The sequence below is a fragment of the Eulemur rufifrons genome, chromosome 9, assembly GCF_041146395.1.
Source record: "Eulemur rufifrons isolate Redbay chromosome 9, OSU_ERuf_1, whole genome shotgun sequence".
Classification (NCBI taxonomy): domain Eukaryota; kingdom Metazoa; phylum Chordata; class Mammalia; order Primates; family Lemuridae; genus Eulemur; species Eulemur rufifrons.
Genome location: NC_090991.1, coordinates 34410296 through 34552323, shown reverse-complemented (window position 1 = coordinate 34552323; position 142028 = coordinate 34410296). Strand labels below are relative to the sequence as shown.

General features: G+C 46.6%; 4 protein-coding genes and 2 non-coding genes across 7 annotated transcripts; 4 read left to right on the top strand and 2 right to left on the bottom strand.

The window, feature by feature from the left end:
• Window positions 1-7711: 7711 nt before the first annotated feature.
• HOXB13 (homeobox B13) lies at window positions 7712-9516 on the bottom strand. Its single transcript, XM_069481269.1, has 2 exons — window positions 8916-9516; window positions 7712-7965 (listed from the first exon to the last, which is right to left on the bottom strand). Exons 1-2 carry the CDS (start codon window positions 9514-9516, stop codon window positions 7712-7714), a joined length of 855 nt encoding a protein of 284 aa, XP_069337370.1.
• A 33894-nt stretch (window positions 9517-43410) lies between these two features.
• Window positions 43411-77828, bottom strand: TTLL6 (tubulin tyrosine ligase like 6). The gene is given in 15 exon segments (XM_069481268.1): window positions 43411-43676; window positions 44160-44529; window positions 51866-52144; window positions 53127-53301; window positions 54190-54378; window positions 56309-56484; window positions 58172-58397; window positions 64028-64113; window positions 64716-64859; window positions 65907-66063; window positions 67599-67729; window positions 67862-67980; window positions 68927-68967; window positions 69820-70038; window positions 77725-77828. Coding segments are annotated over 15 exon segments (2682 nt in total).
• LOC138392714 (U6 spliceosomal RNA) lies at window positions 46732-46838 on the top strand. Its single transcript, XR_011234999.1, has one exon. It is a non-coding gene; the product is annotated as a U6 spliceosomal RNA (small nuclear RNA).
• A 7651-nt stretch (window positions 77829-85479) lies between the features above and the next one.
• CALCOCO2 (calcium binding and coiled-coil domain 2) lies at window positions 85480-111867 on the top strand. The gene is made up of 13 exons (XM_069482412.1): window positions 85480-85511; window positions 92699-92888; window positions 97455-97554; window positions 97713-97846; window positions 98624-98749; window positions 100357-100445; window positions 100840-100909; window positions 101569-101691; window positions 101953-102039; window positions 104522-104617; window positions 106861-106996; window positions 108031-108059; window positions 108520-111867. Exons 2-13 carry the CDS (start codon window positions 92709-92711, stop codon window positions 108694-108696), a joined length of 1347 nt encoding a protein of 448 aa, XP_069338513.1. The 5' UTR covers window positions 85480-85511; window positions 92699-92708; the 3' UTR covers window positions 108697-111867.
• An 8668-nt stretch (window positions 111868-120535) lies between these two features.
• On the top strand, window positions 120536-120646 carry LOC138392759 (small nucleolar RNA SNORA68). The gene has a single exon (XR_011235036.1). It is a non-coding gene; the product is annotated as a small nucleolar RNA SNORA68 (small nucleolar RNA).
• Window positions 120647-133458: 12812 nt separating this feature from the next.
• On the top strand, window positions 133459-136166 carry ATP5MC1 (ATP synthase membrane subunit c locus 1). 2 transcript variants are annotated; one of them, XM_069481267.1, is made up of 5 exons: window positions 133459-133517; window positions 134086-134135; window positions 135051-135128; window positions 135485-135663; window positions 135943-136166. In XM_069481267.1, exons 2-5 carry the CDS (start codon window positions 134097-134099, stop codon window positions 136055-136057), a joined length of 411 nt encoding a protein of 136 aa, XP_069337368.1. In that variant the 5' UTR covers window positions 133459-133517; window positions 134086-134096; the 3' UTR covers window positions 136058-136166. The 2 variants fall into 2 exon arrangements, with proteins under 2 accessions (XP_069337368.1, XP_069337367.1); XM_069481266.1 differs by having other exon boundaries at window positions 133465-133588.
• The last annotated feature ends 5862 nt before the right edge of the window (window positions 136167-142028 follow it).

Here is a 142028-nt window from a genome sequence, read left to right as displayed (position 1 = left end):
GCCTGGAAAAGACCCCGGGATCGGGTCTTGCCTTTGATCCTCCTTTGCACAGGACCCTAAATTCTTAAATTAAAAAAAAAAGAAAGAAAGAAGGAAAAGAAAAAAGAATACAACTAATACCGTGTCAGCCGGCTGCTCCTCGCAGCCGCAGCAGTGTGCGGGTCGCAGGGAAAGACGTGCCAGTTTCCCGGGTCAGGCGGCTCCCGGGGCCAATATTTCCTCCTCCTTGGCCGTGGATGGCGGGGGGATAGACGTCCCATTTAGGAAGTTTAAGTTTCCAGATCCTGAGAAGGAGGCTGAGAACTCCGCGGGGCCCGGCAGCCGCTCTGGTGGCAGCCTGGCACCGGCGCGGCGGGCGACAGCCCACAGGCATTACCCCGCCGAGGGAGGGACGCTTGTAAAACACAGAGCGGCGACGGCCTCGGGGACGACCTACTCGGCCATTCTCTAATTCACCGGCTTTAGCTATTATTATTCGTTTATTTATGCATTTATCTTGCTTATTAACAGAATGAAGGGATTGACTGCCTAAAATAAGGTAAACTAGCACGAATTACGAATGAGTGAAAACGACAATGTTACGTTATGTTGATCCTGACTAAAGTATTGGTCTAACTTGACGTATCGCCTCAATAATTGGGTTTTTAAATGCAGACTTGGCGAGTTTTCCCCGGAAAGCAAGGATCAGAAGCTCTTTGATAAAGCAGGCAGGCTTGGGTGGGAGAGGTCCGGCCTCTCACGTTCCAGGTCCTTCCAGAGCCCCCTCCGCCCCCTTCCTCTCCACCCCCTCCACAACCCCGTCCGGCTCCGGGAGGGGTAAAGGAATGTTTATAGCTTGACTCAAGTTCACTGACAAAACCCTGCCTGGAGGGGGAGGGGCGGCGAACTTCAGCCATCAACCAGACAAAGGCTGGTCGCAGCTCTGGGGAGGGGCGACAGGCTGGGCCCACCTAGGGTCAGGGGACTGAGGGTCCACCGGATGGGCACACACCGGCGGTCCGAGAGCTGCCCCTCTGCCCCCCCCCCCCCCCCCCCCGCCTGGGCTCTGCGGAGTTGGGTGGGCAGTGCCGGGGCTTGCCCGCCTGGGTGGGGGTGGGGCGATCAGCGCCTCAATAGGCGAGAGGATGTCTAATTACCGCCCAGGCTTCGCCTTGTCGTCCAGGACCGAGTGAGATGCCCCTGCCCTCTTCTGAGCCAGCTTTCACTCCTCTGAAGCCGAAATCCACACTGAGACCTGCATTTTCCTGTCTTTTCTACCCCTCCCCGCCACCCCCAGTTTTCCTCACACCTTCCCTCCCACCCAGACTGATACTCCGGCCATCTTTCACCGTCCTTCTCCAACGCAATCTTTCCTGGGAGCCTCCCCAGATACTTCCCACTCCCTGTTCCCCATTTGTCCTGATTGTAGCCATTTGAGGTGTCTCCCCAGCTTGCAATGCCAGAGGTCATGGAATATAGTCACCCGGCCTCAGGTCACGTATGGGGAGGTTGCAGGCTCAAGATCTGGCGGCGAATAGGAGGCAGGCCTCGCGGGAAGGGAGATTGTATTTCCATCATCTCTCCTCCCACCTTCCACCCCCAATGGAAGGTTTTGCATGCCATGGGCACTGGATAAACGAGTAGTTGGTTGAACTAAATTTCCACATGTTTGTTAATGCCTTGTGTTTGCATTTAGGCAAATCTGCCCTCTTAGGTGGGGCTGGGGCTAGGGCCCCACCTTGGGTGCACCTGTGTGACCTCAGCTGGGTGGCTCCGGATGGGAGGATGTGCTTGTCAGTGTCTGGAGTGACTTTGCGGGGAGAGGTATGTTGGGGGTGATGGAGAGGCTGGACTTTGTATTCTGTCAGTCAGTGGAGACCCAGAGCTTAAAGGTTAAGAGCTCCTCTTCAGGGGCCCAGGCTCTGCCACTGTGACACTGATCAAGTAACTTACCCTCTTTTCCTCAATTTCTCAATTTCTGTGTTTCATAAAGTGCTTACTCAATTGTGGGTTTTGTCAGTGTAGGAGCAGCAGGGGCGCTGAGGGGGTCCCGGTAGGGACAAAGCGAGCTGCAGGAGAAGGGGGGTTAGGTGAGTCCTGAGTGTGTTTGCCCATTACCTGGTCCACCCCAAGACCAAGTTAGCAGTGTCAGTGGCTGAAGACGTGGGCATTTAGCCCCAGACTGCTGCTGTGCTACGGGAGACCCTGTACACAGACGTGGGAGCGGAGCAGAGCCCGGGGAGCTTCTGAGAGGGCCAGGAATGGGGTGGGCAGAGGGGGGGTTCATTAGGCAGGCAGGTGCCTAAAGAATAAGGTGCACTGATTTGTTTGTTTAAGGGCCACAGCCTTTCCCTTAAGGGTGAGCTAAGAAATCATCATTGTTATCCCAGTTAATTTTGCCCAATTTCCAAAGTAGGTGTTCTCTAAAATATTATAGTTTTAAATAAGAATAACATTAACGATATTAGTTTCGTTTGTGCCACGACTGCATCCAGTTGAAGACAGAGGTAAGGTCTTATGGGGGAGCCTTACAGCCCACGGGTGCTAACTCCCACCCACAAGCCTCCTCCCCTCCCAGGCCGTGCAGGTCCCGCGTGCAGCGTAACATTTTCTTTGTCCCTTTCTGCCCAGGCGGCTGCGGTCTCTCCAGGAACCAACGAGGAGGTGTTCACGCCCGGTGGTCTCTGTGAAGCCCGCCTCTCGCCTTTCCTTTGCCCCTGAAACATCGAAGCCCCCCAAATTCCTAAGACCCCCTCCCTGTTTCCCCAGGGCCTCCTGAAGCAGGTACCAGACTGAGACATCGGTAATGCCCTTGGCCCACGGATCAACTAGTTTACCTTATTACAGAGAAACGCACTTGGAGGTAGCAAAATGGGCAGGTCCTTGGTGTGAGAAATGGGCGCATAGCACTGCTGTTCTCTCTGCAAAAGCTGGGACTGGAGTCCAGCTAACCTAGAGGCCCTGGGCTCCGCAAGCATCGGCCTGAAGATTTCAGCCTCCCAGCGGCGTGGGGCTGTGCTAGCTCACCTTAAGCCTGGAGAGGAACAACAGGAGCGCCGCACTAGGTGCCCCCCTCCCTGCAGAGCCTGGGGCGGGGCTCGATGAGACCGCGCACAGCCGGTGGCTCCCCACCTCGTAGCTGTAAATCGGGGCGAACGATGAAGCGTCTTCTCTGCGCATCCCCAGGCGCGTTCGCCTTCCCGCCAACCTCCGAGACTCCTACCGAGTCTCCTGGTCACTGTGGCCCTGCCCCTACTGTTTGGCTTCGGCCCTGTTTCCCAAGGCCAGAGATGTCTCCTCTTCCCCTCTTCTTCCTCCCTCTTCCCACAAAGCGTTTAGGAAAGTAGGGGCAGAGGTGGTGAAGACCATCAGCCTGGAACTTCAAGTTCAATGTCAAAGTCCCGGACCCTCCCCACAGGCCGGGCGCCAGCAGTTGCTGCCTTTCCCTCCCCATTATTCTGGGGGCGACAGAACTCCTTTGTTGCCCCCTGTCCTCCTCCTATTTTGGGGGACAATTTAGGGGAGGGGAGTGGGTAATGGAATTCTTTCCTTCATGTGTCTTCCGACCACCCCGTTCCCCCCACCCCAGCGCAGAATTAACTGGTAGCGGAAAGAGGAAGACAGACTGGTATCGGTTCCCCATTGGATGTTTTAAATCTCTCTCCAGGCCCAAGCCAGCGCCTGGGGGGGAGGGGCGGGGTGTCCTGCTCTTGGGCAAGAGGCCAAGGGCCGCTCCAGAGCTCTCTCCCCTTTCTCGAGAGCGACTGCTCAGGTGGGTGAGAATATAGTATGAATTTTTTTCAAAAACAACAAAATCTCTTTTCATCCCCTCCGCAGCAGTTGCTACCGCGCTTTATTGCAAGTTTACGGTAACGAATTCATTTATTTAATTTGCGATTGTAGCTCTGGGGTTTCTATTAAACAGGACAGGGTAGGGGTAGAGCACAAAGTTTCCCCTGAAGGAAACCTAATTAAAGTGCAGCACTTAGGACCTTGAATAAAACTTTAATGAAGGGGAGGCGGGGAGGGAAGTCTGCTTCGGGTTGGGGGAGGGGAGCCGGCGCGGCCCCTGAGAACTGGGGGGGATTGATAGGGGCTTTCCCCTGCCGCAGGGGCTGCTTCCGGCCCTGAAACTACTACTCCGAGTAGAGGTAGCCCGTGGAGGGGAGACCCGGCAGATTCTCGATCAGCCGCGGCCACGCGGGGTCTTGGGCTGTTGGAAGCGTTTGCCAGCAGGAGTAAAAGACGTGAAAGATGGAGCCTCAGGTTAGCTCCCTGCTTTGCTGCTACCAGAACCTAGATTCAAAGAGCTTCAGAAGTAGCGTCAGTTCGCCACTACTCCCCTACTCCGCATCTGGAGGCCTAATAAAATTCACCTGCTTTGGAATAGAAGTGATTTTGGTCCTGGTGCCGGCATAGACGCGACCCTCCGATCCTATTTCGTTGTTTGCTGAGACTCTTGGCCCGAGGGGCGTTTGGCTCCAAGGAAGGGGAAAGGTGTGGAGGGTAGCTCAGAGTAAAATGAGGCCTTTTTATTTTTTATTTTTTCCCCTTTGATCCCAGTGCTGAGCAGAGATAAAATTAGGCCTTGTTGGTGAAAAGGCCCCTGCTTTTTCCTGTAGTATTTGTGTGTGCCTCTGCGTGTATTTGTCCATGAGAATGTTGTCTGGATTTACCTATTTGTGACAGTGTTCATGTTTGTCTGAATAATTTTAGCAATATAATTGTAGCATAAAACAGCCCTTATTTAAAAGCAAATAGCTGCAGGTGGAGTAAATGTGGATACATGTATTTTGTTGTAATTTAAATACAAATATGAGAGATTTCAACGTGGTCGGTCGGGGGTGAGTGGTTATAATTCACTTAGGGAGTAAAATTGATCGTTGTTAAGGGATTCCATAAAAGGGTTTAATACAAAACGAAATTAAATATTTTTGTACAGGTTCCATATAAGTAGATCAGAAAAAACAGGAGGGGGTCCACTGCGAATTGTTATTTTGAGAAAGATAAATATTTTACTCTTGTGGAACGAAGACTTGGACGGAGAGCATTTGGCGCCGAGGCCTTGCTCCCGGAGCCCTGACTGCCCTGTTCTCCCATTCGAGATCTCTCGTGCCGCCCTCCTTGCCTTCCTCCTGGGGTCTCTCGGAGGCTGGACCGATACATCTGTTGATGCTCTGGCCGAATTCCAGGCGACACCGGGTCCTGGGGCTCTCACACACACCCCAGAACCCCCCAACCTCCCGAGGCTTGTGGCCCCAAGCTGCGGGAAGCCGGAAGCTAGCAGGGGAATCAAAGCCTAGTGCCCTATCGGCGGGTTCCCCTGAAGTGGCGAGTCTCTGCCGGGAGGGGGCACCCTTGTCTTTTTAATAGTCCGAACACACTGGTGGAATAAATCCGTAAGATTCCAATTCTTTTGTTTGTTCTGAAATTATTGCAAGCGAAAAATAGAGGAGCCCCGAAACTTTAAGCTCCTGATAGCAGAGTGGAGGAGTTAGAGCCCTGGGGGTCCAGAGGCCCCTGACCCCCACAGATCTCTCTATCTGGACCATCGCCGATTAATGGACGTGACAGCCCATCCTGTAGCCTTTTTTCCCCACCCCAAGTGGGGACCCCGCAGCATGACGTTCCCCCTCATTTATCTCGCGCGCTTCCCATATGCCCATCTGCGCTGAAGTCTGAAGTCGGCGAGGGAAGGGTGTGCTTGCATTATCCTTGGTTGGGTTTGGGTTTATGGAGACAGAAGTAAGAACCTGCGGTATTAAAAGCTACCCGCATGGGGCTTCGCTTGAAGAACATGGAAGGCAGAAAGTGGCGTCCTCTGAGCTGGGCGCATAGCCGTAGCCGAGGGGCTTAAACTGGACCAGGGCTTGAAAGGGTCTTTTAAATCAGGAAATCGATCTCCTCCATCCCCGCCCCCAGCACTCACACTCTAAAGCCCAGGGAGGAAGGTTGATCGCTCGTCTTTGGCCTTTTCCCTCAGTCCGAGCTCCTCTTTGGTAAATAGATTTAGAAGAGTCTGCGTCACTTCCCACCTCATTCTTTCCCCGGAGAGGAGCCAGGGCTGGGATCCTACCCGACCGCGGGCCGTAAACACTCGAATCCCTTGGCTGCGGCGACTGCCCCGGGATTTCCTGGAGAACTCGGAGAGCCGGCTCTGAGAAGGAAAGGCCGTCGAGATGGTGGCCCTGGCGCGCCACCGACTGCTCGCTGCCTGCCGGTTGCTCGGAACTTCGGTCGGGCGGGTTCTCCGGACGTCAGGCCGGTGCTCTCAATAGGAGGGCGCGTGTCTGCAGGGACCTCCTCAGCCTAGGCTGCAGGAAGGCCCGGCACAGACCCGCTGGCTTTGCTGTGCGCGGCCCACCAGGCACTGGGTCCAAGTACAAGACATCGGGGAGGAGGCACGGAGGCGGAGACCCCGTGTCTCTCTCAGCGTCCTGGCTCTGCAAACAGCTGGTCTGCACCCCGCCCCCCGTTTTCCGGAATTCCACACTGTTGGTCTGTCTACGTGGATCTGGAAAACAGAGTTGGCGCCACCAGGCCCTCCACCCACCTGGGATTCAGTGTGCACAGTGAAAATTAAACGAAGTCTGCGGCCACCGTCGCATTGGCCACCTGGGGTTCCCCCACTCTTTGCCCCTCCACCAACCACTATTCTTTCCACCGCAAAAGGACCTGCTGCATGGCCCAGGCCTACTGCCCGCAAAGCTCCTCTGTCCTCTGGGTGTCTGGGGAAAGCAAATGGGAGAAAATGAGTGGTGAAGGGGCCATTTTCTGGTTTTCTCTCCTGTTTGGCGATACCAGCGTGTTTGGGATGTGCCTAAGGGTAGGGCAGGACACTACTCTCTTGTTCTGTAACCACTGTTTCTGCCCCAGAGGGGTCACGTCTACAAGGCCACACATATCTAGTTTATGCGGCTCCCAAATGCCCAACAAACCATGATCTGCTTCAGTCAGAACCACCAGGAACATTGGAAGACTTCGAGAGTTTGGACTAGGAAATGAGGAATGGTGAATGATCTAGGCACTTTCTCAAATTCCCTTTCTCTGGAAGCAAGGAGGATTGACTAGGGAGGCCAGCAGCTTCATTTTCACACAACTGCAAAATCTGAGTTAGGTATGGGGGCTTTGGAGACCAGTGTGTACAGCCTGGAGAGGGGGGCATGGAAGGAGGAAGAGGCACCCTCTATCTAGCATTGTCCATCCTGTCCAGCTGTCATCTTAGAAGAATGTTAAATGTGCCTGATAGCCACACAGGAGAATCTGCCTTTCCCCCTCTCCCCAGTCTTCCTGATGTTACTGGGATGGGCGATGTAAACAGAAGGGGATCTGAGAGAAAGTTGCCTTGCCAAGAGATCTCCTTCCACGTTTATTCAAAATCAGCTCAATTCATGAAAGCGGTTTCTAAAGTGCTCTACAGAGCTCTAGATAGAAAATACGAGGCTAATTTCATGGCAACTAGTACTGGTTATCATGATTATCGCCACTGTCAGGATGAATGATTATGAATGGGACAAGTTCTTTGGGAATAATGGCAGAGTGGGCTGTAACACCAGGCCTTGCTCTCTGGGCACATATGGGGTGCCCAGGCCACCCCTGAGCTAACAGTCCAGGAGCTGGTGGCCTGGGAAGGGTGTCGTTTCTGGGGGCCCCTCATCAGAGTCCTTTTCCCCAGGCTCCTGGTATCCCCACGACACCACCACTTCCTCCCACCCTCAGCCAGGGAGATCCTTCAAGGGGTAGCGCTGGTCTTGACTTTGGCAAGAACCTTCTTCTCCTTGACCCTGCGGTTCTGAAACCAGATGGTAATCTGGCGCTCAGAGAGGCTGGTGGCCGCCGAGATCTTGCGCCTCTTGTCCTTGGTGATGAACTTGTTAGCCGAGTACTCGCGCTCCAGCTCGCGCAATTGCCCCTTACTGTAGGGAATGCGCTTCTTGCGGCCGCGACGAAAGGCGCAGCCCTCAGGAGGGTGCTGAGCGCTGGAGTCTGCGCAGCGGAAAAGGGAGGGAGAAAGAGGCACGCTCAGACCCCTGCCTGGCGTGTGCCCAAGTGCAGACCTAGGCCCTGCAGGCTCCAGGCTAAGTCATCCTACAGACCCACCAAGGTCACCCTACAAGCGCACATGCGCTTCTGCAACCCCAAAGCAGGCAGAGACGCCCTGACTTCTGGCTGGTTCTCTGACCACCGCTCAGCCTGGGCTCCTGCAGGCCACCCTCACTCATCACTGCTTTCACACCCATGGGTCTGCAAACACACCCACCATACACAGCCAGGCCTTTGCCCCATGTATGTCCACCCTGCATGCATTTTCAGACTCTTAACCACTCTTGTAGATTCTACAGGCAAATTCTGTAGGAGAGGAAACATGTTTCTGCCCTGATTCCCATCACAGGCACACATGCACACATACACCCACACATATCCACCCACCCCAATGCACCCCAATGCACTAAGTCATGGATGCAGGAAACCTAAATTTTCCTTTGGAAATTGAAAAACTCATCTAAAAGAAAGTGACGGGTTGTATTCTCTACAGAACATCCAATACCTCCCTGTCCACCTCCCACACCCACGTCCCCTCATTCACTATTTGAGAGTTATTTAGGCTTTGTGTAGAATTAGACTAGGTTTGGGCTGGATAGGGACACCTGACCCCCACCCAACAGCAAAGAGATCCAAGGCTCTCGACATACTGAAAGGCTGGTCCCAGGGCCTTCTGGGGAAGTGAGGCAGACTGCTAGCCTTCAGGCTTCACATAGCACCCAGCTCAGGCCCCTCACACTGCCTGGACACTCCTTCAGAGTCCTGACAACCAACAGAGAAGCACCAAGCTCCTTCTCACCGGCCCCAAGTCACCCTCCTTCTCCCAAGCAAGTGCCAGTGAGGCCAATAACCCCAGCTCATAGCCAAGGGGGACCCAGCATAGTGAAGGTTACCTGCAAATGCTGCCTTCCAGAAGGGACCCGGTGGGTTCTGTTCTCCCTGGCAACACATCTGGCTGTTCCAGCCACCGGCGAGGGCCCAGGACTGGTAACTGTCCACGGGCAGCAGGGAGTCATGGCGAGGCTCCCCGGGAGCGCCCAAGGTCTGCACCACTGACACATCCAGGTAACTGGCCATAGGCTGGTAGGTTCCCGGGTACCCCGGATAGAAGGCAAACTCAGTGGGGCGGCCGGGATACTCCTCCCCGGCCGCAGCAGTCTCCGCGGGGTAGGCAGCCAGTGTGGCCGCCTGGGCACAGGGTTTCAGCGAGCTCCGGGACACTCGGCAGGAGTAGTACCCGCCTCCAAAGTAGCCATAAGGCACAGGAGCTGGAGACGCCCCCTGGGGAACCCCGGGGCATGGATGGCACTGCTTTGGGGGCTCCGCAGAGCCTGGTAGATCCAGGGGGGCATAGTTTACAGCGGGCATCAGCGTAGGCGTCGCTGGGTGGCTGGTCAGCGGGGAATGGGCGACTAGATTCCGACCGCCTCCCGCTCCCAGCAAGCCTTCCATATCCTTGGCCCCGTCCAAGGTGGCATAATTGCCGAGCTCCATGGGGCCGAGAGTCGGCTCATGGGGCGGTGCGGGTGGGGAATAGAGGGGGCACCCAGCTCGCTCTCCCCACCCAGGCCCGGGGAATCCAAAGCGTTTTAAATCGCTCCCAGCTCTCGAGGCGCCTGCATTCGCTCAGCACGGCCGTCCTGACGCAAGAGACGCAGGGCCCGGGCTCGCGCGCTGATTGGCTGAGGCCTGGGGAGAGAAGCTAGTAAAATCCTCAAGGCAGAAATTGCGAAAATACTTTACCCCAGCTTTTCTCCTTCCTTTCTCTCTCTCTCTCGCTCACTTTCTCTCTCCCCCGCCTCTCTGTCTCCTCTCTCTCATCGCATTTGAAAACAACAGGAGAGAAAAGGGAGGAGGTGTCCTTTTGCTGCTTTCCAGTTTGGAGAGACCCAGTACCATGCCGGGGGGTGGGGGGTGGGGGTGGAGAGGAGGAGCTGCGGGTAGGTGGAGCGAGAGGGTACGAGGAGCCCGGCCCCACCTCTGTCTCCTCCTCTCCCTCCCTGGCTCTCTGTCTCCTGCGCTTTGGCAGGTTTAATGAGAGAATAAAAAGCCGTCCCTATAAAGTGTCCATCTCGTGGGGGGAAGGGGAGTCGGGGGTGGGGCTGGGAGGCCGCTCCTTGCCTCAAAGGAGAACCCGGGAATGCGCCTAAGAGGAAGCTGGGAAATAGAGGTTAACGGGTGTTTCTGGGAGCCCTTTGCTTTGAGTTCGGGGTACTAGCACCCCAGCTCATTTCAGGTGCCCTTCCTGTCCCGGATGTGCTGTAATGAGCTGCTCCGCGCCCCAGGGATGTGTCCGGAACGCCTCTTCCTCAGGGACTCGCAGCTACTGCCCAGAAGGCTCTGGAAGCCCCCATTCGGGGCGAGGCAGAGGGAGGGGAAATGAACTTGAACGCAGAAAACGTGCGATGTGGATGGAGCTCAGAACACTCAACGTCCGGACCTGTAGGGGAAATGGAGCCTCTATACGTGGCTTGTGATGAGGGGTCTGGATTTCCGTTTAAGGGTGGGGAAAGACATACAGAGACGCATATGATATGAAAGAGAGAATCTCAGATCTAGGGACAGCAGCACAAAGAGGGAAAGAGAAGTTGAAGGACGGCATGAGACAGAATCTTATAAAATTCTGAAGTGCCAGTTGGAAAAAACTAAAACACTCCCGCTCCCCTCACTTTTCTAGGCTCTGAGGAAGTCTGGGGAAGCTAGGCCTGGCTCACTGCCATGAACCAACTGTGAGAGCTCTAGACCCCAAGAATGCAGGCGCCTGGGCTGGATGGAGATGCCCAGCTTCTCTGCCATGCAGTCCTCCTCCAATGGTCCAGGAGGCCCAGGAAACTGTCTCTGGCATTGGCACACTCCCGCTTAAGCTGAGTGTCCAGAAAGCCCAGGACCCCTATCTGCCTCCTCTAGGCTTTACATTTTCTGAGAAGGGAAAGGGAGTGGGAGGGGTAGCCCCAACCACTGGCAGAATTGCTTGAGGCCCCTCTCTTGGGGCCTATTGTGCAGTGCAATTCAGAAAATCAAATGGTTTGTTTCACAAATCCGTCTTTAGAAGTTTTCTGTTTCCTTTACTACTCCCTCTCAAACCAAATCCTTGTGTCTGCTTTTCCTAGAACCCCCAGTTTTTCTGGAGAAGACAGGAATTTTTCCATTCTACACCAGGATCTTGGCCATTATATGGAACAGACCACCCTTAGCTCTAAGTGTGCTCATCCATGTCCTCTCACCAACCTAAACTTGAACTTGAGCCACCTTGTGGGAAAGAGCCCTGATGCAAACCAGAGTTGCTCCAAGCTGTGGGGCTATAGTGGAGAGTGTAGATCACTCTTAATGAACTTAATGAACATTGCTAATAGTTGAAGATGCCAAGCATAGAATCCTTGCTAGATTTTATGGCATTTGAAAACAATATGAAAAAAAAAAGGGAAGGATATGTCTCTTCAATGCTTTCCAGTTACTCTTCATAGTCTTTTGCTTAGCTAATTATGAAAGGCAGAAATATCAGGATTTTAACCTAAAGACTAAGAATTTTTCACTCATTTTTACTTGGTAGATGATGGATACATAGGGCATAGCCACAGTTTTAACTTCCACTAGGCAAACATATATATTTATATTTATATGTATGGGTAGAATTTGTATGGGTAAATTTATCCATGCCTGTACAATACACACATGAATAGATTTGTGTTTAATTTAATTTTTTTAAGAGACAGGGTCTTGCTCTATCACCCAGGCTAAGGCACAGTGGCACTCAAGTAATCCTCCTGTCTCAGCCTCCCAAGTAGCTAGGACTACAGATATATGCCACCATATCCAACTGGGATTTTTTAATTTTATTTTTTGTAGAGATGAGGGTCTCAATACATTGCTCAGACTGGTCTTGAACTCCTGACCTCAAGTGATCCTCCTGCCTTGGCCTCACAAAATGCTCGGATTGGAGGTGTGAGCCACTGCTCCTAGCCAGATCCCTGAATTTTAAAAAACAAATAATCGTAGTCATCTCCTATGTCCTGGCAATTCCATTCCTGGACACATACCCAACAGAAATGAATATTTATGTCCATCAAAAGGCATGTGCAAGAAGGTCCATAGCAGCTTTAATGCATAGTACTACAAAACTAAAAATAACTCAGATGTGTTTCAACAGTAGAATGAGAAAAGAAATCATGCTATAATTAAACTATGGAACACTACACAGCAATAAAAAGAACAATCCACTGCTATACACAACATGGATGAATCACACAGATATGTGGGTGAAAGAAGCCAAACACAAAAGAGTGACTTTGGTATGATTCATTACTATGTGATTTAAGAATAAGCAAAATTAGTGTATGGTGATAGATATCAGAGTAGAGATTGCTCTGGGGAGGTGGACTTCTGACTGGGAGGGGACATAAGGAAGCTCTCTGGGGTACTGGAAATGTTCTTTATCTTTCTAGATGGTAGCTACATGGGTTTGTTCACTTTGTGAAAACTCATCAAACTATGCACTTGGGATTTCTGCACTTTACTGTATATCAGTTGTATCAATTTTAAAAGGAAAAATAATTAAAAACAAAATTTTTAAATTCATAGTATCACTGCCTATAATTGTGCTTTTTGGATATATAAAATTCTTTTCTCTGTTCATTGAAATAAGCAGCTAAGTGCATGTAATTCTGCATTGTTGTGGAATGAAAAGATGATTAACTTAAACTTTGCATGGGAGAAGGTCACTAGCTGCGCTATTGAAATGTAAACAGATACATTTCAATACGCTTAAATACTGTGGGGTTTGTTTTTGTTTTGTTTACTCTACAATTTATTTAGCATCGAATAGATCCCAGGGAACAGTTCTGGATCTCATACATATTAACACATGGGTACGCACTCCTATTTCCTGTACACGTGCATGTATGTGTATCCCTCTGTGACCCGTCATAGATCTCGACTGGAGTCAGGTAAAGTAAAATTAAGTCTCCTTATCTGTAAAATGGGGATAATTTTTCCTACCTCACAGGAATGCTGTGACAATTTAATGAGATTTTGCACCTAAAAGCATTTCATAAACTGAATAAATATAAATTCTATGTTCTTGTCTGTGTATCTGTTTCTAATGAATTACAAGCCACCTGTTTTTGTATGAAAAGAAAAAGACAGTTGCCCTAAAGAGCACCGGTCACTTCTCACTTGCCGCTGTCAGCTCTGAAAATAAGCCATGTAGTTCTTGCACAGAGAAACTGAGGCTCAGAGCCTCCAAGTCCTCCCTGCGGTTCTACAGGAGTTCAGCAACGAAGTCTGTGCACAGCTCAGGCATTCTGATCGCCCAGCCTGTCTGGGCTGAGCTTGCCCTTCCCCCAGCCCCACAGATGCCTTTGTGTCCTGCTGGGAGCCTCGCGGCAGACCCTCCTGGAACCGGGGTCCTCCCCCAACCTCCTTTACTGACCCAACCAAACTCGCCGAAAGCCTCAGCGTGCTCCTTTACATACCGGCCAGACACCTCCAGGAAGGTCAAGGCCAAGTTGAAAGTTAAGAGTCTGTTTACCTCCGGGATCCCATTCAGCTCAGCCCCGCAGACCGCCTGTGACCTTTACAGCCCGGCCTTTGAGAGCTGCCGCCGCGCCCCCAGGGGTTCCGGCCAGGCGGACTTGGCACCTCCGTGTCAGCTCCCGCCCCAGCCCGTGCTAGGGACCCGCCAACGAGGGGGATGGGGGTGGGGGAGTGGGCCAGAGGCACCCACCCGCCGTACTTGGGGGCATTTGCTAAATTATGTTTCATTTTTTGTAAAGTAAAGTGAGCGGCCCGCTGCCTTCGTTCTCCCAACTGGAACAACGTACGTGGCGGCGACGATGGCGGCCCGGGGTCGGTCATGATAAATGTCGAGGGTTTATTTGTAGCGGCGACGCTTCCTTCTCTCGAAAGGTCGGCACTCGGCTGAACCGCCAAGCGGCGCGGCCTGGCTGAACTACTGGGGGTCTCTTGGCTTCTCTCGGTTTTACAGAAATGGCCTCATTTGGGTGCACTCCTTTCCTTCCTTCCGTCTGTATTTTCTCTCATCTGTCTTAAGTCTATCGATATCGTCTTTTCTTATTATATCGGTGTTTTTCTTTCTGCCTTTCTTTTCTTCCATTTCGGTTATCTTGCTTTTTGTGTGTTCTTTCTTTTCCTCTTTGTCACTCACTTTCTGGCTTCTCCACCCACCCCTCACTCTACCTTTATTTTTCTTTTGGTTCCTTTCTCCCTATCTGTCGCTCTATTTTTTCTCTTTGCTTCCTCTGCTTTTTCCTTCTTTCATTTTCTCTTTTTTCCTTCTTTCTTCCTTTTCTGTTTTTGTCTGTTATCTCTCCCTCTTTTTTCTTTCTCTTTTTTCTGTTTCTTTCTCTCTTGTCTCTATTTTACTTTACTGTTTTCTCCCCCAACACACACATTTTTCCTTTGTGGCCCTCTCCCCTACAATTTTCCATTGTTCTTCACTGAAGTCTGGAATAGGCCTGCCAGGCGACAGCTCCGAGCAGCCCTGAGCCTGGGCTTGGCAGGGGGCCGCCTGGCTCGGTGTGGCCAGGCTGCGGAGCCCTGCTTGGGAGTGCTGCTGGAAGCCAGAACAGCGTGGCCGGCTGGGGATGAGGAGAGACTGGGACCTTTCTCCCTGAAATGAAATCAAGCAGGGCCTCTCCTGGCCTTAGAGGAAAATCTTTTGGACAATTTGAAGCAGGGTCCAAGAGCTAAGAGCCCAGAGGATGGAGGCACGGCTGATCAGGAAGAGACCACCGTCACCTCCTCCGTCTCTCCCCGACTGGGGAAACCCAGGGACATCCTCAAGATTAGGACGTTTTCAGGACAAATCTAAGTGCCTCAGGGGCCAGGGTTGAAGGAGTCAGCTACAAAACTAGAGCCGATCATGGCCTTAAAACCACGGAACAAATGGATCTGAAGAGGAATGAAAGAATGGGCTGAGCGGAGAGCCTTGCTGCAACTGCACAGCCATTGCTGCCGGCCCTGATGGCGCCTAGAAACTGGAGGAGCACTTAGCCAAGCCCAGAAAACCGTGAGTGGGGTCGGAAGCAGAGGGAGGGAAGAAGGGAGGCCAAATATAAGGATCACTGAACAGAGACCAAGAGTCTCCTGTCCTCGGGTCCAGCAGCTCTAGGTGAACAAGCCAGCTGTTTCTTGCCTGCCAGGAGTGCTGAGTAGGAAGATTGGCTGGCCCCAAAGTCCCCAGGCCCCTTCTCCAACCCTGGGCTTTGCTGGGGAGTTACCTAACCTAGAGAAGCCCAGCCTAGATCCTGCTCAACCTGATTCAAAATTGGGCAATCTGGACCTAGATGGCTGCACCACAAAGCGTAACTCTCACTCGAGGTTCTGCTCTAGGTTGGCGTGTGGGGCCAAGTTGTTTCCCCTCTCTGTGCCTCAGTTTTCCTGTCTGCACTGTATAAGGAGAGAGGGGCTGGACCAGCTACCTTTTAAATCCCGGTCAGGTCAGGGTTCACCTTGAGCAGAAGAGGAGGGAGAAAAAAAAATTGTGGAGGGAGGCGGAAGGAGGCCACTAAGGTGCCACCAATTTTTCCATGAAGATCCAGATCGGGGCATGGTTACTAGGTTCTTAGGACTTTGAGGGAGCACAACCCTGTGACCTTGGCCTCTGTGAGACAACCCTCATGTTCTGACTCAGTTAGGAAGGTCAGCCCCAGGGTGTAAACTCCACAGGAGCTCATTAACTGGGACCAAATTGGCATGGGATCCTCAAATGGGGACCCACAATCAGTGTCTCTGGGGGTTGCAGCAGCTTCCAGGGTCCTGGGAGACTGGGCTTCCTTTGTTCCAACCATAGGATCCTGGATGGGACTCAGGAATGAGAAATATATCAAAAAACCTACCTGAGGGCAGGGCGAGGTGGCTCATGCCTATAATTCTAGCACTCTGGGAGGCTGAGGCGGTTGGATCGTTTTTGAGCTCAGGAGTTCTTGAGACCAGCCTGAGCAAGAGTGAGACCCCATCTCTACTAAAAATAGAAAGAAATTATATGGACAACTAAAAATATACACAGAAAAAATTAGCCAGGCATGGTGGCGCATGCCTGTAGTCCCAGCTACTCGGGAGGCTGAGGCAGGAGGATTGCTTGAGCCCAGGAGTTTGAGGTTGCTGTGAGCTAGGCTGATGCCATGGCACTCTAGCCTGGGTAACAGAGTGAGACTCTGTCAAAAAAAAAAAAAAAAAAAAGGAAAAAAAATTAAAAAACAAACAAACAAACAAACAAAAAAAACCTACCTGCAAATTTAAGAAAGCTATTTGAGGGAGGTAAAAAAAAAAAAAAGAAAGAAAAAGAAAGAAAAAAAAAAAGAAAGCTATTTGAGTTACATACAACTTTTCCACCATCTCTACTTTGTTTTTCCCTCCAGGGAAAGTGGGTGTTGGTGATAGTTATTAGGAAAATGCCCTCCTCTTGGGGCTGCTAATGTAGACTCTGCCAGAGATAAAGACTGAGACTTTACTCCTTAAATCAAGAGGAATGTCAGTGCCAAGACCCTGGCCCTTCAAGCCCCAAACCCACCCATTTGGCCTAAAATGAAGTGGTACATTTCAGGATTAGGAGAAAGAACAGTTTGAAAATTTTGATTTCTTGCTTTGATTCCCGTATTTCCCTTGCTGAGAGTCCTGGGACACTTCCAAAAACCCAGAACTTGAGCATCTGGGGCCCACCTCTCTCCTCTGTCTCTTTCCTCCCTCCTCCCACAGCAAAAGCCTTTCTCTTCTCTTCCCACTAAGTTATCTGTTCCAAGAAAAAAAGTTGGGATAGGAGGAAGGCAGGCATTTCATACACACACACACACACACACACACACTGTGGAAGAAAGAAAAATGGCCCACAATCCATCCCTATAAAGCCCTGTTCTGTTCATGGTGCTCATGGGCTTTTGCCCTTAAATGCCACAAAGGACTACCCCCTTGAGATTCAATAAAGGCTTGAAAAATAACCCTCCTGCCTCCTAGAGTGTCTGTGCATACACACATACACACACACACACACACCCTCTCTGCCTTTCTGAATTTCAGCCCCAGCCTGAGATGAACATTGGGGAGTTCCTGGTTACTGCCCTGTGGACTCTAACTTGGGGGAAAGTCCATCTTAGCCAGGCCTTTGCGGTTCTGGGCCAACCATTTACCCCAGACCCTGATACCTTCTGAGACTGGAGAAGTCTAGCTGATTGCAGTGTGTCCACACTGACTAGTCCTGAGCTAATATCAGGCCATGCACATGAAGCCCCTTCATCAAAGTGGGATTTGGGTTGGAACAGAGCTCTGGGTTCTTAATCTACCTTGGCTCTTGAATCACTTGGGTTTAAACTGGTCCTTCTTCCCTTCCACTCCCTGCAGAGGTTTTCTAAGAGTTCTGAGAACACAGGTGAAATGACTTGCACAAAAAAAATTCCTATTTTATCCCTGTCAAGTCTATGGCTTTGTCCATAATCAGAGGAGACAGTAGCCACTCTTGGCCCCTGATACCAGAAATCTTTCCTTGGAGACATGAAAATCTTTGCTCTTCCCTCACATTGCTTATAAGGCAAGTCTGGGGCTTGGGAGGAGATTCCAGTTTTGGAGGCCACTATGTAGAAACCAATACCAGGGATAAGGATCTAGAAACTTAGAAGGATAGAATAGTTCTCCCCTGTGAAATCATTAATTAGGGATGTCTCTGATTAGGGGATATGTGGGGCCCCCCTTTTTCCCTTTCTTCTCTTAAAGAACAGAAAACTCCAGATTCCCTAGCTACCCAAACTGGTCAGTTGGTGTTTGGGGTTGAGAGAATCCTTAGAGACCATTCAGTTCTAGCCAGCTACGTGCTTGGGAGGCTGGGTAGCAGATGCGAAGGAAGCTGTCTGACCCAAGTCGGAGAGAATCGACCTCAGGAAACCAGTGGCCAGTTCCGTGGTTCCAGGCAGCTGGAGCAGGAGAAGGATGCAAAACACAAAAAGCAGACAGCCATGGTGCTGCATGCAATTTGGCAGCTTCCACTGATGGCTTAACTGTCCTCCATGCCTGCCCCTGGGGGGTCCAAAAAGTCAGGCCGACTGGGACTTGAGTACATAGAAGCTCACACGCTCAGGCTGGTTTTCTGGTCTCAGCTCCATGTCCATCAGGTCCTAGGGAGCCAAAATTTGGTCACAAGGACATGCCCTCTTAGGTTGAGGGACTGCTGGTCTTGATGGTCTAGCTGTACTAGTCCAGGCTGGTTTCTTATTCTTGAGGTCAGCCTGGAAACTTTCTCAGATGCCAGGCTGGGAAGAACCATAGGAAGCGGACCCCCATCTCTCATCCCCTCTACCCCCTCAAATAACCCCTGTCTGGTGCAGGCCCAGCCCAGATCTCCAGCTGCAGGGTTGGGGGAGGGTGCAGATAAGGATTAGGGGGGTGCTCTCTGTCCTGGGATGGTAACCCCCCACCAGCCTACCTGGGAGAAGTTATAGGAACCAAGGGGAACCGGCAGACTCTCCGCTCCGTCAAGGCTAGAGGCCGGCCTAAGGATTTTTTCCGCCTTTGTCGAAGAGACTTTCTTTCCTTCCTTCCACCTGGTCCCGCAGATTATTCAGTAATGAGCCTGAAGGCACAGCACCCAGAGGGGGTTGCCCACCAGCACTTAGACGGCAAAGCGGCCCCGCGGGCGGGTGAGGTCTCTAACCGCCCAGCCCAGCCCAGCCCGCGCCGCTGGAGAGCGTGGGAGCCTCCACTCGCCCGGAAACCTCCTCTGTGCTGGTAGGTGCACCTGCCCTCGGTGGATCCCTCTCCCTGAGCGCAGGTTGCCCCTGAAGGCGGAAGTTTTGCCTGGGCCAAAACCCGCTTAGTACGGCGGAGCGTGGCGCGCTGCCGCCTACCTGACCTGGGACCCGCACGTGGCGCTCCCTGGACCCCACTTTAGCCAGCGTCTTGAGCCCGGTAGACCCCTATCTGTATCTGTTGCCCTTTAGGGCTTCCTGGGACAATCCCTTCAGAATCTGCATTATCATCCGGATGTGTCCGGTACTGTAAGAGACTGTAAGAGTCCTGAATGTACCTTTCACTTAATCCTCACAATAGAACTCGGTGGGGGGAGGGCAATTGTTACTCCTCTTTTGTAGGTAGGAAAACTGAGGTGTAGGAGATTAATTTGTCCGACTTCTAGAGGCTAATAAATGAAGGAAGACTGGACTCCAACCCGGGTCCTTGTGGCACCAAATCCCAACTCTGAGAGTTCCATGTCTCTTCCCTCTTCAAGGGAAGACAAGTTGTTGACAAATTTTTAAATGGAAATAAATCTTATTAAAATCTGATTAGTAGCTCAAACTGGTACTAAAAAATAAACCTAAACCTAATGTATTTGGTAAATTATTGAAAGGAAAAGGGAAAAATAAAGGGATTTGGAAAAATCATAACATTGGCTCCAAAATCAAAGAGTCCCTTTAACATACAGTATTTTTTTTTACCAGTGCCTCCCATGACTTCTAAAACTACAAAAGTGGAGACTAAACCCTGCCCCTGCACTCACACCCCACTCCCAGCCACGCTGTTTCATTTCAGAGGCTGAGTCCATATGAGCAACAAATGAGCTATTGCTGGGAAAAATTTCACCTATAATTGTATCCTGGGAGACCCAAACTCCAATGGCCTGTAGCCCACACCAACAGCTGCGCAGAGGAGGAAGGCGTGGCTGGGTCAACTTGGTGCCAAAACACCTTCCAATTTTGTCCTCTCCACCGGGAAAAAAGAGGTGTTTGGTGGGCACTGAGGATTCTGAACTTTTTTTTATGGGTGGCTCTCAAAGGCCCACCCCTTGAAATTGAGGGCAAAAGTAGTTGTGTACGTGTCATTTTCTGAGATGTGGGCCCCCAGCTTTATGGATGTGTTTTCTAATGGCAAATTTTACATATTCAGAAAAGTAAACAGAAAATGATAATGAAACCTCTTGTGCCCATCGTCCAGCCCCAACATGGAGCAACTCATAGCCAATCTTACTGCCTTTTTTTCCTGGAGTATTTTAAAGCAAATCTCAGACATCATTTTACCTAAAAATACTTCAGTTTGAACCTTTAACAGATAGGGATTTCCTTTTTCCTTCTTCTTTTTCTTTTCTTTTCTTTTCTTTTTTTTTTTTTTTACATAATGTTTAGGTGATTATCAAACAAAATGAACAATAATTCCATAATACTATTCATGTTTGAATTTCCTCAGTTGTCTCAAAAATGTCTTTTTACAGTTAACTTGCTTAAATCAGGATATAAACAAATCCCACACATTACATTTGGTTAATATGTCTCTTAACTTTCTTAAAATCTTAACAGTTCCCTCCTCTCTTTTTTCCATGACATTTATTTATTTAAAAAACCTGGGCCAACCCAATTCTCCATGGTATTAGTCATCCTCAAAAAAGATTACCACTCTTGGTACCAATGTTATTAAAAGAAAAAAAAAAGGAGATTGCTGCTCTGCATTGGACAACTTATTCTTCCAGGCTTCTGCCCCACTGCCCTCTAGCTGGGGCAGTCAGATGTGGACAGGAGAGCTGCATCGCTCCCTCCTCTCCCTCCCAACCCCACTAGGCCACTCCTGACTCCCTTTGGTTCCCTCATTGGTCTTGGAATGGAGGACCTCCCTCCCTCTCCCACTCCCAGGCTGCCAAGAATGGGATACTCTGATGGGCTTTTGGATTATTTAGATTTCAGGGAATGTGGAAGACTGAACACATGGCTGTAGATCTAGAGGCAAGATTGCTGCTCTCCAGGCAGGACTGTTCAATTTCTGCCTTGGGGATGTCCCCAGATGCATGCTTCCCTGGGGAACAAAAGAGCATGGTCTGTTTCTGAGGCGGAGTGGCCAGCCTAGCCCTGCCACCTCTCACTCCTTCCCGTCCCTAGGGGATCATTGATATGGACAGCCTGGACACTGTCTCTGCTCTGGCTTGTGCTGCCAGTTATGTGTCCTTGGCTGGCCATCTCCTCTTTCTGACCCTCAGTCTTCTCATCTGTGAAATGGAAGTGATTGTCTCTGCCCAGCCTTCCTCACAGGGCCACTGGCAGACAAACGAGATGAGGGAAGTGAAGATTCTATAAAGAGTCTGATGCCAATATAAATAAAGGGCTGTTTCTCTCATAGTTGGTGGTGTCCAAGAAGAAGGTGAGGATTCTGATTGGAAGAAGAGCCAGCAGACAACCTTGTTCTGTCCTCAATTCTACAGAGAAGCCATAACACACACCACCCCACACTACCCTCCACCCCCCTGCCACCTCAAGCTAGGAAGAGACCTGGGCTTGGTGGTACTCATCTGGAGAAGCTGTGACCTCTTGTGTGGAGAAGCAGACCAGGATGCCCACTGCTCTTTCCCAGGGACCGCCAAGGAGCCTGGGACCTGGATTTATCTCATCCGTTTTTTCGTTCCCCTCTCCCACTTCCCACACCTCTTCCTTCTTTCCAGCATTCCCAGCTTTGGTGCACAAATGGCCCCAAAGCTCCAGCTTCTCTCCAAGAGGAATTCCAAGCAACACTGACCAGCTTGGTTACAGAAGCTGAAGGGGGGCCAAACCAGCTGCAATAAATCTGCTTTAACCTTCCAAGCCCAAGTCTCTTCCCCTCAATTTTGCTTCCGGGACCTGGTGAGAGGGCGTAGCAGAATGCAGGGCAGACATCCCTGAAGCGACCGCACATTCTTCATTTCCAAACTACACCTAGCTCATAAAAAGCCAGCGAATGTAATAAATTCTCCCCTGCAGGACATGGTTTTAATTAATTATTGGGTTATTCAAGGTAACTCATGTGTGAAACGCAATTTGCGCTCGTAAACTGAATCTCACATAATCCATTCTGAGTAACTGGCTGCTTGCTGTCCCCTCTAGAGACTTACACAAAACTTATATTTATCCTTTGAGGGTCTTGGGTGAAACATAAGTGTGGCTTCAGCTTCAACAGAGTTCATTCAGCCAGCTAGGAGTACTAAGAGATTGGGTCTTACTTTCTCAACTGCTAATTTGATAAGATTTCTTTCTTAGAAATCTGATGTTGCATATATTAATAATGTAGATACATATATTTACACACACATACTTACACGTTTATATATTTTAGTCACTTGTTTTTTTTTTTTTTTTTTTTTTTTTTTGAGACAGAGTCTCGCTTTGTTGCCCGGGCTAGAGTGAGTGCCGTGGCATCAGCCTAGCTCACAGCAACCTCAAACTCCTGGGCTTAAGCGATCCTACCGCCTCAGCCTCCTGAGTAGCTGGGACTACAGGCATGCGCCACCATGCCCGGCTAATTTTTTTCTATATATATTTTAGTTGGCCAGATAATTTCCTTCTATTTTTAGTAGAGACGAGGTCTCGCTCTTGCTCAGGCTGGTCTCGAACTCCTGACCTTGAGCGATCCACCCGCCTCGGCCTCCCAGAGTGCTAGGATTACAGGCGTGAGCCACCGCGCCCGGCCTTATTTTAGTCACTTGTTTTGCAGTATCTGCAAAGGACATATGAAGCCCTCTCATTGCAGAAGAGAAATTTATGCTGAGTTTGCCCCTGCTGACCTGGCAGCCTCCTACTGGCTGGGCCTCTGAAATTCAGTCTTTATCAGCCAAGAAGCATATTTGCCTCACACCTGGAGGTCTCTTCTGTGCAGCATGGAGTTGTTCTTGTCTGGGTTTATACTCCCTTTATGTCTAACTTTAAAAGTGCTTTACTCCAGGCCCCATATCTACAAAACAGCCTTCTGCCCAGAATGGGCATGGGAGTCCCCCTAGAGCCATTAACATGTTGGGGCCTCTTGGTCCACAGCATCCGGGAGTCTACGTTTTTGAAACCTTTTTGGGATGGTAGAGTTGAGGAGCTGAGCTGTTGATTTAACCAGAATGTGGAAATATGGGGGAGGAGGACACATCTGGCTACTCTGGGCAGTGCCACCTGTTTGCCAGGAGCCTTCTCCAGACCAAGGCCATGCAGAGTGGGGGGGGGGAGGGTGGGAGAGGAGGAGGGAGCGTGGAAGACATAGAGCCCCCTACCCAGAGTTCAGCCAGAGAAGGAGTAGGACACGCTGGCATTTTACCTGGGTTCCTGCCCCAACGAAGAGGGTAACATCTTTGGGGAGAAGGAAGGAAGGGGGACCAAAGGAAGAATAGCAGAATGGCTTGTTTTCTCTAAGTTTTTATTTGGCCCCTGAGTTGGGCATGGAAGGCTCTGCTAGGGGCCCTGCAGGGAGCCAGATCTGAGCTGAGGAAGGCCACCTTCAGCTTTTTCTTCTTGGTTTTCTTTTCTCTTTTGCCTCCTTTGCTTTCCTTCTTTGGCCCGGAAGCCAGAATTTTCTTTCTAAGTAAAAGAGAGGCTGGATTCCAAACACCCCTCCGCTCCCTCCAGACCCCAGAGCTCTGTCCTGGCTGGTCCCTGAACCTCCCCCAGGTCTTCCTAATGGTGGGTAAGATCTGGGTCTCTCAACTAGAATCTTGGCCTGGAATTGTTTTTTTTTTTTTTTTTTTTTTTTTTACTTGTGGCCAGGCCTAGGAGACTCCAAATGGAAACAAAATAAAATTCTCTTCCTCTCTCTGACCTACTTGAATTTTCAGTTTCAGGAGGAAAGAAATTTCAAAATATGTGGGAATTTAATAAATGCAGGAGGTGGAGGGTCATCTTCCCTGTGAAGACAAATTTGTCTGCTCCTTATATAAAGCATGCAAAACAGTGCCCACAGGCACCCCCTGCAAAAAACCACACTGACGGAAGAACGGGTGGCAGCTGCGTCCTCACACACAGATGATCCCATCCAGCCTTTGAAAGAGCTCATTGCCAGAGACCCGGTTAATTCCTTCAGAGGAACCCTCCTTTCCCCAAAAAATGGATGCACTCTGTGACAGACAGACCCACAGAGGGACAGATGGGCAGGGTGGGCAGAAATTCCTGCCCAGGGGAAGTCCCAGAGAGCTGGATAGAAGGGCAGCCAGGGCTGGGATTGACACAGATACACATCGCACCGCTAGGCTGGCCTTCTACAATGCCAAAATCACCAGCCAGCCCTGCCAATTCCAGGAGAAGTCAGCCAGAGCCATTGTTTGTCTTTTCTTCAACCAAACAATAGTTGATTGGTTGGAATTTTCACTTTCCCTGCGTTGTTAGCTCCTGAGTTGATCAAGGCTGCTGCCTTTATCTAAGAGTAGACCCCAGCCGCCAGGAGCTGACCGACCTGTATGGGGGGGGGGACTCTCTCACCTCTACTGATTGAATATTGAGGGGAAAGTGTTTTTGGTTTGTTGCTTATAAATAAAACAACCTAGAGTGATCCAGAAGTTTTATTAACTCTAATCTTACCTCTTTCAACAAGTTATAGGGGCCAGAAGCAGAACCAGAGACTCACCCACAATTTTAAAGTCCTAGAAAGCCAACAAGTTTTTTATTTTTATTTTCATTTTCATTATTTGTCTCATTCTTGGTCATCTCCTCATGTTTGGTGTGCCTGGGCCACAGCCACATTTATAACCAAAAAAGCTGGAGCGTTTGGATAAATATTGAGGTTCCAAGCTCCCCCACACCTCGATCAGCCCCATCAGCTAAAGAGGAGCCGGTCGGAGGGGAGAGGAACGAGATTCCAAGGGCCCTGCTTGGCGACTCCGCTCTTCCTTCATTTAGCAGTTGCTTTGCAGGGACCGACAAGGGGGAACAGGATCCCCAGGAAAGGAGAGGGGGGTGGAGTGTTGCCACCAGTAAAAGGGAGAAAGAAGGAGAGCGGTGCTGGTTTATAAATCCAGTCAGTTCATAATTCTGTGATGTTTGAAACTCTTAGAAGAGACACCAGGAGCCTGGGAGGTTGGCTTGCGGGTCCTTAAGTCAGTGTCCCCCTTCAGAGCTCCCTTTGGCGGGGTTTGGAGTGAGGGATCCCTCAGTCCATCCTGCAACTCCTCTCCTGGCAAAGTTTCGCCTCCCTCCTCCCCCCAACTTGGGACTTCCTTATCTGCGGCTTCGCCCTAACGTAATTCCTCCTCCAGGGTTGCCAAGGGCCCTGCTGACCACCATGTCATCCCCAACATTCTCTTTATCTATCTCTGCCTCCGTTTCTCTATGCTTTTAGCAAGGGGGACTCAGAAGACAGCTGAGGCCACCACCTAGGCAAGACAGGGGAGGGGCTTAACCCCAGACCCAGGTTTCTCCTGTGTGGGTTGAAGTCGGTCTCTCTGGTCGCTCCAGGGACATCCCGAGAGTCGCGCTGCGGAAGCCAGCGGGGAGCAGGGGACCCACAGGCGCCCCCAGTCGAAGCCCGGCTCTCGCCTCTTGTTTTTCCTGGGCCCCAGCTGGGTGCAGAGAGCGTGAGAGCTCCCGGCCCGCGGGCTTCCTCGCCAAATCCCGGAGAACCGGCACTGGCACAAAGGGCCGGCTGTCTTTTGCACAACGCCCGGGAGCCAGTCCAAGCGGGTGAAACGGCCCCGAAGCGGGCCCCCCGCGGTCGGGGCCGGGCGGGAGAGTGAGCGAGAGGCTCCCCGTTTCCTTCCCGGGGCTGCTCGGACCCGGCCCTCACCTCCTGCCGGGGCGGGAGTGGCGCAGAGGGAGGCTTTGCCTTAGGGAGTATTTATTCCGATCTGGGCAGGGTGAATGCTATCTCCGCCCAAACTCGGTTCCCAGGTCCCTCTGGGGTCCCCCGGAGGCGCCCACCCGTGCGTCAGCCGCCGTTTCCGTCCGCTGCCGCCCGCGGCCAAGTTGCCGCCAAACACTGTCCCCAGAGCAGGCTCCCCTGAGTCCCAGGGCGAAAAGGTCCGAGGATCGACACTGCAGTGGCGACCAGGGGAACTCGGGAAGCCCAGCAAGGACAAATACGGTTTGAAAACAAACCATAGAGTTTGGCTTAAGTTTTTATCCGAATGGTGCAAATAATTTCTTCGGTAGAAGATCTCAGCTATATAGGGCTGGCCTGAGAGCTTAAAAAAAAAAAAAGTACCTATTTTCTCCCAATCCCCCCACCCCGAATAATTTTTTTTACCTGGATTACCAGCCTAAGTAACGGCTTAGGCATCACGCTCGTTGAATCAAGCTCTGCAAACTTGCCTTAGATTTGTTTTGTTTTGATTTTTAAATTTAAAAATTTTAATTTTACGTATTTTTTGCAAGTTTCCACACACACCATTGACATTTTGATTTTTTTAAAACGATTTTTCAAGTAAATGGTCTGATTTTTATTAGTTTTAATTATCTGAGAAAAGTTTGCATTTTAATTAAGTTATAAAGATTGTGTAGACCAGACCCTAATAAGCCAGGGATGTAAATAATGTTGAATTTTTCAACATTGTCCATAACAAACTTTTATTACTTTTATTTAAAAACTTTTCTTTAAATCCAGATGCTACTAAAATAATAATTTCCTATCTTTAATCTATCTTTAAAAAATAAGTAATGTATGCTAAAGGAAAGAATTCGAAAGTTACATTAAAAAGGAAAGTAGGTTTTCCTCCCGCCTCTTATCTCAGTTCCCCTTTCCAGAAGCAACTGCTCTTCCCAGAGTATCCTTACACAAGTGTATATAAATATAGCCCTTTAACACAAATGGCAGAATATCATACACAAAGCTTTATATTTTGCATTTATTTAAAAAACAGCACCTCTTTGTTTTTAATGGCTCTGTTTTATTGTATGAGTGTACCTTAATTTATTTAACTAGAAGACTACTGAGAAATATTTTGATTGTTTCCAATTTTCTTTTCTTTTTTCTGCTTTCACGTGATATACACTCTTCTGCATATATGTGCAAATATATCTGTATGATATATTCTTAGAAATGGGTGGTATCAGGCTAGGCATGGTGGCTCATGTCTGTAATCCCAGCACCTTGAGAGGCTGAGGTGGGAGGGTCGCTTGTGGCCAGGAGTTTGAGACCAGCCTGGGCAATATCAAGACCCCATCTCTACAAAAAATAAAAATAAAAAAAATAATAAAAAAAAAAAAACAAAATGGGTGATATCAAAGAACTTATGCATTTTCTTACTTTTAAAAGATGTTGAACATATTTTCAAGTGTTAAAGCAATTTGTATGTTCTTTTCCAGAGACTATACAAATTATTTTTATGTCCTCCCATTTCCTGTTGTTTTTCGTTGTTCTAGTTTCTTATTAATTTGTTTTCTTTGAGCAAAGTGCAAGCCTATAATCCCAGCACTTTGGGAGGCTGAGGTGTATCACTGGAGGCCAGGAGTTGAAGACCACCCTGGGCAACATAGTGAGACCCTGTCTGTACCAAAGAGAGAGAGAGGGAGAGAGATTAGCCAGACATAGTGGCACTGAGGCTATAGTTTCAACTACTCCGAAAGCTGGAGCAGAGGATCGCTTGAGCCCAGGAGTTTGAGGTTGCAGGGAGCTATGATGATGCACGCCACTGAACTCCAGCCCCAGCAACAGAGTGAGATCCTGTCTCCAAAAAATTTTTTTAAATAAAAATAAAAATTTTGTTTTCATGACATTTTGCTAAAATGTGAGATTGTGGCTTGTTTTGTTTTGTTTTCTGACTCAACACCCAATGATGTGGTTTGGTTTTGTCAATAAACGTTATTATACTTATGAGCAACGTAAAGTTCCTCCGTCTATAGGTACTGGAGTTTTCCCGACAATTGTTTCCTGGAGGTGCAGGACAGAATGGAGGAGGTGTAGAATGCGGACTATTGCCACTCGGATTTTTTTCCTGTGGAATTCCGGCCTTATTGGAAAATGAGAAGAGGTTTGTTTTTTCCTAATCATTTTCTTGTCTTTTCTCACTCTCTTTAAGGCTAGAAGACATGGAAAAGTCCCAGGTTGGACTGTGATGGAAAAGGCTTGAGCAATACAGAATCACGACCTCAGCCCCCGCGTCGCCCACTCTCAACCTGGGGCAAACTGCCCTTCGCAGGTCACCAGATTGTCACGCAAGAGCCCCCACAAAACCACTAGAAGGAAATGAAGCTAGAAAGATGCGGCCGCTCCAGGCACCTGGCAGATATGAGGATTCCCCCTTCTACCGGGGGGCAGCGGGTGTCTGTCGCCTCGACCTCCAGTTTCCAGTAAACTAAGAGGAAGTCGCCAGTCTTGGGACCTAGTGACCGCCATGCGCTTAGGTTCTCTGAGGACGGGATACATAGGAGTGGGACAGCAAGAATTAGGCTGCGGCCGGGGTGGGTCGGTGGGGCTGGAGTTGAGGGCGAGGGAGGAAAGCGAGGAGTCGGAGGGATGGGATGCGAGGGGCTGCAGAGGCCGCGTCTCGCTCCCCCAGGGGCACCGCACCAACAGTGGAACCCCCGCGCTCGGCCAATCGCCACCAAAACTCCAGGTGGGCGCTCCGCGTTCCCAGGCTCGGTAGCAAACGCAGCCCTTTTCAACCGCACCGGATTTCCCCTGGCGTGACAAGGACCCATCGCCAGCGTATTGTTGGGGATTTATGCTTCAGCCTCGCATTCCCGCCACTTTCCTGAATTCTTTGGAAGACAGAACGGTTTGTGCCCATTTATCCTACCTGGGGCACGGACAAAGAACTGGGCAAACAAAAGAAGGGAATGCAGATCTTCAGAGGAATTAAGAGAGAATTCTGGCCTTGCAGGACTCCACGGTGCAGAGTCAGGGAGAGGACATCCGGACACTTACTGAGCGCGCACTGCCAGCTAGGGACTCGCCAACAGCTTCCAAGTCGCGGACCTTCAGGCTGCTTCAAATGCCTCATGGCAGAACCTGAGGTTTGAAACTGGGATAGACTTTCTCCAAGGTTTTGTTCAGTTTTACCCCTCAGAATTGTTGGAAGTGAAGTATGGATTTGGTAAACTGAATTTTAAGTTTTTGTTTAAAAATTATTCAGACAATGATTTGCCTTTCTTATTTTTTTCTTTTTTTCTTTCTTTCTTTTTTTTTTTTTTTTTTAAGTCAAAGACTACTATCAGAGGTGGCCTGAGAGTCTTTCTTACCTGATTTCTGATCAAAGGACATTTAACTTTTTGTTCCCATTATCAGATTATTTCAGGTGAGAAAATGTTCTGATTTATCCAAATAATTGCTTGAATTAGTGTAAACCACATCCTTGTGCTTACGATGTCTGCTCCTGTCTAGAAAGGGAGGTGGCACTTCTGGGAAGAAAAAGTTCCCCATCCCCACCCTAGAGACCCTCCGTTCTCCCCTGTGGGTGCCACTTCCCTTCCCCCCACCCGGCCTCTCTGCACAGAGCTCGTCTTCCAGGGGTCTCTTCCAGGAGCCTTCCCTTTCTTGGGAGATAGAGTTGGGCAAAGAGCTGGGGAAGGACCTAAGGGTGGAACCAGTGTTGCAGGGGTGGTGGCAATGGGGGAGTCTGAAGAAAACAGCTGCAGGGAGGGAGAAAGACCAGATTTCTAATGGCAGCTCCCTCCACCCTAGACAGATGGTCTGTGAACCCTAACCCCCAGCCTTAACTCAGACAGACTTTGTGTCTACACTCCATGACACCAGGGGAAAACCAAGCTCATCCTGATGCTTCCCAGCAACTGATTGTTTCAGTGTAGATGCTGTCTCTTATCAGTATGGTCCCCACTTGTTTGTGAGGAAGATCTAAAAAAGCAAAGGGACATGAGGAGCTGAGGGCAGTGTTGAGTTACTCATTCTAAGTGGACAATCAAGCCTTCCCTCCTCCCCCCATATTCGAGGTTAGCTAAGAGGGATTTTAAGCTTCAATTTCTAAAATCATTGTTGAAGTTCTCTGACATCAATTTCCTCTTTCTCTCCCTTAGTTTTATTGTTTCCTGGAGCTCTTCTGAGGCAGTGCCTATGCAGGCAAGTGAGTTGTGGTGGGGGTAGAGGGTGAGAGGACACTATTTTAGAGCAACTGGGTGCCACGGAAAGTTTGCTCTGGTCTAGAAGCCTGAAGGAGGGGAAGGGGCTGGAGTGGAGGGGTACACATAGAAAGGCAGAACTGTGGTGTAGTGGAGTCCCCGCTGCCTAGGGAAGTACAGACACACCTCCAGGCGACCCCCCAGCCCCAGGTCAGGGAAAGGACAGGCAGAGAAGTCTAGAAAGGCAAAGAACTTAACGATGTTTGGCCGTCTGGGGGCTTATCAGCGAGACGGGGTCAGGCGGGGGCCGAGGTGACACTCTCAGGCAGACAGCGGCCAGGGTCCTGGCAGTGCAGGTGAGGAGGGGCTGCACAGGGGGAAACACAGCAACTGGGCTGTCGGGTGGCCATGCCTGTCAGAGCCTCCAGCTAGAAGGAAACAGAGGAAGGGGTTGGCTGGAGAAATATTAAGCCCCTTGGGGTTGTGAAGGAATCGGGGAGGATCCTTGTAGGAAATGGATGAGAAGTCGGGGGCAGCGCTATTCTTTCTTCTTCCCTTCATCCTGGACTCACTTCCAAACCCCTTGAACCCCTAATCCCTGGCGAGGGGGAATGGGGGGAATGAGCAAATCCTCCTCTGCCTCCTGACTCCCAGTCCCCAGGGGTGAATAAGAGTTACTCAGCCCAGGTTGGGGGTAGGATGTGGGTAAAACTGGAAACCTCTAGTCATTCAGCGGGGAATGCTCCAGGCTAGTTTATGCTGGTTTTAAAGTGAATTGGGTTGGGATGGAGCAGATTACACTCTTCCTCAGCCCTGAACCTCAATCCTTGGCCATGGTGGCAGTGACAGGGTGGGGTAGGGTGGGGGGGTATGCGGTGGGGGGGGCCCTCTGAGTTCTCCCAAAGGCCTGGCTGGTGCCTTTGGGAGGAAGGGGCTGGTGGAGATAGGGTTACCTGGGAGGTTGGGGAGTTGCAGGGACATTTCTTGGCCTGGCCTAGGGAGGTGGGGGGTGGGATTTCCAAGCCCACAGCTCCTTACCCTCCTCCAGCCTCAGGCTCCGGCCCCAGGTGGGGGCAGGGCTCGGTGTCTCACTGCTGTGAATCAGGCTTCTGCCCTCTGCTGCATGGTAAACATCCTTTACACTTTGGAAACTGGTGGGACGAGAAAGTTGAGGGGGTAGCGGGAAACGGAGGGAGGAAGGGAGGGATTCCGAGAGGAGGGGAGGTTCTGAAATCCTCTCTTTTTCTTGCCAGTAAACCAGCAATGGCCTTCCAAGGGGGTGGCCATATTGCCTACTTGGGGCCCGAGGAAGGAGCATTGCTTGGGACTTTCTTTCTCGGCTGAAGAAGGGCCTCAGAAACATGGTGGGGGAAGCTGGAAGGACAGGGTGGTGGGGGAAGCAGGGGTGGGCAAGTTCCAGATCCCCATTTGTTCAGAATCACCTGACGGCCATTTCTCTGGAGGGAGTCTGGGCCGCTTCTGTGAAGGGTTAGGTGAACATTCAGGCAACTTGCTCCAGGCTGAGAGAGGAAATCCCACTCCTTAGGGAGGGACAAACTTTAAGAAAATGGTTACTGTGGCTACCATTTCTAATGTAGAAGATGGGGTGGAGGGAACCTGTTTTGTCTCCCATTTCCAAGCTGTCCTTGGGCCAGAGGCCCAGCAGAGCAGAGGGAAGCTGTGAGGTAGGATAGGCCCAGCACACACCCCAGCCCCACTCCGCACCAGCTTCGGGCCCCAGCAAGTGTCTTCCTCTCTCTGAGCATAGATAGTCTCCTCATGGATAGAACACAACTGCAGAGTTGATGACGGGACCAAATAATACAGTGGTGTGCCTAGCACTGCAGAGCCGAGCTCTTGGTGAAAAAAAAGAAAAGTCCCACCTGCCCCAGCTTCCTCTTGGATATTGCCAAGGCCAAACTGCATGTGTCCCAGAGAAACCCTCAGCCACTTGCCCTCTGCCCAGTCCCAGTCAAGTGACTAGAGAGACTGAGAAGTGAATCAAAGAAAAAGGAACACCCATCTCCACTCTTCTCCACAGCCCCCGAGTAGAAGGAAGGAAGGAGAGAGCTCCCTTCTTTTTCTTCTGGCATCCAGGTGTGGTCCCCACAGGGGAGATCTAACGGCCCTGCAAAGGGGTAGCTACTGTGGCAGCCACACTCCTCCCAGCCTGTTTTCTTTGCAGATAAAATAATTTAGGAGAGCAGCCTGGCTAAAAGTTCTTCCTGGGTTGGGTACATCGAAGACCTTCCTGGGAGCTGATCTCTTCACTAGCTATGACCTGGACCCTCCAAGCCTCAGTTTCCTACACTGTAAAATTGGCATAATGGCCATTCTCGCCCTGTCTTCCTCAGTTCTAACGGGAGCAGTGATAGAACTAGAACATGCAGCTCTGTTCCCCTGCGTGGCCTAACACTGATCGCCACACTAGAAACGAATTCCGTGTGTGCAGTTCAAGTTCAAACAACCATGGTCTAGGAAGGGCCGCGCTGAGGTCCCGCGTGGACTTGGAGTCACCGGCCGTGTTCAGTCTTGCCTGCGACACATACTGGTTTACACCGCCTCTCGGGTCCAGTTTTCTCATCTGTAAACGGGGCTATTGTGCCCCTCAGAAAGTGGTTTTGGGGATGATAAAGCACATAAAGTGCTTCGCCCCAGTGCTTGGCACATAATTCGAGCTACGCAAACAGCACCGCCGCTCCTTGGCAGGGCGCACCAGAGGAAGCCCATTTCGCGCTCCCTCGGGGACCGAATTCACCTCTGCGGCTTTGGGGCATCCGAGAGGGAGCCGCCTGGGCGAAGCAGGCAAAGAAGCCGGAGGGAAGCGCTTGGTAACGGGAGGCCCTGAGCATTTCCACTGGGACCCCCTTTCCTACTTCTTCAAGCCTAGCGCCGCCGATCCCCTCCGACCCTGCTGGGGCGAAGGCCCGGCTTCTCCGCCCGGAGCTCTTTGGCCCCGAGCTGCCCGCGGCCGCGGCGCGGGTCCCGGTCGCTGCGCTCGGACGGGAGAGCGCGTGTAGATGGCCGCGACGTCCGGAAAGCACCCTGAGAGTAGCCGCTGACCCGGGATCTTTCTCCGCCAAGGAGCGCGGGGCTCAGCGCCCGGAGTCAGCCGTAGTCCTTCCTGCCGCTTGGAACAGCGACTTGGCCTAGGCGGTGGGGAGTGCGTCCTAATCTCCAATTCCAGACAAATTCGCCACGATGGCCTTTCCCCAGAGCTCCTTCACCAACAGAACCTCCAACCCAGCCCGAACAAGCCTCATTCTTTTGTGGGGACACCCTCCCCGACTCCACCTGCCGTCTAAGTCCCCCCTTCAGAGATGCGAGAATATTGAGAATATCGCGCCTTCCAGCTACACTTTCCGTTCTGACGAATGGCATTTTCCCGCAGGGTTGCTGGAAGCAGCACAAATGAAAATACTAGGGAAACAAGAACTGGTTCATTGGCTCGGAGTCCAGTGAATAATTACTCTTTCCTTTTCCTGTCCTTCTCTCTCTGGAAACAGAGCTTTTGAGAAATCATTTATTTTATAATCAGGAAATCTGCTGAGAAGTGGAGCCGCGGAAGAGAACATCCTATCCGTCTAACAGCTGGGGTTTCCTCTCTCCATAGGAGTATAGTCCTTCCATGAGATATGCATATCGCTACTGTGCATCTCTCCCTGAAACAATATAAATGTCCCAACCAGGTGGCAAGAGGTAGGAATTTTCATAGGTACATTGGGCCCTAGAGACACCAAGGGCCGGGGGTCATAAAGGGGCCTATTCAGGCTATGTTCAAGCACAACCAAACTATGACCCACATAAAAACAGCAGGTCTTGATTCAGATCTTTTGCATTTAAATAAGGAGGGAATACTATTGAAATATCTAAATAATTGAAAATATATGTAAACATGTTCTCACTGGGCCCCCATTTGTGTTGCTGAGTTTGGTAGACAGGACCAGGGGTGTCAACTAACTGTTTCCTGGTTTGAAAAGAAAAATAATCCCCTCCTTCCTCTGAGTCTTTGCTTCTTAGCTACGAAATGGAAAAAAAGAACTGAGTCTCATTTAGACTGTGAGGGCTCCTCCCGAGAAAGGACTGTGGGAATTGACATGGAGAACTGGGGTGGAGAGGTGGGAGGGTGGAGAGAATGAGAAATACAGCAGACACTGAGTCAGAGACCCAAGACTAACCCCTGGCTCTGTGTCCTTGATGCCCCTGAGCCTCAGTTTCCACATCTGTAAGATGGGGATAATATTGATCTCACAGGACTGCTGTGAAGAATCAACAAAAGAATATATGTGAAAATGTTTTCTCATTATCAGCCTTTCTTTGGCCTGGGCCAAACTGAAAGGAGACCATGGCAGGCAGGGCAGGGGTCCAGCTTGGGCTGGAGCCCAGGAATGGGTATGAGCTTTCCCATGGTTATCTGATGCCCTGACAAGCAGGGTTAGCTGGCTCAGTGTCACCCTCTGCCAAATCCAAGGGGAAGTGAAAGTCCATTGCTGTGGGCCTGTCTCAGCCCCCTGTTTGCTTTGGCCATGTTGTGATGGTCTTGCTGGCTTTGCCAACAGGATTTAGGTGTTTGCTTTCCCGCCTGGCCTGGCTGCTCGGGCAGCTGGCATTCTGCTCCTGATTATCTTGCTGGCTAATGTTGCTGCCAGCAAGAGGGAGTTGTCTCAGAGTCACCTGCTCCTGCCAATTTCCTGTTGCTTCTGCCCCTTTCTCAGATGCATGGGGTCCCATATTACAAAATTATTATCACAAGACTCTCGGGCTTGGAAAAGCAGGTGGTGGAGGGATACCACAGTCTTTCCCTTTAAAACGACTGCCCTAGAAGTACATACCCAAGGACTAAGAAGAATCGGGAAGTATGGTGGGAAAAGAAGTGAGCCAGAGAGCCAAAGAAACCAGGCACCAATCCTAGACCTTTAAAGGACTTGCTGTGCCTTCTCAAACTCCTGACCTGGAGCTATCCTCCCACCTTGGCCTCCCAAAGTGCTAGGATTACAGGTGTGAGCCACCGCGCCCAGGACTTTCTGTGCTTTCTACACGTCTCTCCTCGTGCTTTCTGGGGACAGTAGTTGATACTGGAGAGTAAAGGGGAAGGGGATCTCTGATGAAGATCACGCTAGACCAGTCAGAACTCATGGCTGGAGAGCGCTGTGGCGGAAGCATGACAGGCAGGTGCCTGATGGGAAGAACATGTGCTCAGAACAATCACATCCCCTCCCACACCCAAGGTAACTCCCGAAGTCTCAGCCACCTCCCCAGCACACAGTGTGCATTCAGGAGACAAGAAATACCCTCCACACTGCCCCTTGGCTTTCCCAGGCTGCTAGTTAATGACTTAGAGTCATCACTGGAGAATGCAAAATAATTGAAAGCAATGCTTAGTAAATTGCAGTTTCAAGATCTTCATTGCCTTCCTAACAAATTGCAAAACCCATTTTATTGCTTTTTTAGACTCCTCGAGTTGAAATACCACTGTGTGCTGTAATTAAGCTAAGTGACATGCCAGCTGTAAAGACAAGGGCTGTGAATGATTACATTCAGCTCATGTAATCATCCAGTATGGGTGTGGGGGTGGGGTGGGGAGGATGCTTGCAACAGCTGCCAATCTTCCTTCCTTACACTTCCTGCCAGGGTGGAAGGAAAACTGGAGTCTGAAATCACCTGTTTAATGCTAGCAAGAATTACCCAGCCTGTCTGAGGTGGGTTAGGGGCTGTCCAGTGTGGGGGTAACCCAGATAAGTGACTCCCAAACCTGGCTGTGCATCAGAACTCCCTGGGGAGCTTTTAAAATCCAAGTCAACCTCCTCCCTCTCCCACATTGACTAATTAGGTCTAGGGAGAACCACATGTTTTTTAAGCTGCCCAAATTGTTCTGATCTTGGGGATCAGAGAACCTGCCCAGTCCAAGAAAGCTATTTTTAACAAATCGGAAACATTGCTTTTGTACTTGGGAACTTCCCTCAGTGTTGCTATTTTAAATCCATTTTGGGACAGGAACTCTTCCAACTGTTTTAAGAAACAGATACGTTGATCTCCATTCCCCTAAAGCTGCTTCTCCCAATGTTCCTATTTTCTTTTAAGGGACTCAGTTCTTTTGAAGCCTGCTCTATTGTTCCCTTTCGAATTCCCATGAATTCAGCTGCTAAGTTCCAGCTCTCTGATGTTTTTCTCCACCTGCCTCCCCCTCCTCTCCCACCTTTCTGGCTTTATTGAGGTATATCTGCCTCCTTTTCTTTCGCAGGCTACCCTGATAGAGGTTGCAAGGGTTTGATGCCTGGACCATTGTATGAGCCTCCCACTGCTCTCCCACCTTGGGTCTCTCCCCTTGCCAAGTCATTCCACCAACTGCTACCAGATTTATCTTCCTAACACTAAATAAAAATCTCTCGTTCAAAAACCTTCAGTGGTTTCCCATTGCCCAGTGACTTAGGTAAACACTTCCCAGGATAACATTTTAGACTCTCCACCATATTAATTCATTTGGTAAATATTTACTGAATTCCTATTATGGCCTAGGTACTAGGCTAAAACTAGGGAATATAAGTATGTAAAGAGGCCAGGTGTGGTGGCTTACACCTGTAATCTTACACTTTGGGAGGCCAAGGCAGGAGGATTGCTTGAGCTCATCAGAAGTCGGAGATTAGCCTGGGCAACATAGCGAGACACCGTCTCTACAAAAAAATTAGCTGGGCATGGTGGCATGCATCTGTAGTCCCAGCTACTCTGGAGGGTGAGATGGAAGGATCCCTTGAGCCCAGGAGTTAGAGGCTGCAGTGAGCTATGATTGTGCCAGTGCACTACAGCCTGGACAACAGAGTGAGACCTTGTCTCAAAAAAAAAAAAATTTTTTTTTAAGACATCGTACATTCCAGTAGAGAGACAGCCACACGAACAAATCACTATCATAGGGAGTGACATGAATGAAGGGTGCTCGGCTCTCTAAGATGATCCCTTAAGCTATCTTTCCAACTTCATCTCCCAATTTTCCTTTCTGGTCCAGCCAAAGTGGACTAGACTTTACCTCTTAATCATGTTCAGGGTTGTTTTTATTTTCTTCCAGGCCTCTATACCTCAGTTCACACCTTATATCCACTTTTTATAACCCATTTTATCCTTTCCTGCCACCACCTCAAACATCACCTCTTCCAATGAAGTGGATGTGGTCCTCCCAGCTGGGAGTGAAGGTGTTTCCTTCTCATCTACTTATACTCTTTTTTAGTGGCACTTAACTCAGGCTAATCATCTATGGACCTGCCTCTCCCCACTGTACATGTTATGGGGGCAAGGACAGCCACAAGCATTTTTTGTCCCCCAAAAGCATTCAACAAACAACTGTAGCCCTAAAGGTGAACAGGCAGGAGGTCTGTTCTGTGGAGCTAGAAAGGCAGCCTGGCATTTTTGCCTTCTCATTGGATAACCCAGAGCTGTTGAAGCCTCCAGGCAGGCCCCACTACATAATTGGGCAGATCCAGTGCAAAATGAAAACACAGGGTACCTTGTTCAGAAATTATTCACACTTTCAAGATGGTGGCAACAGAATGTTAACCCAAGTGCAGGGCCCTTCTAAGTGCAGGGCCCTGTGCGACTGCATGGATTGCATACCCTGTCTGTAGGATCAAAGGTGCTGGCTCCAAAGTGTTCCTTAGAAAGACAAATAATTCTGACTTCACCTTATTAAAAGACTTTCTTTTTATCAGCTCAGAAACCCTTGACTGGCTGGGATTAGTGACCAGGAAGAAAACGAGAGAGATGTAGAGCTTCTAGGAAGCCCCATTCCAGCAAGTCTTACATTTTTTGCCTGGGCTGGCAACCTGAGAACAACAATAGGAAAAGTGGCCTCATCTATTCTGAGTCAGTTTATTTTGAGCCTTGTGAATGGCATTGGGAAAGAGCCAGTGAAGTGGAAGTTGAGGTGACAATCAAGCCTTTACTCGTCTGCCTGTGGTAACTAGGCCTGCTGCTTCTGCCATCCAGGAGGACCTTGACTTACTGCAAAGAACACTGTACCAGGATCCTTGAGAGCCAGGCCCAGATGGGGATGAAGATGTCGTGTACATGTGTGTTTCATGGCTGAACACAAATGGCTTGAGTCTAACGTCTCCATTCAATACCATGGATGATTAAGATCTTCTGCCTAAGAGATACTGTGGGCTTCAAGTATCCCAGACTCCCCTGACATCCTTGAGGCCAGAAATTCATCCCACTGGGAGCCCATAAGGCAAAGCTGGGTCAACATCATGAAGCAGGAGCTTGTCTTCCAATCTCACTTCTTCTTCCTCCCCTGCCCAGACTTCTCCAAAGCTCTCACCAGGGATCCAACTCAGGAAGAGCAAGTGAGGCAAAAATCTTGTATCCCATTCCTGGAGAGGGCAGAGAGGGAACTGGCAGATATGGAAAGATGTTATGCCTGGGGTCTAGCCAGGCCCTGTGCTGGGCAGAGTCAGGAGAGCTACTGTCCCAGAGAGGGCCATCTCAGGATCTGGGCTCCTCCAGAATATTAAAGTCAATTAACCAGCAAGGAGGGCAGGGCCTATGGTATGCTATTCACTCGAGATATTCTTCAAAGGCTCTGCCATGTATTCAATGTAACTGGAGCTTTCTTAATGAGGGGTGCTCAGGAGAATTATCTCCCCCACTTCCCCTTCCCATTCTCCCTCTGAATCAGGCTCCTTGTCCTGGCATTGAGCATGGCAATTTATTTTATTAATGGACACGGGGGCGGGGGCAAGGTGCATGGTTTCTGCATGTCGATGGAAGAAAGACCTTCAGGCTGGACACTCTTGCCTCACCTCTGCCTTTGCTGGCAGGATTGAGTTGGGCTGGCAAGGGAGGTAGCGGGAAGATGTTTGGGCACCAAGGTGGCAGGTCTTTGGGCTCGCTGGAGTGGGAGGAGGTCTGGTCTTTACCCAGTGAAGTTGCAAGTGCCTCAATTCTCTTATCCAGGGCTCAGAGTTCTCCATCATGTCCAGCCCTGTCCCTGTGTTTTATCTTTGGAGATGAAGGCTTAACTGGCACAGTCCTGCTGGTGACCTGAGGGCTTTGGACTCCTGGAAATCATGAGCCCATCTCTGAAACATGACTCCTACCTGGGGGAGTGTTCTGGATGGTGGTGCCATGAAAGGGACCCAGAGAAGAGCCACAGGTAGGGCAACCAGGGTGAGACCTGGGGCAGCACCCATCAACTCGCAGAAGTCGCAGTCTGGTAGCACTGTAGGCCAACTGGGTGGGCACAGAGGCAAGGCTGCTAGCCTCAGTGCTGCTGATGGGAGATATTTGTAAGATCAAGATTTCCTCTAGATGAGGAAATGAAACTTTCAGTTGATTCTGTGAACATTGGAGATACCGCGGGAAGAGACAAATCATTTCCCGAGAGTATGAGGTAGGAAGGAAAAAATGGCAGAGATACAGCCTGGTTCTGGAGAAGAAAAAAGAAAAAGATTTTTCTCAGATTTTCTTTTAAAATGACCTCCAGAATATTAAAGTCAATTAACTCATCATCACCATTGCTATCTAGTGGATCAAAAGGTGCTTTGGTGATTCACATTGGCAGTCACCAGAAGCTCATTTTATCTACACAACATTCATCTTCTTGCAGGCTTCCTGCCCCAAACATTTGATATGGATCATTTAAAAGCTGCCAATATGTTTGGTTGGAGACTATATATGGTAGTGGTTAAGGAGCTGTCAGCCTTTGGACAAGTTACTTAACCTCTCTAAGTGTGGTTTTCCCACTTGAAAAAAGTGAGTAACAATGCCTTGAGGGCTGAGATAATATATGCAAAGTTTTTAGTAGACCAAAAGCAAGTGTGTCTTGGTCCAGTCCATGCTGGGCTCATCACCATCAGCACAATATTGTCATCATCACCGTCATCACCCTCAGTGTAACTACCATTTGTTCCATGAGATATCATCTTCCACTTTACCAAGCCACTGAATGACCATTAAAATCCTACAAAATGGTTTATATTTATTTACCCGCTAGAATTCAACTGTTATACAGATCTCTACCCTGGGCGCTGTGACCAACCCACTGTGAAAATGGGTCCAGAAGAAGGATAGATTACAGTGACATGCAGAAAAATGAAGGAATTTGTCAGGGCTCCATTTCTCACGTGGGTCAGGACAAGGCTTTTTGTCCAGAGTCCATCACTTGGGTGAGGTTGGGCAAGTTATTTAATGTCCTCAAAACCTTGATTATCTTCACCTGCAAATTGGGGATAAGGTAACAACATCTGCTTTGCAACCTCACAGTAGCACACAGTCTGGAGACTTGACACGTGGAAGGTGTTAATGTTATGACACTGACCAAGGAAACCCCTGAACCACAACTGGGACTTCCACCTGCTCCTCCTTCTCTCCTTCAACCATCATTTATGATGCAGAAGCCCTCTTCCCATACCACACCCTGCTCCATTTGTGAATCAATGCATTGGTAGATGGGCATTCTGTTGCATATAATTAGTCTTCTGTGAGTTTGCTTTCTTATGTGTAGTACACATGGCCTGATTAGTTTGGAGAGAATTTTCAGAAACCATTATTTGGACTAAAAGCAGACGGCCAGCTCTGAGATCTGGTGACCCCACATGGCATTCTAGGAGGCCCGCTTGGACTTTGCCATCTCTGCTACCTGCAGAAATGCCTTCACTCAGGAGCCATTAATTGTACCCTCAGCTCTAACTGAAGACTAATATGAAAAGTGCCACTTGAAAGACAGATAGGGTGGCTTCAGAAACGTAGGGCTTGGGAATCAGAAGCAACTGACTAAAATCCTTATTCTGCTAGGCAAAAGCTGTGGGTCCCTCTGAATGTTAAGCCTATGTACTTTGAGCTTCAGTTTTTTTCTTTTTTAAAGTATACAATTGTGATTGGAATTAAATTAGATAAAATATTTATCTAGAAGAGTATTGGCACCTATACAGTAGACTAGAAAAAACGGGTAACTAAGGCTGGGTGTGGTGGCTCATGCCTGTAATCTTAGCACCTTGGAAGGCCAAGGTGGGAGATCACTAAAGGCCAGAGTCTGAGACCAGCCTGAGCAACACAGCAAGACCCTGTCTCTCTACATAAAATAAAAAAAAGAAAGAAAGAAAAATTAGCTGGACATGGTGGCATGAGCTTGAAGTCCCAGCTACTGGGGAGGCTGAGGCAGGAGGATCACTTGAGCCCAGGAGTTTGAGGTTACAGTGAGCTATGATGATACTACTGCACCCTAGCCTGGGCAACAGAGCAAGACCCTGTCTCAAAACAAAACAAAACAATTTTAAAAACCCCAGAAAACAAAAGAGTAACTATTATCATCATTAATATTAACAAAAAGTATGGCAGTGCCTTCAGACATTGCCAACTATGGTAATAAAGGTCTATGAGACTCCACGTGGTACACTGCTCTTAAAAACCAGAGACAGGGGCCGGGCGCGGTGGCTCACGCCTGTAATCCTAGCACTCTGGGAGGCCGAGGCGGGTGGATTGCTCAAGGTCAGGAGTTCGAGACCAGCCTGAGCGAGACCCCGTCTCTACTAAAAATAGAAAGACATTATATGGACACCTAAAAATCTATATAGAAAAAATTAGCCGGGCATAGTGGCGCATGCCTGTAGTCCCAGCTACTCGGGAGGCTGAGGCAGTAGGATCGCTTAAGCCCAGGAGTTTGAGGTTGCTGTGAGCTAAGCTGACGCCACGGCACTCACTCTAGCCTGGGCAACAAAGTGAGACTCTGTCTCAACAAAAAAAAAAAAAAAAAAAAACCAGAGACAGGGGAAAAAGTCTCTCCTAGAGAACTACTTAACTTATTTTTACTTATCTATGAGAAAATATTGAAAGCTTCTCTGCCTACAAAATCCTGGAGCTTCTCAGGGAGTCTGAACCCAAGCTGGATTTTACTGAAGAATGGCAAGAAGCAGCGTCTGATGTTAGAGATATTCACCAAGATTCAACTAAAGGGGAAGCTCTCCTCGTTCCCAGCTCACTACAACCCAAATTGATGACGAGTGTATACAGGGATATGGAACTCACTATAGCCCAAAGCAAGTGAGTGCCCGTGTATTCAGGGATGTGCCAGGAGCTTAGTGGGAAGAAGAACCAACAGAACGAGTCCTAATCTTTGGGGAGTTTGCAGTCTAGGGGGAAGGGTCACAGCCCCTGCCCTCAGGGAGACCCTGGTTTGATGGTAGACATATAATCCATGCCACTAGGGAGCCTCTTTTCTGATTGGACAGACAAAAAAGACCAAAAGAGAATGCTGTGTTTGGCCTTTTCTGCTAAGAGATTCAGAGCCAAATTCAATGGCACTTTATCACACCCTCTCAATCTAATTATCTCCTCCTTTTCTTTGTGTGGCTTTGGATTGTCACTACTTTTAATAGTCCTATTGAAGACAAGTTTTCATTGCAACCTGCTTCATCTTCATCCCTTTTTGTAATAGTAGGAACAGAAATAGCAATATATCAGTAACCATCTTTACTTAAAATTCCAGTACCAACATATTGTGCATCTTGTGCTTAAGACAGTGGGGGGAGCTCCACAAGGGGGGAGCTCCACAAGGACCAGGGAGTTTCACTGCAATGACAGGCCCAGGGGTCAGGGCCGGCTGTCACAGGCTTCTCTGCCCAGGCCTGGGACTAGATGCAAGACATTCCTTACCACCCACACCCAAGATACCTGACCAAAAGATGAATTCCCAGGGCCCTATCCCAGACCTCTTGTGTGTGCCAAAATTTCCAGGGTGTGTGGCCTGGGAAACTACAGGCCTAACAAGGCCCAGCCATGATTCTTCTCAGCAGGGAAGTTTGGGGAACATCAAACCCAGTTCTTCTCTGAGCATGGGGAGAAGAGTATCAGAATCAACTAAAGGAGCTTCATAAAATGATTCCTGCACATTCCAGCCAGGCCCTACTGGATCAGAATTTCTGGGACTGGGCCCTGGAATGTGCATTTTTACAAGTACCCAAGGTGATGCCTGTGGGCTGATGATTCCTCGAAGGCCCTCCAGCCATGTGAGCTACTGGGCACAAGGGGGCCAGGTCAGAGCGTCTGGGCACAGTCTGCCTTAGGTGGCAAGGGTGAGGGAGACAATCTATAACCTTCTTCTGTAGGCAGCCAAGCAGCACAGCTCCCTCTACCCCATGCAATGCTATGCTGTAGCGTTCTCCTAAATTGTTACACAGAACCTTCCTTCAGAAGCACTAAAGTTCTGATGGAGGGCTCTGACTATGTCGTTGGTCCTTTCACGTGGTGGAATCAAAGCTTCTCAAAGGTCTTTGGTTCCACATCTTCTGAGGCTCCACTGTCCTATTGTTCACTCCCCTCACTACACCCCATTACAGGGCCAGCCTTTGGGGCAAGGGACTTAGGCCAGGCTGGCTCAGCGTGAAGGGTGTGAAAATCAACCCCTGGTGGTTGGCATGGTTCTATTTCTGGGACCTGCACATTGGACTCCCGCTATTTCAGCCGTAAGTGGAAGACAATGCAAAGTGCCCCTTGTGGAGGGGGCAGACCAGTCGGATGAGCAATACACATAGCATGGGGGTCACATTTTGACTGAGCTGAGTCTTAATTGTCCACTTACTTATATGTCTCCATTAGTCCATCCATCCTCCTACCTACCCGGCATTCCAGAAAAATACAGAGAGTGCATGCCAATGCACTAACTACATTAAGGGAATATGGGGAGGCCTACCTAGTTCCTCTCACATCCTTTGTGGCCAGAGATCAGGCAGTGACCGCATGCTTCCTGATCCTGTGTCCTCAGGGCCCTCACAGTACCTGTATGGCTTCTGCTGGGCCTCGGGTCCAGGCGGGCTGGAGTGGCCACCAGCAGGTCATTCAGAGAAACATCGTAGCTTTGAGGACTCTGCAAAAGGAGGAGGGAGGGCACATCCAGCTGCCTCTTCTCACCAGAGCTGTGGCTGTGGAAGTAATAATCCATGGGCAGGGAGGGGTTTTCTGGAAAGGCAAAGGCATCGGCATCATCTATTTGTGCTGCTGGATTCAGCACAAGTTCCTGGTAAAGGCCACCTCCCACGAGGATCCCATGGCCTGGAAGTGGCTGAAGCTCTCTGAACTAGTATAGTCAGCCATTGCTCCTTTCCTCCAAATAGCTCTCCTGCCCCAGTTTCCATACTTAACGTCCGTACCCGGGACAGACGCAGCTACATGGGCCTCATCTGAAGGAACCAGGAAATATTGAAAAGTGAAAGTGGACTCAGACATAGCATTCTATTTTATTTTATCTTTTTGTCTTCCCAATCAGACTAGAGACTCCTAAGGGCATGGACTGTGTCTCTACTATCAGACTGCGGTCTCCTTGAGGGTAGAAGCTGTGCCCCTGCTCCCAGACTGGGGGCTCTCCTCACAGATTAGGACTGGTTCTGTTGGTTCGTCTCACCCCTAAGCTCCTGGCACAGCCCTGGACACAAGGGCACTCACGTGACTGCTTACGAGCCACCAGCTTTGTGTCGTAGTGATCTGGGAACACAGACAGCTTCCTCCTCAGGTGAACCTTGGTGAATAGTTCTGACATCAGCTGCTGCTTCTTCATGTCATTCTTTAGTGACGCCCAGCTTGGGTTCAGACTACCTGAGAAGCTAAGGGATTTTGTAGACAGAGAAGTTTTCGGTATGTTTTCCTGGATGCACTCCTGGGTGATCTGCTGCTGGTTGTGTTTAAAGGAGACCATCCCATCAATCTCTGGGCTGCTGCACTCAGAGCTGGCGGATGTGGACCAGGCTTGCAGAGACTCTGGGGAGGCTGAGATCTGGGTGGTGGATTCTGGGGAGGTTTCTACTGAGGTTAAGGGCTAGAAGAGAAGATAGTCCAAAATGAGACTGTGGAAAGTAGAGGGCTCCTTCCTATGCTATTCTTGATTAAAACCAACAGATTAAGAGCTGGGTTCGGCCAGGCACAGTAGCTCATGCCTGTAATCCTAGCACTCTGGGAGGCCAAGGCAGGAGGATCACTTGAGGTCAGGAGTTCGAGACCAGCCTGAACAACAGCGAGATCCCGTCTCTATTAAAAATAGAAAGAAATTATCTGGACAACTAAAAATATTTAGAAAAAAATATTAGCCGGGCATGGTGGCGAATGCCTATAGTCCCAGCTACTTGGGATGCTGAGGCAGGATTGCTTAAGCCCAGGAATTTGAGGTTGCTGTGAGCTAAGCTGATGCCACAGCACTCTAGCCCAGGCAACAAAGTGAGACTCTGTCTCCAAAAAAAAGAAGAAAAGAAAAGAACTGGGTTCATTAGCGGCAAGAAAGATTAAGTCCAAATAGTTTTCTAACCACCAATTGGTTATACTAGGGCAGAAGATGGTAGAGGAACCTACAGCCTCCTCTGGAGGTCTTTAAACATGGAGAAGATTATAATTACTAAAGACTGGTAATCTGAAAAATAAGTATTATTTTACAGCTGTTAGACTGGCAAAAATTAGAAGGCTGGGTAATGCCAGTGTTGATGGGCATGCAGAGGTATAGGAACTCTCTGCTGCTGAGAATGTAGACTGGTACAGCCATTCTGAACCATCTAGAAATACTTGGCAAAGTAAGATTACAAATACTCTGTGACCTAGCAAGTCTATGCTAAGCATGTATACTAAAGAAGTTATTAGAGAGTGCCTTAAAAAATACATGTACACCAATATTCACAGCAGCATCATTCACAATGGCCAAAAGGCAAAAACAACCCAAATGTCTACCAAGCCATGAATGAACAAAATGCGGCATATATATATATATATATACATATATATATACACATACAATGGACTATTATTCAGTCTTGAAAAGGAAGAAAATTCTGATACATGCTACAACATGAATGAACCTTGAAAACATTATGCTAAGTGAAACAAACTGGACAAATATTGTATGATTCCACTAATATGAAGTACCTAGAGGAGTCAAATTCATAGAGATGGAAAGTAGAATAGAGGTTACCAGGAACTGGGGGTGAGGGCAGAATGAAGAATTATGTTTAGTGGGTACAGAGTTTCTGTTTCAGGTGATGAAAAAGTTCTGGAAATGGATAGTGGTGATAGTTGCATACATTTGTGACTGTTCTTAATGCCATTGAATTGTACACTTAAAAATGGTTAAAATGGTAAATTTTGTTATGTATATTTTATCATAATTTTAAAAACATATAGAGGGATGTTCACTGTGGTGTTATTTGTAGTGGGGCAATCTGCATGTCTATATCTTGGGGAATTGATAGGGTGAAATGAATGGTTGAAACCTATTCTTTTTTTTCCCAACATAATAAAGTATCAAACAAGAAACCTATTCTTGGAAAAAAAAGGAACTTCACTTAATGAGATTTGCAGCTTTGCAGCTTTTTCTCCAAGTACAGCCATAATCCCCATAACATGGGCAGCAAGAGATGTCAAAAGATAGAGTTTGAAGCAGTCAGAGAAGTCAGAGAGCTAGGGTGCAAACTGCGGAAGGGGAAATCCTTTAATGTGCAGTTTGGCTGACTCATAAACTACACATGCTGGGGTGGGGTAGTGTGAGTGGCGGGGAGGGAGGAGAGGATCCCAGGCAACCCAATAAAAAAATACCACCTGGCCGGGCACGGTGGCTCACGCCTGTAATCCTAGCACTCTGGGAGGCCGAGGCGGGTGGATCATTTGAGCTCAGGAGTTCGAGAGCAGCCTGAGCAAGAGTGAGACCCCGCCTCTACTAAAAAAATAGAAAGAAATTAGCTGGACAACTAAAAATATATAGAAAAAATTAGCCAGGCATGGTGGCGCATGCCTGGTAGTCCCAGCTACTTGGGAGGCTGAGGCAAAAGGATCACTTGAGCCCAGGAGTTTGAGGTTGCTGTGAGCTAGGCTGACACCACAGCACTGTAACCCGGGCAACAGAGTGAGACTCTGTCTAAAAAAAGAAAAAAAGAAAGAAAACCACCACTGAAGGTTAAATAACTGAAACTTCAATTGCTGCTCACCACAGCAGATTCAGAATTTGAAGTTAACAGATTGCCCACATAAAAATATCTCTTTAGCACTCACTTTGGCAGCATAAATACTAAAATTAGAACAATGCAGAAAAGATTAGCATGGCCCCTGCCCAAGGATGACATGCAAATTTGTGAAATGTTTCTTTATTTTTTTTTTTTAAATCACTCTTTAGAGGAACAGAATCCAGAGACTCTACAGTGAATCACTGCATCATGTATAATGCATAATGTCCAACATCCAAACATAAAACCGCCAGATATGCAAAAAAATAAACCCAGAAAAATGTAATCCATGCTCAAGAGAAAAAGTAATCAATAGAAACTGATTCTGAGATGACCTAGATATTGGCCTATTAGCAGACAAGGACTTTAAAGCAGGTGTTATAAGTATGGGTCAAAGAATTAAAGGAAAATATGCATAGAAATAAAAAGTTGAGAATCTAAGCAGAGAAACAGAAACTATAAAAAAGAACTGAGTAGAACTTCTATAGGGCTCAAAGTTACAATAACTGAAATTTAAAAATTCACTGGATGGGCTTCATAGCAGATAAATGAATCAGTGAGTTTGAAAATAGAGTAATAGAAATTATCCAATCTGAAAACAGAAGAGAAACAAGACCAAAGAAAAAAGTAGAACCTAAGAAGTCTATGAAACTGTATTATGTGATTTAACATACATGTTATTGAAGGTCCAAAAGGAGAAGAGAAACAAAATAAGGCAGAAAAAAATTTTAAGTAATGGCTATAAACTTCTCAAATGTGGTGAAAGACATCAGCTTTCAAAACCAACAATTTCACAAACCCTAAATGGCCAAGCGAGGTGGCTCATGACTACAATCCTGACACTTTGGGAGGCCAAGGCAGGAGGATTGCTTGAGTTTAGAAGTTCGAGACCAGTCTGAGCAAAACAGCAAGATCTCATCTCTACAAAAAAATAGAAAAATTAGCTGGGTGTGGTAGTGTGCACCTGTAGTCCCAGCTACTCGGGAGGCTAAGGCAAGAAGGTCACTTGAGCCTAGGAGTTTGAGGTTGCAGTGAGCTATGATCATGCCACTGCCCTCATGCCCAGGCAGCAAAATGAGACCCTGTCTCAAAAAAAAAAAAAAAAAAAAGACCCTAAATAAGATATATACAAATAAAACCACACCCAGACACATCATAGTCAAGTTGCTGAAATCCAAAGACAAAGAGATCAGCCAAAGAAAATTGACATATTACACACAGCGAGCAATGTTGTGAATATAGTCGACTTCCCATTAATGAAAGACCAGAAAATAATGGAACAACGTCTTTAAAGTACTGAAAGAAAAAAAAAGTCAACCCAGAATTCTAGGTTCAACAAAAATATCCTTTAAAATGAAGGTTAAATGAAGACATTTTCAGATAAACAAAAACAGAAAATTCATCACCAGCAGATAGATGTACATTACAGTAAATGTTATAGGGAGATTGTCAGGCTATAAAATAACTTACAATGCATATCTTTCTCTTAATTCTTTTATTTATTTATTTATTTAATTTTTAAACTAATCATTAATTATTAATTAAGATTATCTTAATTCTTTTAAATACTATGACTGTTTAATGCAAAATTTATAACACTGTATTGTACGTTTTATATGTATGTTAGCACAAAAGAGGGAATAAATTTCCTGTATTTAAAATTAAGAGCAACATTAATTCTACGTACATTCTGACAAGCTGAAGATGAATATTGAAATCCCAAAAACAGGCCAAGCGTGTGGTGGCTCACACCTGTAATCCTAGCATTCTGGGGGGCTGAGGCGGGAGGATCGCTTGAGCTCAGGAGACCAGCCTGAGCAAGAGTGAGACAACGTCTCTACTAAAAATAGAAAATATTAACTGCATGGTCCCAGCTACTTGGGAGGCTGAGGCAGGAGGATCACCTGAGCCCAGGAGTTGGAGTCCAGCCTGGACAACGTAACAAGATCCCATCTCTAAAAAAATTTTTTTTAATTAAAAATAAAGAAAAGGAAAAAAAATGATAAACCCATAGTAAGACAGATCAAGATAAAGAAACAGGAAACATGAATTACTTTTATCAGCCATGAAAGAAGGGCTATCACTAAAGATCCTGCAGATATCAAAAGGGTGATAAGAAAATTTAGAGATAAGAAGGGATCAATCGTACTGGGTGCAGTGGCTCACACTTGTAATCCTAGCACTCTGGGAGGCCAAGGCGGGAGGATCACTTGAGCTCAGGAGTTCGAGACCAGTCTGAGCAAGAGTGAGACCCCCATCTCTACCAAAAATAGAAAAATTAGCTGGGATAGGTAGTGTGTGCCTGTCGTCCCAGCTGCTCAGGAGGCTGAGGTAGGAGGATCACTTGAATCCAGAAGTTTGAGGTTACAGTGAGCTATGAAGATGTCACAGCACTCTATCCAGGGCAACAGAGTGAGACTCTGTCAAAAAAATAAAAAAATAAAAAAAAAAAAAATAAAGAGAGAAAAGAAATAAAACTGTCTTCATCTGAAGACAACATTTGACAAAAATCCTAAAAAATCAACAACCATAAAAAACATTACCAGAATTTATAAGAAAGTTAAGCCTCAAGATGCAAGATAATGTACACAAAATTATTGTTGTTTCTATATACTAGGAACAAACAACTGGAAATTGAAATTTAAATAAATAATTCCATTTATAATATTGTCAAAAAACAAACACCTAGGAATAAATTTAACATATAATATGCAAAATCTCTGCACTAAAAACCATAAAACTTTGTTGAGGGAAATTAGAGAATATCTAAATAAATGGAAAGATTAACCATATTCATAAATTGGAAAATTCACTATTATCAAAGACATTAATTTCCCTCAAAATTTTCTACAGATTCAACACAATACCAATCAATAGGAGAATGGATAAACAAACTGCAGTATATTTGTACAATGGAATATAACTCAGCAATAAAAAAGAACAAACTACTGTTACACACAATATGGATGAATCTCAGAGATATAATACTGAGCTAAAGAAGCTAGACGCAAAACACATATACAACTCTATCACTTCATTTACATAAAATTCAAGAGTAGGCAAAATTAATTTAAAGTGGAAAAAAAGGCAGAGAAATCAGAATTAGCATAGTGGATGCCTTGCAGAGGGATGGAGGGTAGACTGCCTGGGAAGGGACAGGAGGGAACTTTTTGGATGTATCAAAATGTTCTATATTATGGTAGACATGTGGGTTAAAATTGTATGGCTGAGATTTGAGTATTCCAATGCAATTTTTTTTTTTTTTTTTGGAGGCAGGTCTGAATGTTTATCATCCTCCCAAATTGTTATGTTGAAGTCCTAACGCCCAAGGTGATGGTAGTAAGAGGTGGGGCCTGCGGGAGACGAATAGGTGATGAAGGCATAGCCCTCCTGAAGAGGATTAGTGCCCTTAAAACGGAAGCCTAAGAGAGCTAGTTAGCTCCTTCTGCCATGTGAAGACAACAGTGAGAAGCTGCCAGCTATGAGGAATGGGCCCTTGGCAGACACTGAATCTGCCAGCACCTTGATCTTGACTTCGCAGCCTCTAGAACTATGAAAGCTAAAGTTCAGTTGTTTATAAGCTACCCAGTCTAAGGTATTTTGTTATAGCAGCCTGAACAGACGAAGACAAACTCCTCATCAGATATATGGTTTGCCAATGTTTCTTCCCATTGCATAGGTTGCCTTTTCACCCTGTTGATTGTTGCCTTTGCTGCACAGAAGTTTTAAGTGTGATGTAGTCCCATTTGTCTATTTTTGCTTTCCTTGCCTGTGTTTTGGTGTCATGCCCAAGAAAGCATTGACAATACAACGTCATGAAGCTCCAAAGCATACTCTGTTAAAGGTGCTTTTCAAACTGTGGGTCATAAACCTATTAATAGGTCATGAAATTAATCTAGTGGGTTGTAACTGGCAATTTTTACAGAATACGACAGAATGCACAGAATAGAAAATATTAAATGAGTCATTGAATGTAGTATGGCCAAGCATTGTTTCAGAAACTTTTTTCCAGTTGTGTGTATGGTGGACTGTAAAATAAAACGCACATCTTACTGTAGGCTATGGGTAAAATTTTTGAAACACATTGCACTACTCTCTACTGCACTGGGACCCAGCGAAGGCCCAGCAATGCTGGAGATTTCCCAGCAGTTACAGGGGGGTCATCGCATGGCCCTCAGTGAGCCTCAGTGTGAGGAGCACAAAGGGACCTGTGCTAGAGCAGTCAGTACCACACTCATGTGACAACTCTGTTTTTACAAAAATAGAAAATCAACTGTCACCTTAAATTAACATTTTTGTTTGAATTTTATTGGCGCTGTCTGTTTTGTTTTGGCTCTATAGTTAAGAGCCCTAAGTATAAATATTTTATATCTGATTCTATGCTTATATATATTTATAAAAATAATTTAGGTCTACAATGCGGGTCTGAGAGAGCTTTCTTTCCTTCAAAAGGTACATCAATGGAGTCTGAAAAATGTTGTTTAAGTTATGTACTGAGTTCAGAGGAGTACTCTAAAATTCGTGTCCACCAGGACCTCTCAGAATGTGACCTTATTTGGAAAGGGGTCTTTGCAGGTATAATGAGTCAAGTTAAGATGAGGTCAAACCAGAGTAGAGTGGTCCCTAAATCCAATGACTGGTGTCCTTATAAGAAGGTCATGTAAAGATACCCAGAGGAGGAACACAGGGTAGAAGGCCATGTGACAGCAGAGGCAGAGGTTGGAATTAGGCTGCCACAAACCAAGCAATGCCAAGGATTGCCAGCAACCACCAGAATCTATCAAGAACAATGAAGGATCCTCCCGAGCCTTCAGATGGAGCATGGCCCCAGACACCTTGATGTCAAACTTCTAGCCTCTAGAGCTGTAAGAGAATAAATTGTGCCATTGTACACTGCCAGATTCACCACAGCAGCCCTATGAAACCACCACTTTTAAGGTGGCAACCTGTCTTAGAAGAGGGGGTGCATTAGAGGGCCTTTCTAAAAGCCATCCCGGGCCTATCTTCCCAGCAGGCACACCCCTCCACACACGGGTTTTGAAAGCTGAGAAATGGAGACCCTGGAAGGCTCACTGGCTTACTCAAACGGCCAGCAAGTCAGGGGTATAGAAGTGACCACAAAGCAAGACTCCCGTGTCTCCCTCCCACCCTCCCAGAGCTCGGCCTTCTGCTTACCATGGTGCCAGTGCATATGTTCACTGCAGTGGCAGACTTGGCCTCCTTGATTTTGGGGTTGGGTTTACCAAACTCCAGCCCGGAGCAGCTGAGACTTGAATTCCTCAGGTTGGGTACAGATCTGTACTGCCTTGCAGATGTAGGCTTTGGGGAAAGAGGACCAGCCTCCTCCTTGGGGGCCTCCTGGTCGAGGCTGCTGTCTATTTCATTTTTCTTTTCGTCTCTGACACTCAAGAGCAAGTCAGGTGTGCAGGACACTAATGTCAATGGCTGGGAGTACTGGGAAGGAGAGCAAACACACAGCCCGTGGGAACCCAGCTCTATCCACGTCCAGGTTCATCTGCACCCAGAAGTAGGTGCAAAGGAGATGAGGAGAAAGAAAGCAGTCGATAGCAAAGTCTCTCTAAGCTGGGGCTCTTAACGTGGGGTTCTGGGACCCTTGGAGGGCTCATGGATGGCTTCAGGGGATCTTTGAGCCACTTGAAATTGCAGTGTCAAAATTGTGCATTGTGTGCTTTATGGCAAGAGATTCCATAGCCTTTATCAGATACTCAAAGGGTCTATGACCCTAAGAAAGTTAAAAAGAAAAACAACAAAAAACCCTGCTCTAATCTTGTTTTTTCAGGTGAGACTTTGAGATAAAGGAGATGGACTAAAAAGTTAACTGAATCTTTCCACTGAGCTGGACCAGAGCACTGGGCAGAGCAGGGGAAGTCAAAGACTTAGATCATAGGCCAACCTGGACAGCTGGCCCACAGCCTGGGGCTGTGCCTCATTTTGCACAGAGACCAGGCTGGAAGGACCTCCCATGGTCGCCATCCCATGTGTGATGTTCTCAGAGTCCCGCCACCCAGGAAGCCCTTCCCAGTGGCCTGCTCTCTTAGCTGTGCCCCTGGCCCGCTGGAGGGGAGCATTCCCACCCAAGCAGGAGTGGAGGACCATGGTGCACGCAGTCCTGGAGCCCGCTCCCCTAATGGGGCTCATGCCCAGACTCCCAGAGCGGCCCGCCTGGCTGCTTTTGTTCCTATTGGAGGAGGCAAGAAGGTCAGAGCAGCAAGAGTCCCCTGTTGTCTGGATGGAGGGATCCTCTAAAGACAGCGGCCCGTGTGCCTTCAGGGCTCCCCTCCTGCTCCCCACCCCTCTGCACAGCCCTTCAGTGTGTCTGGGCTGTGAGCAGTGGTCTCCTCAGCACCCCACCGCGGATCGGGCCCAGCTGGGGAAGGGTGCTGGGCATGCGTGCTCCCCTCCCATCCGGGTTTACTTGTTTGGAGGTGCTGTGGGTGGCAGACTCTCGTTTCTGTTGCTTCTGTCTCCAGGTCCTCGCGCCATTGCCTCTGGCCTGCTCGCCTGCCAATTCCCCTGGCATCTCCACCTTCCTCTCTTTGGTCTGGAAGGGTTTTTTCTCCTGTTTTAGTCTCAGCTTCTGGATCAGTTGCCTGCCCATTGAGGAACAAGTGAGTGTCACCAGGTCAGGGACAGGCTGAGCAGGCAGGCGTTCTCCCTGAGGGATGGGCCAGCCTGGGCGAGGCGGCGGGAGTGCACCACGGTCCCTCCCCCAGCATGTCCAGTCTGCACAAGTGACTAAAGGTCAAAGAGCAGGGTGTGGAGGGAAGAGTCATCCCTCCAACCAGGCCGTCCTCAGTCTCGGGAACAGCATCCAAGGAGAGATGCACAGGGAGGGGCCGGTCCTACTCCACCACACCCCATCTCCTCCCACCTCCCAGCAGGCCGGCTCCCCACCACGGCAGGTGCTGGGAAGAGGGTCTGCACAGGAGGCTAAAGCCGGGGGCTCCCATGTTGCGCCACTTCATATGCTGGGCCTCTCTGGCCAATGGGTCCCAAGAGTGGATAAAGGTGACATAATATAGTGGAAATAATTTGGACTCGTGACTCAGGAGGCAGGGTGGTTCTGGGCACTCTTCTGCCATCATCTTTCTGTGTGATCTCCTCTCTGTTCTGCCCTCCCCTTCCATAAAATGAGGTGGGAGTAGCGGCTGGACTCCGTGGGATGAGTCCGTCCAGCTCTTAGATTTTGTGCCTGGGTGAGTCCACGAGGCAGCTCTGAGGGAGTGGACACCCTGGAGTGGGGTGGGGGTGTCTGTCTCAGGGGAGAGTTTCTAGAAACAGCTACCCTTCTATACCCCGCACTGGAATTTTCCAATTCCTGGTCCTTGTGAGACCAGAGTAAATGTTCCCCTGGCAGCTTCAAGGTTGGGGACTGTGGCTCTGAGACTCTCCGCACCTCCTGACCCCAGGCCAGTCAGCCAGCAGGTCAGGCACAAGCCCCGGGACACCCCGCCCATCTCGCCCGGGAGCCTTCCTACCGGGCATACACCTCCCGAGCCCTGGACGAAACAGTATTCTGGAAGCGGGAGCTGTTGTCCTGGAAAAACTTCTCATACTTCTCCGAGTTCAGACTGGGATAAATCAGCCGGAACCCTCCACAGTTTTCCTTCTCGTACTGCTCAGTTTTCTGTAACCACGAGGCCTGGAAACCCTTGGCTTCCTCAATCCTGTTGGGAACACAGGGCCGCAGGTCAGTTTTCTTGGGACAAAGCCTGGAAGGGACATGTCCAGGCTGGATGTCATCGAGGGCCAGATGTAGGCCTTGCACATAATAGCGGTCAATCAGTATTTGCTAAACAAACGCGTGAGTGTTTCCCTCTAGCCCTCCCAGGGCAGTCGGTGTGAAAATGCACTAAGAGCTGGTTAGGACAGTCTTTCTGACAGCTCACCAAAGTCTCTCCTGTTACAAAGAAAACCTGTTTCCCCTCAGCTCAGTGCTGCCCAGGCAGACTGTCCCCACCTTTCCAGCCACAGCCCTGATCCCCCTCCTCCCTGGAGAATGGCAGCTTGTGTTTTGCTAAATTTGAGGGCTGCTTGGATGGGCTTGGGGAGCCTTTACGAGCTGTCATGATCTCATTCTTCCTCACAGCCCCCCAGGGAGGTGGAGGTCAGGCTGGGAGGAATGATTGGCCTCCTTTTACAGCAGGGAAACCCAGAGCCACTGAGACATCCGGGGCCCAGTAATGAGCAGACTGCTTCAGAGGAGGCCCTTACCCTGATGCTGCTCCTTAATACAAGGCTGCCTGCTTCCCAAGGAGTTTAGGGATGACATGGCACAGTGGAAGGGATCCTGGAATCCCAGGCTGCAAAACCCCTGGGCTCTGGATCCAGACCTGTCACTTACCAGCAAGGTGACCTTGTGCAAGTCAGTTCCCTTTCTGGAGTCTTGGGCTCTTGCCTTCAAGCACAGGACCACACAACACCCCATCCTACCTACCTCCCCACTCCTTACAGGGAAGACAGCGAGGGTGACAGTGCCTGAGAAACACGGTGTCATCCAAACATAAACACTATGTATGGCCTCAGTTCCAGAAACTCGGTCCTGAAGGGTGAGGCTGGCTCTGCTCTGGAGAGGGTGCCTGGAGGAGGGTGGGGGCTGTAGTGGGATCGTAAAAGCCACAAAGTCATCTCCTGGACCAGGCTCGGAGTCTCTGACACCAGGATCTCCCTGCAGAGCGAAGGCTCCAATTACAGGGTAAATGATGCTGAGCAGGAAGCAGGGGGACGTTAGCTCCTGCCAGCACCGGAGCATGGGGGAGCCAGCAAATCTTTCTCTTCAGTAAAAATAAAGGAATGCCTTTATTTTTTTAGATCAATAATTCCTTTTTTGTGTTTTTTGGAGACAGGATCTTGCTCTGTTGCCCAGGCTGGAGTGCAATGGCGTGATCATAGCTCACTGCAGCCTCCAAGTCCTGGGCTCAAGCTTCCCCCTGCCTCACCTCCACCTCCCGAGTAGCTGGGACAACAGGTGCCCATCACCGTGCCTGGCTAGTTGTTTTTTTTTTTTTTTTTTTTTTAAGAGATGGGATCTGTCTGTGTTGCCCAGGCTGGTCTTGAACTCCTGAGCTCAAGCGATCCTCCCACCTCAGCCTCCCAAAGTACTGGGATTACAGGCATGAGCCAATGCACCTGGCCCTGGTAGTTCCTAAATCTTCACATGATATTAATCAATTTCTATCCATTATATATAATTATATGTCTGCAACTTAACCTCCTATTTCTAGGAATGAAGGAATATGCATAGTAAAACCGTTCAAACTGCTACATTCTGCAAGTATGAACCCATTTTCCAAACAGAATTATCATTTATTAGAAATGATCCCCCCAACTATAGGCAAGATTCTTAATAACTTCTAATGTAAATTATCATGCCAGACACCATGCTAAAATTTTTCTCTGCGTTATCTCATTTAATTCCCCCAACAGCCCTCTGAATCATTAGCTACATTTCACAGAAAGATCACTGAGGCTCAGAAAAGTGACAGAAAGACCACATAACTAGTAGGCTGTCGAGTCAGAACATGGACTAGGACAGGCCAGTTCTGTTGGGAGTGAGTAAGGAAGTCAGAGAACCAGGCCACCGGGATGCCACTGTACCTGATCTCCCAAGAACGACACTGCTGCAGGAACCGCCCTCGTTGTCTCTCCTTCTCCAAGACTTTCTTTTTGTTACAGCTTCTCAGGTTGATCAGAACAAAGGTGTCATACAGCAGGCTGTCCTTCACCTCTTTATCCAACCAGGAGTCGGTGGAGAAGCTTGGAGAGTGGTTGACCTGGAGGGCAAGATGGGGATAGGGCTGTCCAGAGTGAAAGCAGAGAGTGAGGCCAAGATGCCACCTCCTGGCTGCTACCAAAGCCCACCTCAGGGCCCTGGCTACCAAGATGAGTGGAAGGGAGAGGAGAGTGTCTGGACTGGAGGAAGTGGAATTCCCTCTGGTTAAACTGGCTTTTATCTCAGCCCTTTCTTCTCTGGCAGCATCGGGGGTTGCCCCCTCTTTGGCGTGCGTGCTCCGCTCCATCTGGAGCGCATGTGTTCTCTCCCTCGCACTGAGCATTCCACGGGGCAGAATGGAAAGGGCAGTCCGGAGGGGCAGGCTGGGAGGCAGGGAGTAGAGAGGATGGCACATTCCAGTCATAATTTGGACCAGGACAGGCCAGTCTCATCGGGAGCAGGTAAGTCAGAGAACCAGGCCCCTGGGGCCCAGGGGGTGCAACTGCACCTGATCTCCCGAGAGAACCAACACTGCTGCAGGAACGCAGGAGCCACCTGGGGTGGAGGGGAGACAGGTGGGAGAAGGACGAGGACTCACTCCTGAGCACCAAAAAGTCTATATTGTTCAGAGGCACTAGGTGACATTTGCAAATTTCTAGCAGTTCTTTTTTTTTTTATTCTGTTTATTTATTTATTGAGACAGGTCTCACTCTGTTGCCCAGGCTAGAGTGCAGTGGCCTCATCATAGCTCACAGCAACCTCAAACTCCTGGGCTGAAGCAATCTTCCTGCCTCAGCCTCCCGAGTAGCTGGGACTACAGGTATGTGCCACCACGCCCGGCTAATTTTTTAATTTTTCTATTTTTTGTAGGGACAGGGTCCCACTATACTGCTGAGCTGGTCTTGAACTCCTGGCCTCAAGCAATCCTTCTGCCTCGGCCTCCCAAAGTGCTGAGGTTACAGGCGTGAGCCACCACACCTGGCCTCTCTAGCAGTTTCCCGAAGTTGGCTCCTAGTAGCTTATTCTGCTCTTTCGGTGAGAGCTCCAGACAGCCTTACCCGCTTCCCACTACGCCTGGGAACAAGGGCTGGGTGGAGCCCAGGAATCCAATCTGTAATTCTGGGTTCTCCACTCTGAAGTCTGACTGTGTTGTTGGCACCTGGCACTAGCACCCCTGACTTCTCACACATTTTGCTCACTGAATGGCCACTCGAGAGGGCTCCTGAGGACAGGCCTGATAAGAAAGAGAGGCAGCCACCCAGAAAGCTTCTCTTCCTTCTCCCACTGCCCCATGGGTCTGGGGAAGGCAGGAAACTCACTGAGTGGCTCTCCCACCCATCTCTGCTGGGGCTCAGAACTGAGTAGTCCAGGCCCCTGAGGGCCAGGCACAGCAGGTCCTGTCTGACACTGAACATTGTTGACCCAGCTCTGACGAAGAACACCCCTTTTGGGGAGACAACTCTGTCACAAAAGGTAGAGCTGTCTTTAGAAACACTGTGCGGGAGATCAGCATTTCCAAGTCTGGGTGGATCTCAAGAAGGCGCAAGGAATTCTCTGATTCCCAGCCGTCTACCCCCCTCTGGTGGCCACTTCTCAGCTGAGCGAGGAGCCCCAGGCGGCAGGCACCAGCAGAGGAAGTGGCTCCGGAAGTTGATTAAAACAATCCAGGTGAGCCTGGAGGGCAGAATCCCTGAAGCTGGCTGACCCCAATCACAGGATCAGTTTCCCCCCTCGTCCAAACTCCCTACCTCCAGCAGCCAGGGTTTGAGCTTGTGGTCCAGCAAAATGTCAAAGCCCAGGATTTCGAAGCAGGCGCTGTTGAGAGTGTGGTTGGGGAAGCAGGTGTGGTAGTTGTGCTTGATGATGGGCTGGGCTGAGATGATCGTCTTGACGATTACGTCCTCGATATCCCTCCATATCCGCTCCACATCGTAGCTGTGCTTCTCCATGTACATATTGAACGTGGACAGCTTCCTGGAAGGTAACCGCAGGCCATCACGCCAGACAGTGGCCTCTGGTCATCCAAGGCTGGACCCAGAATCTGCTGGAGAAGATAAGGCTCCAGAGCCAATGGGGTGACTGCCCATGGGCCAGGTGACACCATGGTATGTTGGCAGGAGAGGAGGCCTGCAGGAGTCACAGGGCCATCCTTCCCAAGCCTACAGAACCCTGGGGTGGGTGCAGATATAAAGTCACATAAGACATGGCCCGCACACATTCACTATGACCCAGAAAACACCTGTGGGCAGGGACGGGCTTGGGTATCACAGGCGGAAGCTTAACAGATGAAACAAACCAATCAACCCACCTAGATCATGGTTTTGCTTTGGGGGCAATGGTTTCTCAGCCTTTAGTGTATATTAGAAGCACCTAGGCCGGGTGCGGTGGCTCACACCTGTAATCCTAGCACTCTGAGAGGCTGAGGTGGGTGGATTATTTGAGCTCAGGAGTTCAAGACCAGCCTGAGCAAGAGCGAGACTCCCGTCTCTACTAAAAGTAGAAAGAAATGATTTGGACAGCTAAAAATATATAGAAAAAATTAGCCGGGCACATGCCTGTAGTCCCAGCTACTCAGGAGGCTGAGGCAGAAGGATTGCTTGAGCCCAGGAGTTTGAGGTTGCTGTGAGCTAGGCTGACGCCACGGCACTCTAGCCTGGGTGACAAAACAAAAAAAGAAGCACCTGGAGAGCCTTTTGGGAATACTGACTCCTGGGTCCCACCTCAGCCATCTGAGGGGATTCTGGGGACACCAAAGACACAGAAATCTTGTTTTAGGGCTACTTATGGGGAAATGGCAGCGCCAAGGCATTTCCACAGATGGGGTTACCAACTGCCCCAAGGAAACTGGACTATCCCATTTTTAGAACTGAAAGTCCCACATTCAGGAAACCCTTCAGTTGCAGGCAAAAGGAAAGTGACCCTATCACGGAGGAAATCAGAGGACATCTGCCCCAGGCGGAGGGGTTCATGAGGATTATCTGAGTAGATGCTCCAGTCAGCTCTGAGCTGGGCAGTACAGAGAGAGGAATAATCTGACAGATCCCAGAGGCAATGATGGGGATGGACACTTGTCCCCTCACACGCACACGCATGTGCACAGAGAGCTGACGTGGAAGTGGAAATATGGAAGGAGGAGATACAAGAGAGTGAGGAGCAGAGGGGAGGATGAAGAAAACAAGAGATATGGCTCATCCAGCCACAGGGATCAAAGAGGAAGCAGAGTTGGCCAGTCAGTGCACCTTTGCTTAGGGCCTGCTGTGCATGCAAAGCTTCATGCAAGGAGGGGACACCTCGGAACTGCCACCTCTCTCGTGAGAAGCCTAAGGACCACTTAGGGAGTCAACACACCTATGAAACAACTAAGGACGCATTTATATAAAGACAGATAAGGAAAGGCCACTCAATATAGAGGCCACCTCCTCTACCTGCCATTGTCGGGGAATGGAGTGTTGCACACAAATGGATTTTCCAGATCGTTTGAAACCAATCCTTTCAAGTAGAAAAAAAAATGTATTTAATTTTCCTTATTGGGAAATAAATTTTCCTTAAATAGATTATATACTTCCCTGACTTCTTATAACAGACGTTATAAAACAAAACATAACCTTTTCCTGATGACTCAGGGCCCATCACGATGAATATATTTATACGTTATTGCACAATTTCATAACGCCCAGTGGTTAGTCAATTCAATGCAACATCAGCCATGTGCTGGGAACGCTAAGACATGAAGGTGGCCCAGTGTCTGCCCCAGAGTCCTGCCGAGTTTTTAGTTTTTCTCTCTTCCCTTTCACTCTGACCTGAGCATTACTCCTGTTGAGTTTGCACCCCAGTGGGGGATTGACTGGGAGGGCAGTTGGCCTCCACCACCAACTTTGGGGCAGGTGAGACAGTCAGGATGAGAAGCAGATTGTCTCAAAAGATGGGGAGGGAGAAAGGAAAAGGGACAGGGAGAAGGAACGAAGAACTCTGCCTGGCAATATGGGAAGCACCCCGAAGGCCGGGGCACCGTTTTCCCTCAGGGAGCTAAGTACAACTGGGGACCAAGAGAACACATGCACGGAGAAAGAACAGTTGCGGGCTGTGGCCAATGGTGGTGCCAGTTCAGAGAGGGAAAATCACTGTGGGTGGTTAGACTCAGATTCCACAGGCTTGTCCTTGGAGGTGGAATCCAGTCCTCTTATCTGGTGGGTGAGAAAGCAGAGGCCCAAAGAGAAGATGGGTTTTGCCCACACTGCAGTGGTTATCCAGCTAGACCAGACGCTAGGACCAGGTCAGAGAAGGCAATATGGAAGCTTAATGAGACAGAGGAGGGGCTTTTAAAGATATTCTCCCATGCTTTTTTTTTTGAGACAAAGTCTCGCTCTTTTGCCCTGGCTAGAGTGCCGTGGCATCAGCCTAGCTCACAGCAACCTCAAATTCCTGGACTTAAGCATTCCTTCTGCCTCAGCCTCCTGAATAGCTAGGACTACAGGCATGTGCCACCATGCCCAGCTAATTTTTTCTATATATTTTTAGTTGTCCAGATAATTTCTTTCTATATTTTAGTAGAGACGAGGTCTCGCTCTTGCTCAGGCTGATCTCCCATGCTTTTCTTATTTTTATTTTTATTTTTTTTTGAGACAGAGTCTCACTCTGTTGCCCGGGGTAGAGTGCCATAGTGTCAGCCTAGCTCACAGCAACCTCAAACTCCTGGGCTCAAGTGATCCTCCTGCCTCAGCCTCCCAAGTAGCTGGGACTACAAGCTCGTGCCACCGCACCCGGATAATTTTTTCTATTTTTAGTTGCCCGGCTAATTTTTTTTTCTTTTTTAGTAGAGACAGGGTCTCACTCTTGCTAGGCTGGTCTCAAACTTCTGATCTCCAGCGATCCTCCTGCCTCAGCCTCCCAGAGTTCTAGGATTACAGGTGTGAGCCACCGTGCTCAGCCTCTCCCATGCTTTTGGTTGGAACTGAGCAAAGGCAGAAAGCTGGGAATGAGCAAGACCTGAGCAAAAGAAGGTGTCCTGGCAGAACATGATGGCGTGAATAGCATGGGCAGTATAGGTTATCAGGTAAGAGGGCAAACTCAGGAGCCAGACAGCCTGAGTTTCAATTCCAGCTCTATCATCTCCTAGCTGTGCGATCTTGGGCAAGTTACTCAACCTTTTCACACCCCAGTTTCCTAATATGCAAAATAGAGGTGATGAAAATGCCTACTTCATAGCCTTGTTATGAAGATGTAGTGGTTTAAAGTGTGTAAATTGCCTAGAGCAGTGCATGGCATGTAGCTAGCGCTCAATAGATAAGATGTTGGCTATTAGTGCCATAGTAATGAGTGGAAATGACAGTAGCCTGACCAGAAGAGCTTGAATTTGATGCTTTAGGTACCTGAGAGCCACACCGGTCACCTGCGAGTAGCTGTAGTAAGTGTACGGAATGCACAACACCCACAGCAGCCCCTTGTGTGGGGTTGTTGTTTTTGAAGCCCACTCATACACATCCCCTGACCAGATGCTTCCAGCATGTCTGTGAGACAGACCAGCCAGCATTCCTACTTAATACGTCATGTTAGAGATGAGAAAAGGGAGGTGCAGAGAGGTTATGACAAGTGCCCAGAGCTGGGGAGAAGAGCGAGGAGGCCCATGCGGCCATCGGGGCTGAGCCTGAAGAGGGGCCCGGGCCTGGCTCAAAGAAAGGGGTGCAGAGACTCGTGAAGGAGGAACCTTCAGGACTGAATGAGTCTCTGAAAAAGGAAATGTCCAAGCTCCTCAATGGTGAAGCTGAGAAGGCAGAGATGGAAAGTTGGGCGGGGACACCAGTTTGAAGCAGGAGAAAGCACGTATCCAGGTCGGGAAATGCTGAGCTGGAAGCAAGAGGGTGACGTCCAGGTGGAGCTGAGGAGAGCTGGGACTGGAGCCCCAAGGGAGAGAGGCTGAGCCGAGCCAGGGCAGGCGGAGGAGGCCGTGGAGCCAGATGGCTGCTCCAGCAGACGGTGGAAGAGGAGAGGTAAGAAGGAGGGGAGGAGAAGGAAGAGGAAGGGGGCGTCGAGGGCAGCAGAACAATACTCCAAGTCTCTGTAACCTCACCTTAGTCCTGCTGCCCTGTAACACCCCATCCATCACGGCCTGAGGCCCCGGAGTCTGCTGTTGGGGTGTCAGTTCTCATCAGAGGAGGGAAATGAGAACCCTCCCACCACACACGTCCTTAGACTAAGGAAAAATAACAGTCACCAAAAACACTGTCTTTGCTGCCATCACAGGTCGTTTGAGCCTCACAGGGACCCTACAACGCAGGCAGGGCAGGGCAAGGAGTCTTACATCCTCATCTCACAGACCAAGACACGGAGGCTCAGAGAAATGAGGTAACTTGTCCGCACTTGCTCAGCTGGCTAGCGTCAGAGACGGGACAGAAAACCAGTCCTCACCGAGTGAGCGCCAGTGCTCAACCTGCAGCAATACCAGCAGCTCAGCTCGTGCCCGCGGTCTGGGTGGGGAGAGGAGGGGTGGAAGAGCTTCAGGAAGCACAGGAGGCTGGCGTGCTCTGAAAGGGGAGAGATCGCCTCCTCCCAGCCTCACACGTCCCCTTCCAGCAGGTTTAACCTAGTGATTTTCTATGTGCTTTTTGGAATTTTGCCACTGAGGAAGTTGTGAAATGTCACATGCTTCTCTGATGCTCTGAAGCCAAATGGATGGCCTGTTCGTCCATCCTTTGAAGCCTGGTACAGTAGAATGAGGAAGAAACGTGAGGTCTGACAGACCAAGCTTCTCGCCCTACTCTAGCATTCAGAGCTGTGTGACCTGGGGCAACGGACCTAACCTCTCAGAGACTTGGTTTCCTCATCTGTAAAATGGAGATGGCACCTAACTCACAGTTCTCCACCCACAAAGAACAGATAATTATGCCTTTGCCATAGGGTTGTTGGGAAAATTCAACAACAGATGCACACCCAGCACCTGGCACAGGCCCCAACACACAGGAGACCCCAGAAATATGTGTTCCTTTCCCCTTCTGCCCCGTGCCTGGGCATGTTCACATTCCCCAGTTCCCCTTTTTCTGCAACCCAAATGAGACCCAATTAGACAATAACATGAATGGAAAAACCACTTGTGAAGATGCTGTAAGGAATTCCTCTCATTTCCCCCCTTCTGGGGACTCTTAAAGCCAACGAGCCACATGTCGGGGCATAGTGACACATCATTTGAGAATCTCAGTGGAGCAACACCCCGGGGAACCACGGGCCACAAAACAACTGCCTGGCAAGTCCTTATTGCGTGGCGGACTAGCAATCAATAAATATCTTTGGATTTGGAGATGTCAGAAGGGCCAACTGTCATAAGGGTATGTTTTGGAGTTTGTGCACATTCTGCTGGGGAAATGGCTCGTGTTTATCTCTCCTCCTGCCAGCCTCCTAGGGTTTACAATGTGGCCTTCTTTTAATGATTAACAGCCCAGACGGCAGAGATGAAGGAGTCTATTCTGGGCTGAGAGGCAAGGAAGTATTTTCTGAGACCATGTGACCCAAGATGGAAACATTGATGGGGGCTGACGGGGTTTGGGTAGAATCCCAGATAGCAGCTGTGAGGCTGGCGGGGAAAGGAAAGAAAGGGGAAGCCACTTCCTTACCTCTTGCTGCCGGAGTGAGCATCTCGACTGAAATTCGAACTGTGCTTATTAATGGAATAATTAGTCAGGTGCATGCAGATGTCATCCTGGGGAGAGAGACACAGTCTGTGGGGTCAGGCCGGAAGCTTGGGCCTCCTGCTTCCTCGCTGTGCCCTCCTGTAGCCCCTGGGGCTTAAAGGGATGGGAAGAAAGCGAAGACTTAGGGCTCACTTGAACTAGCAAAATAGAGGAAGTAGGAAGGGGTGCCCTGAAGCCTGGAGCATAAGAAACTCCAGCTCTCCTGAGATTGGGTGGTGCCCTGCCTGAGGACAACCTCAGAGGTCCTGGGATACTGGGGTGGGGAGGATGGCAGAAGAGCTCACCCATGGCTTTTCTCCTTGGGCACGCCTGAATTGTGGAGTCAGGCAGACGTGGCCACAAGTTCCAGACTCTACTCTTCCTAGCTATGTGACCTTGGACAAGTGCCTAATGCTCTGGGTTTTAACCTCCTTGTCTGTAAAATGGGGATAACAATCCCTCTCTTTAGGACTCCAGAGAGGGCTAAATGAGAGAAAATATACAACCCAGCACACAGTAAGTGCTCAACAAATGACAGCCACATCCACAGTGTCTTGAGAATGTGGATTTAACTAGGATTTTTTTACCATGCTAAGAGGGTAGGGTGAGGCAGGGTACCCCTTTAGCTCACCAGGTTGTCTGTGCAAGGGCAGGAATAGGTGGTCGTAGCAAAGCGGGCTAGCCCTTCATTGTACATAAAAATCCTGAGAGGGTCACAGGATGTCACCAGCACATAAATCCGTAGGTCAAACTTGAACCCATCAATGATAAAGGGCTGGAAGGACAAAACAGAAGTCAGACAAGCATCAGAGGGGAAATTCACACTTGAAAATCACTAGCTCCCACCTTGTTTTCATGGGGTTGGCTCCAACATTGCCCAGTGTTATAGAGGGCAGGCTTGGCCAGGGTCAGAGATGGGGGGGGGTGGGGAAGAGACTTAGGCTCTGTGACCGAACATGGGACCTTGTGGAGGTCACTAAACCACACTTGGTTTAGTGCCTCGGTTTCCTGATCTGTCCAATACCACAAGTAACCACCTCCAAGAGACATTGTGGCACCTAAACAAAGTGACATTAAAAAGTCCTTTGGTGGGCCAGGCACAGTGGCTCACACTTGTAATCCTAGCACTTTAGAAGGCTGAGGTAGGAGCATCGCTTGAGCCCAGGAGTTAGAGGTTGTAGTGAGCTATGATGACACCACTGCACTATAACGTGGGCGACAGAACAAGACCCTGTCTCAAAAAAAAAAAAAAAAAAAAAAGTCCTTTGATGAAAGGACATATGGTCACCATCCAGGGCTACTGTAGTTGCAGTTCTGCAAGAGCTCTCCCTGTAGTGTCGTCCCTTGGCCATTTTGCTTCCCTGTCCACCCACGCTTCTAGAGGGCTCCCTCCCACAGTGGGTTATCCCACTATGACCTCTGACCTCCAGCCATAGAGGAAAGCTGGTTACCATGAACTTCCCCAGGACTCTTCCCACTTTTCCCAAATAAGGTGGGGCTTCCACAATCCCAAGGTGCCCTCCCAGCCCTCATGTGCATGTGTCAGAGGGAAAGAGCCAGCCTAGTAGGCCAGACTAAATGACAAGGGTACATTGTTTTTGACTTTTGACACAACAAAATAAAGAGTGCAAGGGTGAGGGACACTGTGGCCCAGGCACATGCCAGAACCCCGGGTCAGAAAGCTTGGTCTGACAAAATCCACAGCAGAAGATGGTCTCTGCTTCACCCCCACCTCCACCCTCCAGTCCCTCATTTCACATTCTGTCCCGTGGAGCCCGAGGTTGCTATGGGTGATAAATAAATAATCACAATGAGGAAGTACCTTTGAAATATACAGCTGACAGATCATATCCTCCCCTGGTTTGATTTCTTTCACCGTCCGGGTAATGAATATACCTCTCCCTTGGCAGCCTGAATCCGGCTTACAAATATATGTCTTATTTTTTCTTGACCTGCTGTAGGTCTGCAAATCTCCCCAGCTACCAGAGCAGGGAGGGAACAAGACACATCTTTAGCTGGGGAACAATGAAAAGCAAGGCTAGCTTTTTATGAGAAGAAAGAAAGAAAAGCTATCTAATGTGACAAAGCCCCGGTGTTGATAGTCACCCAGAGCTCCGGCAATGGGGGCGGGTAAGCACTATGCAGCGGAGAGTGTGGTCTTCAGAGGGAATTCAGGCCTGGTTTTAAACCCAGGCAATGCCATTTCCCAACTGTGTAACCCTTTGCAAGGATCTGACCTCTCTAACCCTCAACTTCACCATCTCTACAATGAGGACACTAATGACACTCATCTCCTGTGGTGGTTGGGTACATGACATAAGGCCGGCAAAGCATTGATATGTGCTGTGCACCCCATAAAGGTGGCCACGACCCAGGTAGTTTCGTTTTCTGGGTTTGCATACAGATTTGGAATCCGGATCTGGCTCAACCCCTGATGAGTGATGTGACCTTGGGTCAATCAGTCTCTTAGCCCTTCAGCCAGAATATGGGAGAGCAAATAATATCTTTGAACATACTTTGAAGAGAGTATATTCAGAAGAAAGAAAGAAACCAATTTAATGGATTTTATCTCCCAGTCTTGCTATACTTCTTGTTTTGCATTTTAACTCAAAGGAACCTTGTGACCATTGGAGAAGTCACTTAACTGCAATGCTCCTCAGTGGTCATGAAATCTAGAGTTCCTGTTGACCTGCTGGCAAAGACACTTCCTTCTAAGTTGCTGCTGAGCCCTAGAAGTTGTTCCTAACAAGCTAAGGAGAGGTCAAGAGCTCCCTGGAGCTCTTGGTTTGGGGAAGCACTGGGTGGAGAGGAGAGGGTGGGATTCCTCCGGTGCCCTTGCCATGTGAGTATATTTCTGATGGTGACACTTCTCCACCCCCTCTGCCCTGACTCAACTACCAGATTGCCCCCAGATCATGTTCATGTCACCTCACATGTATCCTGTTTCTTGGTGGTGCGGTCCAGAGCTTCCCCAAACCAAGAGCTCCAGGGAGCTCTCGGCCTCTCCTTAGCGGTCCAGAGCATTTTACAGACCAGGAAAGGATATTCAGTTTTGAAATGGACAAAATGAGACCAGAGAAGGGGAAGCACTGACCACTACCCATGGAACTGCATGGGACAAATGCCAGGCATCCCTCCCTGCTCCTAACCTGAGAGCTAACCATGACCCTTCTTTCTCCGGAGGTGCTCGTGGTCCTAAAAAATTCAGAAACTGCACAGTTGAATGGTTGGAATGAATTCAAAATCAACAGCTTTTAGGGTCAGAAAAAACTCCCATCTCTACTGCAGGTACAGGCTCCAAGGCACCCAACCCCTAAATGTCATCTAGTTTTATAGGCAGAGCCTTGTGTTTTCTCAACCTTGGACACACCCTTTATCCTTTCTCTTCCTGAACAGTAGCCAGAGAGATGGGAGATCGTATGGGAAGGGAAAGTAACCACGGGGCAAGAGGGCAAGAGGGAAACATTAATAAACGGAGGCAGGGAGTGGAGAAGGAGGCACAGGGGTCACTCACTCAGCAGGAAGACACCAAGTCCTAGGGAAAAAGTGGAAATCTTTAGGGAACATCTTGCACATGCGGCTCATATTCCTGGCCAGCAAGTCCTTGCGGCAGATTTCACTCATCCCAGGGAAGTGATTGATTTTCTGCAAAAGAAGCCGGAATTCATGAACCACTGGGGAACACAGAGGCCCAGGAGATCCCCTCGGGAGACAGTTATAAAAATGAGGGCCCCCCTGTGTAGGTGCCACACTGAGCACCGGCACTGACCCAGATACCTGGTAACTTTTCATTTCCATCACACGCTCCAGTGACACCGAATAGTCTGTCCAGTAGAGAGTACAGTCTTCGTTTTCCCCTCCCTCTCTAAGGCCATACTGCTGAGCTGCCCTGCGCACTGCAGTGGAGGTGAAGAAAGGAAAGCCTGTGAGCTCGGGAAGTGGGGGAGCAGTGTAGGGTGGGGAGGTTCCATTTCTAGGTGCTCCCAGACCACGTACAAAAGCGAGAGAACTCGGGGCTGGAAGCCATCTTGCCCTGCCTGGCCGCACCACTGCCAAGGTAGGAACGTGGGGAGTGGAAAGCTATTACAGAACACAGCCCATGCACGATGTTTCTTATAGAAGGTTATCTGGGATGAATGTTTTACCTGCCAGGAAGCAGGCCTCTGGCTTTCCTCCAAACCACTAAACTCTGAATGTTCAGGGAATATAAACTAATCCTTAACACCAGCCAGAACCAAACTGAATTAGTGAGATAAATTGGCAGGGAAAAAAATTACACATAATACACTGAGAAGTATACAATGTATTTCAAAACCACATATATGCTATCACATCCTTCTTCCCCTGCCCTTGTAGTATTAGAACGGGAAGTTGACTCCAACACAAACTCAAGGGCTCAGAGAGGGAGAAGTACCTGCAGTAACCAGGAGAGTATTATACAAGACCAGCCTAAGGCATTTAAATTTGAATTTAAAATACAACAGCAACACCGTGCTCTTCAGTACAGAATAGGTCTATAGGCCAGGATCCATTTATGGACTGCCGGTTTGTGATTTGTGCTCCAAAACACAGCCACTGATTGCAATAACAGTTGCCTCTTCTACAATCAGACCCCCAAATCACCGTATATAAGAATTACGGATACGTGAAGTACACAATTGTGGTCAAAGCCCATGATTCTTGGAATGAGATCCCCAACTTCTTCAAATAGTTCATTGAGCTAGGAGAACTAAAGGACAGGATTTGGAGATACCCCCCTTCATCCTCAAGAACATACAAGAGTATGTTCGCAACCCTTTGAGGGAATCCTCTGGGTCCCCCACATAGATCCCAGATGCTCACCACTCTCGTACCGGCAGCTGGATAAATTGATCACCAATCATCTGGAAAAGAGAAAAAGGAAAACAGCAAGACAGAGACAGACACACTTGCCAGAATAAAGGACCGTACCCAGAAACAGTCTGTCCCAGCTGGGGCTGCATGAAACCTAGCCTGCCACACGAAGCCTGGTTTGGCAGTCCCTGTAACTAAAGGCACAAATCCAAAGGGGTACAGAGTGGTGGCAGAAAACATGGAATCAGAGGACTGTTACTCTGCCCACAAGGTTGAAATTCTGTACTGAAATTATGGTTAATTTTGCTTGTAGCTTTATATTAACATCATTGCCTCAATCCTTTTACTCCAGTGGTCCACCAGGGACAGATATTGAAAATCTTTTTGGCTGAAATATTTGTCTTTCCCCTCTTCCCCCCATTAAGGGAAGCTGTAAATTAGAAAGTGGACAAGCTCTCATTTATCAATCAGCCTGAATGGAGCAAGGCATGGTGAAATATTAAACAAGAACTGGAATGTACAAGGGGCAGTCAGGTCCTAGTAAGTCAGCATGGTTCTGTTATATCGAAAGTGTGCTAAATTCCCAGCACAAATAAGCACTTTCTTAAAACAAGGAAATCTTCTCTTCCCACCCACTTAAAAAAAAAAAAAGGCATTCTAAACACAAATAGAATGAAAATTAGGACAAGGTGTGGTTTTGGATTACACACACCATTATTTGATTCTATAAAACAGATCATCAAAAGTAAATTCTGTTTATATGAACTGAAAGCGGTGTGATTTTGCCAGTCTCCGCACACAGTTTCTTCTTTACCCTCTCATCATCAGCCAGACCCCCTTCCCCCCAGGTCCTTCTTGTTCTCACCAACACGGATCCCCACTCCCCATCTTTCAATCCTAACCTCTTTTTCTTCCTCTTCTTCTTGCCTTGCTGCTGGGCATTCTGAAGCCCCTTTTGCATCCCAGTGTTCTCTCTCACAAAAGCCAGCATGATGATTTCTTTTGGATCTTCTGTGGAACTGTCCTCCCTCTCTTCGAAGCCTGCCCCTTCCTCGCTTTCCAAAGTCAGGCACGGTAGCATCTCCCTGGCCTGGGAGGAAGCTCTGGGGAAAAACCAGCTCCTTCCCTGGAGAAAGAGCAGAGGAAGCCGCAGTTACATGGATCTCCCTGCAGGGGGACCCCTTCCCTTGCTCATGTGGGTGGTGAACCAGGGTTCCAAGACAAAGGCAACAGATTGAGGATTATAAAATGCTACCCCCACTTCCATGGTGGGTGAAAGCTCAGGGAGGGAGCTGACTCCACCTTTTGCCATTGACTCTGACCTTGGGGACTTATTCAGCCAACCCCGGCCTTGGTTTTTCCCTCCTGGGGTTTTCAGGAGCAGGCTGAGATGCTATGCATGGCACCACCTGGTAAACAATCTTATTATTAAAGTGAGTTGAGTGTCTGGAGACAGCCTCAGGACCAAGCCCCAAGCCTTCCTTGCTGAGCAAGTTTGTCCCAAGAGGGCGCAGGTGGAGGTGCTTTGAGGAGGTCTGTTAACTGTTTCATCACTGCATGGAACTTCCCGCACAGCAATCTGCTGGCCGGAAAATGAATGCCACTGTCGCTCATGGAGTACATGACTGACTTGTAGCTGATTGAACAATAAGATTCCAGCCCAGGGCCAGATGCAGACCTTCAGAGACCCCAACTACAGAAAAGGCTGTAATGCTTCCCCCACCATCCATTCCAAAATAAAAATAAGATCAAATCATAAAATACACATAACAAAGTCCAGCAAAGTTCTCATCCTTCTGGCCCTGTGAGACTTCTTTGATGTTTGCTCAAAATTTCAAATACCAAATATTTGTGAAATGGATTTTAATACCTCTTAGGAACTTCTGCTCCTTAGGAACTTGCTTAGTTTGACTTTGGGTAACCCAGAACTGCCAGGCCCAATTAACTGACTCACATTTCCTTGTAGCCAGGGCTCCTATGACCATAAAGCCAATTTTCGGGGGCTCTCCCTTCCTCCCCTCACTTCTGAAAACCCCACAAGCCTCCTCACCATTTCAACCCCTCTCCTTTGGTACCCATAGCCCTCTTGCTGTTTAACACCTCTTCTTCCCTCACAAATTCTTTGGATGTTTAAAAAGATATTCGTAATATCTTTGTTATAATTTATTATTATTGTAACGATATAACATTAAAGGAGACCTAGAAAATGGGGTAGGGTGGGAAATCACCTGTAGCTTTCCTACCCTAACAAAGCAACATTGACCTGTTTGTGGATTCTCTTTTATTCTTAATTTTTAAGCATAATTATTCATATATGGTTGTAATCAACTTTGTATCTGATTTTTGCCCACTTAATGTCTTATCATAAACATCCTTTTAGTTGTGGCAAAGTTTACATGTTTCTGGTTTTTAATGGGTGTGTAATATTCCATTGAAGGAACGTGCCTGAATTTAATCAACCATCACCCTATTGTTGGAAATGTAAGTTGTTTTGTTTTGATATTACATAAATAGCTCTAAAATGTACACTTTCATGTATAGAGCATCTTTTACTTCCTTGGGGTTACTTTCTTAAATTACCGTCCTGGGATTACAGGATACAGGATTATAGGGTTAATAAATATGCAAATTGTATAGCTTCTGTATATTTATAAAATCGCCATGTTGCTTCCCAGAGGGATTCAAACAATTTGGACTATTACCAGCAATATGCAACTGTAGCAGGCTCATCAGAGCTGCGTGATCTCTTGGAAATCACCTCCCCTCTGTACACAAACTTGCTCATTCTAGACAACTTCAATACCCTATGGCCCTGTCTTCATTATTACTGTACCCTTCCACCTCTCTGCCCTTTTCCCAAACCAAATCTAGTGGTGGTGGAGCTCTCTGACTATGGAGCCTACCTATGAACAATTTAACAATAAGCCCTTACGTGGGGATAGTTCTCTGGGCTTTTCAAAGAATTTGCATATACATGCTCTCATTGAATGCGCACAACTGCCCCTGAGAGGGAGAGCAGAATTACCAAGTCAGCCAAGGATTGCTACTTATTTCTCTCTCTTGCCACTTACACCCAAGTTCCTTTCTAGTGACACTAGAGCAAGAGAAGAAAGAGTTGTGCTCAGTGCAACTGACAGATAAAGTCTGCGCCTTGTGAGTCAATTTTCCCCAGTGAACAGGCACATTCTTGGCAAAGTTCAAGAGAACTAAGGTATATGAAGTCTTGACCTTGGGCTGCTCCCTTCCTTGCAGGTAAACGACCAGCTCCACTCCCCGAACTGCTCCTGTTTACCAAGCCCTCAAGGAGGAGTGGCTCCGTTTACCTAAAGGTTAATGTTAACTTGGGGAGAGAAAACTGACCCTGAACGTAACTTCTGGCGTTGCAGGTTGTCTTTGCCCTTTTTCCAGTCGTTGCCCAAGTGGTAAGAACAGGTTACAGCTGCTTATATTTGTCTGCCTCTAACGAAAGATAAAAAGAAAAAAACTGTCAAATTCTGTTTGTTCTTGCAAGAGAGGGCCTCAGGCACACAGAGCAAGGAACTGAGCCCACGCACTTTTAGGGGAACTGGTTAACTGTGGCATTCTTGCATACATTCCCCAGTATTCTAGGTTACCTATGACACAAAATCCCTTTGGGTGGCACCTAAGACAGGGGAAGATGACAGACAACCGTATTTGCCACATGTGACTATTTTTGCTTTGTCTTTGGTCCCCTTGCTTTCTCACCCCCCAGCCCTCCCCTCCCTGTTTAACCCCCAAGGCTGAATCCTGCTGACTTCTCTCCAGAGGATCCTGAGAGAGAATATGTCCTTCAAAGGTTGTCTATCGGGACGTGCATACTGAGTCCAGCCTGCAAAATGTTCACCTGTTCCACAGTAGTGTGTGGTTACTGCTATGGTTGTTCAGTAGAAGTAGCTGCCAACAACTAGAAAATGCAGATTTCAAGCCAGGTAAGGTGGTTCATGCCTGTAATCCCAGCAGCCTGGGAGGCCAAGGTGAGAGGAGAGAGACCCTGGCTCTACAAAAAATAGAAAAATTAGCCAGGCGTGGTGGCATGCGCCTGTAGTCCCAGCTACTTGGGAGGCTGAGGCTAAAGGATCACTTGAGCCCAGGAGTTTGAGGTTGCAGTGAGCTATGATGACACCATTGCACTCTACCCAGGGTGACAGAGTGAGACTCTATCTCAAAAAAAGAAAATGCAGATTTCTCATAAAAATCCGGATTTCCATTTTTTGGGGGAAAGTAATTCTCCATTCCTTCATGCCGGCAGTCAACCAGAGCTGAGTAATGCCTTCTTTAGACATTTTCAGTCTGTCCCAATCTCTAACATTCCTTATTGCCTCCCTGACACAGGAGCCAAGTGACAGTTTCCCTTGTGCTGTTATTTTTCTTATAGTAGCATTAAGAGAGAGGTGACATCTTCTTAAACCCAACCCACTTCTCTCATTTAAGCTACACACCTGACCCCGTAGGCATCTGAATTGACCAGTTCTACTTCAGCGTATCTCTGGCCTCTAAACTGTCCCAGGTTAGAACAAAAGCTGCTTCCCCCACGGCTGAACAAAAGCATTTTAATCTCCAATTTTCAGAACAAGAATTAGATCTGACCCACCTGAAGCTGGGACCCCCTAGAGCTTTTCAGATGCCGGCCTGATTGGGCTCTACCAGACTTCTCTTACCCAGTCTTAGCGACCACTTTCCACTCCCCTGGGAGCTCTCACCTACTGTCCTGCTTGACAATTTGGTCAGTGCCAGTTTTGTAGCCTTGAGGAGTAAAAGGAGGAAAGGCAAAAGATTCCAAGGACAAGGCCAAAGAGAAAACAAAAGAGTGAAGGGAGCTGCTGGCGGCATCCTGAGACACACGTACATCACAGAGTAAGGGCCTCTGCAGTCAGCAGAGGTGACTTTAATTCACTTGTTAAGAGGCAGCTGTCATGCAGTGGCTAAGAACCCAGATTAGGGAGTCTATCTGCCTGCATTTAAGTCCCAGCTCTGCCACTTCCTAGTTGTCTGACCTCTGGTAGTTTATTTAACCTCCGCCTGCTTTAGTTTTCTCATCTGTAAAGTGGCTTGTCCCAGTTATGGAAATTGACTCATTCGTTTGACAAATTGAATTCATTCATTTGACTTAATACAACACAAAGTTCTTAGAACTGAGCCTGGCACATAGTAGGTGCTCACAAAGTGCTAGCTATCATTATTAGCAGCGTGACCCTGGACTATGAGCTTGTTGATGGAAGAAGCTGTATCTGGCGTTCTCAGCTGCTAGCGTGGCTGCCATGGCACACGTTCATATGCTTCTTGAATTAATGGACTGGAAAAAATGAATAAATGCACCAACTAATTTAGCCTCTCCAAGGTTCATTTTCCTTAGCTATATCATAGAAGTGGTGTTGTGAGCATTAAGTAAATAACAGTTGTTATTTACATTGTTAAAGCATCAACCTTGGGTCCTTTTCATAGAGCAGGCACTTAAAATGCTTGGTTTCAGTCACTTATAACAATAGCTACTATTTACAACCGACTTACCAAGTAACAGGCATTATATGATACTAAAGCATTTATATACCCAATGTCTCATACTCATAATATACTCTCTTTCCTATATTACAGATGAGAGGACTAAGGCAGAGAAGTGAAAGTAAGAGGCACAGCTGGGATTAGAAGCATGTCTGTCTGACCCCACTGCCTGTCTGTCTTCCACACTCTGCTCACTGCCCTTTCCTCTCTGCTGATCACTCATAAATGGGGTGAACATAAAGTAACTGATCTCCTCATTCCCAGAACCAGTTTTGGTGACGTTGAACCCTTAAGAATCAGTTTGTCCACCGGGTGTGGCGGCTCATGCCTATAATCCCAGCACTCTGGGAGACAGAGGTGGGAGGACCACTTGAGCCCAGGAGTTTGAGACCAGTCTGGGCAACATATCGAGACCCTTTCTCTACAAAAAAATTTAAAAATCGGCTGGGTGCATACACCTGTAGTCCCAGCTACTCAGGAGGCGGGAGCGGGAGGATCACTTGAGCCTGGGAGTTTGAGGCTGCAGTGAACTATGATTGAGCCACTGCACTCCGGGTGGCAGAGCAAGACTCTGTCATGAAACCAAAAAAAAGAAAAAAAAAAATCAGTTGGTCCCACATCATTTCCATTAAAGTCAACTGCTTCTAAATTCCCATGTCCAACAAGGGGCTTGGATCTCCCCAGACTTGTCATATGTTGGGAACAGCTCTATTGTTCCTACTTTGTATTTATTGTTATTTATTTTTACTGTCTTTCTTTCCCTTATTTTCCCCAATGTCCACATTATGCCAGGTCTTTTAGTAGGCGTATACTTAGAACATCTGCTAAGCTCTTATGGAATTCCTGAATATTAGAGCCGGCAGGAATCTTGAATGTCTAATTCAACCCATTTACTTTTTAGAGGAGGGTTTGAATCCACACCCCACTCCCCACCACCACCAGTCCGGGCCAGGGGAGGAGACTTGCACATAGCCAGAGAGCAAGTCCTCAGAGCCACCACCAAAACCTGGGCTTCCTGACACTCTAATATCTTTCCCTTATGCCAGATTAGTGGGCAGGCAAAGTGGCCTAAGTGCTTTGGAGAGTTTTAAAAAGAATACTTAGAGTGGCACTACCAAAATAACAAACGCAGTAAATAGCATCTTCAGTTTTTCTTAAGAGCACAAGAAACATTCAGTTCAGACGGGGCAGGAAGGAGGGGGCAGGGAGAAAAATTAAAAAAAGAAAAATAAAGAAATATTCAGTTCATCTTTCCAAGAAGGATAGTTAAGACAGTGAAAAAACACTGGTGTTTCCTTCCATTTTAGTATGGGGTTTCATCTTGAGATCTTCCACGCCAAAGGCTGTCAACCAAATCCTGATTGGACAGCATGAAAATGCCCTACATTGGCCACCAGGGGGAGGGAATGAGCGCAGGGATGGTTCCATGCAGACACATTGCCGATTATTTAGAAAAATCTCAGAAGAGGGTCCATGTCTCATCTCCACTTCTAAAGGACTACACATGTTGACTATTCTTTTTTCCCCTGGAGGTGTTGCAAAGGGTGGAAAATGTTTGGTGCTTTCTTTTGCAAGACAATGAACATGGGTGTCCTATAAATGATAGGAAAGAATAATTTGGTGATTGATTAAGATAAGAACCATAGGGGAACATAGTACAGGTTGTAGCCAACTTTTTTCATCCCTGACTTTCACTGCCGGAACTTTTCTTCCAGTCCATAGGAATACATACAGCACCGAAGGGCTTTCCTACTGTGTTTGCCTGTGACATCCTTCTTGTTCTCCAGGTAATAGGTTTTCCTTTACACACCCCCCTTTTCTTCTTTTGGTCCTCATTTCCCTGCTGGAAGCATCCCTCCGAAGGCCTCCAGGGGGTCTTGGAAAATGTCGAAGTGGATGAGGGAATACCAGATGCGGAGGTAAGAGTTCTGGATCGTGCTTTCAAATCTGCCCCTCTGACTTGGTATGCCATAAGAAGCCAAGCAATTATTTCCTCCCCTACTCTTATCTTCTCTGTGATTACAGGACCACCCGGAAGATGAAAGCTTCACATCTAGGAAGTGCTTTGAGCTTTGATTCAGGCAGGATAAAATAAGATCCTTTGGGTGTTCTTTTGGCTTTTCATTCTAGTCACCCTTCAAATTTCAGCTCAGAACTTGGCAGGATCCTTAGCAAAATATGGACTAACAAGGGAGGGGTGGGGACACCCAACTAGTCAAGGGCTTTGCCAATAAGAAGTGCTGAGAATGACAGGCCACATTTAGTGGGAACAATGAGGATCTCTCTGACTCAGATGCCATCTGTTATTCTGCTAGAAATTGAAGAATTCTGCAAGATTGGAAGATGCAATTTTCAAGTTGGGCTCATGCCCAGCCATTTTCTCCAAAATACTCAGTGTATCACTAGCAAAGGCAGATGGCTCTGGATCCAAATCCCTGCTCTACTAATTTCTAGACTGGTGACCCTGGGTAACTTAGTCTCTTTGTACCTCAGTTTCTTCATAAATAAAATGGGTATGATAATATTCATCTCATGGGGCTGCTTAAAGATTAAATGGGTTAATATTTCTAATGCTCTTAAAGCACTGCTTTGTTCAAGATAAAGGCTACACTTTAAAATGAACATATAATGGAAGGATTGGTGCCAATATCAATTAACTTTTTGGAGTGCCTGGCACATACCAGTACTTAATAAACGTTAGCTCCTTTCCCACTTCAGGCTCAAATGTAAGCGATATTTTTCTTAGGGTTCAAATCCCAAAGGAAAACTTTCCTCAAACCTAGAAGAGTGTTCCTTCGGGAGGGGTGAGAAATAACAGCTGGACGTGAAGGAAAACGAGGCTGGAAAGAGTGTAGAGGCATCTGCAGAGGGCTGTGTCGACCGTAAAAAAATGAGAAGTGTGTATCTGGAAGGTTTTCCAGACAAAGGAAGAAAAGTGATGAGGAGAAGGACCCAATGATGGGGAAGAAGAAGGTGAAGAGAGTTTTGAGTCCCAGGAATCGCTGGTATCTAAGCACAGCTCCTCGGTGGCACTGGGTTTAGGAAATCCGGGGAGGACAGGGACTGAGCGTTAACAAGAGGGGCTGAGAAGAGACAAGCTCCAGAGCCGAGGGGCCGAGAGGGTGAGTGCTTGACGCTGTAGAAAGTCACCAGGGAGGGCAGAGGAGGGTGGCCCGGAGGAAGTGGGCGCCGTGTGGGGTAAGGAGGCGCGTCGAGCCAGGTTTTCAGTGGGGAGGCAGCAGGAGGCTGCGGTCTGGGGCCAGCACTGGGCTTTGGGGCGCTCTTACCCGCGGTTCCTACTCCCGCGTCTGGCCCCTGCTCTGCTGCCCGTATCGCCGGCAACCACACCTGCGGGCCCCCTCCTCGCAGGACTAAGGAGACACGCTCCCATCGCCTGCCAGACAACCCCAACCCCAACTCGCGCTCCTCCTAACTTCGGTCCGCCGGGCCCTCATATTTGCATATAGGGCCTTCTAGGCCTTCGATTGGCCCCTGCAGTGGCTGCCATGCCCCCTCCCTCCCGAATCCAATTAACCGCCCAGGCGCTCGGCGAGGAACGCGCCCAAGGTTGTCCCGGGAGACGCGCAGGACGCGCGGACCGCGCTCCCTGGCGCGAGGGCCACGCTACCGCTCGCCCTCCGCGCGTCCCCCGCCCGCCCCGTCCTACGCCGCTCCGGGCAAGCCGAGCGCCTGCTCTGGTCCACCCCGGCCGCGCCGTCGGGTCGCCGCGCGCAGGCGCGTCCGGAACATCTGGCTCCCAAGCTCCGGCTGTGCCGGGCTGCGGCGAGGGAGGGGCACCTTGAACTTAGACCCTGGCGTTGCATAAATGTCCAAAACCAGAATCAGGAGGCGCCTTGGGAGAGCTTTGGATTGAGACCCAAGCCAGGATCTCAGGCATATTAATGCCCGTGTAACCTTGGGCAGTCCACATTGCCTCTCTGAGGCTTAGCTGCTTTAACAGTAAAAAGGCTGTTGCAAATTCGTAATGAACCACTCGTGCTTATTGAATCGTGACCTCCCCTCCAGACAGTGAGGAATCATGGCCTACACTGAACTGATCAATCAGGGGGCCGTCCAGATCGCCTGAAGAGCCAGTGGGACTTAAGGGACCAGGGGTCTTGGCTTCTCACAGCCACCATTTGACTGTCCTCAGGTGGGGAATCTGTGATGGTGCAGGACCTGTAACAGTGATTGGATTCAGATAATTGGAGTCTTCCTTCCGTTTCCACCTGTCTGCACTTCGATTCCTGCCTGCCAGACTGCCCGCAAAGAACTGGCAGGCAGAGCAGTTTCTGCCAGGGTTAATTCAGGATTTGGTGAAAGATCAAAGCGTCAATTTTAAGTTCCTGAACCATAGTTTTTCTAGAAGACTTCCCTTATGAATTGAGCTAAAGACTTCTTGTTGCTTATGTCTCTCTTCTTTCTTCAGAATTTTCCAGGTGCTTGATTTGATGCAACTGAAATGTAGCTGCTCCTGTGAAAAGGGATTGTTTAGTCCCAAGGACTGAGACAATGAATCATTTGTTACTTTCTACTGAGGGTACAGCCTTTGCCTGGCACTTGAGGGGGAGGGGGGGCACGTAAGAAACGGAGAAACAGTCTGTCCTCAGGAAACTGATGGAAGAGACAGGATCCACAGCTCTGATGCAGAGCCTGTTGGAGTTAATCCAGGGAAGTTTCCGGAGGATTCTAGCAAATTCATTGAGAACATTGTGCCCTTGAGTGTGCCCAGGACTTCATGTGTGCTGTGATAATGTATTGGGGAAATGGCAGGTAAAGGGACTAAGAAAAACCCCACCAGGACAGTATAAAGATTACTTTGAAGTGAAAACATTTGAGCTACAGCAGATGCAGAAAGAAATCTTATCTGAACTTCCCTCAGCTGAATAAAGCAGCTGCCACGAATCCTCTATCCCTGTGGGGAGGTCTCTAGCTAGGGAGTCTTGGCCGTTCATACTGGGACTTTTTATAAAAATTGTGTAAATAAGCCTCATCATAAGAACCATCCATCCTTTGAAGCCCTAACCTACTCCCCACCCCCCAACCAGAGTAAAGCTTGTATATAAACCTTTTACCTAGTTGTTTGGGGTGTTACTCACTGCTGAGTGCCTGTATGCATATGAGTAAACTTTGTTTATTGGAACCTGAGTTGGTAATTTAAGTTCCTCCCAACACAGGAAACCACCCGTTCACCTGCTGATATGTACAGGCAGGACCCTAGAGCCAAAGGCATAGCTTAGCCCCAAACAGACGCTAGAAGCCACGTGATGCTTACATTCACCCTGGAGTGAACAGAGGACAGAAGGTGGAACCAGTGACCCATCTGTTGCTCTTCCAGAAACCTCACTTCCATCCAGTCAGTCCTCTTCCCTCTTCCCTTGTCCCCTGCAGGTGGCCCCAGGCTATGCCCCACCCCCTCTCCAGGGCCCTAGGGACCCAAGTGACCACCATCAACTGGCCACCCAGCAGATGCTTCCCTAAGACCAACTGTCCCAGCTCTGTTCCCCTCCCCCATACCACTACTTTCTTTCCCCAGTGTCCTACCAATCTGCTCTGCCAGGCTCACACTTCGGTCTCCGGTCCCTCCGGAGTGATATTGTGATGGAAATGAGGGAGAGGATGCAGCAGAGAGCAGCAAAGATTTACAGCTTTCAGAGGGTTTCCATTAAAATCCCTGACAACTGGTTATTTATGAGAGGGTTGGCTGCAACGGAAGATAGGCCAGAGCCTGGCACCACTGTCCTTTCAGGGGCGATGACAGGAGCAAACACAGGGTGAACAGTAGAGCTTCCCTTGCTGTACAGCCAAGCAAGCTTCCACTATCAGGATACCCTCCAGGGTCAGGGAGACAGCTAGAATTCAGAGAACATCAGCGATCTGTGCCAGGCAAACCAGAAACAGAAAATCCACATTGGCAGGGCGCGGTGGCTCACGCCTGTAATCCTAGCACTCTGGGAGGCCGAGGCGGGTGGATCGCTCGAGGTCAGGAGTTCGAGACCAGCCTGAGCAAGAGCGAGACCCCCATCTCTACTAAAAATAGAAAGAAATTATCTGGCTAACTAAAAAAATATATAGAAAAATTAGCTGGGCATGGCGGCACATGCCTGTAGTCCCAGCTACTTGGGAGGCTGAGGCAGAAGGATCGCTTGAGCCCAGGAGTTTGAGGTTGCTGTGAGCTAGGCTGATGCCACGGCACTCACTCTAGCCCAGGCAACAGAGCAAGACACTGTCTCAAAAAAAAAAAAAAGAAAGAAAGAAAGAAAGAAAATCCACATGGCAAGTGCCGAGGGACTTTTCTGGACCTGGGCATGCAAGGCCCCAGCACAGTGTTGAAGGGTCCTTCTAGTTGTCAAAAAATTTGGACTCTGTCCCCTCATCTGAGCATGTGGGGGAAAAAAAAAAGCCCAAGACTGTTGTTTTCATTGTCGTTTTGTTCCTAAGGCACCCACCTGACTAAATAGATAAATAGTAAAACAACAATGAAACCCTCAGAAGGCTGTTTGCTCTGCAGTTGACAGACTCTTTCTCAATTTGGGCTTCTTCCTTTAAGTAATTAATGAAACAAAGAGAGATCCTGCTTCTGCCGCCTGAACCAAGGTCCCTCCCGGAAGCTGCTTTCTTCCTATGCCAGTCAAAACAAAGTCTTTTTTTTTTTTTTTTTTTTTTTTTTTTTTTTTTTGAGACAGAGTCTCACTCTGTTGCCCAGGCTAGAGTGAGTGCTGTGGCGTCAGCCTAGCTCACAGCAACCTCAAACTCCTGAGCTCAAGCGATCCTCCTGTCTCAGCCTCCCGAGTAGCTGGGACTACAGGCATGCGCCACCATGCCCGGCTAATTTTTTTCTATATATATTTTTAGCTGTCCATATAATTTCTTTCTATTTTTAGTAGAGATGGGGTCTCGCTCTTGCTCAGGCTGGTCTCGAACTCCTGAGCTCAAACGATCCGCCCACCTCGGCCTCCCAGAGTGCTAGGATTACAGGCGTGAGCCACTGCGCCCGGCCCAAAGTCTTGATATATATACAAGGGATGGCATAGAGAGTGGGAATGAGGCAAGGGTGCTTAGAAGTTAGAATTTTGTGTACCCCAGATTTTCTTTTTTGCTTTCAATCTGCAATGCATGAAAGAATATTGTAGAAGTGCATACAATCACAGAATCAAAATTCTTTCTAAATCTGAAGAGATCTTAGAGATACCCTTTGGCATTTGTCTTGTTCTCAGAGGAGGAAATCAAGGCCCAGGGAAGTGAGATGGCTTGCCGAGGCCTTGCGGTGGGTTCATGGACCCCACTCCTCCTTCTTCCATGCACTGTTGCTGCTATTAGTGAGACAGAAATAGAAATTGCTGCCCAGTACCTCTTTTGCTTTCTCTCCATTTTGGTTTTGTTTTGTTTTCGTTCCTTTAGAGACGGGGGTCTCGCTCTTGCTAAGGCTGGTCGCGAACTTCTGAGCTCAAGCAATCCTCCCGCCTCAGCCTTCCAGAGTGCTAGGATTACAGACATGAGCCACCGTGCCTGTCCTGCTTTCTCTCCACTTTGATGTGTAACTGTATGTGATGGGGCTGAAAGAGCCCCTGGACCTACAAGGGGCTGCTCAGCCATGAGCAGTGGAGTTTCCAGGTTTCTGGGGGTTTTTTCTTTTTCTTTTGTTTTGTTTTTAGAGACAGGGTCTCACTATGTTTCCCAGGCTAGAGTGCAGTAGCTATTGACAGGTGCTGTCATAGCTTATAGCTCACTGCAGCCTTGAATCCCTAGGCTCAAGTGATCCTCCCACCTCAGCATCCCAAGTAGCTGGGACTACAGGCATGTGCCACCATGCCTGGCTAATTTTTCTATTTTTTTTTTAGAGACAGGGTCTTGCTATGTTGCCCAGGCTGGTCTTGAACTCCTGAGCTCAAGCAATCCTCCTCCCTTGGCCTCCCAAAGTGCTGGGATTACTGGTATGAGCCACTGCACCCAGCCCATGGCTAATTTTAAGGCATCATTTTCTTGATATGCCTAGCCCTAGAGACAAGTTCCATAGAAAGTGCCCTGTATGCAACTGAAATAACAGACCCATGCCTTGACCCCTTCCTATGTGGAAAGCACTATGCTTGGGGCCACAGGAGATACACAGACACGTGCACTAATACATGTGTTACATGTAACAAAAGGAGCCTCTGCAGTTAAAGTTGCCTTTTTCCTTTTTTTTTTTTTTTTTTCGTTTTTTTGGTTTTGGTTTTGGTTTTGGTTCTCTTTTCTTTCTTTCTTTCTTTCTTTCTTTCTTTTTTTTTTTTTTAAACAGGGTCTTGCTCAAATTTTTTTCTAATTAAGATGGAGTCTTACTATATGGCCCAGGCTGGTCTCGAGCTCCTAGACTCAAGTGATCCTCTGGCTTCAGCGTCTTGAGTAGTGGGAGTACAGTCTAGGTCAAAAAAAAAATTTTTTTTTTTAATTTCCTACACATGAGTGAGAACATTGATTTTTGTCTTTCTGGGTTTGGCTTATTTCACTTAACATAATGTCCTGTTCTATCCATGTTGTTGCAAATGACAGCATTTCATTCTTTTTTATGGCTGAATAATATTCCATTGTGTATATATACCACACTTTCTTTCTCCATTCATCTGTTGATGGACACAGGTTGCTTCCATATCTTGGCTATTGTGAATAGTGCTGCAATAAACATGGGAGTGCAGATATCTCTTTGATACACTGATTTTCTTTCTTTTGGATGTGTACCCATCAGTGGAGCTGGTGGATCATATGGTAGTTCTATTTTTAGTTTTTTTGAGGAACCTCTGTAGTGTTCTTCATAATGACTGTACTAACTTACATTCCCAGAGTTTGCAAGGTTTCCCCTTTCTCCACATCCCAGCCAGCATCTGTCATTGCCTGTCTTTTTGATATAAGCCATTTCAACTGAGGTGAGATGATACTGCATTGTAATTTTGATTTGCATTTCCCTGATGATTAGTGATGTTGAGCATATTTTTCACATACCTCTTGGCCATTTGTATGTCTTCTTTTGAGAAATGTCTATTCAGATCATTTACTTATTTTTAAATCAAATTCTTTTTTCCTATTGAGTTGTTTGAGCTCCTTATATAGTCTAGTTATTAAACCTTGTCAGATGGGTAGCTTGCAAATATTTTCTCCCATTCTGTGGGTTGTCTTTTCATGTTGTTTAGTGTTTCCTTTGCTGTGCAGAAGCTCTTTAGCTTGATGTGATCCCATTTGTCCATTTTTGCTTTGGTTGCCTGTGCTTTTGAGGTCTTACTCAAGAAAACTTTGCCTAGACCAATATCCTGGAATAGTTCCCCAATGTTTTCTTCTAGTAGTTTCAGGTCTTATATTTAAGTCTTTAATCCATTTTGGTTTCATTTTTGTAAATAGCAAGAGATGGGGGTCTAGTTTCATTCTTCTGTATATGAAGATCCAGTTTTGTCAGCACCATTTATTGAAGAGACTATCCTCTCCCCAATGTATGGTTCTTGGTACCTTTGTTGAAAATGAGTTGACTGTAAATGCATGGATTTATTTCTGGGTTCTCTATTCTGTTCCATTGGTCTATATATCTGTTTTTATGCCAGTACCATGCTGTTTTGGTTACTATAGCTTTGTAGCATAATTTGAACTCTTTGGTGGACACTACAAAGACCAGGGGTTCTAAGAGTCTTGACACATACAAAACTGTCATTTGATGCTTTCTATTATTGATGGTTCTTTTAGGAAGTTCCTAGAATGAACAGTGGATTTATTTGCATTTTTAACTTACTGAAATAATTGTCGTGTTAATGTAGAAAATAAGCTGTGTTGTATAGGTTGTTTTGGTTCTCAGTGCTTTTAGAAAAGCTAATAAGTAAAATTAAGGGAAATCTATGCAGGATACTGAGGTCACTTGTCTCTGTAGACAGAGTTTAAAATGGAAGAATATTATTTTGGTAATTCAGAAGGTGATTTGAACTTTAAATAGATGCCCAATCCCTGGTTTACTCTTCACTTCCCACCATCCATTTATCTCAATTGACTGCCACCAGTTTTTCGAGGAGGCAGAATTAGGATTGTTTATTCATGGGCCTGACACCTAAAACTGCTTCAGGGGCATAAATACTCTGGTTAGATGGCACAGAAGTTTCTTTCCAGATTTAGAGTTCGTTCTTGGAGAAGGGGCATTTCTGACCTTCCATAGACAGCATGTGCTGTGTTTAACTGGCATCTTCTGGATGTAAAAGAAAAAATTATTCTGACACTTGTCAAAATGGTAAGGAAGACTTTATTCAAGACCAAAGGGGAGAAGATTATGATCAACTCTGAATACAATAAGGACAAGTAGGGATTTATAGCCAACAAGCAGAGTGACAGGTGAGTGGATGGAAAATTACTTAGAGGAGACATCAGGGTAGGGGATTGTTATTAAACCAACTTAACAGGATTCTTGTTGAAGGCAGGCCAAGTTGGTTAGATATCAAGGATGGGAGATTCTATCTAAACTGACTTTGCAGGATTCTTGCTAAGTTTACTCTTAACCTCAGCAAAAAAAAAAAAAAGCATTACCTTGATAGAATTAACTCTAAAAAATGATTTCTTTATGGAAAAGGAACCATAAAACACACAAACCAGGGGACCCAAGATGACTGCTGGGTCTTCTTTAGAGACAGATGGGAGGCATGATCAAATGCCAAAGACAGTCTCGTCTATAGAGCCTTAATGAAGTATCATGTTGAGGTAGGTGAAAAATGAAGTGACCTCTCAATGGCCCTTCAAAGGTATAAAGATTTCTCATTCAGGACTGAAAGAAATAGAAGTTAAAAAGAGAAAAAAAATAAGTAGACAGTTGCTTCTAGGGGATGAAATAGGTTGACTGAGGTGAGATCTCTGCCTTGGACTAGGAAATCCACTAAAGGGCGCTGACCACCTCTGGAGCCCAGTCACTGAACACTACAAGTCCCAGCAAGCACCGCGGCGGGGCGGGGCTTGCTGCCCGCTGTGACGTTGTGGGCGGGAACAGGCGGGAAAGGCTCTCCCTGGGGCTTTTAGCCCCGCCCCTATCCCATTCCCTGCCCTGTTGCTGTTGCGCTGCTGCTGGCTGCTACCCCTGGTGAGTCCCTCCAGTGGAAGGGGGCACTTCGGCCCTCGGGCTGCCCAAACTCTGACTTCTAGTCCTGAGAAAGGTCCAAGGGTGGGTAGAGAGGCGGCTGGTTTCGGGTTTCACCACAGTCCACCTTCTAGGGTGATAGTAAGTGGGAGAGGCGTTCTAGAGGCCCTGGAGGCCCTTCCGCGGCCTTGGAGGGTTAAGGGGCAGTTTTCTCTGAGGAGGGCAGGGCTGCAGGGACTGGCCAGCTAGGAGGCTCCTTGGGACACCTCTGACACGAGAGTCTTGAGGCGGCAGCCCCCCAGGGCCCGAGGTCGTGGATTCCGTAATCCCTCGCCTTGACGTCATCGCCCCTGGCTTCCAGGCAGAGGCGGGGCCCTGCCGCCTCGTCCTGGGCAAGTTACTTTCTCTTTGGGCCTCAGTTTACCCCTCTACGAGTAGGTTTAACCCCCGAAACACTTTCCCGTTTGCATTCTGCAATTGCAGGAGGAAATGTTCTAGACAGCCTGGAAGGAAAGGAGGTGTCGTGCCCTGCTTCTTTACAGCTGATCTCCCGTTGCCCGCCCCCCACCCACCATTAGCCCAATTTAGTTTGGGGGCTAATGTTCCCACTCACATAGGATTTCAACCCCACCGGGCATGTTAACTTTTTCCTATCGCTTGGATTCTTTGCTCCAGATGCAAGCCAACAAGTGGCCGTGGTTGGAGCTGAGTAGAATAATATAGATGATTTTTATAACTTTTCCACTATTGCAAAAACCATTTAAAGCAAAGGACTTTTTGCAGTAGGTCTTTGTAGCTTATATAGAACACATGATTAATATCCAGATGGCTCATTTTCCCTGGTATTTTCAGGGGGCCTTGAAACTCTATCCTTTAGCAGACATGACAGCTGTGGAGTAGAAAAGACCTTGAAAAGGGTAGTCAATAGTCCTGAGCTACCTGGCACTAACAAGTCATATTGTCTTTTGCGTCGGATAGTATATCTGGGGTGCCTTTAAAAATGTGGCTGTACTTATTGGTAGACTATCTTGCATTCTTATTTTCTTAGATGAAAAGAGAGACAGTTAAAACGAACTCTTTCACTTCCTTTTTCTTTTACTTAGGATCATCATTATAGCTGGAAAGGTCCTTAGAGATTTTCTAGCCCGATCCACACATTTTACTGATGCGGAAACAGAAGCCAAAAGAAGATAGTGTGACTTGGCTTATGCTCTCAGAGCTAACTGGTGGCAGAACTAAGACAGGAACCCAAGTCTCTTGGCCCCTAGCCTAGTCCCCTTTCCACTACACTTAAAACACTGTCACTGCCCATGTCACAGAGACATGGCATAGTAGAGTCACCCCTTTTCAAGGAAAAAGTGGATAGTCTCAGTGAAATGGAGATTTCATACATAGCTTTGAGCTTTTCACAGTTTCTTTCAGTTGCTTGCATCTCATGTCCCAGAACTACTTTTCTGTTCTCCCCTAGAACTGGTGCAGGTACTGTGGTGGTGTGGTATGTTGGATGAGGGCCTTGGGACAAAGTGGACAGCCAATTGAAACAGTTGTTAACATGGAGTGTTAACGGCCTCCTGGGAGTATAAAATTTTTATAAGGCACTCTGAAAAGTTTTAGGTAAGGAACTAGAATGAAATTGGAAATTTTCAACTAGAGCGAGTGGCTCAATAATTTTAGGACCAGTGATTGTGTCTTTGCTTTTGCTACCTGTCTCAGGGCCATCTCTACACACCCATAGTATCCCCTGCCAGTGTTCTCTAAGGGTAGTTATATGTAAGCATCTCTGCCAGGGCCAGGGAGGAATGGGGCTCAAATCAGTTCATCCATTTTGCTAATTGCTGATAGTTTAGAAAGTAAAGTACAGAAGGATGAAGGAATTCGATTAAGTATGAGTTTGACTTATCTTTTTACTGTTCCCAAATGAGGAATTGATTTGCATTTCTCTCTTGGCTATGGAAGCATTTCATTTCATTCTGTGAACTAATCCAGAGAAGCTACCTATAGTCTTCATTTCTCTTGAAATGTGCCCCCTGGTTTAAAAGGCTAATGTAAATATGTTGAGCATGTTAAAAATTTTTGTGCTAAAAAACATATCAGTGCAGTTTACAGATTTGCTCAGAAAGAGCAGAAGTAGAACTGACTCTTCCTTTTCTTTGGGAGACATAAGAGGATCTATACCCTTGTGGAAACAGTCCTGGGAGTAGTATATTAGGTCTGAAAAGCTCATTAGATGAAAATGTGTCAGGTTTTGTTAGAAGCCAGGAGCCAATTCAGGGGACTCATTTTAAAATACATTCCTCTTATTGCTAGCTCCTCTGAGGACTCTAATCTTTTGGAAACTGAGCTGGGAAAAAAGGTAACTACTATGTCAGATGCCAAGTAAAGTGCCTCTCACAGTTGTGGAATCTGCGGTATTTTCCTATGCTTGATCGTTTCATTTTTAAAAATAGCTATTTGTTTTCCCTGATCGCTCCTTCTTTGATTTGGGGGTAGGAGTAAGGATTAGGTAGAATACCATTTCATAATTTCTAGGGGATCTAATTCATCCCACTGATTTTTCATAAGTCAGTAGTTCTCTGGGCTTCTAAATTTAACTTTTGCTCTTATATTTCTTCTCTCTTCCTTGCCTATATGAATTACTGCCAAATTAGAAGTGAATGGTGGACAGCTTCTATTGTGGGAAGTGTGGTTAAAGGAGAGGGACATTGATGCTTAAATCATTCCAATTTTTTTCCATATCTTCCTTCCCTCTCCCTCCTACAAACACTCACTTCTAGACTTGTTTGTCAGAAAGGTGATTTCCCAGACCATGGTTGGATCCCATTTCTCCCAGGGAATTTTATCACTGAGAGGAAGGAAAGACTTTAAGGATCACTGGCCTTAAAACTCAGCAGATGCCTTCCCTCCAGGAAAAGTTGAATGGAATACTTCTCACTGACCCAGTTCAGGTTGGTGTGGTCATGCTCTAGGTTTACCCATGGCCCTTTGTGTCCTCAACTTGGTAAAAAGGAGAAGAAGGGAAGCCACTGTTGTTCTCCAATCTACCTGCCTCCTTAACCTCTTCCCCACTTTTTGCAGAGGAGAATTTGAACCTTTATTTCAAGAATGGTTGAGTTCTGAATATACAGAGTGCCATTGGATGTCCTCTGAGTCCCTTCTGGGAAGGTGATGAGATCTCTGAAATGGGAAACTTCATGGAGTCTCTTGCATTTTTGACGTGCAAGGAACCAAAGCTGTTGACTTTTCCAGACAGATGATTAGGTTTTCAGATGAATGAAAAGAGATAGGGCCAGGCATGGTGGCTCACGCCTGTAATCTTAGCACTCTGGGAGGCCGAGGCGAGAGGATTGCTCAAGGTCAGGAGTTCGAGACCAGCCTGAGCAAGAGCGAGACCCTGTCTCTACTAAAAAATAGAAAGAAATTATCTGGACAACCAAAAATACATAGAAAAAATTAGCTGGGCATGGTGGCACATGCCTGTAGTCCCAGCTACTCGGGAGGCTGAGGCAGAAGGATTGCTTAAGCCCAGGAGTTTGAGGTTGCTGTGAGCTAGGCTGACGCCATGGCACTCTAGCCCAGGCAGCAGAGCAAGGCTCTGTCTCAAAAAAAAAAAAAAAAAAGAGATAGAGTTTCCTTTGACTAAACACTCAAGCCTCAGAACACGAACGCCTTCGTGTCATTTTGTATATATGTGCTGTCCTTTCTTCAGTGGTCTGCTCATGAGCTAACTTAGATTGGTTGTTTTTCTAGTAAGGAAAGAGAGGCTGTACTAAGCCACCCATGCCCTCGGCTGGTCTTGCCTTTCAGAGTAGCATCCATTTGCAAAACAGCTTGCTAGAGTTTGTGTGGGAAGTGGGTAATGGAGTGTGAATTTTGATGGGTTCTTAAGGAAATCAAATCTGTGCCTTTTGTTTTTTGGCACTGTGCCACTTGAACCAGCCATGCCAGCTGAACCAGCCATACCAAGAATTGATTTAGCATTTGGAGATTATCATCTCCTCACCCTGTTTTAGAAAAGAGAAAGCTGAGAAACAGTAGCTTCCTCAACGGTAGACAACAAATAAAGACCAAGGCTTAAAAAAAAAGAGCTCTTAGCTCCAGAGTCACCCTAACCTACAGAACCCTTTCCTTTTTCACAATTTGGTGAATGATTTGCATATCTTGTTCATTCATTTATTCAACAAATACTTAATCCAGGATTACTATGCCTTAGGCATCGTGTTGTGTATACAGTGGTGACAGTGTTATGAAGGAAGAGGACTGGGAGTAAGATTCTTAGATTAACTGAGGGGCACGCCCTGAAGTCATGTTACCAAGAGCTCAGCACTTGTCCTTGAGACCACATCAGAAGAAGGAGAACAAGTGGTTTGAGGAGAAGAAAAGAGAAGTTTATTATTTTGCCAGCGAAGGAGGAAAAATGGCAGACACTCAATTCAAAATCCAAATTCCCGTCCCTAAGCAGAAATACAGAGCTTCTAAAGGGAGGGCCCTCAATTCTAGGATATCGTCCTTAATAATTCTAATCTCAATTCTAATCTCTGCCAAAGACAAAGCCTGTGAGCTCTCCCTACCTGGGAGGCCAGAGTTGGGCCTGGGATGGAGCCACAGTTCAGCTGAGCTATCTCCTGTAACAGGAAGAACAAAAGATGTTCCCCTGCCCCTCCTGACCACCTGCCCAAGGCAGGGATTGCAGACTTCAGTTCCCAAAAAGAGTGGGAGAAGTTTTAAAGAGACAGAAAACATCTTTGCTGTTTTCCCCTCCCCCCACCCCAGGCCATTCCCTCTGTTACAGTCATTCTTAACTGAGTGTTCTTTATATGATCCGTAGTCAAAGGACAAATTCAGTCATTTTATAGGCTCAGATAAATTGGTGCTCCAGGCTTAGAACAGAGGGGACGTGCTGGCCTCAGCATGACTGGAGACCACTAGGGAAAAAAGGGTCTGTAAGCTGAAAAACCTTTCTGCCCACCCTCCCATAGCATGCAAGAGAAATGCTCATCTCAGTTTATGATGGGGAAAAGTCTTGACCTGGACTGGAGTGTGACTCCTCCCCCACCATGGAAAACTGTCTTGAGGTTTGAGGTTGAGGATGTGGCTAAACTGTGTCACTAACAAGAAAGTAATGCATTTCTTAGTTCCTCAGCTCAATCCCAAGAATAGACAGTTCAGTGCCCCGAAGTCCCATTGTCTTCTTTGTGAAAAACTGACTTCTGGGGAGTTGGCAGTAATGAAGTCTTCATAAAAGGCCCTAAAGGACGAGGTTCAGGGAGCTTCCGGCTAGCTGAACACATGGAGGTTCCTGCAGGGTGGAGCACCTGGAGAGGGCGTAGAAGCCTGTGCTCCTTCCCCTGTCCCTCACCTTACACATCTCTTCACCTGTATCCTTTGTAATATCCTTTATACTAAGCTGGTAAATGTAAGCGTTTCCCTTAGTGCTGTGAGCCCCACCAGCAAATTAATTGAACACAAAGAAGGTCGGTCGGAAATTCTGGAGGAACAACTGGTATTGTGGGGGGAGGGGCAGTATTGGGGACGGAGTCCTCAACCTGTGGGATCTGATGCTGTCTCTGGGTAGACAGTGTTAGCATTGAACGGGAGGATGCCCAGTTGGTCCCCACCCTCCTTCTGTCACAGAAGTCTTTTGTGTTGGTGGTTGTTGTGGTGTGAGAACAGAAGAAAATATGGTTGAGTTTTTCTAAATACCTAGTAAAACCCTGGGTTGAGAATCATGGACTGACTAAATGTTAGACCTGCCAGGCATTTAGAAGACAGTGCATGTGATTTGTTTGAGGGGCAGGAAATATCAGGTGTCAATAATTGTTTTTACCTCCAAAATAGTTTCCTTTTTTTTTTTTTTTTTTTTTTTTAAGAGACAGGGTCTCACTATGTTTCCCAGGTTGGACTTGAACTCCTGGCCTCAAGCTATCTCCTACCTTAGCTTACCAAGTACCTGGGACTACAGGTGCCTAGTTTCCCATTCTTGATCACATTTTATCTGTACTGTGATCTAGAAAGGTGAAACACAGGTTCTTATCCCCATTTTATAGACAGGGATCCAAACTTTCTCGCTGACTTCTAATCATGCTGCATTTTTCTGGTTCTTTGCAGTGACTCATGCTGTTTCCTTCACCTGGAATGCCCTCACTCACAAACCCACTTGTCAAAATCCTAATCTTCTTTGAGGGCTAATCTAAGATTCTACTCATTCCCTGAAGCTTTTTTAAAATTTTTCTAACCAGTTTCATCTCTCCCTCTTTTGAACCCCAGAGCATTTTTCACTTCTTCCATTCATTTGGCAGTCACTTGTATACTCATCTATCCTCTGTATTAGATTGGGATCTGTTTTAGGACAAAGACTGTACCAGTGATAATCACTAACATCTGTTATACCCTTGCTTTGTGCAGACTCTGCTAAGTACTGGAGTGCTTACTATATGGCAGGCACTGATTTAAGGGCTGGACACTTTACATTATTTCACGTAGACCTCACACACACACACACACACACACACCCCGAATGGGATTATTATTAGCCCTATTTTACAAATGAGGAAAAAAGCACAGAGTCCAGTCGATTAAGTAAATTGCCCATCACGAATTTAGTAGGTGGTGAAGCTGGAATTTGAACTGCACCATTCTAATTTCAGAACCCATGCTTGTCACCACTGCATGTCAGATAATCTTCTCTTATGTCTTTCTTCCCCCTCCCATCCCCAGCTCCCTGCGGAGTGTTTACTTATACAAGGGCCTAGTAATCATAGATAAATGGAATTGAATGGAGAAGCTGAACTCCAGAGAGATTGGCTTTCCTAATAGGGCTGTTGGGATGAAAAATCTAGAATTTAAGTATTATGATTCCCAGCTATTTTCTCTTGGGTGCCTTGTTTATTTAAGGCATTTGAAGAAAGGGGGACAAACTAGTTACAAGCAGAGAGTTAGGGTATGTTAGGGTAGTGGTGCCTGTGGTGAAGAGGTCAAAGATAATCTCAGAAAATTCTAATAGTGTAGGAAGTTATGAATGCAAAATGGCTCAAAGTGAAACAGAAAGCAAGTTGTGTGATCTCAATACTTGTCAGGATTTTGCTTTTCATGAGTTGGCTTTGAACGGAATGTTCCCTGGATGAGAGCCCAGAAATCTCCAACATTTCAGACAACGCTTTTTGAGCCTTGCTCTGTTACATATTTCATAACAGGACCCCCACCATGGAACAGACATTAGAAGATCCCCCCACATCGGCTGTCTTGCTGGATCATTGTCATTTCTCTCAGGTCATCTTTAACAGTGTGGAAAAGTTCTACGTCCCTGGAGGGGACATCACATGCCATTACACCCTCACCCAGCATTTCATCCCCCGTCGAAAGGATTGGATTGGCATCTTCAGGGTAAGTGGTTAATTTATTACCAAGTGACCAGGACCTAGAGGTGAATCTTAGTTACCTGGGTGTGTGACCCTCTGTGTGTGTTATAAGCATTTTGTATATTATGTGTGACCAATTTTAAAATCCTAAACTAAACTCCCTAGACCTTCGCTCTTAACACACCAATGTGTGCTGTGGGACTCAAGTTTTAATTTCAGTCTCAAGTGAAATAAGATGGCAAATGATACAATCCCCAGGTTTTATTTTGCTTTTGAAAACCAAATAGAAATGCTTTTAAAATAATCCTATTTTGAAATATTTATGTGTGGCTTGACTGAGATGGGTGACCCCTTATGTAATTTCCGTGACATTAAACATTACTTCCTTTCTTGGTACAGTGTTTAGTTTGTTTTAATACAGATATAATAAATCTGGAAAGAATGTCGAGAAGTTATCTAGTGTGACGTCCTGCATCCAAAAAGTTTATTCCTGAATAAGTGTGTCTCACGGCTTTGTAAAGATTTCCAAGGATAGAAAGTTTATGATGAGCTCCCTCAGTGACCTCTTCCAGTGTCTAATCACCCTGTCGGTTCAAGTACAGAAATGATATTTTAAAATTTTAATTAACTTACTCTCTGTGTCCCCTGCTCCCTCCCATCCGTGTCTCTCCCTCTTACACATCTCACACGCACCATAGTGACAAATGTTTATTTCCAGAGACAGGAAATAAAGGTCAAACTTAAGTAATTTATACTGCTGAGTCCCAACGTCAGTGACCTTTGGTTTGACATCTCAGTCTGTCATGTGCCTGTTTGCCAATGCTGTTCATCCTGAAACCAGACACCATTCTTGACTGCACTGGGAAGGAGCTGTGGCTCATTTACATCCCTTGTTGAATGCCTTTTCCTTAATTGTTTGGAATATCGAGCTTATTGATGGAGGAATGGAAGCTGTAAGTAACAAGACTGGCGTGTGGAGTAGGGATAGTAGACAACCCACAGGACACCGGTAGCTGTCATGATGGCTCCCGAGACTGCAGGATATCGAATCATCAGACTAAAGGGTATTCTAACACAGAAAACTGACACACTCAGAGTGTTTTCTATCTTGGAAAGTAGATGGTAGTTGTTGTTTTTCTTCTTCCCCATATGTAGCAAAGCACATAGATCAGCACTGCCTGGTAGAATTTTTGCAATGGAGCTGTGCCTTTGCTGTCCAGTACAGAAACTACTAGCCACATATGGCTCTTAAGCACTTGAATTATACCTAGTGTGACTGAGTAACTGCATTTTAAATTTTATTTAATTTTAATTAATTTAAATAGCCTCATGTGGCTAATGGCTATCATATTAGACAGTACAGATATAAATAATGAAAAGGAGAATGATTCAAAAATTCCTAGGCTTTGAAATGTAGTCTGTAACTTTTTTTTTTTTGAGACAGTTTCACTCTGTTGCCCAGACTAGAGTGCCGTGGTGTCAGCCTAGCTCACAGCAACCTCAAACTCCTGGGCTCAAGGGATCCTATTGCCTCAGCCTCCCGAGTAGCTGGGACTACAGGCATGCGCCACCACACCCAGATAATTTTTTTCTCTTTTTAATAGAGACAGGATCTCACTCTTGCTCAGGCTGGTCTTGAACTCCTAAGCTCAAGCAATCCTCCTGCCTCAGCCTCCCAGAATGCTAGGATTACAGGTGTGAGCCACCTTGCCCAGCCTGTAATTCTTTTTTTTTTTTTTTTTTTTTGAATACAGTTATATTTCTGTTTTGCTTAGACCAGTTATATTCCCCAAGCACTTAGGAACTCCCAGTGAGGACTTCACCATAAACCAAATGAAAGTCTTGTACTTTTAAAAAACAAGTGTTTAAAGCATTAAAAAAAAGAAGATGCATCTATATTTGGAACACTTCATCCATTTCAGAGATATTGCCAAACCCCAATAAGGAAATAATGGTTAATATAAAAAAAAGACCTCTATTATTCATTGTTCATAAAGCTATTGTCTTGAACATCTACCCTGAGGACATACTATGTGCTAGGCCTTTATTGAGGTTGTTTATGTGTGTGTATGTGTTTATTTCTCACAGCACAGTAGCCCCCGAAGTGGGTAGTATTATCTCTTGTGCACAAGTGGGTAAAATGAGTATCTTTGAGAGATGGTGACTTTCCCAAGGTCTCACAGGGAGTAAGTGGTGCAGCAAGTTTGACTCTCAAACCTCTGCTTTTTCTCCTCTGCTCTGCTGAATTCATTTGAACAACAGATGGTAAATTAGAGAATGAAGAGTTGACTGTAAAGTTTTATCCTTCCTCTCTCACTTCTAAAGCTCTCCCCAGTGTTCTTTCAGTGTAGCCTTAATCAGGCCATTCTTCAACTCCTCATCTCCCCTAACACTGGTAATTCCTGGCGCCAAATAGGCACTCAGTAAATGTTTTTTAATACATGCAATATGTTACATCTTCTCAGTATAGTGAAAGTTACCAACAGTGATGGAACCTAAAGCAGGTAGGAGTCAGCTTTCCTTCCTTCAGTGTATAATCCTGTGCTCCATACTCTTGACCTGGGCATTTAAAATCTTTCCAAGGCAGCCTGGGAGCAGGACTACTCAAGTGAAACAACCAAGGACAGAAATTGCAGGTGGCTGGAAGTTGTTTCCTTGTTCTAAGACAACAGTAATTTTTAGGTCTTCCCAGTCACAGTGCATTAAGAAACTCCAGGATGTGAATGAGGACTCCATAAAATTCCTGCTTCCTGTACCACCGCAGGCTGCAGGGGCTCAGAGATGCTTACAGCAATGGGGTGTGTATTAATGAGACTCTAAAACATGCCCTAGTATGTTCTGATGAGCTTTTGGTGTAGCCTTTTCAACCCTGTTCTGATTCCTTAATATATAAAACTGAAATTTATTTATAGTTCTTTCTCTTCCCACTGGGCTCAGGCAGGGTCAAAATATGGCTATAAATGTAATTTTGCTTCTCATTTGCTGAGTGTTGTCCCCTCGAAGACACAATGGCTTCCTTTCTATTCTCTGGTGTGCTCTTATCTTCCACATAAGATTTGAGCAATCTTTTACCCCCTTCACATTTAGTGAGGATATTTTCCACTTAGCCAGCTTTCTGCTCCGAGGCATATTTTGCTGTATCCTTACATCTTATGATTTATTGCATTCAATACCTAGAAGAGGCCTTTACGACTACCAGATTGTTGTTAATATCTTTATCACCAAAAAGCCTTTGTTACGCATTCATTAAGAAAAACACAGGCCGGGCGCGGTGGCTCACGCCTGTAATCCTAGCACTCTGGGAGGCCGAGGCAGGTGGATCACTCAAGGTCAGGAGTTCGAGATCAGCCTGAGCAAGAGCGAGACCTCATCTCTACTAAAAATAGAAAGAAATTATCTGGCCAACTAAAATATATATAGAAAAAATTGGCGCATGCCTGTAGTCCCAGCTACTCGGGAGGCTGAGGCGGTAGTATCGCTTTAAGCCCAGGAGTTTGAGGTTGCTGTGAGCTAGGCTGACGCCATGGCACTCACTCTAGCCTGGGCAACAAAGCGACACTCTGTCTCAAAAAAGAAAAGAAAGAAAAGAAAAGAAAAACACTAGAGAAAGAGAACTATAAAGGCACTCAGTAAATGTTTTTTAATACGTGCAATATGTTACATCTTCTCAGTATAGTGAAAGCTACCAGCAGTGATGGAACCTAAAGCAGGTAGGAGTCAGCTTTCCTTCCTTCAGTGTATAATCCTGTGCTCCATACTCTTGACCTGGGCATTTAAAATCTTTCCAAGGCAGCCTGGGAGCAGGACTACTCAAGTGAAACAGCCAAGGACAGAAATTGCAGGTGGCTGGAAGTTGTTTCCTTGTTCTAAGACAGCAGTAATTTCTAGGTCTTCCCAGTCACAGTGCATTAAGAAACTCCAGGATGTGAATGAGGACTCCATAAAATTCCTGCTTCCTGTACCACCGCAGGCTGCAGGGGCTCAGAGATGCTTACTGGACTCTCTTATCTGACGCCTCGTATTCTAAGAACCCTCTTGTCCCTCTGCCCCAACACACTCATTATTCAAAAGAATGCATGTTTTAAATGCAGTAGTATAACCAGGTTGGTATATGACAAGGCTGAATTGGACACAGTAGAAGACAAACCAATGGGAAAGGTGGGTCAGAAAAGCTTTCTGATTTATTATAGAAGTTCTGAGAACACCATGTCAGAGGATCAGGGCTCATAATCCCAGACCTTTTACCCCCAATCACTCTCATCTCTATGTCTGACTTGGAGGTACAGTTTTTGGAGTTCTTGTCCTGGGTGTTGCGGAGCCAGTTCTCATTTCCTTCCAAGACTGGTATTTTGAACTGTGTACGTGTACCCCAATTTTTAGTTGTGTCAGGTATTTTCACATATATAGTTGTTGTAAGTCAGAAAATAAGATTTGAGCCGTGATGTGCAAATCTTGTCATAATGAACTCATTCTATTGTATCATTAACACATACACATTAAAAAGTAAGTGAATTTTAAGAAGATACAGCCCAAATAAGGATTTTCTCCTGAGCCCTTTCAAGTGCTAAATGAGACCCTCTTGTCATTGCAGGTGGGATGGAAGACAACCCGTGAGTATTACACCTTCATGTGGGTTACTTTGCCTGTTGACCTAAACAACATATCAGCCAAACAGGAAGTCCAGTTCAAAGGTGAGAAAAATACCAGATCAAAGATGTTGACGACAGTAGCCAAGACTAATTAACTCCCGTGAGCTTGAGTTTTCTGAGGCAGATAAAAAAAGCTTCCAGAATTTTACTTTTCTGGAAGTCTTTTAATTTTGGATTAAAAACCATGTTTGTGTTTTCAGCTTATTACCTGCCCAAGGATGATGAGTATTACCAGTTCTGCTATGTGGATCAAGATGGTGTGGTCCGGGGAGCAAGTATCCCTTTCCAATTCCGTGCAGAAAATGAGGAGGACATCCTGGTTGTTACCACTCAGGTCTATAAGCATCTCACCTAAGTCCCTTTCTGCCATTAAGAGTAGCAATTCCAGTGGAATTTGAGTCAATAGGGCTTTATTGAATATTTAACAGATATTGTTGGGAAAATTTTATATAGTAACCGCTCACACCCACTCAGGAATAACTTAGGAACGTTAGTTAACAAGAGTCATAATAATAAATGATTTCTTTCTGCTCTAAAACTTCTGTAACTCAGTTGGCATTCAGTTTTCCCTTTAACTTTTCTGGTTAATTTTTGTCATCTGTACATCTTAGCACAGTGAATATATATAAGCTCCTTTGAGGAAAGAAGCACCAAATATTCTTTTATCTCTTTTAGTTCTGACCCAGCACCTGGCATACATGAATATTAGATCCATTTACTTTCTCAGTCTTTTAACATGACACCTTCTTTTTATCTAGCACGATGATAAGTGCTGGGATGTGAGGAAGAATCAATTCAAACTGTCCCAGCCTCAAGTAGCTAAGTCCATGGGGAGAGACAAATAATACTAAGTGTCTGCAGAAAGAATCTATGCTCTTCTATCCCCTTTTAACTTTTTATGGCCTTAATTTTTGCTTATCTTTCTTGGTAATGCTGCAATTATACAGACATACCTCTCCCACGCCCTTACCTACGTACTGAGGAGATGCTCCCATTGGGGTAGACAAATGTCACTTCAGTGAATGGGAATCAGTCAGACCCTCACTATCCAGCTTTTTGGAATTTGCTGCTAAAGGGACTTAAATATAGTTCATGGAATGTTCGTTTGTAGGGAGAGGTGGAAGAGATTGAGCAGCAAAACAAGGAGCTTTGCAAAGAAAACCAGGAGCTGAAGGACAGCTGTGTCAGCCTCCAGAAGCAGAACTCAGACATGCAGGCTGAGCTCCAGAGGAAGCAGGTACGGCTGCTGGTTAAAGGTGAAATTGGAGCATGGAGACCAGAATTGGATGGTGCCTCTCATCCAGCACCATTTTCTGTTTTGCTTATGATCTCACTCCCTTGTACCAGTATTTTTGAACAGGCATGGTGCTAACAGTTTTATATGGATTATTTTATTTAAACTTCATGGCGAACCTTTAAGATAGGGGCTACTATTATTCCAGTTTTATAATCTGAGGCTTAGAGGGTTTAAGTGATTAGTGATGGAGTTTGGATTCAAACCCAGGCAGTCTGACTGCTTCTTCCCATTGCCTGTTTGTAGTTTGAAATATTTGCTTTGATTAGCTAGAAGGTAGATGTTGAGAGAGAAAAGTTAGTATTGCTGTATTGCCGGGCATGGTGGCACAGGCCCGTAGTTCCAGCTTCTCAGGAGGCTGGAGCAGGAGGGATCGCTTGAGCCCAGGAGTTCTGGGTTGCAGTGAGCTATGCCAATTGTCTGCACTAAGTTTGGCATCAATATGGTGTGGGAACCACCAGATTGCCTAAGATGGCCCAGGTCAGAAAAGGAGCAGGTCAAAAACTCCTGTGCTGATCAGTAATGGGATTGCGCCTATCAATGGCCACTGCACTCCAACCTGGCAACATAGCAAGACCCTGTCTCTATAAAAAATAATAAATTAGCAAGGCTTGGTGGCCCACACCTGTAGTCCCAACTACTCGGGAGGCTGAGGTGGGAGGATTGCTTGAGCCCAGGAGTTTGAGGTTGCATTGAGCTGTGATCAATGCACAGCTGGGTGACAAGCAAGACCTTGTCTCTAAAACAAAAAAAAGATAAAGTAAGGTTGTTACTTCTCCTCTTTTGAATCATCCTTCAAATCAGCAGGTGATGAATGAGAGTTGATAATGCTAGAAACTAAGCTAAGGAGGGATTTTTCTCTAAAGACTATAAACAAGAAATTGGAGAAGCTTAGAGCTTAAAAGCAGGGAGTTGATATTGATGCACAAGGTTGACTTCAGCATAGAATGAAATTGAGAAAGAAAAAAACAAATGTCTAGGACCAGTATGAACACTTGAAATGCGGCTTTATCTAAATGTGCTGTAATATAATCATAAAATATTAATATGTACTGGATTTAGTATGAAAAAATATAAAAGATTTCCATTTACATGTTGAAATTATATTATAGCTATTTGGGGTTAAACATACTATTAAAATTAATTTATCTGTTTCTTTTTACTTTTTTTTTAATGTGCCTACTAAAATTTTTAAATTATATATGTGATTTATTAATTTATTGGACAGCACTGTTCTAGGAGAAAAGCAGCTTTGTCTGTTTTGTCTATTGGTGTGTCTGCAGTCCCAGACAGTGTCTGGTGTGTAGTGGCCACTCAGTAAATATTTGTTTGATGAATTAATGGACAAATACAAGCTCCAGTGGAAGAGAAATTAAGGTAGATGCATGTTTAACATGGGAAGAACATATTAAAAATATTTTAGTGTGGAAATCGCTTTACTTGGATATTTCATTCACTGCTGTGTCATGCTATACCTGACATATAGTAAGTGCTCAATAAACAAAAAGTATCTTAGAAATGATCTGTCCCTTTGATGTTTCAACCTACAGGAGGAGCTAGAAACCCTCCAGAGCATCAATAAGAACTTGGAACAGAAAGTGAAAGAGCAGAAGGACTATTGGGAGACAGAGCTGCTTCAGTGAGTGTGTCCTGTAATTCTCGGATGGGAGCAGCTGCTATATTATAGCCACCCTTACATAGAGTCAGATTAGATTTCTGGAATTCATTAGAAAACACTGTCAGGGCAATGATAGGTATGATTCTCCCGCTTTAAATCATGAGCTTTTTAATTCTAGGTTAGAATTGGTATCAGAATAGTCAGGAGAAATGATCCAAATTCAAGTATTAACTTTAGACATTGAACACTTGCAGTTGTTTGGGGTCAGGAAGCCAAAACAGGACTACAGTGGAGACTAGTGGATTTTAAAATAACTCTGCAGGCATAGAGCCAAGCCAGCCTTAAATCACTTAAGGCCAGAGGAAGCTGACCCGGAAGCAGTGAATGTTTCACATGGTCATCTCCACCTCCACAGACTGAAAGAACAAAACCAGAAGGTGTCCTCAGAAAATGAGAAGATGGGAATGAGAGTGGATCAGCTTCAGGTAGGTAATGCCATACCTTTGCCAAAGGATATTTTCTTAGCCTTGCAGTCACTTCAATTTGGTGGCCCAGAAAGATGCATTTCATTGTAGTGAGTGCCTAATGGCATCCCTTTCACAGCGTCAAACTAGAGTTCCAGGTTAAATGTTTTCCATCCTTGGACCAGGTAATCCCCTTACCCATTCCATTTTTTTTTCATCCCATTTTTCCATTCTCAATTTTTTTTTAACAGTCATGGTCCACAAGGAACGTAATAAGTTGTTCAATTTATATTTATCATGAGCCCTTAAGATAGATGACAGTCTATATCAATGATTAAACCTTCATTTTTTCAAAAAAATTACTCAAAAGCCTAGAATATAAAGCAGATAGAAGAACTACTTTCATTCTTAGGAAGCTATGCCTTAGGGGCTTTAAAGAGTGGTTCATTGGGCCAGATGCAGTAGCTCACACCTGTAATCCTAACACTCTGGGAGGCCCAGTTGAGTCTTAGATTTTAGGGTATAAAGTAGAACTGAAAAGTAAAGGAGTTTTAAGGGAATATTTGGGAGCTGCTAGGGAAACACATCCCTTTGTGTTACTGTACATTTTAAAAAAGGCATTGTTCCTGTTCTGTTTTCCTTCTTTTATATCTTGGTTATATTCTCTGTTTTTGCTTTAGGCACAGCTGTCAACTCAAGAGAAAGAAATGGAGGCGCTTATTCAGGAAGCTCAAGATAAGACGGAGCAGTTAGAGCATCTGAAAAAGGAAAATGGCCAGCTCTTTCTCAGTTTAACTGAACAGGTAGAGTCGTGGGAGAAAGTAACATTTGTAGGCATTTGCAAGAAAACATACATCATTTCTTTCTGTACACTTGCAAATCACTGGCTCTGAGAAAGGTCTCAGAGAAAGCCATCTGAAAGGAGGTATCTCATGGCTTTACTCAGAAACTAACAAGAGAAGACCTGCCTCTCCCCCTGCATCCTGCTTGCTCCTCAGCTCCCTGGTGCACGTGTGCGTGTGTGTGTTTTCCCAGCATTGGTACTGACGTCTGTTTTTGTGCAGAGGGAGCACCAGAAGAAGCTGGAGCAGACAGTGGAGGAGATGAAGCAGAAAGAAACGGCTGCAGCGAAGAAGCAACATGAGTTAACGGCATGTCTGTCTTTGGATGGCTATGTGGGAGGGAGCCTGAAGACAGGAAGGGCTAAGGGTCTATTTTCAGTGATGGAGAGGATAAGTAAGGCAGGCTGGAATAGCCTTCACCTCTGGATATTTTGCTTTCTACCCAAAAGGACAGAGAATCTACCACACACAAAATGTTTAGGAGAGGCGGGCATTTCTAATGTGTGATGAATGATAAGGGAATATTTGAGTATTAAATTTTTTAACAGGTTGTAGTAAACAGATCCTCGGACTGGGGATCACACAGAATAGTCTCTACCCCTACTTATAGAGTTACTGTGGAAACAGCAGATGAATGGTTATAAAGAGCTCTACAATAGGAAAATACACCACTCAAAGCAAATTCTGTTATAATTAATGTATTAGCAATTATCATTATTATAAATTATCCTGAGTTCAGTAATACAGTAATGAAAGCCTACTCAACTAATAATTTCCTGTAATATATTGTTGGAAAAGAGGCCTCATGGTGCCAAAAGGTACCTGAAAGCCCCATTTTCTGAATTGGTCTCAAGGCATGAGAAATCCTGCTGTCTGTGGGATACTCAGCTGTTGGGATTGTAACTCACATCATATATGCATCGTCCAGTCATATTATTATTCAGTCAATTATTGAGCACCTACTATATATAAGATACTGTATGCTTTAGCGTGATATAGTAAAGAGTAGAACAGAGTTTGAAAAACAGCAGCTCACGGGTCAAGTTCAGCCCACAGAAATGTTTTATTTGGCCTCAATGATGTTTTTATAGAAATGAGTTACCAGCATTTTATAATGGGAATATTTCCTGTAAGAATTTTGTATTTCCAGCTTCTTTTGAAAAATGAGAAGATCTGGCCACATTGAGCCCACATTGCTTCACAGCAGCAGTATCTGGTGCTGGGTTACTGCTGTGCCCGTTAGAGGGGTCGTGTGTCCTCCGTTTAGCTGCAGTCTTCGCTGCTTCGTTGCATTCATCTCCTTCACTCGATTACATTACTTGCCTGGCCCTATAGGCACATTCAAGTTTGTGACATCTGATATAGCAAAAACATTACTGTTTTTAAATAATCTGTAGTCATTCCAAGGTGTTAACCTCCTTGTGACAGGTATGGATTTGCTTGGTTTTCATAGAATATTTTGCAGACCTAGAGTCCCCACCTGGCTGATAGCAATTCTTTACTCCTCATGCATCCCAAAGGCCTCTAACTATGGGGACTATGTATCTTATGCTTCAGGAGCCTAAGAACCAGAAAACAGCAGTGGAGGAGCAGTTAGTGCAAGAGGTGGAACGCCTAAAGGCAAAGGTAGAGGCCGGGAAAGCCTGTTTCTTAGAGAAGTACAAAGAGTGTCACCGACTTCACAAACAGATCAGGCAACTCAGGGCTGCTGCAATGGTAGGTGCCAGAGATAAGGGGCCCAGGAAAACAAGGGGTGTGAAGATTTGTGGTTCTTAGATCAAGCCCAGAAGATTGTACACCCTTGTTAGGGAGAGAAATTTATCTTTCCACTAACAAGAGGAGGGGTGTAGTATGAAGCCAGAAACTATTAATAGCATGGGGGTCCCTGGAAGTGTAGGCCTCAGCTCAGCCATAGGTGTCACGGAAGGTTTTTGTAACCATTGAGCAGGTTTCTGTGCAGACTCAGATAGCCTTTTCTCATTTCTGCCTTTTGAGGAAGTGAAGCAGGACCAGAAGAGCCCGCAGGAGCCAATGGGGATGGGGAGCAAGGAGTCTGCAGTGAGCACTGTCATCGGGTAGCCCCTCTCGCATTACTACCTCAGGGTCGGCTAGAAGCACACAGCAGTCTGGGCACCAGCATTCAAATAAAAAATCATGGAACAAAAACCACAACTAGTAGGATTAGCTTAAGTGTGTTTGTGAGGTGTGCGCATGCGTATGTACGCAGATAGGAGATGGGAAGCACTGAAGCTTGAAGCTAGTTAGGTCAGCCCATCACATGGGGAAGCTCAGGACCCCAGTCTGGGCTCCTCGTGGCCTTGGAAAAATGCCTTCCAGCATTGCTTTCTCAGTGTAACTCGAGTCCACATGCCTGTCCTCACGCTGTAGGAGGGAATCATATCCTAAACCTAAGTGCTTCAGGCTTCATTGAGTGAGGTGTTTACTTAAAACAAAAATGATTGTTTTCATGGTTGGATGGGATTAAACAAGGCTCCATTGATCCCTAATTCTGAGAAGTTAGTCTTGAGGTGTTCTCCAAGCTTACTTTTTCTCTCTCTGATCACTTATACTCCCAGCTAAACCAGAAGAAACCAGCATCTTAATGCCAGCTGATGCCTTTGGGCATTTTATTGAGTCACTTTCTATAGTGCCCCATCCATGGTACCTTCCTCCCAGGTGCCTTCTCCCCCATCCCAGCCCCACCCCTTTGGAAGGCCAGATCCTCTATAATCTCCCACCTTGGACCCAGATTGAATATGTGATCCTAATCCTCATTTTTTATTGTTGACAGGATGAGAACTTTGACCTGTCAAGAAGACTGGGTGAGAACAAGATTCTAAGTGATGCTCTGCAGAGAGAGAAAGAGAGAATAGAAAAAGAAAATGATGTAAGTGTATGAAAGAAAGTAGAAAACCCCCAAGGTTTTAAGGGGAAGGAACAGGGTGGCCCAGAGATGTAGTGATAAAAAGTTAAATAAATGGGCTCTTTTTGGGACAGTGGGTGAAACAGTTGCTCCTAAACAAAGGGTAAATTTAATCTGGTTTCCTGATCTACCACAAAACCCTGTCTTTGTTCTACAACTAAAACTTGTTTGGCATAGCAATAGTTACCCTGAAAGAAGCAGCATTGAGGAAGACCTAACTTATTTTTGCTTTTAACTTCACAGCTATTGTAAGTATTGCCTTGGGGGATATAACATCCTATATCACTTTTTTGCTAGCTGGGGGACCCCTTTCCTTCAGCACGACTTTTTCCTTTTTCTCTGCTGCCAAACCAGGAGCAGAAGTGGTGGTCTATACCAGTGCTGGACCCATGGTAGGCCCCTAATAAATGCTGTGTGTTCATTCATTCATTAGTTCCGTTCATTCATCCAACCAATATTTATCATCTGCTATGTGTTAAACACTAAGTTATTGTTAATTGATTGATTGAGGATGATATGGCAGCAAATAAAGTGGTTGCACTTGAATTCACGCTCATGCTTTTGCCCAGCATCAAAGGATACGTGTCTGTGCACTCTGGCGGCTACTCCGTCTATACTGCTGCAGTTCTCCATCTCTGCTCCCTGTGACATGTCTAGGCTATGCTTCCAAGGGATCATTTCTGCTTTTTTTTTTAATTGTAGTAAAAACACATTACATAAAATTTACCATCTTAATAATTTTAAAGTATACAGTTCAGTAATGTTAAGTCCAGAACTTTTCCATCTTGCAACACTGAAACTTCATACCTACTAAACACTAATTCCCTCTCAATAATTTCTACTTTAGATTATATCATTTATGCCAATGTTTGTCATGATTTTTTTTTTTTTTTTGAGACAGTCTTACTCTGTCGCCCTGGCGAGAGTGCCATGGCATCAGCCTAGCTCACAGCAACCTCAAACTCCTGGGCTCAAGAGATCCTCCTGCCTTAGCCTCCCGAGTAGCTGGAACTACAGGCATGTGCCACCACACCCACCTATTTTTTCTGATTTTAGTTGCCTGGCTAATTTTTTCTATTTTTAGTAGAGACAGGGTCTTGCTCTTGCTCAGGCTGGTCTCTAACTCCTGACTTCAAGCAATCCTCCCATCTCAGCCTCCCAGAGTGCTAGAATTACAGGTGTGAGCCACCATGCCAGGCTTGCAGAAGGCTTTTGGGATCTATTTCTGGTCTTGCCTTTTTTTTTTTTTTTTAAAGAGAGAGGGTCTTCCTCTTTGCCCAGGTTGAAGTGCAGTGACACTATCATAGCTCACTGCAGCCTCCAACTCCTGGGCTCAAGCGATTCTACCTCAGCCTCCAGAGTAGCTGGGACTACAAGGGCACGCCACCAAGCCCATCTAATTTTTTAAATTTTTTGTAGGGATGGGGTCTTGCTGTGGTGCCCAGGCTCCATTCTCTTGATTTAGATAAGTATATCTTAAGTTTGAAATCCCTGTTTTCCTGGATTAGTTTGGTAGTGAGGGACAGGGTACACGCACAGTTTGCAACACAACGGAAAAGACTGGTATTTGGAAGATTTGATAATAACTATAATAAAGCCCTCTTAAACATTAAGGGAGGTTTACTGATTTTATTTTTTTCTAAAAACTTTAAATGCTGTCTGTGCCATTCGCCTTGTTCTCTCCTCCCTCATTCTTTGTCTTTCTCATTATCTTCTCCTGCCCTCCCTTCCTTTCACTCTTTCTGTTGCTTTATCCATTTGGTGGGATAAAACAAGAGAAAAATTATTTCAGATGAGTATTTACATTGCATAAGAAAATTGTTATAGGAAGGAAATTGAAAGAAATATTCTGCTTTTAATAATATACAACAGTTTCAATCTTAATGTAGCTCTTGCCATCCTCATTTATCCACACAACTTTTGTCCCCCCTTCAGTTGGTATGTAGTCAGAGATTTAAAATTCCATTTTGTATTAATATTTTAAAAATTCAGTAAATATGTTTAAATTCAGATATAAAGAACTCAGATCTTTGGAATATTGGAGACTGCTGCCTTCCCTTTTGAAGAATTGTGGATTATCACCTATTGAGCTTCTCTGGTGCTACATTGCTAATTGAGAATTACCTATAATGGGCATCTCTTAGCCAGTTCCTAATGGCCATTCTTGATACCGTCTTTCAACATGTCTATAAATACTCTATCCTTAGCTTTTGAAGAAGGAGAACCGCAGATTGCTCAATTACATGGGTCTGGATTTGGACTCTTTGCCCTACCAAGTGCCCACTTCAGACCAGGAAGGTGCAGAACAAAATCCAGGACTTGTCTATGGGAACCCCTATTCTGGTAAGACAACCTTGCCATTCTAACTGGAAGACCCCTGCCTGCATCCCTTTCCCTTCCCCTTCCCCCCCCAAATTTTTTTTTCTCTGAGATGCTAATTAAGACCAGTCGCATTGTTAAGACTTGCTGGGCAGGAGCTGAGGACCTAATAGAAAGATTGCCAGGCGAGAAGTGTTAATTGAGAAATAAATCTGAATCCAGAAGACGCAAATCAGATCATTCGCCTAGAGGCAGCAGACACAAATTGAGTCCCGCGGCTATATACCAAATGTATAAATCAGAGAAATGTCTTTATGTAGAAGATATACACATACAAAGCTGAGGAAGCTAATTAAGGCTTAGCAGTGGAAGCACAAGGGGCAGGTTATGCCGCCCAGCCACTCCGATGGCCTGACCCAGGATAGCAGGAGCGAGCGCCGCAGAGACTCCTGGGTGGTAGGACAAGAACTGGGGGCGAAACTATGCTTGTCACTCAGGGACTTTTGTGGTAACATGTCCTTGCCAAACAGGGAGCTTTTCTCTTTTGCCTCCAAAAGCAATATAAGATCTCATTTACATTTTTTAGGCAGTTTAAAGCTGTAGAATTATCTTAAAAATCACAACCAGCTGTTTGCAACAGGCAGGGGAACAAGTTTATTTTTTCTTTAAAAATATGTCTAAGCGTTTAATTTGAAAAATAAGTGTTTGCATGGATGCAGTCTTAAAAATCTATTCTCAGACTGCTTCCTTGTTAAATTGTTACTATTTTTATTAAAATCTCATTTATTTTCCCACTCTGAAAGTAGGTTTATTGTGTTTTCTGATTATGTAGCACATATATATAGGGTTATTGAACATGCCATTTCATTATTTTTTTTCTTTTCTCCTTATCTTTGACTAGATCCCCTCTATTAGAAGTAAATATATGCATATGGGAAAGAGGCAGGCAGTGGGGAGAAAGGGAACAGTGAAAATTACAGAAGGTATCTACCAGAACACAGGTAGAGAATCTAGGGATGATATTTTTTTTATTGAATGGAATCTTTTTAATTTCCCAGGTATCCAGGAAAGTTCTTCCCCCAGCCTGGTAAGTATTTGATTCATGAGATTGCTCACATCAAATCAAAAGAGAAAATTTCCCTTTCTGCTCCAGTTCATGTGAGAACCATAGGGAGACTGGTTCATTTTGATAACTCCAGAGGTCACCTGGGTCAGTTTGTTCTGGGCCTAAAGCTGAGCCAGCCTATTGAGGTGGGGAGAAGAAAGCCCAAGATCTCCACCTCTGAGCTGAGTTTGGTAGCAGAGGTAGGGAGGACATATGAACCAGGTGGCTAGCCAAACGAGGCATGTCCAGTGTCCCTTCCAGGCTAGACGCTATGTGGGCTGCTTCAGCAATATTTGCCCTTTTTAATCCAAGAAATATCTCCAAATGTGCATTCTGTTTCATCCACTGATGCTAGGCACCGAGGATACAGTGGAAAACAAGGTGAACATGTCTCTGCCGCAAATAACTTACATTTATACTGACTCTTTGTTCTTCCTCCCAGCTCTCCATCAGGAATTGCCCCATCTGCGAATCAGACTTTGCTGATGGCATTTGTGATCACATCTTGGAGCAGCAGCAGATGCTGACCCCTTGTTTGAAATGTCCAATTTGTGACAAGGTCTTCCCAGAAAGAGAGAAGCAGATCTTTGAAGACCACGTGTTCTGCCACTCCCTATAAGTGTCCCAGCCTCTTGGGTCTATGCTGTACATATATTTTATAGAGTAGAACCTGTAGCTTCTACTATGAGTTATGTGAGTCAAAATCCTACCTAACCTGAAATTATTGGGGATTTCCTCTGTGCTGCTGCCCCTAAAGGTGGAGTCGTGTCGATCATCTGAAGGATAGTGTTATGGGCTACTACTTCCATCCTTGTGGGTTACTACCTTTAAGTCATGTAACTCTAGATGTACCGTTGTCTCACCTGTAGTGCCCATTCTTCCAAGAGTCTCTAGTACAAGGGTGCTGGGATGGAATGACCTGGGTATTCACAACAGGCCTGACCTGATGATACTAAGTGATTAGTTTTCTAGGTTGTCCTACTGCTGTTCAAGGTCAGGCCTTGAGAGTATTTGTATTCAGTCCTCAGTCCTAACCCTGGGGCTGGAGATGATCACAGGTTGAGAATTCCTTCCTTTTCCTTGGACCTCTTTTTCCAGTTGATTGCATTAGACTAGCCAAAAATAGCACAGCAAAGTACCTGGACATCCAATCTGGATACCAACGTTTTCTTATTTTAATTTCTCAGCTCCCAAAAGAAGCATCTTCTTCCTCAACCATGGACAAAAATCATATTTCAATCACAGAAAGCCTTCTTTCTCTCTGCATAGCTCTGATTGGCATTTTCGACTCTTCGATCTTTCCTATGCACATTATTTTTATTGTCGTAAGTCCTTTTTTAATGGTTTAAGTAGAGATTGTCAGAAACTCTATGGGTTTGCCACTTTCTGAGCAGGTGAGTTTGAATATGGATAAGTCAGAATAATGAGACAACTATTGTTAATCTCTTTAATACTAAAAATAAATTACTCTTCTATTTCAGGGACTTAGGTAATTTAAAACAAACCTTCAGTTTATGGTTTTATTTTTAAGATTATGGGAAAAGTGTGATCAAAAGGACTGTGAGAATGGCAGACCTCACCGATGATTTCTCTTTACCTGTCTTACCTATTCAACAACAGTGTGCTGGCCACTATCTTGAAGTGGGGAGAGAGGTGATGAAGCATTATTTTGAGAACCCTGGGGCCCTGACTTCTTGCTCTAACTTTCCATGCATTTTTTGAAAAGGAGCAGTGTGGATTTTGGCACCCTTCATGAACTAAGTTCAATGCCCTCTGTCCAGATCTGCCTAATTGAACTGTAAGAAAGCAATTCCATTTGCTTTCCCTTCAGGGACTGAACAAATGGGAATGACTCCCAGGCAGTCTACCAGCTGGTCACTAGAGACTTTTACAAAAACTTTTGAATGATGTGAAATACGATGTCATGGATAAGGTTGAGCCAACTATAATCAGCATTCCTACTACAGTTTTCCCTGATATGATTGCAAGTTATGCCCTAGACCAACTCCATTGTCCTTGTCACAGCTCCTTGCTTTGATTTCACCCTTGATAAAATGAAGATGAAACTGTACTGCTCCTTCTTCTGTATAACCATTGCAATAAGATGTCTCTTGGACTCAAGCCTTTTGCCCCCTTGAGAATGAGATGTGACATTAACACTGATTCTAGAATGGAAATATAATAGGGAGACAGTAATAAAGGAGTTTTTCTGGCACGCACCCTCCCGGCAGAATTTCTGTTGCTCCCCAGATAGTTCCAGTGAAGAATTGCAGTTTCATTTATTTTGTACTAGTCAGCTCTTAATTAAGCACGTGAATGGAGAGGAGCAGTGGTGCACATAATCCAAATCAGTGAATACCATTTTCTGGTGAATTACCCACCCCTTTGCCCCTGCTACCCTGAGGGTTACCATGATTATCAACAGCAGCAGGAGCCCTTCCACAGGCTTGGTTAAAAAAAAAAACAAAAAACAGTTGAGGTATTAATGATCCTTTTTGCTGAATGTAAAACAAAGCATCTTTAACCACTGTTCATTATCCCCAGCTGCTCTTACCAAGGCTTTAAAGTGGGAAGTTATGTTCAGACAGCCACTAGTGGTGAAGGAAACAATCATTCTTATCTAATCCACCGCCCACCCTGGCCTCTCCCTCCGTCCCCCTTGCACCCACACATTTTATAGCTGTACAATTCCTGCAAAGAATAGCAGGAAGTTATGGGAGCAAATAGTATTTATATCTAAATTGGATTTTTTAATTTTTGTACTTAATATGGCAACAGGTTTTCCTTCCTAATTCATTTTCTCGTGGTCTAATATTAAAATATTTTTGCATTACCTTAGCAAACTTACATGATGGCTGAACGGGGAGAAGTTACCCTGACACACATGACTATGAAAGAACGCTAACCTAAAATTTAAAAAAAAATGTTGGCAAGATATTTGGTAAACCTAGGCCCTTAACACCTATGGCTTCGGCCCTTTTCCTTGGTCTTGGTAAAAACTGGTATGAAATGTGACTGCCTTGACGTTCAAATATCATTCTGCTGTGATTTGAGTGATTCCGTACAGTGGCAGTGGATTGCACTGAGCTAAGCATATTCTAACCTGGTCTCCTAGCAACAAATGTGGATGAGATGATAGGCCAGGGCCGAGAGATGCAGTCCATTACCTAGAAGAAAAGCAGAATGGACTACGTAGAGATGAGACCAGGGAGATACCTAATTGCCCTGAGTTAGCCAACAATAGGCCATAAGCTCAGGGAAGTTAGGCTGGCCCTTGGGATCACAATATTTATACAATGTTATATAAATATTAAAATGTCTTCACAGTCCTGAAGTGGTTTACGGTTTAGAATGTATTTCATATATTCCCTACGTACCCCCCATAATCCTCTGAGAAAGGCAGCCATTAACTCTCATTTTTATAGAAGAATAAGTTGAAACCTGCAGAAATAACTTGCTAAAAGTGGCAACTACCCAAATGTCCATCAGCTGATGAATGAATAAATAAAATCTGGTATATCCATATAATGGGATATTTTGTGAATAAGAATGAAGTACTGATATATGTCACTATATGGATGAACCTTGAAAACATGCTAAGTGAAAGGCTGGTTACAAAAAGATCACATATTGTGTGATTCCATTTATATGAAATGTCCAGAATAGGCAAATCTATAGAAACAAAATAGATTAGTGGTTTCCTAGGGCTGGGGGTTAGGAGGGAATGGGGAGTGACTAGTAGTAGGTATGGAGTTTCTTTTGAGGAGGTAAGAAAATGTTATAAAATTGATTGTGGAGATGGTTGCACAACTCTAATGTACTAAAAGCCATTGAATCATGCACTTTATGTGATGTGAATTATATCTCAATTTGTCATATTTTTAAAAAGTTAAAAAATAATTCAGTATGGTCATACATTGGCTCATGGAGGATGTCTTAAATACAAATACAGAGTAAGTTCAACACTGTTGAACTTTGGTAGATTACACTTGTTTGGGTACAACCACTGCCACAACTGCATTCAGTTCTCCCCCTATCTTGGGCTGGAGGCAGCACCTTCTGTTGTGATAGAATCAAGATAGCAGAGTCAGAGCAATTAGTGGTAGCCCACCATTTGGCCAGCAGCATTAGTGGTCTCTGTTTGCTAATATCTATTCCGTGGAGATGGATGTAGCCAATAAAGTTGGGGGAAAGAGTCGCCGGCTCACAAATCCCAGGTAATCACATTAAGAGATCCAGCCTGCTCTGCCTAATGTTATTACTTTTTCCCTGCGGAAAGAAAGAATATGACACTCTAGGGGACTAAAGTTTATTGTTTATACAGTCAATCAACATTTATTGAGCACCCACAGTGTGCAGAGCTAGTATCAGACCAGGATTTAAAAAGTAGAAGACAAGTTCTTCCCTGAAGGATCTACAAGATTAATGAAGACATTCTCTCTGCCCTCGGGGGACTCCTAAACTGCAGGGGGCGGGGGGAGTCTCAGGTTTCAGGGGGGTCTCTGGATCTGATGGGGAAAGGAGAAAACCACCCATAAAAGCAATTTAAGGATAAAAACATAAGGAAAGTCATCTTGCAAATTAAGGACATAGGGGATGTGGGACCTCAGTGTTAATTAAGGTGTTTTCAAAGCCCCTTGGAAGAGGCAGAAAGACAGAGATGGCAGACGGACATTGTGTGTTCTGTCTGAGGTTCTCTGCAAAGGGGGAGGGAGAAATGAGGAAAGAGAAGTGGCCCAGAATGCAAAGGACTTTTAAACAAAAATTCTAGAATATAGAAAATCAGGCCAGGTGCGGTGGCTCATGCCTGTAATCCTAGCACTCTGGGAGGCCAAGTCAGGAGAATCCCTTGAGCTCAGGAGTTCAAGACCAGCCTGAACAAGAGCAAGACCCTGTCTCTACTAAAAACAGAAAAAATTAGCCAGGCACGGTGGTATGTGCCTGTATTCCCAGCTTCTTGGGAGTCTGAGGCAGGAGGATCACTTGAGCCCAGGAGTTTGAGGTTGCTGTTCGCTAGGCTAATGCCACAGCACTCTAGCCCGGGAGACAGAGGGAGACTCTGTTTAAAAAAAAAAAGAAAGAAAGAAAGAAAGAAAGAAAACAGACTCAGAAAATGAGTTCAGTAGTATCATACTAATAGGGTAGGACTGAAAAGAAACCTTTGATTTTAGGAGCTTAATGCTAACATGCAGATAAGCTTGTTTTCTCTTCTTTTGAAAAATTTATTCCCATTAAAGAACATTTGAAATGCATAAAGTAGAAAATTAAAATCAAGTACAGTTACATCAACCAAATATAATCACTAGCATTTCCATCCAGTTGTTTCTACATATAGGTGAGTTTCAAAAAAAGAATACATGTGTGCATGCCGGCCTTGATTTTCAACACAGGCATCCTTTAAATCCGAGGATCTGACTCCAGTTAGGGAGACCGAGTGCTGGCCCTGGGAAAGCATGTGGGAACAGGGTGGGTGACCTCTGGACCTAGGCACTTTCTGGCACCTCCTCCCACGGAAGCGGCTGCACCGGTTTGGCCTGTGCAAACACCAGGCACTTTTCACTGGGTCAATATTTCACATCGGTTGTCAGGGTCTAATCCATCTTCAACATCTGCTCCCTGGGATGTTGTTCTCTGCCCCGCCACCTGTGACCCCTCTTGGTCTTTTCTCCAAAAAGAGAATCTCTACAAACTCTCCAGGGCTTTCTCTACCTTGTTGCTTCTTGGGGCTTATCTTTTTACCTTCTGTAAACCTTCTAATCTTTGCCTGAGCCAATAATCTCCCTCACATACAGGGAGAAAGCCCTTCTGCCTGGAAGGCTTCCCTGGCTCCTGAACACACAGTGGCCTGGTAAACGCTGTGACCTCGCATTGAATTCTGTGATCCTCACCCACCAGTGGGCCCAGAACATGTCCTGACCCGGCGTCCTGCTGGCCACCTTGTTTCCTGACTGCTGCTTCCTGCTGACAGCCTGCGGCAGGCCTGGGGACACACATTCATTTGAATAACATCCCAAAATAGACCTGGAAGAGAAAGCAATGCAAATAATGTGGCAAAATATATTGCAAGGGGTAACTAGAAATTGTTTTCAAGATCGGTGCTTTTGCTCCTCACCATCAGCTAAGACAAGGCAACCAAGTACATTTCTTTAGAAATGTGCCTGTCCTGTTCCTCTAATCGGCTCCCAAGAACAGGGACAGGCTCTGTTCTCCGTTCCTTCCCTTCAGTGCAAATCTCAGGCCCCAGAATTCGTCATTTGTTATACTATTCAAACCCAACATGTACTGAGTGCTCACTCTAAGTGCTGTGATTAACTCTTCTATAGACGAGGGAGCCAGGACTGAGTGAGGATAAGGACGTGAGGAAGGTCGCACAGCTGCAGGAGGCCAGGCTGGACCAGGCTTTAGGTTTTTAACACCAAACTGTTGGGGGAAACAGCAAACCCAGCTGTGGCGGAGTGGGAGGGGTGAGCGTGGAGCCCAAGGCTAACTTCCTCCCACCCAGCATTGCTGTCCTCTCTGCAATAAAGTTCATAGTCCAGGAAATTCCCAGCAAGTGACAGTGACTCAAACTTTCCCGAAAATAAGAATTGCCAGGCCACAGCCTCGCTCACCACTTGCCATCCCTTCAGCTGACGCTCAGTAACAACACCTTTGCTGATAGCCTGGCCTTGCAGCTTACCTGCAGGCCAGGACAGATCCCCCAAAAGAGGTCCTGGTGACCAGCCAGACCATTCCCCATTGCCGGGGAACCCTTCCTACTACGTCACCCAACCGCACCTCCCTCCCTTCCTGCCTTCCTTCCCTCCTTCCTTCCTTATGAGAGTTTCTGCAGTTCAGCTCCCACTCAGCAAAAGAGAAGCAAGTGTTAATGATAAGCAGTTGGGAGATTTGGGTCAGGGCCCCAGGAGTTACCTTTAAAACAGAAATTAACTCAGATCCAAGAAACAACTATAAATGAGGGTCTTGAACAGGCAGGCACTCACCTCCTGGTTATAAACTCTGAGCAATGCCGGACAGAGCATCTGAAGGTGTTTATCAACTGTGACTCAGGAAGCCAAACAGAACTGCCCATGACCAGGGCATCTCGTCCAGGCTCCGGCTTCCAGAAATGACCACCCCTGAGACGAAAACCTCTCTTGAGAAGAAACTGAGGAGGAGCTTTTGCAATCTGCTCAGAGCTTCACACCCTTTATTGTTGGGAAATTCTTCCTATAGCCAACTTCAGTCCCTGTTAATACATTCTGAGTGACAGAATTATTTTTGCTGTTGTTCCACATCTGTTATATAACATCTCCTTTTCCTTTATGGTTTTTTTCTATTCTCTTCTTTTTTTTTTTTTTTTTTTTTGACACAGAGTCTCGCTCTGTTGCCCGGGCTAGAGTGCCATGGTGTCAGCCTAGCTCACAGCAACCTCAAACACCTGGGCTCAAGCAATCCTTCTGCCTCAGCCTCCCGAGTAGCTGGGACTACAGGCATGCACCACCATGCCCGGCTAATTTTTTGTTTATATAATTTTAGTTATCCAGCTACTTTCTATTTTTAGTAGTGACGGGGTCTCGCTCTTGCTCAGGCTGGTCTCGAACTCCAGACCTCAAGCTATCCTCCCACCTCGGCCTCCCAGAGTGCTAGGATTACAGGCATGAGGCACCTCTCCCAGCCTTATGATTTTTTTCTGAGTTAACTTTTTTTATTCTGGCAAGAACACTTACTATGAGATCTAACCTCTTGACAAAATTTTAAGTGTAATATCTCCCTCTTACTTGGATAAAGTAGTAGGCATTGAGCACTTGTAAACACTGTGTGAAGCACTTTATATTTGATCATTTTAATCCCCACAACAAAATATTAATCATAGCCGGGCGCGGTGGCTCACGCCTGTAATCCTAGCACTCTGGGAGGCCGAGGCGGGTGGATTGCTCAAGGTCAGGAGTTCGATACCAGCCTGAGCGAGACCCCGTCTCTACTAAAAATAGAAAGACATTATATGGACAACTAAAAATCTATATAGAAAAAATTAGCCGGGCATGGTGGCGCATGCCTGTAGTCCCAGCTACTCGGGAGGCTGAGGCAGTAGGATCGCTTAAGCCGAGGAGTCTGAGGTTGCTGTGAGCTAAGCTGACGCCACGGCACTCACTCTAGCCTGGGCAACAAAGTGAGACTCTGTCTCAACAAAAAAAAAAAAAAAAAAAAAAAAAAAATATTAATCATTAATGTATGAATAGTTCACAATTAAAGGGCCAGGCATAGTGGTTCACACCTGTAATCCTAGCACTCTGGGAGGCCAAGGCAGGAGGATTACTTGAGGTCAGGAATTCGAGACCAGCCTGAGCAAGAGCGAGACCCCTGTCTCTACTAAAAAATAGAAAAAAAAAAAATAGCTGGGCAACTAAAAATAGAAAAATTAGCCAAGCGTGGTGGTGCATGCCTGTAGTCCCAGCTACTCGAGAGGCTGAGGCAGGAGGATCGCTTGAGCCCAGGAGTTGGAGGTTGCTGTGAGCTAGGCTGACACCACGGCACTCTAGCCTGGGCAACAGAGTGAGACTTTGTCTCAAAAAAAAAAAAAAACACAATTAAAGGTATTATTAATATACCCATTTTACAGATGAGACACAAAGACTTAGAGAATCTGAGTAAATTACCCACGGTCATGCAGTTACAGAGTTGGGATTTGAACTCAGACAATCTAAGTTCAGAGCCCACACACTTAATCACAAATACTCTGTGTTCCCTTTCAACTTTCCTTTCTCCAAATGGGATCATTCTTACTTCCATAAACCAGTCCTCATTATTTCCCTTTGAGTCAGGAAACCTAGGACTGGTCCCAAAGACCCTGAATAGATTTAAATTAGGGACCACAGCTGAGAAAGTTTTTCTTTTCCATCACTTAATCACTTCATCTCCGACCAAGTCCACACCTGCTATTCCCCCTGTTCAGCCGTCTTGCTCATATCCTTCCCAACAGAGTGGTTCCTAACCCTATCTAGAGGATGGGGTAGCCTCTATTCTGGCAGCCCAGTGGCCCTGGCCACAAGAGGAAAAGGAATTGTATCTGCTAATTAAAAACCACTTCAACAAAATTCCCCCCGCCTTTTTTTTTTTTTCAGAAACAGGGGGTGATGGTTGCCCAGGCTGGTTTCGAACTCCTGAGCTCAAGCTGTCCTCCCGCCTCAGCCTCCCTAGTCACTGGGACTACAGGCGCGTGCCACCATGGCCAGCTGTCAAAATTCCTTTTAGGGAAACGATACTTGGGAAGATGTTATGCTGTCAGTGGTGTTTTTTTTTTTTTTTTTTTTTTTGTTGAGACAGAGTCTCACTTTGTTGCCCAGGCTAGGGTGAGTGCCGTGGCGTCAGCTTAGCTCACAGCAACCTCAGACTCCTCGGCTTAAGCGATCCTACTGCCTCAGCCTCCCGAGTAGCTGGGACTACAGGCATGCGCCACTATGCCCGGCTAATTTTTTCTATATAGATTTTTAGTTGTTCATATAATGTCTTTCTATTTTTAGTAGAGACGGGATCTCGCTCTTGCTCAGGCTGGTCTCGAACTCCTGACCTTGAGCCATCCACCCGCCTCGGCCTCCCAGAGTGCTCGGATTACAGGCGTGAGCCACCGTGCCCGGCCTCTGTCAGTGGTTTTGATAGCAACTCAGCCTTGAATTCCTACTGTGGAAACTGCAGAGGAAAACACTGTGAACTTCTGTGGTTGGGTTCGTGTTCCACCTCCTTCACACACCTCACCTGCCACTCTCATTCTCCCTCCCATTCTCAACCCCACCAGTCCTGTCACTGGCCCTGGGTTTTGACTGCCCCATACCTTGTCCCTCCAGAGAGCAGGCGGGCTAGTGGATCATCACGGTAAAGAGCACAGACTCTGGAACCAGACTTGTCTGGCGACAAGCTTACATTAGTTACTTAACCACTCTTAGCCTCGGTTTCCCTGTTTATAAAATGGCAATGATAATTGTAGTTCCAATTTCAGCTGGATGAGTTAAAATGTGTAAAGCATTTAGAACAGCACCTGACACATTTATTGTAAGCACTCAATAAACGTTCCACTCTGCCACTTAATTCACAGCTCTGTGAAATCGGGCAGGCCACTCTGAAAGAGGGTGTGATGTAGTGGTTAAGAGCACTGGGGCCGGACACGGTGGCTCACGCCTGTAATCCTAGCACTTTGGAAGGCCGAGGCAGGAGGATCACTTGAGCCCAGGAGTTCGAGACTAGCCTGGGCAACACAGCAGGACCCCATCTATACAAAAAGTACAACAATTAGCTGCGCCTGGTGGCACACACCTGTAGTCCCAGCTACTTGGGAGGCTGAGCAGGAGGATCACTAGAGCCCAGGAGTTTGAGTTTACAGTGTGCTATGATAATGCCACTGCACTCCAGCCTGGGTGCCAGAGTGAGACACTTTCTCTAAAAAGAGAGAGAGAGAGAGAGCGCGCGCGCATTGGGTTTGAAGTTAGACAACCCTTGAATCCTGACCTTCAACAACTTACATAACCTCTCTGAACCTCAGTTTCCCTATCTGTAAAATGAACTTAATAACATTTACTGCTCATTAGGGTTACTGAGAAGATGAAATGAGACAATATAGATAAAGGGCTTAGCCCAGTGTGTGGCTCCAAGTGCTCAGTAAGTGGCCCTTGCATTATGATCGACTCCCTGAACTTCAGCCCCTCTATGTGTAAATCGGAAGCAGGAGTTGTGCAAGGCTTGGAGCGCTTGCCATTGGCTTCCCTTTCCTTCTCCCCTGCTCTTTTAGGACTCCACCTACTGCCTGTGAGACACTGCCTCACCTGACTAGTCAATTAAAATGCTGCCTCTTCCCAGAAGCCTTCCTGGGTCCCTGCCCAGCACTGAAGAGTCCCTGACTGATTCTGACTTGAATTCTGAGACAGTTGGTTCCATCCTTGTCTCCGGTCCATTCCACCCCTGAGCCAGGAGACCAGAGTCCGGAGCCTCTTCCTATTCAGTGTCTCCCCCATGTGGGAACTTAACTGAGTGACACAACACCCCTCTCCCAACTTACCTAGAGACAGGAAGGATGGCAGTTGTGGGCAGCCTGTGCTACTGAATGTTGTCGTCACCACTTGGCTCCAGAGCCCGCAGCTGGAAGAAGGGGCTGGACCTGCAGCCTGGGGCTCAAGCTCGCCCGAGCTTACAAAGAGCAGCGCCCAGAGCCCTCAGCTGGGGAGTCTTGGGCTCGGTTCAACCCTCCCTTCCACTCGCTCCCTCCAAGGGCCTTTCCAAGGCTGTCAAGAGCCCTTGACACTTTAGGAGTGGCCACATCATGTCACAAATATTAAGATGCAGTCACATGCCACATGAAATGCAGTTTACACATAAACCATGTACAAGCTGAGTTGCAGTTGATTGGTTAATGTTTTGTTTTGTAACCATTTATTCCAATCTTTATCTAATTCCATTTGCAATCTTTCTGTTTCATTTTGAAAACGATAACTTTTTTCCAGGTTTGAATCATAGTCCCTTGGCCCTAAGTCATTGTGTCTAAGGGATGGGCCAGCAGTGTCTCCAGTGCCTCAGTCAGCTTGGTTAGATTCCCGGGGCCCAAAGCTTGTCAACGCCAGAGCCCATCTGGACTATGCCCACTCTACCTGTCCATCCAACTACCCACCCACCCACACCTATCCATCCATCCACCCACCCACACCCATCCACCCATCAGCCTATCCACCTATCTGAGCTGCCTGTGGTAGGAAAAAGCACGTGGGCAGAGGCTGGGGAAGCCAAGTGTGGTGTGAGACTGCCCTCTGGGGATTGCTCCAGGAAGGTGCAGGTGGGGAGCTCCCTCTTCTTCCAGGCTGAGCTCACTCCCACCGCTCACTCACATTTATTGAGCACCTACCTATACCCGCCACCAGGTAGGTACCTAGAGCACATTCCTGTCCTGCAGGAGGCCGCCCTGTTGTATCAGAGCTGCAAACACATAGACACACAATCACAGTTCAGCGTGATCACTGCTGGAATAGATGTGTGCACCGAGTTCTATGGGACCACTGAGGAGAAGGGAATGAGTCTGGGGCAACGGGGGAGGTCATCACAGGAAAGGTGACATTCGAAATGAGCCCTGAAGGATGCGTAAGAGTTTGCCAGGAAGTGATGGGAAGGAAAGGTGTTCTGGGCAGGGGGAACAGCACTGTAGAAGTGCAGGCTTGTCGGGGGCGGTAAGAGGTGTGGCAAAGCTGGAGCATGCGTAGTGACCCACCAGTCAAGACCCAGCTAGAGAGGCAGGTGGGGCCAGAGAGTGAGAACCTGAGCCAGGCACAGTGGCACACACCTGTAGTCCCAGCTACTCAGGAGGCTGAGGTGGAAGAATCACTCAAGGCCAGGAGTTCAAGGCCTTAGTGCACTATAATTGTGCCTGTGAATAGACACTGCACTCTAGCCTGGGAAACACAGTAAGAAAAAAGAAAAAAAGAAAAGAAAAAACAGGAGATGCAGCATCTAAACCCAAGAATCGCTGTTTCTTGTAGCAGTGGTTTAAACAGAGGTGCCAACAGCACTTTGGGGGGCAGTGGTCATGCCCCTGCAAGTGAATTTGGAGGTCAGTGCTTGCTGGAGCCAGAGGCTTCAGCCACCCAGTCCCCCCACCCCCGTCAGCCCCAAGTTGGGGCCCCCAGGCAATTGCTGTGCCTGGCAAGTTGTGCCTGACAAGGTCATTGGGCAGGCACTCAGTGGAGGTTTGCCCGGTTCCCAGCCAGGGCAGTCACCCGGTGCCCCTCCCCCTTTGTACAGACCCAGGCACGGCCACCTGGAGTCCACTTGACCCAGGTCATGAAGGTGAAGGAGATTGCTGCCAGCAAGTGCTGCAGGCCACAGCCAAGCAGTTCCACAACTCCAAGATCAAGGTCCCGCTGTCCCACCAGGTCCTGCTTGGCCAGCTCAAGCGACGCATCACCACCCAGAGGCCCAACACTTTCTTCTAGGTGCAGGGCCCTATCACCCTGCCCAAATAAACGCCTCAGGAACACCAAAAACAAAGCAAAGAAACAGGACGTGATGCTCTGGCCAAAACTCTGTGCCAAACAAGAGGCCTGCTCCAGCCACACGGAGAGTCCCAGGGCGAGGGGGAAGGAGGCAGACCCAGGACTCGCACAGCAGACACTGAGGCACAGCAGCTGCCTCTCAAATGGTCTCAGCCGAAGGCATCAGTGCTGAGAAGATGGGGGCTTTCTGGTGGGAGTAGGGCTGGGACGAAGGAGCAGAGCGCACGGAAGAGTTGGAAAAGCTTCCAGAACACCTCTGTCCTCTGTGCTCCTGCCTCCCTGACCATCCCCTGCTCAGCCGCGACTTTCCTGCCTGGGCAGGAATCCTCGCTTCACTGTCAACTGGCTTCAAGACTTTGAGCAAGTCACTCAATGACACCCAGCCAGTTTCCTCATCCTTAGAGGGGACTATAATGGTAGTACCCACATATCAAGGTTGTTTGAAGATTAAATGAGGTGAAAGTACGGAAAAAACATACTTAATGCTTGGCATATAGAAGTTCAATAATTGTTAGCAAGTTCTCCAGGAGTCCTTTTTTTTTTTTTTTTTTTTCTTTTGAGACAGGGTCTTACTCTGTCACCCAGGCTGAAGTGCAGTGGCATCATCAAAACTCACTGCAGCCTCAAACTCCTGGACTCAAGGGGTCCTCCTGCCTGAACCTCTCGAGTAGCTGGGACTACAGGCAAGCACCACCACACCTGGCAGACTTTTTAATTTTTTGTGGAGACGGGTCTCGCTATATTGCCAAGGCTGCTCTCAGACTCCTGGGCTCAAGAGATCCTCTTGCCTCAGCCACCCAGCATACTGGGATTACAGGTGTCAGCCACCGCGCATAGCCTAGTTTATGTTTAAATAAGCTAAACTTGACTTGGGTTCTGTTACGTACAACCAAAGAGCCCTGAAGGGCACAGAAATGAGCAGCCGGAGTAGCTCGCATATAGTGAACCTCGGGGGAAACTGTGGACTTGGCTGAGCCAGGGAGAGGGGTGCGAGGGAGGACTGTGTGACAATAAGGGAACCTGGCTGGCCGCGCTCTGTGATAGCGCAGCTGTTGCTTAAGCTCTTCCCTGATGTCTTACGGTGCTCAGTCCATGTGTCCACTGCGACCCAGGCTTTAGGTGATTTTATACCAAAACAGAGTATAAGGTGCAGGCAAAGAGACAGGCTGTTAACCAGCACTGGTCCGACTGACAAAAGATGGTAAATCCAAGGGCTACCTAATAGAGATTGTCACACTCCTGATCAAAAAATTAGGCCGGCACCAGGCTGAATGGTGGGTCCAGATGCTCTGATTCTCTAGACCTCCTCCACACCCAAGACTGAAGCGATAGTATTGATTAGAAAACTGTCAGATCTTAGCTGTTGCAATAAGGGTATTGATTCATTCACTCAACAGGTATTTACTGAGCGAGCGCCTACTCCGTGCCAGACACTGTTCTAAGCATGGTGAACAAAACAGGCAAAGATCCCTGGCCTGGGCCGGGCGCTATGGCTCACGCCTGTAATCCTAGCACTCTGAGAGGCCGAGGGGGGAGGATTGTTTGAGCTCAGGAGTTCGAGACCAGCCTGAGCAAGAGCGAGACCCTGTCTCTACTAAAAATAGAAAGAAATTATATGGACAGCTAAAAATATATGTAGAAAAAATTAGCCGGGCATGGTGGCACATGTCTGTAGTCCCAGCTACTCGGGAGGCTGAGGCAGAAGGATTGCTTGAGCCCAGGAGTTTAAGGTTGCTGTGAGCTAGGCTGACGCCACGGCACTCTAGCCTGGGCAACAGAGTGAGACTCTGTCTCAAAAGAAAAAAAAAAATCCCTGCCCTAGAGGAGTTGAGATTGTAGAAGAGATAAAGACGATCAATAGTAAGCATAACAAATGATTGCATTTGTTATAGTTAGAATGTGCTAGGAGGTGCCAAGTACCCTGGAGGATATAATAAAGCAGGGTAAGATGTTTAGGGAGAGCGAGGAAGATGCGATTGCAACTTTATTTTTTTTTTTATTTAATTTCCAGTAATTATCCCTTCACTATTTTTTTTTTTGTTGTTGTTGAGACAGAGTCTCACTGTTGCCCAGGCTAGAGTGAGTGCCGTGGCGTCAGCCTAGCTCACAGCAACCTCAGACTCCTCGGCTTAAGCGATCCTACTGCCTCAGCCTCCCGAGTAGCTGGGACTACAGGCATGCACCACTATGCCCGGCTAATTTTTTTTTTTCTATATAGATTTTTAGTTGTCCATATAATTTCTTTCTATTTTTAGTAGAGATGGGGGTCTCGCTCTTGCTCAGGCTGGTCTTGAACTCCTGACCTCAAGCGATCCACCCACCTCGGCCTCCCAGAGTGCTAGGATTACAGGCGTGAACCACCGCGCCCGGCCGCGATTGCAACTTTAAATAGGGAGATCAGACAGGCCTCATTGGACAGGCAAGATTAGAGCAAGACATTAAAGAAATGAGGGAATGAGCCCCGTAGGTATAAAGGGTATGAGCAAGGACATGCCTGGGGTGTTTGAGTCACAGCCAAAGGGCCAGTGGGGCTGGACAGTTGAAAGAGAGGAGGTCAGAGACTCGATGGGGGACCAAGTGGAGTAGGGTTTAAGGACTTGGACTCTGAGAAAAGTGGGAAGCCATTGCAGGATTTTGAGCAGAGGACTAACATAATGTCTGTCTGTCTTTCTTTTTTTCAGTGGCCATGCTAATCTGTGTATCGTTCCAATTTCAGTACATGTACTGCCGAAGCGAGCAAATCATGTACTTATCTCTTAAAAGGATCTCTCTGGATGCTGAGTTGAGGATAGATGATAAGGAAGTAAGTGAAAGCAGGGCCGGTGTTAGGCCTCTGCAGTAATCAGATGAGAAAATGAAAGGGGCTCGGGCCAGAGCAATAGCCCTGGAGCTGTAGAGAAGTGATCTGGTCCTCGGTGTATTTTGAAGGCAGAACCAGCATGGTTTCCTGGGATTGAATGTTCGGTGTAGGAGAAGCCAGCTTTGTTTAAAAAAAAACAAACAGAAACAAACAAACCCCAACAACAACAAAAAAAACCACCCAAACCTTGGCTCTCTCCAAAGGATCTCCCCTTGAGCTCCCTCTGCTGGACAAGTATGAAATTGCTTTTCCTTTTATATTAATAAAAATCCACAGATAGTTGTGGAATGAAACAAGGGTGCAGGGTTAGCCTTCCAAAATGAATTAGAGAAAGGCTCCCATTAGGCACCTCCACCCCGACTAGTCCCCATCCATACCCTGAGGCTAAGGCTTTTAACGGATGAGGAATTGGGATTTGTGAGCAGAGCCCCCTAGGCCGGGAAACTATCAAAGAAACGTAAGATTCTTGGTTTGGGCTTTTAGCAGAGATCCCCCAAATGAAACGCTCAATCCACCAGATTCTTAGGAATTATAACACCACAAAAAATATATAATGCTGGCAAACAGAGGCCTGAGATTTTCTTAAGCCAATGTTGAAGGAAGACTCAGTCCCAAACACACATACAAAGGATAGCAGGAAGATACTGCACAGCTCCTGGACAAACGGCCAAGTATGGTACTTTCCTAGGGCACCCCTTTTCTTCACAGTAGTTATTGTGATTGTCCTCTCTTTTTTTTGTTGTTGTTGTTTTTGTTTTTTTATTAATCTCATTTTACAGATTTTTTTTTTCTTTTTTGAGACAGGGTCTTACTCTGTTGCTCAGTACAGTGGCATGATCACAGCTCACTGTGTTAGGTGTGACCTCCATACGCGAGTGAGAAAGAATTCTCAGACAGTGATCAGGATATACAGAAGTAAAAGTTTATTTATTTCTCCGAGAAAGGAAGGAAGGAAGGAAGGAAGGAAGGGAGGAAGGAAGAGAGGAGAGAGAAAGAGAGAGAGGAAAGAAACGCTGGGCGGTAAGGAAAGTTGTTTGGTGGTTTTAAAGGGTAAAAATTGCTTTTTTTTTCTCTGCTTCAGCAGACTGATAACAAAAGTGGCTGCAAGATGTCAGGGAGTTCTTTATTTCTTTTTTTTTTTTTTTTTTCTGTGACGCTGGGTTATCTGAGTCCTTGTTGTTTTGGCAGGAACTGAGGCAGAGAGTTGGTGCAGGAAGTTCACGTCCCTACTATCCACTTAGGGCTCTTCAAGGCTGAGAAAGAACTCAGAAAACAAGTTAGACCACACGTGTTTTAATTAAACAAAGGGTAGTTGTGTTATGAATTTATTTCTCTTACTTTCTGTTTGATTGTTTACTTTTCTCTGTTAGGTATGTTATTAGCAAGACCACCTTTCATTCCCCTCCATTTGGTAAAAAAAAAAAAAAAAATTCTACTTAATGAACTCAAAATCTGGCAAATATGGGCAGAGGTCTTACCTTCACCTTCTATAGTTGCTTCCTGTGGACATGGAGGTTGAGAGGCCCCTACCTGAGCTCAGAGTTCATTTGGGTTACAAAGGACAAGGGAGTTGGTAACTGACAGCTTTGAAAGTAAGGTTAGAGGCAGAATGGGGGTTTCACTGAAGAGAAACAGGTAGAGCTTGAATTCGGCTTTGTATGAATGTTGCCAGATAGCGGAGAATGTAGGGTCCGAAAATGAGAGCTAAAAGCAAAACCACTAGAGGCCCTAATAAAGGAGTTAACCAAGAGAACCACAGCCACACATTGGATTTAAAATCCCACCAGTCATACCCACTAGAGGTTCCTTGTTCATGAAGCGTATTAGTTCTTTTTAGAATGTCTTAAATGTTAGTTTATATTTTCTCTGACTGGTTAATAAAGAAACAGCAGGGCCAGGCATGGTGGCTCACGCCTGTAATCCTAGCACTCTCGGAGGCCAAGGCGGGAGGATCGCTCCATGTCAGGAGTTCGAGACCAGCCTGAGCAAGAACGAGACCCCATCTCTACTAAAAATAGAAAGAAATTAGCTAGACAACTAAAAATATATATAGAAAAAATTAGCAGGGCATGGTGGTGCATGCCTGTAGTCCCAGCTACTCAGGAGGCTGAGGCAGGAGGATCGCTTGAGCCCAGGAGTTTGAGGTTGCTGTGAGCTAGGCTGATGCCACAGTACTCTAGCCTGGGGAACAGTGCAAGACTCTGTCTCTGCCGGGCGCGGTGGCTCACGCCTGTAATCCTAGCACTCTGGGAGGCCGAGGCGGGTGGATCGCTCGAGGTCAGGAGTTCGAGACCAGCCTGAGCAAGAGCGAGACCCCGTCTCTACTAAAAATAGAAAGACATTATATGGACAACTGAAAATCTATACAGAAAAAATTAGCCGGGCATAGTGGCGCATGCCTGTAGTCCCAGCTACTTGGGAGGCTGAGGCAGTAGGATCGCTTAAGCCCAGGAGTTTGAGGTTGCTGTGAGCTAAGCTGACGCCACGGCACTCACTCTAGCCTGGGCAACAAAGTGAGACTCTGTCTCAACAACAACAAAAAAAAGACTCTGTCTCAAAAAAAAAAAAAGAAAAAGAGAAAAAGAAACAGCAATCTTCTAGCATAGCACATGTACCTCTATGATTAGCAGTTAAGAGATCAAGAGCTCACCTATTTTGCAAAACAACTCCTACCAGGGAATTTATTTGTTGCTGTAATATACTAATTTGTTGCGCTAAGTCCATGGCTGTTTGGCTTATTTCTAAAGACAATCTTTGTACTGTGAAGATTGAATTAAATAAGTCAGTGGTGTCAGTAGCAAGCCCTGTTATCACTCCAATTATTGTATACCATAGCATACTATTATTAGAGCTCACAGTCCTGAAGTTTTCTATCGGGTGAATTGGAGTCTGGCATCTGAGATGCGCTGGCAGGGGTCGGCCAGCGGAGTCTCAGGGTGTTTGTGGTGGGTGGAAGAAGGCTCCTCTGGAGGATCTGTAGGTTTGCGCTACAAGAGATGAATCCAGGATGGAATTCCCAGAAGTTTAGCTGCAATGGGAGTGGTAAGAATTACTTGAAAAGGGCCCTACACAAGGGTTATAAGGGGCCTGTGTGTTCTGGGAAATCTGAGTAAGATCCAGTCTCCAGGCTGTAAGTGTTGTGGTCCCTTTAAATTCAAAGGTTGAGGTTGAGGAAGGTGTGTGTCTGCATATTCCCTAAGAAGCTGCCGGGTCAGCTCAACTGCTGGCAAGCAAGTGCTGAGAGGGCTTGGGGACGTCATATGGGTATAAATCTCTTTCCTCAAAGTTTAGTTTTAAGTGAGTTTTTAGTGTTTACACTGTTGCTAGAACTAGCTGTTTCAAGCGGCCTTGAATTTTTGATAACATAGACATAGACAGCTTTATCTTAATGCCTGGTAACTTGGCAACCACAGCTTGGGCAGGCAAAAGACAGACAGTTCAACAAACTTTTCATTTTAACTCTATAGTGGCAGATGGACCCTTTGAGTTCTGAACTTTTGATATATTTTGCCCATTAGTTTAAGCATGTGTACAAGAACAGAACAGAAGTTTCAAACATAAGTCCCATAACTGAGAACAGGAAATTTTGTTGTTTCAACCGGAAATTAAAATTATAGCCAAAAAAAAATTATAGCCACTTGATCACATACAAAATTCTTTCATAAATTCCCGTCCACGAATTCCATCACAACCTACACAGACCATCTGTGACACATTTGAACTTTCTGTTTTTGTCCCAATTTTTCCTTTTTAAAAGCATGGGCCAGGCCACATCATCTCTTACCTAGATTATTACAACATCTAACTGGTGTCTCTGCTTATACCCTTGTCCCCCTTTACCCACTCCAATATTCTAGTCTCAGAGTTATCCTTTTTTTTTTTTTTTTTTTTTTTGAGACAGAGTCTCACTCTGTTGCCCGGGCTAGAGTGAGTGCCGTGGCGTCAGTCTAGCTCACAGCAACCTCAAACTCCTGGGCTTAAGCGATCCTACTGCCTCAGCCTCCCAAGTAGCTGGGACTACAGGCATGCGCCACTATGCCCGGCTAATTTTTTGTATATATATATTTTAGTTGTCCATATAATTTCTTTCTATTTTTAGTAGAGACGGGGGTCTCACTCTTGCTCAGGCTGGTCTTGAACTCCTGACCTCGAGCGATCCACCCGCCTCGGCCTCCCAGAGTGCTAGGATTACAGGCGTGAGCCACCGCGCCTGGCCGAGTTATCCTTTTAAAACATAAATCAGACTATGTCACTCCTCTATCCAAAGCCCTCTAATGGCTCACCATTTCACTCAAAGGAAAAGCCAAAGTTCTTGTAAGGCCAACAGTTGCAAGGCCTCCTCTCCAACCCCTGCTACCACCCCCACTGTCTCTCTGACTTCATCTCCAATGACTCCCTCGCTCTTGCTTCCTCTTTTCTACCCAAACTGGCTCCTTGCTGTTCTAGAACAATGTATTAATCATGCTTCTGCCACAGGGCCCTTGCACTAGCAGTTCTTTCTACCTAGAACACTTTTACTTCAAATATGCTCATAGCTTACTTCTCCTCCTCCAAGTCTTTGTTCAAATGTTATTTCAGTGGAATTTTCCATTGTGGATAAATTGTTTTTCCTTTGTGGTAGCTTTTAATATCTTGTCTTTGGGGAGTGGTCTATAGTTTCACTACAATGTAAATAGGTGTAGATTTTTCCTTTTTATAATTATCCTATTTGTGCCTTGTTGTAATTTTTAAACCTGAGGATTCATATCTTTCATTAGTCTGGAAATTTCTCAGTCATTACATTTTCAAATATTGTCAAATATTTCAAATATTGTCTCTTTCCCATTTCCTCTTTCCCAATATTCTACTTAGATGGACGTTAGCTCTCATTCTGCCTTCCATGTTCCTTAACCCCCTTTCCTATTTTTGATCCTTCATTTCCCTGTTCTTCATTCTGAAGGCAAGATAGTTTTTTTTTTTAAAGTCTACCCTTCAAACGGTGTAGGCTTTTGAGGATCTTTATTTGGAAATTTCTATTCGAACTCCCTATCTTGTACAGGCCCCAAACCTTTCTGTCCCCATGGGGAATTAAAACTCAAGCCACTTAATTTCTGTAACTGACACCTCTTTCTTTCTTTTTGGACAGCATCTTGCTGTTAATATATCACCCAGGCTGGTCTCAAACCCCTGGCCTCAAGTGATCCTCCTGCTTCAGCTTCCTGAGTAGCTGGGACTACAGGCACGTGCCACTGCACCCCACTAACACCTTTTTCTCTATCCCATCATATTCCCAACCATGGCGGCTTCAGCTTAATATTACATGTTTACTGCTCTGGTTTTATATTCCCTCTTTGTTTTGGGTCCCTAAGGACTTTCTTTAGTTTCTTGTGAGCTCAGCCATGCATTTAAAAGCTAGCATTTATCACCATGAACCATCACTGCCCTTCTCCCCTCTGCCACCCCTCAAAAATGCTCCTTTTATGTTTATTACTATTATTGTTACAGAACATATTGTCACTAGCTGGGTCATTTGGCAGGGGAGGTGTTGCTTTCGACTGAGAGAAATTGGTAATTTGGATACAATATAGAATACATTTTCTTTTAGCTGTCAAAAATAAAGCTATACATCTAAAAGTATTTGTTATGTTAATATTTTATGTAGATTTTTTTTCTATTTCTTCTTTTTTTATTTCAGAGTATTAGAGGGACTGTAGCATTTTTATGTGTTATAGCAGGACGGTTTTCAGAATATTTAGTCTGGCAATATTGTCAGACGTATAGCAGTCATATTTGTGCTGTCCCTTGGCCATGGCTGATTGGTCTAGGATTGGACACACCAACTCTCCTTTGTGATTTTATACATGTTGTTCACTCTGCCTGGAATACCCTCATCTGTTCTCACCCTTTCCCTTGAAATATCTAGCTAACATATATTTATCCACAAAACCCAGCTCAGAAATCACTTTTTTTCAAAAAGCCTGCCTTGTTTCTCTCTAGATGGAGTTAGTTCCTCCCTTCTTTGTACTTTGCAGATAGTTTTATTGTGATGCTCATTAACATAATAGTTTTAATTATTTGTTTCCATATTTATTTCCCTGCTAATTTTAAGTAGCTTTAGGGCAGAGATTGGTCTTATTCATCTTGAGTATTCCTAGCACCAAGGACAGTGCTTGGAATGTGTTAAGTGTTCAAAAATGTTTGTTGAATTGAATTCCTGAAGAGTGAGGAACTGGGCTTGAAAGAAAAGAGAGAAGATCTGAAATAAGACTAGAGGTGGAAGAGGAAGGTCTTAAAAGAAGAGCTAGACATGGCTTCAGAAAGAGGGACCTGCTGCCTTATCATCTACAAGTTTGCCCTTTCCCTTCTTCATCAAAAGCATTTCTGCCTACTCAGGAATCTTCTCAGATCTCCCACAGAAGCCGTCTGGCCTCCGCCAAGCCAGCTGGTATAAATCCCAAGATATCAGGCCTAGACTTAAGGCTTCCCAACTACCTGCCACTTCGCACATCCTCTCCTGTTTACCAGGATGTCTTCCTTCGATAATAAAAAGAGCTCTTCTGCATATATTAATACTATCTCATTTACTCCTTCTAACAGTTCTGTTGAAAAAGGCATATCCCCATTTTACAGATGAAGACACAAAGTCTTACAGAGGTTAAGACTCAAATCACAATAGTAAGTACTCGTGTCAGGATTTGAATCTTGCTTGTTTAACTCCAAAATTCACATTCTAAACGTGGCACTGAACTTGCCTGCCTTCCAGGGTCACAGGGTAAACTTGATGACTTTGAATATAGGCTTCATGTAGAGCTATGTGACAGATACGTATGTGGAAAAAAATTAGTACAGGTAGACAAAGTCAGGAATGATCCAAATGAAAATATAACTTGCTCTAAAGTAGTAACAGAAAGGGAATATTCACTGACCACCAACCTGTGTCTGGCATTTATTTTATCTCATATTTCTGCAAGGTAGGTATTATTAACCCTATTTTATAGGTTCCCCAGTTTTTCGGAATGGTTAAGAGCTTGTCCTTTTGGACTAGGCACAGTGGCTCACACCTGTAATCCTAGAATTCTGGAAGGCCAAGGCAGGAGGATCTCTTGAGGTCAGGAGTTTGAGACCAGCCTAAACAAGAGCAAGACACCCGCCCTCCCACCCCCCGCCATCTCTACTGAAAATAGAAAAAATTAGCCGGGCATGGTGGCACATGCCTGTAGTCCCAGCTAGGGAGGCTGAGGCCGGAGGATTGCTTGAGCCCAAGAGTTTGAGGTTGCTGTGAGCTAGGCTGACGCCATGGCACTCTAGCCTGGACAACAGACTGAGACTCTGTCTAAAAAAAAAAAAAAAAAAAAAAGCATTTGTGCTTTGGACCCAGGCAGACCTGGGTTCAAATCTGAGAACAATATTCCATAAAATGGGGTAATCTGTAAAATGGGGCTAATAATACCCCAAAGAGTTGTTGCAAAGGTTAAATCACACAATAGGCGAAAGTATCCAGCACAGTGTTTGTCATATGATAAGATCTCAATAAATGGCAGCTTATAACACTAAAGCCAAGACAGACTTAATAATCTGCTCAGAAGTACATAATAGCAGTTATGTGTTAGAGCCCTGATGGGAATTCAACGATGTGTGATTCCAAAACTCAACACCCTTGCCATTATACTATGCTGGCAGGATGTTTTAAGTCTCCATATAATTTTTTTTTTCCCTCTAGAAACAGAGTCTTGCTATATTGCCCAGGTTGGAGCACAGTGGCTATTTACAGGTGCAATCATAGTGCACTGCAGCCTCTAACTCCTGACCTCAGCCTTTCAAGTAGCTGGGACTACAGGTGTGCAACACCACACTTGGTTAGTCTCCACATATAATGTTTTTCTAAGAGTCCAGAGTTCTTTCTTGCCAGATTAGTGTAATTTTTAATATTTTTCTATTATAAATTTAATCCATACTCATAAAGATATAAATAAACTGTATCACATCCTCCAGAATGAACTATTAATATTTATTTTCTGGCCGTGCTCATATCTGTAATCCTAGCACTCTGGGAAGGGGAGGTGAGAGGATCACTGGAGCTCAAGAGTTGGAGACCAGCCTGAGCAAGAGCAAGACCCCATCTCTACTAAAAATAGAAAAATTAGCCGGGCATTGTGGTATGTGCCTGTAGCCCCAGCTACTCGGGAGGCTGAACAGGAGGAACAGGAGGATTGCTGGAGCCCAGGAGTCTGAGGTTGCAGTGAGCTATGATGACATCACTGCACTCTAGCAGGAGCGACAGAGCGAGACTCTGTCTCGAAAAAAATTTTTTTTAATTTTCTTCCAATCTTTTTCCAAAGTATATTTTTTCATAATGCTATACATAGTTTTGCATTTTTCATGTCTTACATTATAAAAATTTTCTCAATATAAGATACTTTTCAAAAACGTGATTTTATTTCATGTTTGTTTCTGCTTATTTCATCAAATGAACACACTATGATTATTTCACCATTTACCATCGGTGGAATATTTACTTGTTTCCACTTTGACAAATTCTGCAATGCATATCCTTTTCAAGGAATCTTTGCATTTCTGATTATTTCTCCAGGATAGATTCCTAGAAGGAGTATTACTGGGTCAAAGTGGATGGACCATTCAAAGACTTTGAATAAAAATAAATATTGCCAAGTAGCTTTCAAGGAAGGTTTTCTAATTCCTACTCTCACCAGCAATATAGGAGAGCGCGCGGCTCACTAAGAACTCCGCTCTTTGGAGCAGTGCAAAATGGTGCGTTTAAACTTCTGTTTATTTGATCAGCAAGGCTGAACATTCTTTCCTGCAATTCGTATTTCTTCCTTAGTGAATTGCCTGTTCCCATCTTTTGCTCGTTTTTCTACAAGGGTATTGTTTTATCCTCACAGTGTTGTTTTAACAATATAAAAACATTTTTTGAAAAACCATTTGGTTGCTAGTCCCTGACTCCTGAGCACTGGCAGAGGCCCACAAAAACGCGCTCACCACTTGGTAGCTTTCCAGCCGGCTTTTATTCTCCATGGCGGAAGCAGAGGTTTCCACAAATCACCAGGGTGGGAATTACTGCAAAGGCGTCGGCTCTCCCTCTCGGGAGAAACATCTCGCGGGATCTCAGCTGTCCTTGGGGCCTCCGACACGACTTCAAATCCCAACATGCAACGCACCCCGAGGCCCGAGCGCCCGAATGAAGGCCCAGAGTCAAGGTCATGTGTCTGTCTGCGTCGTGCGTCCGGTCATCTCCCCACGCCTTTTTCTTCGGCTTCCACCTTGGTCGCCATTTTGTGCGGGAGGTTATGGAACCTCTGAGTCCCACCGACTCTATGGTCGAGAGGTTCGGGGATCGACCAATCGTAATCCAGATCTCGGAAGAAAACCCCGCCTCTACCCGCATGGAGGCGGGAATTGCCACGAAGCTCCTGTGGAGAGAGAGGAAGGAGCTACGGAGAACCAATAGAAAAGGAGGAATCGATGACTCTAACCAATGGAGACGCGGGGGGATTGCGGCCAATGAGAGTGGAGGGGCCCCAGGACACGTGGGTGGGGGAGCGGAACGCTGAGACCAAGGGCTAAAGCGGAGAGGTGAGTCAGTCACCTTGAGCAGGGCGATCGCTGGTGGGCCGAGCAGGGGCTGCAGGGCAGAGGGAGTGCAGGTGACTTGGGGCCAGGAGCCAGCGATCGGCAGGGTTGTGGGCTGGGCTGTGTGGAGGGGCATTTGCCCCCAGTGCGGGGAGAGGCGATGAGATCCTATATATACAGCCTGATCAATTAATGTTAGTTACCAACAGTAATGAGCGATTACTGCCCCGGCTGGGGCGCGTCGAGGACAGCTGTGTAAGATGGGAAGGGCCTTACGCGACATCTGCCCAGTGTCGGCCTCCAGTCTTCCTGGGAGACCATCCCCTTTCGCAACATTTCCCTCCTGGGGCTCGGGCCTCCTTCCTTTACTTCCCATCTCCGTGATTTCCCGTGCAGACCGGCCGCGCTGTCTCTCTGACCTCTAATGCCCTCTTCAGCTGGGGCACGGTGCAAGGAAGAGCGTGGTCCAGAGAGGTCGGCCGGGGGTGAAGGGGACGACCGAAGGTCGCCACTATAAGCAAACAACCAGGGTCCCAATGGAATTATTATTACTTTTTTTCCCCCTCTGCAGACTGAAAAAAAATGCAGACCACCGGGGCACTACTCATTTCGCCGGCTCTGGTAAGCTGCGGCTCCGGGGTGCTCTGTAGTGCCAGCTGTGGTGTGGGCGCCATCAATGTTTAATGAATGAACTGAGAGAAGCTTGGCGTCCTGATGATGCTGGCTCTTTGGGGAATTTGTAGGATGTGATGAAGGTAACCCCTGTTTATTTGGGCCTGTAAACCAAGCTGTCTTGGCTTTAGAATGTTGTCAGAGGGCCTAGATTTGACTTTTACTCCCCAGCCTGGCTTGGCCATAGCCAGACAGCCCACTAAATCAGAGGTTCTCAACCATGGCTGCACATTAGAATCATCTAAGCAGCTTTTTAAAATCCTTATGCCCAGGCTGCACCTCAAACCAGTTGCATCAGACGTTGGCAATGGGGGTGGAACCCAGGTATCTATACTTTTTAGAACTCCCCAGGTGATTCCAATGTGCAGCCAAGTGTGAGAACCACCGCACTAAAAAGTATTTGAAGAAAGCCATGTTACAGGTGACCTTTCTTGAATGGCTGTTCCAGGACTGTCACTAGGCTTAGCAGCCCATTCCATTCAGGGTGTGCGGCATTAAATACATTTTAGCAAAATAAAATTTCTCCTTTTGATTACTTTGGTGATCTGGGTACAAACTCTTTTTATACCTGCTTTGATATTAGTGTGGGTTTCTGTTCTGGGAAATTGATTAAGGCTCTGCCCAAAGAAGTGAACTTTGGTACATGCTTTTGAATGGTGAAGGTTGCCACTGCTGACTACACCAGGCTCTCAGGATAATTGTCTCTGGTGTGGACCTACTTGGTAGAAATAGGAATAACTGGCCTTGAAATACATTGGACTTTCTCTGTTTATGATGTTGTAGTCATTTTTGACAGACCTTGGCAATTAGGATTTTTTTTTCTTGCCTGATTTGGTGGTGGAATGTGTCTTTTTAATTTTACAGATCCGCTGTTGTAGCAGGGGTCTAATCAGACCTGTGTCTGCCTCCTTCCTGAATAGGCCAGAGAATCCATCTAAACAGGTGAGGGAGGAAGGGCCCTCTTAGGAATGTCCCCAGACAGGGCTCCTTCAGGTTGAGTTGCCTTTAGGCCAAATTAGGAGAAGAGTTAGTCTGTGGTTCTTTTATAGTTCTAAGTCCCCCAGGGCGAGCATTGTATGTGCGGTTTGCCTGACCCATGAAATTTCCCTAGGCCTGTCTAAAAACAGACCCTAAGACTAATTTCTAGCATACTCTGCAGTCAGAGCATTCTTTATTTGCCAGGCAGTTTGCCAACAGTTTGAGAGCTCAGGTGGGTGGGGTGAGAGTGTGAAGTCAGCCACCTGTCCTTGTGCCTCACTATCCCCTTGCACTCTCTCCTTCCTTACTGCCCCTCCTAGCCGTCCTATAGCAGCTCCCCACTCCAGGTGGCCAGACGGGAGTTCCAGACCAGTGTTGTCTCCCGGGACATTGACACAGCAGCCAAGTTTATTGGTGCTGGGGCAGCCACAGTTGGTGTGGCTGGTTCAGGAGCTGGCATTGGAACGGTGTTTGGCAGCTTGATCATTGGCTATGCCAGGTAAGTTTGGGTGGCCCAGAGCATCGCATCTCCCACTGTAAGTTTCACCCTATTTGGGAGAAGTCTCGGCAGGAGGGGATCCCTTCAGGAGCCATGTCAAACTTGGCTCACTTAAACTTACCAAGTTGGCCCACTCTGCTTGCCCATCCAAACCCTCAGAATGTGTGCAGGCTGGACCCTCTCCCAGTCATAGCCCTCCCCATTCACCTTACCTTCCTGTGTCCTCCACTGGTATCCGTGCCCTCACCTTGTGCTGGCATCCATCTCTGTCCCTGACAGGAACCCGTCTCTCAAGCAGCAGCTCTTCTCCTATGCCATTCTGGGCTTTGCCCTGTCTGAGGCCATGGGGCTCTTCTGTTTGATGGTCGCCTTCCTCATCCTCTTCGCCATGTGAGGCTCCATGGGGGGGGTCACCTACCCATCCCTGCTGCTGCGACTCCATGCCATTCCTGGTGCTGGGGTGTGCTAAGCTTTACCATTAAACACAAGTTTCTCTAAACCCATGTCTGTGCCTCTGTCCTTCGACTTGGGGAGGGCCTTGGTGGAAAGGTGGGAAGAGGGGATTGGGTCAGCCATCGGTGATTAGGAACTCCTCAGGGCTGAGAAGTAGCACTGCCATGGCTGTAAGGACACAGAGGGGTCGTGTCATCTCCCAGGCGGAATGTGGATTTATCTGAGTAATGGTAGTTGTTGCTTTTTCCCCTTCAAACTTAGTACAGTTGGCCCTCTGTATCCATGGGTTCTGCATCCGTGGATGGTTGTGTCTACACTGAACATGTACAGACTTTTCTTCCTTGTCTTTATTCCCTAAGCAGTACAGTATAACAACGATTTATACAGCATTTGCGTTGCATTAGGCATTATAAGTAACCAAGAGATGGTTTAAAGTATATGGGAGTATGTGTATAAGTTATATGCAATTATTAATACTACCATTTTCTATAAGGGACTTGAGCATCCTTGCATTATTGGTATCTGTGTGGGGGTCCTGGAACCACTTTCCCCCAGATACCAAGAGACAACTATATATTGATTTGTAACATTTTTGAAAGGCTTACTTTGCACCGAGCTCTATACCAAGTGTTTTACATTTATGTCAACAACCCTATAAATTATAAGCACACCTGTTGAACCCGTTTTACAAATGAAAGACCTAAGGTTTAGGGAAACAAAATAACTTGTCCAATATCACAGAGCTGGTAAGTGGTGGAGTTAGGAATTCCCCCCAGGCCAGCTTAAACTTGTAACTGCACTGTTGTCCCATCTTTTTTTATTCATTTTGGTTGCACACAATTAAGGTAGTGAAAATAGGGAAACATACTCCCAAAGAAGTTGTACAGCCTGTTAAAGGTGGAGGAAGGCCTCTATCTGCTTCTGTTGTAAGTTTCATTTTCATTATCAATGAGCCTTTCTTAGAGTATCTAAATGTTCCTAAATAAAGCAGATAAGGTACACAAACTCTGTTCTTGGAGAATTTATAATCTTAGCTTTGCTAGGGATAAAAAAGGGTATTTTCAGGGGATGCACCAACTAATGAATTGTTTAGGGAGCTTTGTGCAGCATTTTTCTTGTGCTCTCGAAGTTTATGCCTATTCTCCCCACACGTGGCTAAAATGGGACATGTAACCCAGGTAAAATACAGCTAAGCTGACATCAACAGCTGCTGCTTCTCTAAGCCCTAGCGGGAGCATGGACACAAAATTACTGCAGAGGTGCTGGGTTTGCTTCAAATTGGATAGTTTCAAAAGGAATAGTAACTTATAAATGGAACCTATTTCGTGAGAACCTTATATCTCAATCTAAATACAAAAATTCTGTGAAATAATGAAACCAAGACCATTCTTAATCAGTGTTAAGAACACCTTCCTGGCCGGGCGTGGTGGCTCACACCTGTAATCCTAGCACTCTGGGAGGCCAAGGCCGGTGGATCCTTTGAGCTCAGAGTTCAAGACCAGCCTGAGCAAGAGCAAGACCCCGTCTCTACTAAAAATAGAAAGAAATTATATGGACAGCCAAAAAAGTATATATAGAAAATATTAGCCGGGCATGGTGGCACATGCCTGTAGTCCCAACTACTCGGGTGGCTGAGGCAGGCAGATTGCTTGAGCCCAGGAGTTTGAGGTTGCTGTGAGCTGGGCTGACTCCACGGCACTCTAGCCTGGGCAACAGAGTGAGACTCTGTCTCAAAAAAAAATAAAATAAATAAAAATAAGAACACCTTCCAAAAAAAACGTCATGCAGGTAAGGTGCTAAGCACCTTTCTAGGGGCCTAGGGGGGAGGCAAAGAAATCTAAAGTCCTTGCCCTCAAGGAGTTTGGGGCATCAGCAAAGTGGAAACAAGTAGACAACGCCCTACATTATGGTATTTGTGGATACAGAAGGTATGTGCTATACAAGTTCCAAGAGGAAAAAGCAAGGAGGCTAGTGTTGTGATAACATGGGCTAACATTTGAGCACTTGTGTGTCAGGCCCAGTGCTAAGCATTTTCCACGGTTAACTGCCAACATCCCTAAGTCATTTTGTGGGTAAGGAAACAGGCTCAGAGAGGCGAGGCATTCTGCCTAAAGTCACACAGCTGCTTGGTAAAGCTGGGATTCAAACTCCAAAACCTGTGTTCTTATCTCTATGCTGACTCATCTAAGGTTTGCACAAGTTCAGTGACTTGCCCAAGGTCATACAGCAGGCTGGTGATTCCAATCCTAGTCCATCTGACATCTATTCAACATTCAGGGCCTTTCTACCACAGGATTTCTCAACCTTGGCATATTTGGGGCCAGATAATTCATTGTTATGGAGAGGACCCTCCTCTGCCAGGCATGATGTTTAGCAACATCCCTAACCTCTCTCACTAGATGCCAGTAGCAGCCAACACCTCCCCTCAAGTTGTAACAACCGATTGCCATATATCTGATAATGACAAATGTCCCCTGGCCGGAGGGCACAGCTACGCCCAGTTGAGAACTGCTGTTCTGCCATAATCTGCTGCTTGTCCTCTTAGCCTTTTCACCTTAAGTAACTCCCTCAAGAATGCCTGCACCAAGCCAGTGATAGAACCTGAAGCAGAGCCCAGGAATCTCGGTGCCAAAGAGAGAATGGGACTGAGATTGGACTGGCAGCTGATGTGTCGCCAAGGGAGCAATGGATTAACTGTTAATGCCGTTACACAAACAATGTCATAACCCTTTGGGATGTCGTGCTGGCATCCTGGTTGGGTCACTACCCTCTGGTGGTAATCAAGAAGCAGCCTCCAGGGAAGCTGGTTGCATTTTCCTTCCTATAAAACTCCAGGAATCCAGGTTTTACCAAGAGGCTGGTATGAATTTCCCTTCATTGAGGGCTCCAAACAGCCTTGGAATGGATGGATTTACAAACCCCAATCAGCAGGGTTGGGATTGTGGTTGGTGGGCCCATTAGAGCCCTAGCAGGTCGGGGGAGAATGCTCCTTTGCCCCCAACCAGGCCAGTTAGTCCCATCATTTTATCATTAAGTTTCCTTATCTAGGGTCTATGGACTCGTCCATGGATGATGGGACCTGTAGCTTAGTGCAAAGTATTTGTGAGTGGATACAGAAATGCATTGTTCTTGGAAGAGGGTCCATTGTTAAATCAATATATTTTCAAAGGAGTAGTGACCAAAAACAATTAGGAACTACTGCCTTAAGAGTTCAGCATGGTGGCAAAGAACATGGGCTTGGGAGTCAGACAAAAGCACAAATGCCAGCTCTGTCACTCCCTAACTAGGATGTTAATTGTCCCCCCAACCGCAGCCTGGATTTTTGCATATCTAAAATGAGGATAAGAACAATTTGCAGGCCGGTTGCGGTTGTGGTGGCTCACGCCTATAATCCTAGCACTCTGGGAGGCAGAGGCGGTGGGGTGGATCGCTGTTAGAGACCAGCCTGAGCAAGAGCAAGACCCCGTCTCTACTAAAAATAGAAAGAAATTATCTGGCCAACTAAAAATATATATAGGAAAAAAAAAATTAGCCGGGCATGGTGGTGCATGCCCTGTAGTCCCAGCTACTCGGGAGGCTGAGGCAGTAGGATCGCTTAAGCCCAGGAGTTTGAGGTTGCTGTGAGCTAGGCTGACGCCAGGGCACTCACTCTAGCCTGGGCAACAAAGCGATACTGTCTCAAAAAAAAAAAAGAAAAAAAAGAACAATTTGCAGTGGTTGGCTGGGCAGAAAGACTTGTACCTGTAATCCCAGCTACTTGGGAGGCCAAGGCAGGATAATCACTTGAGGCCAGGAGTTCAAGACCAGCCTGGGCAACATAAGATCCCATTTCTTTTTTTTTTGAGACAGACTCTCGCTCTATTGCCCAGACTAGAGTGCCATGGCATCAGCCTAGCTCACAGCAACCTCAGACTCCTAGGCTCAAGCAATCCTCATGCCTCAGCCTCCCAAGTAGCTGGGACTACAAGCACATGCCACCACTCCTGGCTAATTTTTCTATTTTTGGTAGAGATGGGGTCTTGCTCTTGCTCAGGCTGGTCTTGAACTCCTAACCTCAAGTGATCCTCCTGTTTCGGCCTCCCAGAGTGCTAGAATTATAGGTGTGAGCCACCATGCCTGGCCAAGACCCCATCTCTTAAAAAAAAATTTGTGGTGGTTGTGACAACAAAATGAGATAACACAGGTAATATATGCAAATAATGAGATAATATGTGTAATATGTACAAGCACACTATTAATGAGATACATGTAATATATATTAAAATATATAAATTAGAGATATCTAATGATGAGATAACATAATACAGGCATTATTAAACACAGCTATTGTTTCCCTTCCTCACTACTGCACTTGACTAGGCTTAATAAAAAAAAATGTAGCTATTATCACTTATAATCAGAAGCCTCAAAACTTTCATCCAAGTCCTGATTTTTCCTTTTGATCTAGGATTTATGACCTGGTGGGAAGCTTGTCATTTATCCTTGGCATTGAGCCAAAAAAAAAAAACGATAGGCCCTGGAGGGGAAGGACTACCCAGAGGGTAATGGGACACAGGACCTTGGGGAAGGGAAGGGAAAGGATCTTCACAGTGTATCTTTTTAGATAGGGTTGAACTCAAGGACACTTGCCAGCCTCTTTCAGGGGACGGGGATGGGGGGTGAGGGTAGGGGATGGGGGGCGAGGGGGGGTGGAGCCGGAAGGGGGGAGCGCATTTGCCTGGGTGACATGAGAAAGGTTCTACCCAACCCTTGCACCAAAAGATGGCCCAGTGCTGGGGAGGAGAGAGGCTTCAATCCAGGTTCCTATAGGAAGCCTACTCAGTCGTGTCAACTACTCCCAGAGGACACAGGAGTGGCTTCAAAAAGTATACTTGCCCTCGGCCGAAGCTGCTTGTGGAAAGCAGCCAGGTATTGCACTGGACCAAGCAGCACCAACTTACATTCTGCCAGCCTCTGTCTGGCTCTTCCTCTTCCCCAGCTTAGAGGCTCCGGAGTTCCTGTGGTAGGTGGTAAGCTGCTCCTTTAAGCAGCTGCCATCCCCTGCAGCCCTTCAGGCCTCGTTTTGCAGGTTCTTTGTGCAAGCTTGGCTCAGCCCTTTGGAAAGAAAATAGGCCTAACTGAGGAGGAGGTAAATTCTAAAGATCTATAGCCAGTGGAAGGACAACTAACTACCATGTTCTCCTTTCCAAAAGTCCTAGAGATGCCAAGATAGGTGTCCTACACTTCCTGCCCTAGGGGAGGTCATATCCAGTGGCCAGATGGATGAGTAACAAAACTACTAAAATAAAATGTGCTATAATAAAGGTATGAATAAGCAGCCATGAGAACCAGAGGAGGGAGTAATTAAAAATGACTAATAATAATAAAAATAATAATATGCCTGGAAGTGTTAAGGTTTGGCAGAGAAAGCAATATTCAGCCAGCCTTGAAGAATCAGTAAGAAGTAAAAAGAGTTAATAATTATTGAACATTTCCCCTGGCCAGACATTGTGCACATTCATTATCACATTATCTCTTCCTAGTAGCTACTATTATTTTCCCCGTTTTACTGGCAAGGAACAGAGGTTCAGAGAGGTTAAATAACTAGGATTTCCCCTGGTAAAGTAGAGGGAAGGAGTAGAGAAAATAGCACAAGCAAAGGCCTGGAGGGAAGGTACGTGGGCAAGTGAGGTGCCAAATATTTATACAATGCTTGCCACTTTAGAAAACACTTCTGGAAATGTCACACTTAATCCTCAGAAAAACCTTGAGAGGTAGGAACTATCATCATTCTATAGATGCAGAAACAGGCTTCAAAAAAAGTAAGAATGTGGCACAGATTTAAAACTTGACCCTCCTTCTTCTGAATCTAAGGTGTTTTCTGTTCATTGCCCCACCACTACCAGACCTTGTACTTGAAAACAATGGTCCAG

Excerpts from the sequence above, each read along its gene's own strand:
- HOXB13 (XM_069481269.1), bottom strand. The coding sequence starts at position 9,516 with ATGGAGCTCGGCAATTATGCCACCTTGGACGGGGCCAAGGATATGGAA. Across the intron at positions 7,966-8,915 it reads CTGGAAGGCAGCATTTGCAG|ACTCCAGCGCTCAGCACCCT; the intron begins GTAACCTTCACT and ends TCCGCTGCGCAG.
- ATP5MC1 (XM_069481267.1), top strand. The coding sequence starts at position 134,097 with ATGCAGACCACCGGGGCACTACTCATTTCGCCGGCTCTG. Across the intron at positions 134,136-135,050 it reads TACTCATTTCGCCGGCTCTG|ATCCGCTGTTGTAGCAGGGG; the intron begins GTAAGCTGCGGC and ends TTAATTTTACAG. Across the intron at positions 135,129-135,484 it reads CAGAGAATCCATCTAAACAG|CCGTCCTATAGCAGCTCCCC; the intron begins GTGAGGGAGGAA and ends TGCCCCTCCTAG.
- CALCOCO2 (XM_069482412.1), top strand. The coding sequence starts at position 92,709 with ATGGAACAGACATTAGAAGATCCCCCCACATCGGCTGTCTTGCTGGAT. Across the intron at positions 92,889-97,454 it reads ATTGGATTGGCATCTTCAGG|GTGGGATGGAAGACAACCCG; the intron begins GTAAGTGGTTAA and ends TTGTCATTGCAG. Across the intron at positions 101,692-101,952 it reads TTCTCAGTTTAACTGAACAG|AGGGAGCACCAGAAGAAGCT; the intron begins GTAGAGTCGTGG and ends GTTTTTGTGCAG.